At 40.2% G+C, this 144,179-nt stretch overlaps 2 protein-coding genes across 5 annotated transcripts; both read left to right on the top strand.

Annotated features, from left to right (window-relative positions):
* The first annotated feature begins 81,759 nt into the window (after window positions 1-81,759).
* TOPAZ1 (testis and ovary specific PAZ domain containing 1) lies at window positions 81,760-118,001 on the top strand. The gene is made up of 20 exons (XM_030943360.1): window positions 81,760-82,921; window positions 84,354-86,979; window positions 89,460-89,521; window positions 91,841-91,971; window positions 93,975-94,036; window positions 97,186-97,292; window positions 99,476-99,561; window positions 100,326-100,463; window positions 104,743-104,806; window positions 105,930-106,081; window positions 106,289-106,381; window positions 106,680-106,795; window positions 107,670-107,736; window positions 108,707-108,881; window positions 110,378-110,478; window positions 113,509-113,674; window positions 114,498-114,662; window positions 115,690-115,893; window positions 116,956-117,139; window positions 117,791-118,001. The coding sequence occupies exons 1-20, from the start codon at window positions 81,760-81,762 to the stop codon at window positions 117,999-118,001; spliced, it is 6,072 nt and encodes a 2,023-aa protein (XP_030799220.1).
* Window positions 118,002-123,556: 5,555 nt separating this feature from the next.
* TCAIM (T cell activation inhibitor, mitochondrial) lies at window positions 123,557-143,835 on the top strand. Of its 4 annotated transcripts, XM_030943285.1 has the most exons (12): window positions 123,574-123,637; window positions 124,094-124,219; window positions 125,616-125,691; window positions 128,884-129,019; window positions 129,558-129,711; window positions 130,619-130,865; window positions 132,488-132,610; window positions 135,243-135,340; window positions 136,961-137,052; window positions 139,072-139,304; window positions 139,812-139,943; window positions 143,301-143,835. In XM_030943285.1, the coding sequence occupies exons 3-12, from the start codon at window positions 125,663-125,665 to the stop codon at window positions 143,524-143,526; spliced, it is 1,470 nt and encodes a 489-aa protein (XP_030799145.1). In that variant the 5' UTR covers window positions 123,574-123,637; window positions 124,094-124,219; window positions 125,616-125,662; the 3' UTR covers window positions 143,527-143,835. The 4 variants fall into 4 exon arrangements, with proteins under 4 accessions (XP_030799143.1, XP_030799145.1, XP_030799146.1 ...); XM_030943283.1 differs by lacking the exon at window positions 124,094-124,219 and having other exon boundaries at window positions 123,557-123,637; XM_030943286.1 differs by lacking the exons at window positions 123,574-123,637; window positions 124,094-124,219 and adding an exon at window positions 123,807-123,868.
* The last annotated feature ends 344 nt before the right edge of the window (window positions 143,836-144,179 follow it).

Here is a 144,179-nt window from a genome sequence, read left to right as displayed (position 1 = left end):
AGCCTGACCTGAAGGAGTGGGAGCAGGGACCTCCAGGCTGGCTGTGGGGCACAGCCTTTGCCTCTGCAGGAGAAACGAGCACTGGGCTCTCTGTGAGAAAGGGTTGGAGACACTGCTTTGGGTAGAGCCCCTGGTGTCCATTCCTTCCGAGGCCTCTGCTCTTGGTGCTCAAACAGGAAAGCGGAGGGCTGCCTTTTGGAGTTGAAGGAATTAAGAAAATGTGACTTTGCACCAACTTGCCTTTCATGTCTGCATTTACGAAATCGCATTTTAGTAAAAGGCAAAGTCATTTTCCTGACGCTAGCTGCTTTTGCTCTGACCTTTCCCCAAGGGCACCTGTTATCCCAAAGGTATGGTTTACTTCCTTGAGGAAATAGCATCGCTGTCCCTCCCTCCTGCCTGTTTTCTGCCCCAACAATTAATTTTCGTGAGCATCAATGTATCTTCTTTGTGTGTTTAGACCACGAAGACCGCGTAGGGAGATTAAACTGCTGTGCATGACAATTAGGTGTACATGAAACTCTTCATTAGCCTCCGTACTAAAGAAAGGAGAAAATAGATGTCACAGAAAAATTCCTGCCCAGTTCTGCTTCCTCAGCAGATGAGTGGGAGTGTTGAAGTACCTCTTCTGACTCTGGAGCGGCAGCGTGCAGGTTTCCAGGCAAACCTCATCCCCAGGGATGGATGAACTGCAGTGTGGGAATGTAGACAGGGACTGCAGCGTGCTACCAGGTGGTCCTGGTCGTGTGGCTGAACAAGCAGCTGGAGCACCTATTGAGTGAGGGAGGTGCCTCTGTCCCTGGGCATTTCCATCCATCTGCATCGCTTTGTCCATGAGCCTTTGCCACCTCTGAAATGAAGCAGCAGAAGCCAATCCTTCATGGGACTGTGGCCCCCAGCAGAGGGGCTGGAAGGGCTCAGGGTGTGGTGAGAGAGCTGTTCATGTTGGGTCACTGCTGGAAGTCCACTGTGGCTGGTAAAGTGACGCATCATTTTCTGCTTGAACAGTGGAGAGGTTTTTCTCAACACCTTGCACGCTCCTTGCTCTGTTGGAGCTGAGCTTTGAACTGGTTTAAATTCATAAAACACCAAGGAATATGCAGATTTTTGTATCAAAAGTCGGATCCAAGAGGCTATTAAATACTATAAGTACTCTATAATTGGCTCGATTAGTCTAATATTAACTCTAAGTGACACTTAAGTGACATCAACTGTGACAACAGAAGTGACATTTTTGAATTGCCTTATTTTTAGGGAGAATGTTGATCATGGCTTTTTCAATTGTCACTGTGGCATAATGCTCATAGACCAACATATTTCTGGCAAGCGTGACATGTCCCTTTTCTCTGGTGTCAGGGGTGTGGACAGTGAGCCTTGCTGCTGCTCAGTAGGGTTCCTGCACTGACAATATGCATTTGTGTCAAGAGGAAAACATGGATATGGTTTTCTAACCATATTCAGAATGAAAAGATTTCTTGAGAAATATTTTTGATTCGCTAACAGTAATCTTTACAGAGGCAAGGAGGAAGAAAAAGATCACCTTTGTTAATGGCAAAGCCTATGAAGCATTGGCTTCAGCAATCTGAGTGCGTGATAAAACAGCATCAAGACTGCAGCATCCTTTCTTTTTCCTCCTGGTCAGTAGACTCCACATTGTTGACTCTGCTGTAGCTTTCTGAGGGTAACAGTTCCAATTACTTGGCATCTAGAGAGGGGCAGCTTTCACCACTGTCTATATCCTTGGTTCTGGTGCTCTGGTTCCCAGCCTGATACCAGATACAGAGTGTGACCTTCTCTGCCTTTGCTAAGCCCTGCTTTAGATCTTGAAGCTTGTGTTAGTTTCAGTCATATGGGCCAATACTATTCTTTGAGCTTATGTCCTGGCAGGCTTAAATCCCAACAGTCTAAGAAAGCAACCTCTAAAAGTGTTTTTCCCCTAATCAAGACCCAGTGACTATAGGCAATGTCTTTATTGAGGGTAAATAACAATAGTTCCAGTGAAATTTGATTTTTTTGTAATGATTGTTTCACCTGCATTTATAATCATGTGGAAGATGATAGATGCAGAATAACTCTAATAATGAAAAAGATGGTTTAACTAACTTCCAGTCTTGGTGGATTTCTGTGATTTTGGTGACCGTTTCCCAAAAGATTCAATGCAGAGGCTCTGGCTGGTTTGTCCTGTAGGAAGTGCAACATGGATTGTAGATAAGCAGATTGAGGACTGTCATTGTCTCTTCTGATTGACTAGAAATAGCCACATCCACTGTTTTATTACTCTGTTCTTTTCGCCTAATAACTCTTAACTTAAAAGGCCTTTGAGATACAGCTTTGCACTTTTTCAGGCCGTTTCCTGGACAATGGAGCCTTGGTCAGTTTGGCCGATAAATTCTGCCGTAATATATGTCATAAGCCTGGGTAGGAACCTAATTAAATATGCCTGTGCTTCCCTTTTGCTTCTTCCCTTCTTACAGCCATTGATTGGACTTTTATCCAATATCTTCCATACCACTTGAAGGAGTGCAACTGTCTGTGCAGAACCTGTGCTGCAGAACAGCACAGATCCAACTTTTCTTAGTGCACCCAGCCATGCATGCAATAACTTCGCTTCATATCCAGATCTTAAATACACTTTCTTGCTTGATATATTTTACATGAAGAACATTTACAAACTAATAATTCTTTTTCTATATGTTCCTGTTGTATTTATTTTCCAGTGGGCTCCTTGAAATTAAGCCTGTGCTAAGTCTGTCACTTCAAACAATCAGAGATTCTTGTCTGTCGTTCTCATGATTACATGAGATAAAATCTATTAAAGATATATTTGCTACATATTTGGTTTAGTCTAATTAGTTAGTTTATAAAAATTCAGCTTTTTAAAATTTCTTGGGTTTTGTGGTCCTAAATTCTGACATAAAACATTGCTTCCTTCACTGCCATTGCTGATGGCAAAGTGTTTTATCCATAATTTAATATTTTCCATATAAGTATTCCAAAAACCTTATCCTCAGTGCTTTGGATATGACAGGGTGGAATCTCATGTGATTAACAAGGGCAGTATGTGTTGTTGTATGCCTCTCCACTGACATTCTCTTCATTCATCTCACGTGTTACAGCTCAAAGGCTGATTATCCAAGAGTCGCAGTCATGGTCACTCTGCTTGAGTGTGATGTGAAGTCTGTCCATTTCTGCTGCATGATATTCCAGAGGACAACTTACTGCGATAACTTTGTAATTTAAAATTGTTCCATGGCTGCATACAGGTGAAACAGAGCTGTGCTGTGTGTCCTGCTTTATTTGAAATGTTTTTCTTGCCTAATCAGTGAATTTATTCCGTATGCTAATGTAAGACTCTTCTCTCCAGTTTCCACCACAGAACTGTGAAGCTTGGAACATCATTACAACTGGAAAGATTGTTTTTATTTGCTAATTCCTGGAAATCTGTCTGTTATCCTGAAGTCAAGGGAATGCAGTTCATGCAAGAAGAACCAAGAACAAGAAGGTTTTCATGGGGTATAACACCACAGTGGGTCATGAGTGTTTAGTTTAGTTGGGTGTTGTTAGGTAGACGTGGTATGTTTGTCATTTGACATCTTAAAGGTCTATGCATGCAGCTCTGTGTTCCCAGCAGAGATCATTAAGTAATAGCAAAGTTCGTGTGTTGGATTGTTGGAGCACATAGAGGTGACTACCAAACCAGAAGAAGACTCTTGTGAATTTTGAATAAGATTTGAGTTCCTATTTTCAGGACTGATCTGTGTTAGGATAATGAAAGGCCATTGCTGGCTGAGTGACCGACGGGTGTAAGCTCTGTACTGTGTGTCCCTTTTACCCAATTTAAAAATCTCTTTTAAGCACTACCACCAAAGATCCTGCTTAATTGTTTCTTTGGGGTTTTTTAGCTATATATAAAAAGAAGAAAGAGAGGTCTGTTTCTCTTTGAAATGACACAAAGAAAGAGAGGGAGAAGCACATGGATTAATGGTTACCTGGACTGGAACATTTGCTAGGTGTTCAAATAAAATCCTTGGCTGGTTATATCTATTGATCAGGCCTCATAAAAGGTTTTCTGTCCCAGAAGTAGGTCTGTAAGACCTCTGAGCATGCAGATGATCTTCTTAATGTATCTGGTCAGTTGTCCTGGTTTTGCTTATATCTCAGAAAAGCCTGCAGGAAACAGTGGTAGAGCTGGGCTGCACGGTCACACCCTAATACCTCACTTGCCGAACAAAGCAAACCCTTAATTACAAACTCAACCACATTAAAAAAATTGTTGAGGGCTGACATTTCTGCATGAATTAAATGTGTGATGCGTTTGTTGTGGAGGCATGAGGTTGTAATTAGGGCTTTATAGGATATTGTAAAAGGAGATTAATGTATAGTGTGTTTCCTTATCAGCAGGAAGCAGGAACCAGTTCCCTGTGACAGCACGGAGACAGTCCCTGTCCCCAGACGTGTGCCATGCAGGCACAGGCTGTAGGAGCCTGTCTAAAGGGTTTCCATTAAACAGAGTTTAAAAACACTGGGGAGGCAGGGGTTGGTAAGATGGGAGTTGAGAGTGCTTTTTGAGGTTAGTTCTAGGATTTCCTAATTAGCTAGAGTAGCAAAATGCCGCCTGTCTGACCATCATATGCTGCCTGGCAGTGGCAAGGAGGTCTAGCTGGCTCTTGGGCCAGGTGGCAGCTCCATGAGGAAGCTGCACAGGGACACAACTGGGCAATTTCTAGAGAAGTCCACCTGTCTTTTTTTTGGCTGTGGTTCCGAGATTTTGCTGCACTGCAGAGTTTACAGAAATGCCCGTTTCAGCCCTAACCCATCACCAGCCAATTTTTCAAAGCAATTTGCTTGTACAGCCATCTCCCCCTTCCCACACCTACACAAAAGTTTTAAAAAATGTTTCCTTCTTGCTGCCTTCTCCCAGCTTCTCCCTGTACGAACTGAGCCGCACAGCCAAGGTAATTATGAAATCCTTTGCATATGGGCAGGATTGATGTTTTTGACATCTGTCCTCCATTGAGTCAAAATTATGTTTTTAACTTCATCTACGAGTCTTACTTTTTATGTCCAGCACAATGGGTAGGACAGGCCCAGCCCTCTGCATGCACGCTCTCCTGTTCTTTCTCTCCTTCCACGGGAAGCCCCCCATTTCCCCTTTGTGGTGACATAATTTCAGGATTCTTTAAGGCCACCCACGTGCGTACGTAAGCGGTGTGCTGAGCCCTGCATAATGTGGTCACTTGAATGCTTCTGGAATGCCTAGGTATCATGTGAAGATAATGATCCATATAAATGCATTTCATAGCAAGAGACTCATCTATGGATGGTGTGCGTGTAGGTTGCCTTAAGCATTGGAGCTGCTTTTGCATTTTGTTCCTCTCTCCGCTCACTCAGCCTTAGATCCCTTTTTTCAGCTTTGTATCTTTAAAAAGCTTTGCTTTTGTTAGCTGCACTAGAGATATTAATTGTGCTCACAGAAAGCCACAGTTAGGTGCATATATATCAAAAGCCACTGTGCTCTTCATCTGGAGGAAAATTGCAGATTGTTTTTTTTTTAGTGATTTGAGTGGTTGGTAGCTGCTCAGTGGGAGAAGAAAGTGGGACTGGTTTTCATACAATTTCTATATTCTTTCATTTTTGTGTGTTTGAGGAAAATGTCAGGTTTTCCACACATGGTTCATCCTGGGTCTGCAGCCCTCCAGAAAAGTTCTGTTCCTAGGCATTGGAGAAACAAAAAAAAATGTTGATTTGCAAAACTATTATTAAAATCAGCTCCAAAATTCATTTTGCTCTTTCTCTCTCAGTGAGACAGCTAAGACACTTGACAGTTTTAGGTGTTGGCTGGTGAGGGGTGGAACTTCCTGTTCCTGTCTGTATGTATAAAAACACGGCTTGTCTTTGATGTGCCAAAGCCTCATGGTCGAGTCATCCCCACGGCCTTCAGTCTTCTCACTCACTTTTGCATCATCTTTCCTCCTGCTGCCAGGAGGAGCATGACAGCCCCGTCATTTCCTGCTGACACTGTGAATCATGCCCTTCAGATGCCTGAAGCTGGAGAGCAAATTTCTGCAATTAGTGAGCACAGAAAGTAATCCTGCCCTCACTGTGGCCTTACAAAGACTGCAGACTGATGACATGAGCCAGTTCTTTGCTTAACAGGGACTGTGGATACTACCAGTGTGGTCTTGTTAGAGCTTCTTTGATGCTTAATGTGAGATAGACCCATCTCAAACACATTTTTGGTGTTTTCTTATTTTAGTCCCATACTGGACTCCTGTGAAGACTGTCTTGACTTGTGCCTGTAACCCTGTTTGTTCCTGAAGGCTGAGAGTTACCATCTTCAAATGCCTCATCATTGGCATTGGTGAGAACATGTTGGCTACCAGGCATGCTGATGGGTCATGAGGTGTCATTAGTCTGGAAGTGCTTCATTTGAAGCATATTGCAAAAAAAGAACTCCAAAACTGGACTGGTTCTTGGTTGAGAAATCTGTGTGTCCTCTGACCCCATGTCAACAGGAGAGTTCAGTAGACTTCTTACTTGTGTGTTCTAAGAAAAACCTCACTACAGAACACGTGAACTGGAGAATAGGATAAGATTTAAAATATTCTCTAAAAGATATTTTCTCAGTTAAAGAGGAAATTAAGTGATTTTTGGTTCCGATAATCTTGCCTTCATTTTGAAAAAACACGGCCTATGAAAGTAAACCTGCTAGTCACAAAATAATGCTTTCATAAAAGTTTAAATTAAAAAGAAAAAGAACCCCACTATTAGCATAAATATGATCAGAAATGTGAACAATAACTCAATTTAGAACACCACATTAACATTATTAATCAAAATACTGAAGACAGACTGCTGACAACACTGATCTGTGCGCAGCATATTAGGGAAACAAGGAATAAGGCTTGTATTCTGAGATCATCTATATACTGCAAAGCCAGGATGCATCCATCATGTCACTAAATGTCATTTATTATCCATTGTAGAATAAACTCCTGAGTTAACACTTTTGCACTGCAGGCTGCCAGGAAAAGCAAGAAAGCTTCTTAATGCTGTTCAGATTTGAAAGCATTCATAATTTGTGATGAAGTTAAAAGTACTGATAGAGCATCCCAATCAGAGTTCTGTGAATGAAGAGGATGCACCCCAAAAGAGTCCCTGCTAGACAGCAGATTGTTGGTTTTCAGGAGAGTAAATGGATAAACTTTTCTTATAGCCAAATAACTACCAAGACATTCCTCCTGGGCCTCGAGTGGCAGTGGCACGAAATCAGTTTGTAAATCGCATTGTGTATCACAATGCTACCTCTAATGATTATATGTATTCTAACTTTCAAATAATTTCTTCTCCAGAGTCTTCAAATATTGCCTTGCCTAGTCAAGCAAAACCTTTTTTAATGATGCACTCTGTGAAAGGAAAGCTGTGACAGGATTCTGTGGCTCCCGAGCCAGTGGTTTTCCTTCTACCAGCTGACCCAGGAACACCAAGCTGCTGAAATACCCAACTTTTCCTTCCTGGCAAACCCTGACTAGAACAAACTGTTTGTTCCAGTGCTGCAACATCAAATTTATAGCTTCTCCTTGGAAATAAATGCAGCACTGGAAAAAGGTGCCTGAGAGAGATCAGTAGCAGCATTTTGGTATGTTCCCTACTGAGGAGACAGGGAAGCCATGCCAGCTTCTGTTAGCTTGTCATGCTCTAAAGAGACTGAAGGAGCAAGGATTCAAATAAGCAGGTTTTGGCTTCCCTGCCAAGGTTGCCGCTGGTTTTAAGGGCAGGGCACCTAACACCTGCAAGTGCAGTCATCATCCTGCTGCGTATAGTGAGACACCAAAGAGCTGGTGTGTACTAGTGACTTCTGGGTTCATAATTGTGCAAGAATTGGGCCTTGCTAGGTAAAAGATGCTAAGTTGTCATCACAGTTTTATTCCTTTACCAGTTCTGTACGACTCCTTTTAACTTAATCTGTGTAAAAGCCAACAGCTTTTGTCCTTCTGTCTTATGCAAGTATATTTATATATTTATGATATCATTATATAATGAAACATGATCATCATTTTCACTTCGGTCTGTGTCTTTTTGGATTTCCTCCTAATTCCTTTAATGTCCAAGTAAGACCACAAAATTCCTAATAAAGATTGTTATCTATGAACACTTGAAGGAAAACTTAAAATACTTCCTTTCAGAGCACCTTCGGAGCCCCTGTAAAAGACATAGTATTTTGTACAGATATACAGATGTTATTCAAATTGCTGATAAAGTACATTAGTGAAGAATTCCTACCTGGTTCATCACATCCCCTGCAGTTTCTGGGTGTGTTTGCAAGTTCTGTCACCAGTGTAGATGCTGGCACTCCATACCTTTGTTTGACTGTCTGGTTTAGCACTTGCCGTGGCAGTGGACTTCCATAAACCAGAGGTGGGAAACAAGTGGCACAAGAAGCCTTGTGCACCAGTCAGTGTTTGATTGCAGCTAGAGTATCTTTACCAGTTCAATATTTTATACACTTAATTAAGCAGAGGGATCTTTCCCATGAAGCAGATTCCAAGTCTGTATCCACTCCTGTTGAAGTGGGTTGGCCTTGGGGGCTGTGTCAGAAGAGATGAATGTGATGCAAAAGAGAGTGCCTGGGTTTACAGGGGAAAAACCTTGACATTAGCATTATCCCTACAGTTAAACCATGAGCAGTAATTTCTGTCCATTATTGTCGCTGCTGAAGAAATCCCCAATGACGCAGTGGTTACCCAAAAGTATGATACCTGGCTTCTTTGTAGTACGTGTTGCGGTCCTAAATTCTTCAGATGGTTTTAAATTTGGGTTGAAATACTGCTTTGCACTAGGACAAATATTTTAAATCTTCTTTTCACTTTAGTTACATGTTGCTGAGCTAGGATTCAATGTCCCGTTTTACAGCCAGCCTCATCAATGTCACTTAGGTCAGAACCCAGACATATGGCCCCAATATTACCTAGGTGTGACATAATTTTCAGTTGCTAAAGAAATGCAGACTCTGAAATGGAGGAGAAGGTGGAAGGGAGGCAGTTATAGACTACTGCAGGCTGTAGTCTATAATTGGGAATCTTTACTTTTATTAAAAAATGTCTTAGCAGAAGCTTTGTTGTTCATCTTTCCATATGAGTGGATATATTCTCATTGTCTCCTGTTAAGAGGAGTATTTTTAACAGCTATTGAAAGGTCCTTGGGGTACATGTGTGTAATAATAATTTTTTACTTTTAAAGGAAATCATCTGTAAATCCCATTAGTTATAATTTTTCAATTTTCATCTTTCTAAGCGTGATTTAACTTCAAGTGTTGCAGTCCTTAAATCTAATTAAAGAATCGCCTTTAGTTCCCATCAGAAAGTCGACCTACTGATTGAACGCTGGAGATGAGCAAATTAAAGGCTGCACTCATTCTGGTATGAAAGAACTGTGGGGACATTCCTGGGGTGTGGGACACGACTAAATGTGGCTGCTCCCTCACAGAAGTGTAGATCTGATCTCACGCCAGTGGGGCTGCATGAGGACCCAGTGGGGCTGCAGTGGGTGGGTGGAGGAGGCACCATTCTCCTGATGCCTTCCTGGGAGGAGATCGCTGCCGAGGGGAGAGGGCCACAAAACCATGTCTGCCCCTTCAGCCAGGGTCCTGGTGGGCAGCAGTGATCCCTTTCCCCATCAGCACAGTGTGTGGCCTCCCCCTGCTGCGGCAGCCCCACTTTGTGCTCTGCAATATCCGATAGCAGCAACCATGGAAACCGCTGCTGATGGTGGCTTACAAAAGAATTTGTTAATTAAAACATGTTTAAAATTATAATAAACTCACTATCTTAAATCCACCAGGGATATTGCAAACGGTATCCCACTCTGCCATCACTCTCCAAAGCTGAAATGCAGCTGGGGATGAAATGCCCCTTTGCATCCAGTTCTCATCTCCTGTTATCTTAGCACACAGTCAGAAGGCGTATATTAGTATTAAATTTTTTAGAGTTGCAGCAATGAGGGCTTGACCCAGCCCTGTGGCTGCCTATAAACTCTGTTATCTGTCCCCCAGTTTAGCAGTGCAGGGTTTGTCCCAGCCCTTGCTGGAGGAGGCTCTGCAGTGGAGACTTTCTCAAGAGAACAGGGAAGATAAAGGGGAGCAAGCAAGGAGACAATGAAGCTGAATAGGCTGGAAAACAGGGCAGAACCACTGCAAAGAGAATGTGAGACTAAAGATCAGACTAACTTCACAGTGACTGAAGGGAAGTAAAAAGCTAAAACCCCATTGAAACTTGTGGGTGATTGAGCTGAGGAATGCTGCATGTTCTGAGTCCCGTAGGGTCTCACAGGCAGTAACCAAGCTCTCTTTGTGGGCTGGATCCATGCTACGTGTGATTCCAACCATGGTTTGCTGCCTTGGCATGCAGGAATCACATGGTGCAGGAGGGCTGTGAACCTGAGAACCCAGCAATCTTTGCTAAAAACAGCTCTGAGCATCACTGAACGAGCACCTAGATGATGTTCTTTAAAAAAAGATGATGGGTTTTGCCATGTGGAACAAAAGCAGGGAAGAGTAGAATCCAGTAAGGAACACTCTTTGAGGCAGAAGGGTTAATGGAGTTTGAGTGTGAGTCTCTTGACTGATCTCTTTCCTAGGGCAGTTAAAGGTGAGCCTGTGGGTAGATGGGCAGAAGCACCAGCACTTCTGCAGGAGCTCTCTTCCAGCAGGGTTTGTGGCATGCAAGACTCTCTGTAAGCTGAGGAAGGAGTATTTGGCATTCTTATGTACACATGGGCAGATGAGTTCAAACCCTGCTCTGTTTTAAGGCATCCAGAATACAGAATATTAATTCATTAGTGTTTTCTGTTCATCAAGGCAATGAAAATTGCCTTTTTAAAAATCATTATTAGTTTACTTTATAAAAGGCTATAAAATAAGGGCTGTATTTGAATCTTTCCAAGGAAATATTAACTTACACTAAGGTCAAAATGTCTCAAGTTCTTATCCGTGTTATTTCTTTATAATTCTTATCACAAATTGACCTTTTCTCCCAGTAGAAATAATTGGTTCTGGTCAATAACAAACCTCATCTCAGGCAACACAAGAGACATTCTGTAATGCCTCAAAATATCCCTACTGGGTAATGTAGACCACCAAATTAGTACTATTAAACTTTTTAGCCTTTAACTTTTAAAACCCAGGAATTTGAACACTGCCCACAAACAAAACTAAACATGCTGAAATCTTTTTGCTTTATGTAATTTTTCCATGTTATCATTCACTTAAACAAAAATGCAGTGATCTCTATGGGTAATTTCTGTTTACTACTGTCACCAATAATTAATTTTGTGGGTAAAATAAATGTATTAAAATGGAGAACTGCATTTCAGCAACATACCTACAGTTAAACAGTGTTACACCTCTGTGTGTTGATGATTCAAACCAGTCAATTTGTAATTTGCTTCCTAACCTCCAGGAGGAACAAAAATGAACTGTGCCGAGAAAGAAAAAGTACAGAAATTTTATTGGCCTGTCTTGCTGAGTAAAGTGATGGATAAAAAGTAATTCTGTGAACAGCATAACTTGTTTTATTGTGGAATGAAACAACATGCTTGGAAAATGGTTGCTTCCCTCTCTGACATGGTTGTTCCACATCTGACACCAGTAGTGCCCCTCACAAAAGTTCTAAAGACAGCTAAAAGTTGCATTAAGGAAATAATTTCAAGCTGACTCATTTCAATAGGTGAACAAAATCGCTGGATCATCTGACAATGGCATGTAAAAAGTACATGTTTGTGTATTTCCTTTGCTAGCAATGTGAAGCAGAGGTACCAGGGTTTTTTTTCAAACCTTTCCTCCCCTCTTTTATTTAATGGTGTTGGTGAGTGATGGAAGAGAGCAGGCAGCTCCATAGCAAGGCCCCTGTCATTCAGACTGCAAGGAGACAAGAGGCGGCAGTCTGCCTCTTGTCTTTCTCCCTGTAGAAATGAGGCTCTCCATCACTGATACAATAATCTCCTAAAGTGTAAAAACTGTAAAATGCCAGTTTGTACCAGGTACAGGTGTATACTGCTTTAACCTGATTTCATAAAACTTAACAGAGTTTTTGATTACTTTTTGTAGCCTGTCATGTTACTAAGTGCTGTTTCAGATAGGAGGTGCAGCAGAGAGCTGTCTGTGTTGCCACAGGCTCCAGCCAGAGGAGATTCCCTTGGCTCTGTGGCCTGGAGAAGAGTTTGCATTTCAAAGTCACTGTAAAAGTCTAATGCAAGTCAGAAGTGGGGAGGGAAGGGAAAACCCACAACCCAGAAAAAAGAAAACTCCTTTTAGCCAACCATCAAGCCTAAGCCCTCCACAGAGCTTCTTCCTCAAGCAGAGACCAAATTGCAGAGGTCTCATTTTCACGTTCCTGGAGAGATACTGAGCTGTTTGGTGGGAAGCAGGTGCTTTGTTGTGGACATTGGCTGTGGCTGGGGTCAGGCATTGTGGATTGCCCTCCAGCTGTGCTTGCAGATGGGCACCAAGGATGGTGTGAGAGGCTGGTGGTGAAAGGCGGAGTTCAGCCCTTCTTCAGAGCAGTCCCTGTGGGGGAGGTGGCTGTACCAGTCTTTCTGTGGTCCAGCAGACCATGCTCTTGTGGAGGGTAAAATTCCATGAGGCAGAGGGCAGTATTCAGGCTGTCCAATTCACTGTCCAAGCAGGGGATGACTCCTGATGGGTGTCTTTTGAAAACTAGGTGGTACTTCAGCAAGATGACAGCTTGCGGGATGTGAACAGAGTTGCATGTACAGCACATGGATTAATCTTCTAAGGTAGCTCATCCTGAGAAGGACTCAGCTGGGGCATTTGTGTGTCTGCTTTGGGGCACAACCCTTCAAGGAAAATGTAGGGAAGGGCAAAGGTTAAACAAGAATGACAACATATTTAGGAAATAGGAAATGGAAGCTTCCATTATTTCAACTTGCTGAAATAATGGAAGCTGTCATCGGGTCTCTTGGCTGGGCTGTGTGACCCTGGAAGGTGTAAATGCCTGCTGGAGAGGAGGAATGGCCTGTGATCTGTCTGCTGTGAGCTGGATAAAGAGCAGTAAGTTGCAGCAAGGAAAATGTAGGTCAGATTTTAGTAAAACCTTTGCAGCAGAGAAGGGAGAGCAGCACCAGAGAGCCTGCTTGCAGCATTCCTGCACCAGGAGAGTTTGAGAGAGCTGGATAAATGCTGGTCAGGATGGGTTTAGTTCGCTGGTACTGTGACAGGAGATGGGAGGAGGTTTCTTTGAGCCATGTGTTTCCCTCATTCTCATTTTATGATAGTTAGCACTGGAAAATTACCGCTGCAACCGTGAAAAGTGGGAACCTGCCTTATGTCTGGCAGCTGATGGGCACTATGTGCACACGTGGGCACAGAGGTGAGCAATGAGGGAAGGCAGCTCTCCCAACCTGCTCATCCCATCACAGCCATTGCAGATTGCTGCATTAGTGGGTAGCGCTGCTCCTCTCAGAGATATCCCCTTCTTTGCATATAAATAATTTCTTAAACCTTTCCAACCCTTTTGATTCTGGGATTTTTACTGGTGGCTAAGTAGTGGGTTTGTATCTGATGTCTGCTGCATAGAAATAATATCAGTGCATCTTCCAGCCTGGAATCTGCATTGCCTCGTTGGGGCTTTTTGTCATGTGTCAGGTCACTAACATCACTTCAGTAGGGTTTTCTAATTGCATTTAATATGTCACTTACTATGCACGCCTCATCTGATTTCTATGGCACTAATGAGATAATTTATCTTTGCTGGGTAGCAGTCAGTTGTGTGTTGATAAGGCATTTAATTTTACCAAGTTAGAAAATCTTGGCTGATTTTAGAGAAGGGTCAAAGCCAAGATGATTTTGTATTTTAAAATACTTACCAACTTCAAGTCCTTAATGTTAGCTTTCTTTTTGTCTATTCAGCTAGGGCAGCTCCAGCCTGAATTTTATTCAGAGAATTCATAAAGCTTCTTTTGTCATTTGAGTGATAAAGGAAACCATGAGAAATTCTGTGCTAATATTTATTAGCTGCTTAGGGCTCATTTGGGGAGAGGGAAGATGGCAGGGAGACAGAGCCAGTCTTCCAACGACCAAAGCAACAAGACTTCTTACCGTGCAGCAGTGAAAACCCAGCAAGCAAATTAGTGTGTGGGAGGAATATCTTCCACTAGTTTAATTTTTTTATTTTGTTTTAATTTTCAGGAGTATCTGAAGCTGTGTTCTGTCATTTTAGCCTGATTAAGGGACATCATTTGTAGGAAGAGTTTTAGATTTTAGCCACTTTTTCAAGTACTGTATTTCACTCGTGCACAACAGTTTTCTTGCAAAGTTAATTGCTCTTTTATTTTACAGCAATGCTGACTGTGTTTCATATCTGAAGAAAAATGACATTTGGGTTTTCTAATTTAGAAGCACAAAAGGGGTTGATAGAGGCAGTGTCAGTACCTGATTCACATGCCAGGAAAAGGTGCTTGTGTTAAATTACAGCCTGCTGAAGCTGAGGCCAAAGATAACCTTATTAGACTTTTGGAATAAATGCCATTAATGGGACCACAGGGCTATCATATGGGTCACCTCTTATGTAGATACCAGATTAATTTTCATGAGTAGGATTTCATCATTTAAATCAGGTGTGTGCATGTGTGTATTTTTCTTTTTTAAGCTTTCTTGGTTTTCCCACATTTGGAGATTTTAAGCGTCTAAAAATGTTCGTATTTTCTTAAGTCCACTCTGGCAGAATTTTGGAAAAGGAGACATCTCTGCTTGTGCATTGTCTCTTCCTCTAAGTAAGATCTGTGAGATTCAGAATGCAAGTTACATTTTGTAATGGAAAAAACCCTCTCCTGAGATATGAAAAGAGTAGTCAATTAGAGAATGCTACCATGTTTTTTAAGGCTATGAAAAGGTAGGATAAAATGAGCACTCTGGCTCGTGCTGAGCTCCTTGGGAACAGCTGCTGTGCAGGATTCCTCCTGAAAACCTTGTCCAAACAAATCATCATTTAAATACAGAGTTGTCACTTTACCAAAGCCTCACTCTTGCAAGATCTTTCACGTCTGTGTTTGAGATGGATGTATTGGAGTAGGGGAGCCTGCAATACTTATTTCTCTTTAGCTCTGTTTGGTATGAGGTGAATCAAAGCATAGGGCAGCGCTCAGCTCCTGATCACTCCTGTTTCCCAGTGGCTCAGGGTTTGTCAAACCTGTGCAGAAATCTGGGGTACAGCAATGATGCTCCTTCCCCTTGCACTGCCTCTCCAAGAATGGATACAGATGGTATAATTTTCCCCCTATTTTTAAGACTGGGATAAAGGAAAAAATATCCTATCACAAAACCTAGAGGGTTTTTTTAACCTTTTAAATGCACAGACGAGGTGGATACTGGGTGGACTGTGGTATCAGTGTGATGGATTGGCACAGTTCCCATGTCTCCCATGGGGCCAGCAGAAGCATGTATTATTCTGACATGCTATTTTGAGAGGAAAAAAAAATCATTCAGATCCTTAAATCATCTTTTGTGAGCAAAGATCAGAAAAAAATTACTCCAGTGGCAGACACAGATGTATCAGGTTTTTGAGGCCCTCAAAACATTGCAGTGTTCTTTGTTCCCCACTTCATTGCCACGACTTCAGTCTGCAGGACAGGGTGCTGTGGATTCCTTGAGTGTGTCTGATTTTGCACCAGCCTCCATCACATTTGTGTTTTGAAAATTAGTGTGTCTGTCATGTCTCCCCTGGGAAACAGCTGATTTCTTTGTTTTGGCAAACCAAAATAAAATCTGAGAACAGTATAAGCCCTTTCTTCAAACAGTGGTAGGACCTGATATGCTGAGAGCTTTTGTTTATTCTGATGTCTCTGACCGAGATGTTAATCGCCATCTCAGAAGTGTAAATCAGTTAAAATGGCAAAAAAGAGATTTGGCCTATCTGAAGGATAGGGTCTGGAAAACCCCTGACTGTTGGCAAGATAAAATAATTTGAAAAGCTTTGTAATATTTAACAAATGACCAAAAGCATTTAGGGTACTTTTAAGCTTTTTTTAGGGGAAAAATGCCTTTTAAGCCTGTGGATTTGAAATATTTTCTGCTTGTAACTACCTGCAGGTGGTAATTGAGTGTGGCTGAGTTCTAGCAATAGTTTGAGATGAAGGGAGGTGGACATCCATCCTGCTTGGAGTTCCTCTCCAGATTGCTATCACCAATGAGTTTGGGAGTTGGGGTTTCACAGGGAGCAGGGACAAAGGCAGTTGTTCTTGGGTAATGTGCAAAGTGTTCTTTGCGTCTGCAAGCCTCATTGGGGATTTTACCAAAATTGCTTTATTCTGGTATTGAGATTCTTGCCCAGTGCCATTTCACCCACCAGTCAGCAGAGCTGTGTTTTTTTACCAGACAGCTTTTTGCTGAGGTGGTACATCATTTCTAAAACCCTAAATGTTGGTCCCTTTCTCAGCCCCTCTTGTGCAGAGAATGAAATAGGAAGTGCAGTTCCCCATTGCAACATCTTATCTCCATCATCCAAGGATGGATGAAGTGTGTTTGAAGGCATTGGCTCCCTTCTATTACCTCTGTTTGAAGTTGGTTTCCCTGCTGCAAAGCTGGCTGCCTTCCCCTCGGCTAAAATACAGTGCCTACTCAGGAACTGAGTTTGTAAAACCAGTTTTAATCTCTGCATGGGGTGTTAAACTGCTGTTAACCTCAGGCAGGGTCTGTCCCAAGAAATACAGCAGATTGTAGTCCATTCTCTAGCACGTGCTGTCTTCTAGGCTCTCACTTTTTAAGGCAACAAAGCTGAACTTAAACACGAAGCAAGAACAGCTTGGCTTTTTGATCCCTATGCTGAAAGACATCCTCATTTCGGGATCAAGGCAGCTCTGGAAATTCCTACATCTTGAGCAGTTAAATGATGTCAAAAGCTCCAAAATGAATATACATGTGTGCAAAAGAATTACTGAAGTGCTGAAAGCAGCATGACTGTGTCAGTCAGTGCCAGAGCCCAAGTGAATAAACCCAGGCCCTGGATTCTTCCTGGCGGATCTGAGCTGGCTGATGAGCGGGTCTTGCTGCGGCCATGCTGCTCACCCTCATGGCTCTGGCAGAGCTGCGGCTTGGGAGTCTGCACTACAGGCCTTGCTCAGCCAAGAGAGATGTGGGCTCTGATTTACATCTGATATTTGAAGGCACTGTCTGCGGGGAAGCCCTTCAGAGAAACACCAGGGCTGGGTCACATCTATTTCTACTCTCTGCTCTGCAGCGTAAAGTGGCTCTCCACTGACGGATGTGATGCTTAATGGCAGTGGTGAATGCATACATATTTCCCAGGTTCTCACTAGAGGGGGGGAAAAAAGCTAAAATGTAGTACTGTGTCTTCAAAAGAATGTGGCCTCTGTGCTTTTTACTGACACAAATGTGGGCTTAGAAGGGAAACCTGCCGGGTATTTCTCATCCCAGATACTAAGGTAGTCCTGTACCAGTAACAGAAAAAGGCTCAGATAACTCTTCACAGAGTCTCTCTGTATTTGGTATTAGACACTGTTCTTCTTTCCTTTTTTTTTTTTTTTTAAAGCAAGTGAACATTTTTATTAAACATCTTAATATTTTCTTATATTAGCTGAGTGAGTAGGTATTTGCATCTGGCTGGTCTGTGACTGGTTTAAGAAGTGTCATCACATAAAGAATTTATCTGGGAACCACATTTAGCTCTTGAGTTGATAAATATAGAAGAATGTATGAATTTCCTGAAAACTGGTGCATGAAGAAATTAAGGGAGAACGGGAGGAAGTTCAATTTTAATTTCTGGCAGGTCAGGGCACAGAATTACTTACTTGTATGTGTGTTGTTTTGCAGCATCAAAGACACACAAATATTTTTCCTTATCTAGTATGCTGGTTGAATTATCAGCTTGGGAATGAGATGTGCATTGAATTTTGACACCAGGGAGAGTCCAAGGAAAGGACTGGTATCATTTTGGTACCAGGTGACATGGCTGTACCATAGCTTAGCAGCTGGCTTAGTGATCTCCAGGGTACAGATTTCTTCCACTTCATTGCCAGCATCCTCTTCCGAGGAGATCAGCGCGGCCTCTTGCAAATAGCTTTGTCCTCTCTCCGACTGACTGTGCTCTTAATAATCAAAACGAGTTGCAGGCATTCCATTAATTGTCCAGATAATTAGCTTTAGGCAATCTGGCATTTCATCTTTGTCTCTGACTTAATCTCAGCTAGTTTTTGTTCAATCGCTGGCATGTGTAATTCCTCATCTATTTTGACATTTCTCTGTCACATTACCATTTGTCAAATTTCAATTCCTCCGGACTCAAGCAAGCTTTGATCAGTCGTGCTGGTCTGCAGCTTCCTTATGCTACATAAAACTCAGATAGTTGTAACTTTTTGTGCCCGCTGATTTGATAAATGTGCATTTGCTGTTCCTGACACATGCTCGCAGCCTTAGCTGGCTTGCCTTGTCCGTCCCGCGGCGCCTCCATGCAGGTTGTTAAACCTTCTGTAAGAGTTCTCATTCCCTGGGTGCATATGTGGTGTTTTAAACCTAATTTTATTTTTTCTTTTATTAATCCCTAGAAGGATGCCAGATGGCGAAACGCAAGGATACATGCTAGGGCTGCGTGTGCACACACACACACATTTTATTTCTCTGTGTGTGAATGCACAGGGTGATTCAGTGTGATGCAAGGTTTTATTAGATAATAAAGCTCCTTTTTTAAGTTATTCAGGTCACTTTACATGAGGGCTAAAAAAACTCTATTTATTTGGCTCTATGCAGTGTATGACTTTATAGAAAAGCCGTTTAAAAATATCCACTACTGCTGTTTGGGAGCACTTACATTACTGTTCCCCAGAAGTTGGATGCCTTCTGCTGCTGGGTCCAGATGAGAAAGGAAAAGCTGTTATTATGTGTTCATTTGGAAAACTGTGAACCTCCCAGTTAGTGACATTGGTCCCAAAGTGCTAGTGTGAAACGCTGCATGGGCATCAGGGGCTAGCTCTTAAATCTGTCACTGGTTCCCTGGGCATTGCACACTTTACATCTGGAGCCATTTACGAGGCGGAAAGATTTGGCAGTAAAAAAGAGGAAAACATCTTTCTGCTAAGTAGATTTTTTTAAATTAGGTTTGAAACAGCTGAGAAATTCAAAATATTAGATCAATGTCAGGTGGAGAGGTGTTGCATGTGCAGAAGAAAACCAGAAGTGTGTTTGCTGTTTGAAAACTGAGGAAGACATTTGTTCTATGCTTTACTGAATTTCCTATCCTTTAAAGGGAATACATTGGACTTCTTCTCCTGAGGACAGAAAACATTTCCCCTGGTCTTTGTTTTGTTGGGGTTTTTTTTTTTTCCCTTTATAAGAGCAGCAGCTTTCAGACAGAGAAAACTTTTCCAAGATACAAGTCCTTTGAAGATCTGTATATGCTGAAAGTGCTGTGCTTGGGACCCAACCAGGACCAAGCACTGCACATCCCAATATTGCACAACTCCTCAGAGATCAGAAGGCATTTTTCTCAGTGATATCTCCAAGTCTTGTGTCCATTTCTGTGTGGGAAAAATGCCTAGGGCTGCTTGTCTTTGAGAGGAAAGTCCAGGAGGCTTCAGAGCTGCTGTTTTGGCTGTGAGATGCAGGGCTGTGGCTCAGCACTTTCTCTTCAGAGACACGGGCTTCTCAGGAGAGGTGTCATGTGCAAACACCACTTTGGGGGAGAATAACATGTGGGCCACTTATTCTAAATGTAAAGGACAGACAGCTGAATTTCTGTCTTTGTGCACACAAGTAATCCTGCTTAAATACATTGTCAAGTGGAAATCATGAAATCCATTACTTCATTTACAACTAGCTGCTGTGTAAGTCCTCTAAGTGGACTTTAAATGCAGTTAGGCTTTTTTAAATATTCTAATTCCCTTTGGACTGAGTGGAACAGCATGCAGCATTTTCTTTCTTTGGTTTTTTTGGGCTGAACCTGATACGGTCTCTGCAGGGCAGGATGCTGTGTAATGGCTGGATTTTTCATGTTTAGGGCTCAGTTTCTGAAACACTGTGCTAAACTAGGAATTTTTAGCTTATAGTAAATTGAGTTCATACTCTGTTCCTCATTATATACTATTTCATCTTCAAATATAATAGTGTTTTATGGCAAGAAGCATTATTTTTCACAGTCTTTTAGAGCTTAGTACAAACTCATCAAAAGTTGCAGGCTCTGAGATTTTACCAAAACTCATCTTTTTCACAATGACAAATTTCTCACATGCTGGCTTACATGGGGCTGTGGTTGACTGGTTTTAAAAAGCCCTGTTTATCGAGGCCACGCTTACCCTTCTCTTGGTAAAAAAGATTTACCACCTGTAATGCAATAGGTAGGTAGATTTTAAAGCCAGGAGAGGCTGTTAAATTATTTCGTCTGTGTGACACAAGCTATAAAATGTGATTTAAACTGGGCAGTTTCTGCAGTGAATCCCCCAAGTCAAAGTGGAAGCTGTTTCAGCCCCCTTGGCTTGGAAGGGGTATGGAAAAGCATATCCTTCTTGGTCTGCTCTGGAGGAGCTGGAGCTCTCCCTGCGATGACTGAAGGAAGGGAGACAGCTGAGTTTGCTTGTGTACTGTTTTGGTAAATACAGTTTGTTTTTAATAAGGACAGCTTTAAGAGGTGTGAATCCTTGTAGTTATGGGTGACTCTTTCTCAGCCTCTTCACACATTTTGCAGCCGTGGGAGGAAGTATTTGAACACAAACATGATTTGGGATTTATGGAGACTGCTTGTGTGAGTAGAGTTATTCATTTGCAATGCTATTTGCCTGACTAAGCTCGTGCATTACGCTTTGCCTTTTATTTTCCCTCCATGGACCCACTACCACCCTTCACCCGATGAGCTCGCAGGGAAGAGTACACAGCGGGATTTGGGTTCGAGTTCCAGCTTCAGCCAGGCTGCTATGCTCTTGCTTTTCAACACCTGGGCTAAGAGCTTTTCTCTGATTTACTGCAGGTGTTTCTGAAATAAGAGGTGAGCCACTGCATCCCCGCCACATGTGCTGGCTGGAGATAGGCGCTTGTGCGAGATTTCCTGGGAAATGGGTTAGGGAAACTTTAAAGCCGACAGCGCTAATCAGCATCCTGCATGCCCGCTTTATCAGCACATCAGAGCCAAGGGAAGGACAGAAAACCGTGCAGGAAATGAGGGTCAGGAGTGACAGGTGGGGAGGAGGGAGAGAGACGGTTACCAACCAGCCAGCAAGAAAATGGAAAGAGTCAGAAATGCATTTGCTGTGGCTGCCAAAAATCAGAAGCTGATGCATGCTTATAAAAGAAGCCATTTTTTGCTTTAAGATTTCAAACTCTAGATTGCTGCTCTTCATTCTGCAGTGGTTGGGCAGAATGTAGCACACTGAGGTCCCAGGCTGTGGTTCTTTGGTTGTCAGCTTTATGGTACTCTCCTAAATGAAAGCAGCAAATGTAATAGATTAGAGTAATAAGATACAATGCTGCATTTTTTTTCTGGGTGTGACAACAACAGTTCACCTTTAATCAAGAAGTTATGTCCTCCTGGAATTTAATTTACAGGCTGTTTCCTAAAATTAGGAGCTTAGACTATTTCCTGTCAGTCTTATTCTGCACGATTTCTCCTAAATTATTTAAAAGTATTAAAAATGCATAGCACATATACTGTACCAAGTCTAATGAAAGAAAGGCTTGATCCTGACTTTACATTGAATTACACATTAACTGTTATTTATTGTTGCACTTTATTTCATTTTGGAAACAGAATTAACTCAGGTGAATACTTTCTGATGGACACTACTCAGTAATCCCCCCGTGTTATTTAATGGGTTTTGTAGATCTACACATAAATGTATGCAAAGAAAGCTCATTTTCCATTTAAATTGAAATGGGCAAAGTCACCCCTTTACATTACAAGAATTGACCATGTTAAAATCTAGTGTGTGTGTGTTGGGTTGGGTTTTTTTTTTAATCTTGTGTCTGTTCCCGTCTCCAGTAAGGGAAGAAGGAGTCAAATAAAAATTTAAGACAAATCTCTTCTTCCTTGCTTCTCTCTGCTATTCTCCTCTGCAATATATTTACCTTTTAAGGTGTGGTGGTTTGCCTTGAATAGTAGAAGAATGTCATGAGGAACTTGCAACCTTGTTAAAATACTCTGAAATTAAATGAGTCTAATATAAATGGTTAGCTATTGTATGAGATTTGTCTGATAGTTGGAACCTTCCTTTGACTGGAGAGTCTAACAGGTTGGGAAATAGTGAAGCAATTCCACTGCTAATCGCACATGTATTAGCCTGTCCTGATACTGAAATACATTCTTGGAAAAGCATATATATCAGTTACAGGGAGACATAACATTTCTCTCCTGATATCATCCATGCAGATTGAGGCAAAAGCTGGCAACGCTGGGGACTGTGGCTGAAGGCCTCTGAGTCATGGCTGAGCTCAGGGTTGTGCATCACAGTGGTGGGAAGAGTATTTCCTGGCTGTGACCTTCTACATCCAGCACTTGTTCAACAGAAAAAGAAGTAATTTAAACAACTGTTCACAACAAGGCAGTAGTTTTGTTCCTTAGAAGAAGGATCTGTCTACAGTTACCCAGATCTCTCTTTCAGGCTTCTGAGATGCCATTTGTCAAGGGGCATCTTATGTCAAACTTTTTTTCAACCTATGACCAGAAGTGGGATGGTCCCTCTCCCAGCCTGCAGACCATCCAAAGCCCAGTCAGTTCCCACATCTCTCACTCAGCATCTTCTGATGGTTGCTTGATTAGAGGGCTCATATCCCCATTTCCCGTGGGATTCATCTCCTGCCTGCCTGACATCCTATTGTGTTCTCAGGCAGCTAAAGAAATGGTCTGTCTTGTGTCAAGGCATCCCCAGCCAACACTGATGGTCTCCACCAAGAAAATCTCGGCCAAAGCAAGAAGTGACCTTGTCAATCAGGCCAGGTGCGGTAATTATGCTCATTTGCATAAATGCCACTAACATGTGCCATTGCTTCTAGATGAGCGGGTCCTCACTTAACAGTACACAGCGCTAAGCCATTAATTATAGGAGTCAGAGGAGAGGTACAGCTGCAGATCTGCCCCATCAGGATTTATCAGGCTCCATTTTATAATCAATGCTTTATTTATTAAACCATCACAAACGGTGCATGCGCCCTAGCCACGGCCAGCTGCGGCTCGGCGTGGATATTTCATCTGAATCAATGGAAGCAATCATCTGCTTTACATCAGGTATTGAACCTATGCGGGTCCTCGAGTGACAAATGACTTTATTGTCTGGGTGGAATTGACTGGAGCTCATGCTTAAAGCTGGGGATGGGGGGAGAGGTGATGAAAACACTGAATTCCTCCATAACTGGTGCTTTTGTCCTTTTTTTTTTCCTTTTTGCCTTTTTTTCTCCCTCTCTCTCCCTAGCTCCTGAAAAACAAATCAGAGTCTTTATCTCTATGTGGCTGAGACTGATGCAATGAGGAGAAAGGCTAGTGATCTTGGGGTGAGAGGGAAAGTACTGGAAAGCAGAAGGGAAGGGGATTTGTCCTGCTTTGGATGTGTTAAAATTCAAGAGAACAACCAGAAGCAGTGGCCACTGCACTGGTGTTGGCTCTGACCTCTTTGGAGCACACATCGCACACAAATGGTCCCAATGTGCTTGGGGATGCCATGGGGCCCTTTGGCTTTTAAGGGCTGCTGCCAAAAAAAGGCAAATCAAACAAAATTGCATTTGAAGCACAGCAGTGTCCAAACCCCTGAAAATCCCCCCTCAGCCCTTCTCATTAACATTGACCAGGCAGGGAGTTGACACTAAAGCTGTATGATTTGCATGTTGCATGGGGTCTGTTATTGACATAATGAGGTTTTATTGGATTAAAGGCCTTGCTGCCAGAACTAATTGTTCAACAGAATATACAGGTTTTTATAAACCTCCAAAACTAGCCTTTGTAAGATCTGCATTAATATATTTCACACCCATGCTAGCAGTAATTCAGACACACTGTTCCTGTGTACAGCAAGGTAGAGGATTGACAGGGAGACTTGTCTCCCTGTAAGACCGTGGCATCCCACAATGTTATACAAAGAAAGGCTTGTTCCAGTGTGTTATAAAAATTCTGTGTTAAATAAGTGAGTACAAGCTGTATTTGATAAATTAGATCCATGATACTTTGTACGCAGTCAGTTTGCCTGAATGTAGAAAGGGGTGGGGGAGTAATTTTGGTTTCACCTGGGAATAACGTGATCTTTTGCCTTTTCAAAACAGTAAAGACTGAGTAGACTTCTGTATGGGCTACTGGTGGTGTTGTTAGAAGAAAACACAAGGTATTGAATACTCCAGTGTATCCCTCACCATGCACTCATTTTCAGAAGTGTATGCCACACTTTAAACTAGCAAACGTAGCTGCAGTCTGCAGCATGTGGAACCCAGGCTTATATTTCCAGTTCTGCTGCTGGCTGCCATTTGACATTGAGCTGCCATTTGACAAGAGATTTAACATCAGTCTGGATGTCTTCCCTTTTTTGGGGCTTGTTTGGTGATGCAAACTTAAAATGGCAAGTGGCAACTTCCCTGAGTAGGAAGAAGCAGGGGAGAGAATTAACTTCCCACTGGAGCTCTCAGTTGATGCTGCATGATGGGGTGACTGGGAGATAGATTAGATAGATAGATTAGATAGATAGATTGATTAGATAGATAGATAGATAGATAGATAGATAGATAGATAATGTGGCCATCTGGCAGCCCCAGCCCTCTCCATACATTTCTCTACAGATTCCTCAGAAGTGCTGCCTGGAGCATATGAACTTGACTTACAGAGTGGGAGACAAGGGTAGTTACATACTAAACCACACAGAGAGATAAATATTCACCTGTCATCTTGGGCAGCTGTTCCAAAAACCTGCTCCCAAAGGGCAGTGTTTTCAAGGATTTGCACAGAGAAAGGAAAAAATAAACAAACACCTGAATGTTTATCCAAGCAGCAAGTGTCAGCATAGGAACAGAAAAGCACGAATATTCCTTTTCCTAAAGACTTGCTCCTGCCCATCAGTGGGAGGTCTGTTCTGGGGGGAACACGATGTAATGTGCGTGTGAACAGGTCTGTTCCTGCTGGCACAAGGCTTTTGGGGTGTGTCCTTGAGAGCTGCAGCCTGAACAGGCATTTGCTCCTGACTGAGCAGTCCCCTGGGAGCAGATGAGGATCACATCAGCATCAATTAATGCCAGTGCCACGCCAGCAGATGACATCCAACCAAGGAAACTTTCCCACAGCAGCCTCAGTCATCACGATGCTTCCTGCTCTTACACTCTCCAAAATGTTCACAGCTGAAATTCAGCTCAAAGTCACGCTATCTGATTTATAAAAGGCAGAGCTGCTATTTTTCACTGGAAATGTACATCCCAGTCATTTCTGGTGGTGTGTTGTAGTGAGAAGTTGTGTACTCAATGGAGTTCCCAACTGGTGACTAACACAGTGAGACCTTTTGTGTGTATGTTTACTCTTGATGTTTTCCCTTCCAGTACTACTAGCAATAAAAACTTGGTGAATGTAGGAAATGTGTAGAGCTGCAGATGTTATATCTTCTTTTCATTGACCTATTTTCTGTATAAAAGAGGTCAAATCACATTAGGTTTTCACTATTGAGATCCCAGGGCTTCAAACATGAAAATTAAACTAATGTATGCTTATTTAAATGCACTAAAACCTGCACTGATACATTTTCTTTTTTCTTTTTTTTTTTCATTAGAGAAGTTAATTATCTGAGCATAAAAGTGCTTGGTGAAAGATCATAAATAGAAAATTAATCCTCTTTTAAGCATTTTATTTGACAGTAAGGTACACAAAAAAAAAAATTTGTTGCTTCAGAGTTACTGTCTTGCTCCTCACTTTGGTATTAAATGCATTCAAATTTATACTAGCCAGTTCTTTGCTTTGCAATCTGTGTGCATGTTGATAGGGTTTCAAAAAGTGGTGGGTTGTTGTTTTTTTAACCCTCCGGGGACTTTTTATGTGCAAGGCAAGTGCTTCTGCACGCATGATAGAGCAATTTCTTCACTCTGGAAAGTGCTACTAGATAGAAATACGATAGCAGAGCAAACATCGACTTCCTCAGAATTGTTACTTGTTCAAATAGGAATACCATAGCAGAATCTTACACGGGGTCAAAAGTGCTCGTCCCTGTACTGATGAAATCTCTCTCAACAATTTTTGGTAGGTTTCCAAACAGAGAGCATAGTTTATTGCAAGTTGACACACAGTGTAAGTTATATTTCACATCCTTCTGATGTGGAATATAACTTAATTTAAACTTCAAATAAATTACTAAGTATTTTTATAATTATTTAGGGCTTGTTCCCTAGCTAGAATAGATTGGTAGGGTTTGGTTTTGGTTGGAGGACTTATACTGATTAACCCACTTGAGAAATCTGAATCTTGACAGAGATGTTTTGGCAGATTTTTTTTTTTTTTGAAACAACTACATCTTACTGGAATTGTTTAATGCAGTGCCAGCAGAGCCTGGAGAGTAAAGGTGCATACATACAGATATATGCAAGCACACCAGGCATCCTTATAAGAAGAGTAGATTAATAGAGGCTACCGTTGTACAGAAGTCTCTCATGAAAACCTGAACCCAAGCTAAGCATATGTGCACATATGTAAAGCTCATTTCAAGAGCAGATTCACAGCACAGACCTATTTTAAGGGGATTAATAATCTATGAATAATACATATCCAAGATAAACAGCAGCAGTATGGGTTTGGAAATGGAAAAAACTTCTGTGAGTTTTGGTGGAGGCTGTGTCCACACTGAAAATGGACTTACTGGGGCACATCTTCTAACAGTAAAAACCAGCTCCAGGTCAGCTGGCTTTGGAAAAGGAATACTGATATAAAACAATGGAGCACCTAGTTCAATCTGTCTAGCCTACAGATCTATTACCATTAATATAAGTAACAATTTCATACTAGCATTTTAAATTACTACTCCCTTCTTAAACCGTATGCTAATTCTCTTAAAGAGAAGTCTAATTGCTCTCTTTATATGCAACTCCAAGTCAAAAGCTTAATTTATCCCTCCAGTTGGATAATTAAATCATACAATGTTCATCTCTTGTGACTCTTCCTGTCCCAGAAATCTTAAATTCTTCTTCTCTAGCTGTCTTCCACAGAGCACAGCTCCTGACAAAGCTTTCACCTTTAATTTACTTGTCCCAGGAAGACAGCCGTTTGTCCCGATTCTGAAGCGAGGCTTCATTTTCATTTACTTGAGTTTCCCTGTGTATTTCTTTTCCTAGAAAAGAAACCCCATCTCTCCCACATGTACCTTCTCCAGGCATTACAAAACAGGATTTTTTTTCCCCCTCCCTGTGACCTGGTTTTGCAAACCTGCAAGTATTCCCATTTAAATCAGCAGTCTGCCTTACATGGTTGAGGTTTGGGAAGTGGAAAGAGTGCAGTTTGAGCTCCGGTGTAGTGGAGTTTGAGTATTACTGCTGGTGGGCAGTCAGAGCTCAAGCTGCAAGGGTGAAGCAGATGATGACAATCCCCTGCTGCAGGGAAGCCCTAGAAGTCACTGGTGCATTGCACCCCACAGGAGCAAGCTTCAGGAGTATAGGCTTATATTGGAAAATAAATTGAAGGTATAAAAGTTCATGCTTGGTGAGGCATTTCTATTAGAATTCCTTCCTTTGTGAGGTTCAACCTCCTTGCTTCATTTCTTTGCTTCAAAATAAGGAGTGTTTTGAAAGCTCAGCTGTAGATTAGGTAGACCTGGAAGTGAGCAGCCCTGCTGAAGTCAGGAGGACCATGCACATGTCAAAAATAAACACTTCCTAGCAGCTTTGCTCCAAGATTTTGCAGAATTGCATCCGATAAAAGGGATCTCTGAAGAATTTTCTTGTTGTGCACTTGTGGCATTATAAGAAATGGTATGACAGGTAGTTTGCAGAATGGCAATTCTGGTGTTGAAATATTGGTTCTGATACTATTTCTTGCCTATACCTGAAATTGTGTTAGCTTTTCTCAGCCATTATGCTCTGGGTGGAACTGCTGTGTCACTGCACGTTAAGGCAAAGGGTTGGTGAAGCACGAGAAGCTGACCCTAAAAAAGCTAACTAAAGGGCTGCCTTTGTGCTTTGCTTTGTGTTAGGGTCCTGGTGTGCTTCCACAGCGTAGCGTGCATACCAGCACTGCTGACTGTCCTTTACTGGAACTGCAGATCAGCATCTCTCTCATACCTCCCCACTGATTTTTAAATGTTTCGTGTTTTCCAGTACATTTCGTTCATGCCACTATTCAACACTGGTCTTTAAACATCATTTAAAATGACACCACTGGTTTGGTAGGGGCTGAGACACTGCTCACCCTCCTTCTCCATCTTCCCGAGCATCAACCCCGTCAGATCCTCTGCATCTGCTGTCCTCCTCAGGGCTGACTCAGGATGATACCCCAGGAATTCCTGAGGGAGAAGCTGAGACATTCCTAGAATTTAAATTAAATGTGCCTTGCACCCAAATGTACGCAAAGTACATTTATTTTGAGTCATGCAGCAGCCTGTCTTGTGGTGCAGTATCTGGTTGAAAAAAAGCATCACTGTTCCTGATGGCATTTGTACTGTTGGCTCTCACTGGTAAAGCTCTGCCTGCTTTGGGCTTAAATAGGAGCACAGAAGTGATCGAAATTCCACTCTCCCTGCAGCTGGCCAGAGAACAGAGGTGGGAGTCATCACAGCTATGGATTTTTCTTCCCTTGCCTTTGATTCTGAAATAACTAATTTGTCAGATTTCAGGCTTGTGCAATGGCTGTGGGCTCTTAAGCAAGCAGGTTTGAGTGCAGATGTGCTGCAGAAGGTGGGTTCATTTCTTGTCTTGCAGTCCAGTGGTACCTACACAGGCATCACTAACGGCTCTTTCTAAGTGTTGTTTTAAAACTTGTAGAAGAGTGATGCTTAAAGACTAGCCTGCAGTTGAAAGAAGGCACTGAATTGCCTGAACTACTTTCCAGAATAGTGCAGTACATGCTGAGGGTCAGCCTTAGTACCCACAAGTAGATTTTTTTGTGTGTGTGCATATTAACCTTGAGAGAGCAAGGAGCCACGCAGGGGACAGCACTGTGATATGAGGGCAGTGATTTTGTCAGAGGTCTTGTGTGCATCTTGAAGGGTCTGGTCCTGAGATTACCCAGATTGCTGAAGTTGCACAGAGATGTGGACAAGGAATCCCTTTGAACACTGACCTTTTGCTTTTCCCTTTTTAGTGATAAAATATTCAAGGGAACAGAAAGTGACCCATTTTGTGCTCTGCCTGTCAAGCCAAGCAGAGGAAGGAGAGTACAGTGAGGGCCCAGGTGGAACCCAGTGAATGCAAATGATTTATGGAGTAGCTGCCTTAAGCATTTCAAATTACTTCTAGCATCATCCAGTAGAGTCTATTGATGTGCATGAGCTTAAACACATTGCCCAGAACAAACTGATGGCATAGGCAGCTGTGACTGGTGCACACTCCAGCACCTCTCTTTGTCCCTCTGCTCACCAGGTATTCGCCAGGGCTTTGCAGAGGAAAGAGATGCCCTCCTTGGCAACCCCTTCACATGAGCTTGGCTTTTCCTCACTGCACCTCAACTAAGCAAGCCAATTTAGGTACTCGGTGCATTCTGAGCTCAGAAATGTTTTACCAGGTTTTTTCTTGGAGGCAGCAAAGAAAGGCAGCTCACCTGACCAAGATGCAGAAGAGCAGGGAAGATCTTTGCTGTGGCAGCAGAAGTGAGTGTTCTCCATGTCTGACCCAGAAGCATCTGTGGAGTCTGCCTATCTGAGGTGTGTCTGAGCACCTTTGGGATCCACAGCCACACCACACCCTCAGTGTGGAAACATGGCAATCAGCTGGCTCAGAAAGAGAGGAGGCTCACTTGTCTAGCACGGTCTTTAATTTCAGAAAAGGTTCCAGGGTGTGTCTGGTGGTACACATTTTCCCAAGGACTGTTTTAGAGTAACTTTATGTAAAAGCTAGCATATCACTCCTTCTAGGTGCCAGAGGTTTCATCAGGGGTTAAGCAAACAAGCAAGAACACAGGGATCAACCATCAAACCACCATCAGCTCCACATTTTATGCTGTTTAAGGGGCACTAGGGAGATAGTTTTGAAGTTGAACAGCTTGGTGCACCATGGAGCTTTTATAGGGCTTCAGCATCACTAAGCAGCATGCTTCATAGTCCTGGGAGGCCTGAAGTACTTTCTCCACCCTAGTATGACCGGGTGAAGAACATATGTACTTATAATTGATACCATCAAATCAGCTAAAGGTAGGACTTTTGGATGTGCTTTAAAGGATGTTGCCAGTATTCTGCCTCTATGACAGAATTCTTGTCCATTCCCACTCCAAAGGAGAGCTATTTCAGGGCATCTTCTTTATATTCCCTGCCGGTTTTTACCCTTTTTTTTTTCCTTTTTATTAAGCTGTGTCCTATTTCTGTTTAATGCACCAAAGAGCATTACACTGATGATATACCTCCAATTCCTTAGTGGCATCTTCAGGAAATGAAAACTGATCAAATTCCCTTGTCAAGTAGGACACTGACTTGGAGATTCCTCTTTTCTTAACAATCTAACTTAGACATAAAACTTCTAAAAAACTTGCAACCCAGATAGTAATTACATACATTTGAAAGGTAAGCCTGGACAGTCCATCACAAAAAACTATTCAAACAGTCCCCAAAAAACACGATTCTGTCTTTTCTTCACGGGCATTTAGGTCCTATACAGTAACCAATTTTATGAAATACAGTATGTCTGTTAACCAAGAGAACTGAACACTTCAGTTGCTTAGTAACTAATCCAATCCAAGGAGGAAATAAAAATAGCATACATAATTTTAGAACCTTTAGGACCTTTGCCAAGCAAAATATTCTCACCAGCAGCAGCCAGGTTTGTGATTTGAATGGGTTATCTTAATAGGGTAGATTCTATTTGTTTTATGTAGATAAATGGTCCTTGCTTTTCAAATCTGATTAATTACATATCCGGGCCATTAGGTCTTGTAGCTTCTGTACTCTTCCACAACTTTATTTAACTAAAAATACAACATAACTAAATATAATACAAATAAAAAAGGAAAAATGTTTTAGTTGCTGGCTTCTTTTTCAGCCTTAATCTGGTTAAAAAGCCAAAGACTGCAGTATAACTCAATAAATCACATTATGTGGCCAGGAGGAATGTCATAAGCATCTGCTTAATTCAAGTGTGTTTTTTTTCCTATACTCATCTGTAAAGCGTGTTGAGGGGGAAAAGGGATATTATTTTTATAAAAGATATTATTACCACCATAGGTGGAAATTGCCATATGGTACCATAGCATATTCAAGCAAGGTAGGAACAGTTTCTCTAAAATTATGTTTTAGCTGACGAAATGTGACTCCTGTTTTAAAATACGTCTTCAAAAATTCAGCATTTGCCTACATTTTTAGAGGCTTGCTCTGTTCATGCACATTGCCCGTGCATTTGACAAGTTTCCTACACCAGCCTTTTGCAAATTACGGCGAGGATCTGCATTTTTTTCCCCCACATTTTTATCAGCCTCACCACTGGATGGAGGATCTGTAGGACTAAATTATAATGTGTGTGAATAGCATTGCCGAGGTTGGGTCTCTTGCCCTTATTCCTGAAGGAGGTAGGCAGTTCGGGATCTGATGTTCGTGTAATGCCTGTGTCCTGCAGCGGTCACAGAGCTTTGGGTTATCAAAACAGATAGAGCGCTCCTTTCACAGGACAATTTGCATACCAACTTCCGACTATGTGAATTCTGATTTAATTCCCTGCTCCTCTGAAGCATGCATTTGGGAAGGTCTCGGGTTTTCCTTAATCTCCCTCAGTTCAGTAAGTATTTTAATGTAGGGTGAAAAGCACTCAGATTCAGTGTTACATGGCTGGTACATTTTGCTCGAAGAAGAATATCTTTTTTTAGATGTAGTGATTCAGCACATTTTTCCTTCCACTTTAGGATTATCATCCTGTAGGGTAAAAAAAGCTAAATATAGCAAATACGTGCCTTGCACGGTAGTTTTAATACTTTTTGCTTAATGCTTTTTGCTCTTTTTTTTTTTTTTTTTGGCCAGTGGAGTTTCAGACACTGCTATTCTTATTTTTGGTGTTTTAATTTATTAATACAGCTGACGGGATCGTCTGAAGGAAATTAAGATTGTTCATCATTGTGTGCTGAAAGAATTACGTGCCAAATCCAAGAGGAAGTTTCCTCTGGAACATCATTTTAATTAGTTTACAAGGAGAGATGCAGTAGGTACATCTGTGGCAGAAGCAGAGCCACAGGAGTTACCCTGCAAACCTGTTGCTTGGCCCATGGAGTTGCCCAGAGGGAAATTTCTGAGCACAGCAGCAGGAGACGTGGTGTGCTCCTCTGTTGGAATTTGGGGTGAAATCCACAGGAAGGGAGCTCTTGCATGGAGCCAGTGTCCATTTTCTGCTGAGAGCTCCTGCTCATTGCTGCCCTGGCTGCTTGTATGACCTAAGAGATCTGCTTTAATGTTTGTATTTCATTGACGATAAAAAAAAAAATATGAGAGCTGTGGTGAAATGCAACTTGATACACAACTGATGTTTTCCCTAAAGAAGTTCAGAAAACATTGCCTTAATACCAGGATTTCTGGCCAAAATATATTATGGAGTTAATTCAAGTAAATTGCAGTTACTCTGTAGCAAATAATTACCACCTGTTTCACATCTGTCTGAAATCCGCTCAAAATATGGCAATCTAGTCATCATTCTTGTATTATTTATGTCATTTTATTATTTGCTGTTAGACTTCTATTTACTTACCCGATTCACAACAATTTTTTCATGCCTTCTGCACACAGAATGATGAATTTAATAACCTCCTTTGGATTTGTTTATAAAACCTTTCAAAATATGTTTGCAATGCATGACAGGGCTTCTGAAAAGCCGCAGACACCCGGTGGCCGGTTTCATCATGAGCTGCGGCTGGGAGCGTGCCACTTGCTGCCCTTGGACCTCAGCGCCTCCATTTCACCTTCAAAAAAAGTCCACATTAACCTGTCACACACGTGATCTCACCAGCATTTTCAGTCACATTTTGCTCTGTTAATCTGGGAGCTTTGGGATTGCTTGCTCAAAGCATTGGTGTGCTTTGATGTTGGATGGACAGTGAGGCAAATGAGGGGATTTTAGCAAGAATGATCGCCTCCTGCCAGGATGCCCAGGTACAATAGAAATCCAAAGGAAGGACGGGGACAAAAGTCAAATGTAGGCTGCTTTAAAGTACTCGAAACAGTCTGCAAGTCAGGCTTGGGCTTTTTGTGCTTTGTGCTGATCATTCTCACGCACAGCGAGACATGTTGTCGTAGTGGTTTCTTTCGATATTACACTTCACAAGAAAATGGCATGTGCAGGAAGGAGGGTGAGGGGTTAATTCCTTGCAGCACATCTAGGCCATCCCCTGAAATCACAGGAGCAAAACCAGCTGAGCGGTGAATCAGGCCACCCTGCCTCTCCAGGACAGGAATAGCAAGAATCAGAAATCTTGCCCTCAGCTGTGCTGGCATGCAGGGATGCAGAGGGAAGGCATGGGGAAATACAGCCAGTCACTTGCCTCTGAGTTTCATGGTCTTTTCCATTACACCCAACTGCTATATATGGTTCTGCAGCTCCCAGTAGTGAGAGCAAAACATGGTCCCCCATATACTTTCAGCCTGAGTTAGGGTGATTGGCCTCCCAAGATGTGTTGCTATGTTAACATCCCTTCTCACCCTAGATTTTTTACCTCAAGTCCTTTTCATTTCTGTAGCAGTTTCTTCACATTAACCTCTCTCATAACAGGAGCAGTGTTCTCCTCACTAGAACCAATCCTGCTCAGTTGTGATGCAGTGCCTGTGCCCAGCATGTGCAGATGAGGGAAATCTGGATGCATGCTCTAACACGCTTCCTTGGGAGGGAAGGGCAGCAATGGGCTGGGTTCTCCAAATAATCATTGGAGGTGGAAAAAAAATAAATTACAGCTAATAAAAGTTAAGCTTGGAAGATTCCAGGGGAATGAGTTACAAACTCAGCAGCACTATTGCATGTCTTTATGATACCTCTCAAAACTGCCTGTCAAAATCTCCCATTAAGGAGCATCACAGATTAGTAATTATGCGCATCTATTAACTAAGCATCCATTCTTTCTCTCAAATGCTTTGTAGCAATATCTCTCCAAAGAAGCACATATCTCATCTTGGTGTCTGCTAGATGGCCATAACCCCTCCCCAAGGGAGATGCCTCTGATAACACTATATTAAAGACAGGGCTTGGTTTTGTCTCTTAAACCGCTATCACACAAGCCAGTGCACAAGGAAAGACACCTATTATGATTTTATAGACAAATGCTAACAAAAGCTGCCTGCACACATGCACACACAGAAAAATTTCATGTTAGCATTGCAGGAGGCTGTGGTGATGACAGGAGTACTTTTATTGTCAGCTCTGCTGGGGAAGAAAAAAAATCCCTCTTATTTGTGCAAATAACTCCAGCTTAGCTTTATTCCCAAGCATCCTATTTGCACATATGAGTATGTTTTGTCAGCCATGTCTTTAGGTACAGGTTTTCATCTTCAGCTGCTTATGCTTGTTTGTGTTAAACAAATTAGTGCCATAATAACACCCACCCCCACAGAGACATGAATATTGTATCGTAAGAATCCGAAATACATGGTGGTCCTGCTTTTTTTTTTGTTGTGGGTTTGTTGTTCTGGCTTGTTTGGGCTTCTAACCCCTCCTCCCAGAAAAAAAAAAAAGGGAAAAAAAAGCTTAATTGAACTCTTTTATGCTTCATTTTCCTGATTATATTTTGTTCATTAATAGAGAGCAAATATGAAAAGAACTAAGAGCAAAACTGGAGGCAAAGGATAATAAAATCTATTGCTATTAATTAAACGGAAATCCTCAAACATGCCTCCTTCCAGCTTGCTCTCTTCCAGATCCTAGATTGCTTCACTCTTTCAGTGACTACTGCTAGACAGACACATCCTGTTCTGATGAAGGAGACCAGCTGGATTTAGGACTGTGACTTTGTGTGTGTGGTACAACTGACCATATGTGATTCTCTGTCAAGTTTGCAGCTTTAATAGGAAATCTCTGAAGTATTTCCACTTTGATTCATATTTTCTCACTGGTTCAATAACAAAAGAGGGGTTGGCTTTGTGCAGCTGGCTTGCACTAACATAGGTTGTATTGTGACTCTGCTAAGGAAAGGGAAGCTTTTGCATACTTATCCTTAGGAATTGCTTTGGGCTGTTCTGTTTGTTTGTTTGTTTGTTTGTTTGTGGGATTTTTTTGAGGGTTTGGGGGGGATTGTGGTTTGGTTGGCTGGTTTTGTTTGGTTGTTTGTTTGGGGTTTTTTTTTAGGAAAAAATATCTGGGATCAGAAACTAAATTTCATTAGGGATATAATTTTGAATTCTTATGCAGATCAAGGTTTTTATCTGGCTTCAACAGAACTGAATAATTCTGTTAATTGTTATTGTCTTCCTGCCGGCTTTGAGAAATGTGTGTCTCCAGCCTCTCTAGGTCTGGCAGCAGAAGGGTAGCTAGTTGTGAAAAAAAGAGAAACAAACAGCAGGTAGAATTTAAAGGAGTTTGGGATCTTCTTTTCCTGAAGAATGATTTGCATTTACTGATCTTCCAGACCTGAGAGCAGTATATGTAGGGGCAAAGGACCGTGATGGTCACACAGATATGGAGGAAATGAGAATAGGAAAATTCCCTTCCTTTTGCACTCCATGTAAGTTTTACTTAGAAGATGCAGTGAATTATCATTTGTAGTGGATTACTTTCACCTGTATTCTATCTTCTCCTCAGCTCTCTGGGCTTCAGACAGAAAAGTCAAATGCCACAGGAAAATCTCATCTTCTCAGATCTGCAGCCTCAAGGCAACTGGCAAGGCATCAAAACTTCCAAGTCAGCCAAGTGTCTGAAGTCTCCTGTTAAAGAGAAGGCAGAGGTTAACACTCAGTACCCAGCCCTGGGCTCACCATGTGTCCTTTAGTTGAGCATGTACCACTTTTGTATTTTACATTGCCAGTGAGTGGTGACCAGATTGTATCTTCTTTGCACTTTATCAAACACTGCAGGTTTGAACAGTGCCTTAATTATAGCGATCAGTGTTTGCAAAAAGCATCCTCACACTTTTCATCCAGATTTTTTGGTAAAGGAGGGGCACAGAGGAGACATCCTAAGAGTCACACACGTGTCAGAGCCTCTGCTCATCTCACAGTTGTGGAAATCTTGCTGGTGGTGAGGGAAGATGCCCTTTTCTGCAGCTGGGAGAGGGGCAGATTCGAGATGCTGGCCACTCAAACGCTCTTCCTGAAGCGTCTGTCATTTCAGGTTAGATGCCAGCACCCCTGGTCCAAGGGCTGTCCGTCTGTCATGCAGGGAGCAGATAAAGAGAGATGGGAGGATTCAGAGCAATGATTTGTAACTTGGTTTTGCTGGCTGTTCCTATAAACAGTGAACAATCTGGTAATGGGCTATGGATTTCCCAGATGAAAGCCCGCTTGTACAACATGGATGTATTTTCCAAAAAAGAAATTCTAAAATGGATGTGTTGGCATCCAAGTCTTTATTAAAATCATATATATATATCCAAGTGAAGTGCATAATTTGAGTCCACTGAAAGAAAATGGTACACTTTTGTGGATGTTTGACGTATCTTTTCCTTTGAGGCAAAACTTCCATTTTTATGGAGATAAAGGATGTTTAAATTAGAAAGGAGCAGTACAAAATGAAAATTATCAGCCTCTGTCCTGAAAGAGGCTGTACCACAGCAGAGCATTTATCAAGGACTGCATTGTTACCTGATGCAATGGTGGGATGCTGATGGGAAGAAGGATGGCTCCAGATCTTCACAGGCCTTGCAGATGAGGCTGCAGTGTTGGAAGTCAGGGAGATAATACCACACCTGCATTTTTTAAAGTGTGGTTATACTGATGCTGTTCTCTATTGCTGTAAATCAGTTTCCTAAAATATATGGTTGGTTTTTTCTCAGACATGTACAATTCAATATTTCTAAATATTTGATCATGTAAGCATTAGACCCTGTGAAGCAGCTTGTATGAAGCACCACGGACTGAGTTCTATCATGAATGGCAGCAGTTCTGTCCTGCTGCTGTTTGTCTAATGGGGAAGAGGGTGCTGACTTGTCTCAATATTGCACTCAGCAAGCAAATCTTCATATTATTCCTTTAAATCAAAATGGGCAGCAGCACCCTAGACTAGTATGGTGCCTATCAGAAGTGTACGTTTCATCTGAACATGTCTTGGAGAGTATTTATTTTCTCATTATAAAGAATATTCTGGCCCAGTGTAAATGTCAGTGAGCTCAGTGCACTTTGTGCAATGAAACAGACAAATCCAAAACAGTAGAAAGAGGCAGGCCTGGATCCTTGGAACTGCTGAAAAGCACTTACTTAGCCTTTTTTGTTTTTTAAACATGGTGCATTTTATTCCCTCTGCCCACTAATTTGAGTCTTGGTCAGCCTCAGAAGGGGAGTAACTTTGCACATACCTCTTTCTCTGAGAGGGCAGGAAATTATTCTTCATGAAGAGGATGATCTAGCAGGCTGTGCTGTGGGGGTGTTTGTTGGTTTCTTAATAAATAGTTCCTTAGTCTGGATTTTAAACATCCCCATACACAATAAGGAAAATATGAACGAGACCTTTTTTGTGACCAGATGTGTTGGTGGGAAGGAGTCTCCTATAAGCAAACACAGTGACTGTGTGGTGTTCAGTTTGGTTATCTGCAGTCAATAACACTTAGCAAGAGACAATAAAGCATCTGGAAGATTATTTTGAAGTACACATGTATTGTTTCAGTGAAAACATCAGAAAAAAAGCCAGAAAATCCTTTTGAATTTTGTTGTGATCAAACAGAGTCCCGCCATCAGGACATCCAAAGGCAATCCTGCAGTCCTCAATGTTAATGATCAACATTGATTACAAGGTGATTTTTCCAACACAGAATCAGCTCACCTAAAAAAGCATCTTGCTGTGCATATATAGCATGTACCAGCCTTTATTAGAAATAAGCTGATTATTATTCTGCTACTGGCTTTTATTTTCTTCCACTCCCTCCCCTACAGGAAGGCTGCATACAAATATAACAGTCGATTGAGGGGAGATGTTCTTCCTTCACGGGATTAATTACAAACACAGGGATGCTGTGTCTGGCCCGTGTGTGTATGATTGATCTTGTAGGAGGAAATGCAATAGGAAACTAATGCTTCCTTTTATCCAGTAAGCAAAGTTCAGAGATGTTTGCATTCTGCTAGGTAAGCACAGCTGTCCAAAGATGTGAAGACGGATGGACTGTCCTGTCAGCACAAATTCATGCCGAGGTAACAGGCTATGCTGTCTCTGGGGTCCTCTCTCTCTGGCCAGCAGGCTGTAGGGCCAGAATCGTTCATTTAGCAAACAGCTTAATTGTTTCACATTTTAATTAGTGGGGAGATCCAGACACAGTCAATGGACTGCGAGGGGCAGCAAGGGGAAGGTGTTGGTGAACCTCGCTGCTGGGGGTGAGGAGGAAGGCTCCCAGTGACCCCGAGCATGGGGCTGCAGTCACAGGGCAGCTGCTCAGAAATTGCGAGGGACTGTTCTCTAAAACCTGGCTGGTGTAAGGACAGATCTGTGTATTCACTCACTGCGTGTAGCTGTGGAAGCATCTGCAGAAAGTGCAGCACTTTGCTGCCCTTGTTTCTATTGGTATATAAATATAATCTCAAACCTCTGCATTTGGCTCAGGGTACTTCTACAAAAGTTCGTTCTGTTCTTGGGCACAGGCTAGCACTTGTATTTAGGCTGAGAAGCAGTGTCAGAGGTGACAGATCCAGCTTAGTGTGACTCAGCTTTCTTCCTCAGAGTATTTTAAATAATGGATGTGCTACTGCTGGCATTTAACTCCTGCCAGAGCTGCTGAAATATATGGTGTCTTTAAAATACTGCTACAACATCGAATCTCTGCTCAGGCAGGGGAGGAGATCTCCACCTGGGATTGGTTTTCGCAAAAGGAAAAAGAAATCTGAGGAAGCGGGGAAGAGGGGCGGAAAAAGCCTGAGCCATAGTATCTTGTAACTGTGAGAATGCCCTTCACCTGAGGCAGTGAAGCAGTCAGCTCTAGCAGCGTGTTGATGGAGAATCCTGAAATCGATGCTGCAGTCTGCGTTATATTTATACAAGCATATGCACTGCGCTGATGACGAGGGAGAGAAAGGGCTGTTCCCTGCGTTAAAATAATTAGTGTAATAAATACAGCCTGGCAAGCGCCAGAGGAAGTAGGGATCCCTTTGTTCACATCTCGCCACTTAGAGCTGGGTAAGCAAGTCTTGTGGAGTTAACCTCAGAATTTACTCACGCTTTTATTCTCTGTCTAGAGGTCTCGAGCAGGACGTGCTGCTGATGCCAGACTTAACAAGCGACACTGGATCTCTCCTGCTTTACAGTGATGTTGAGGATTTTATGGGGTTCTTTTCTTTTTCTTCTTTCTGTCCATGCAAATCCTGACTGGTAAACGAGGTTTGCTGTTTAGCAGTCAGTTTTGCTTGGCTTGACAAAGGTTATTGCAATAATTGATGTTCCTCTTCTAATAATTAATGTTAATGAGTCCACTAAACAGTAAACAAGACAACAAAGAACTGTTAATGAGACAGTCTTTACTCATTTGTTTAATCTTTTACTAAGATAATGGGCGATAAATATGTCGCTATTCAGCCATCTTCAAGTCTTTAATGCATGGGGAGTGTTTTAAAAGGAGATTTGAGCTGATTTTTTACACTTGCATTTAGTAAATTCAGCTGACTGGGTAGGTGGGGCGCCTGAAAGAATTGGGAGACCTATATAATTAAGTGCCTTGACATTCTGCTTCTGAAGGACATTGGCAGATATCCAAATGCTATGTTCTGCTCTCAAACTATTTAATTGAAACCATACAAAAGGGAGGGGAGTGGAGGGGCAAACGAGAGGGAGATCTTGGCAAAAACCTTATGTGCGGTTTTTCGCTATTGGATTGACCAGACAAGGCAACAAAGCTGATAAAACAGGATTAGCAAAATTGCATTGTTGGATATTATATGCTGTGTGACATGTACTACAGCAAGGGAATTTGGCAGGATTAACCTGCAGAGGATAAAGATGTACCAGACAAGAGGGCTGAATTAATAGACTGCTGTGACCAAAGCAAGAAAATCTATTTGCATGGGATATTAGGGGCGATAATAACCTTTCAGGGTGGGGTTGCAGTTAATGCCCCGAGTCTAGTGCTGACCCCATGCCCAAGTCCTGCTCACCGCCTGCAACTCAGTGTACAAAAACCAGCTCGTTGGCACAGCTTCTTATTACTCTTTCCTGTTTCTAAATATATATATAAATGTATACACACACACACAAAAATGCTAATTCCTAGGCAGGATTATCTGTGTTACTGGGTGGGTTTGTGTTGGTGGATTTCCCCCCCCGCACCCCCAAACTGAGAAGTTTATTTTTCTATTTATAGGAGATGACTTTCTTCTCCGAATGCACTAGTGTTATCCTAAAATAAATATTTGGGTTTGGTGGTTTTCCTCAGGGCTTCTGGACCCAGCTGGCCATGGGGGAATGCGGTTCCCTCACTGTGTATTACTCAGCTGTTCAGGAGATTCTACACTTCCCTGTGTGCAATCGAGCTGAAATAGTAAAAAAAGCTTTCAGACCATGTAGTGCCAAAGAACCTGAATGCTATTACCAGCAGATGACTAATAAAATCATATTAAGTAAAAATGGGAGAATATTAAAATGTTAACATGTACACAAAGACTACATTGGACAATTTGACCAAGGGGATAAAGAAGCAGAAAACCAACCTCCATCTCTGGTGTGTTAAGGGGAGAGAAAGTAGATTAAGCATTCATTTCTCATTTGTACAACATATAATTCTGGTTTTTCACTTGAAAAGTCCTTTAAATTTGTTTCTTCTAGACTACAAGCAATGCATATATGGTAGTGTGCTTTTTTAATGTAATCTGATATGCTTCAGCACAGATTGTATTCAAGGATTCAGAAGGATTTCAGCAACCTTGAAAAATGCTCATATCATTTGCTTTCCCTTTTCCCACCCACATTACTAGTGGCAGACTTTAGTGTTCCCAGGGAACAGAGAATGTACTAAAAGTATTTGGCATTGCTCTGTGTGTGACACAGTGTGGTTCGCTGAGTGTGCTCAGTGCCACCACAGACAGTGAAAGATGTGTCCTGGTGAGATGACTCCCCTTCATCCAGCATTAGCATGTCACCTTGATCAACACCAGCCACAACACAAGTTCAGCTTTCTGGTTCTTCCTTTCAGAGTTGAAGGCTGGTGGGAATATTAGATACACATAAAATGTAAATACTCCTTCTTTTGTTTGTTTCAACACATTAAAATTTTGAAAACTGCTCTTTAAATAAAAGCTCTGTTAATACATTACTGGGACTTTACAAGTGTGCACACATGCACAAGTGTCAAGAAATTTATTTTCATTTCCTACAGCAACTAGATTGCATAACCTGTCTCTTTGGAATATTTTTTGCTACTGCATATGTTACTCGCTTCTCTGCCCAGGGACTACACACATCTCCCTTCTAAGCAGGGGTTTGAAGTTTCCCTTGGATTAAATTGGGCAGTAGGCATGGAGGGGGGGGATGCTTCCCATGCCTCCAAATCCAACCCATTTCAGGAGAACTGTTAAAAAACAGCACTTCTTGGAGGTGTGCTAGGCTGTATATCACTTTATTTCTATCCAAGGACTTCCTCACTGAGTCCTCATCCCAGGGATAGTCCTAAACTAACTCACAGAAATTCTGCCTTCTTCTGGAGGTTGGTTGCTGAGGAAGGTCTCCAATACACAATATCAAGTTTATTATTTGCTTATTTTTCACAAGTGCCTAGATTAGTTAACCCAATAAGGAGTTGTTAGTAACCCCTTAAGAATGACACAGCCCGGAAAAGTGAGTCATTGCACCACCAGTGCAGCACTTTGAGGGGAATCAGGAAGAACCACATGTCTGTTTCCACCTCTTTTTGTCTGCTTGAAAAGCTGCAGGACCACCTGGAGCTGTGCTCTCCCCAATTCTGTAGTGGTGCAGCACTGCAACCCTGAGCCCTTGTGCTGCTCGAGGGACACGCTGTGTGCAAGCTGTGATGGTTGGCATGCTCACCAGTGTTGGTCCTGCACAGGGAGGGAGATTTCCTTTTCCCTTGAGTCCCAGAATCCATAACTCCCCTGTGATTTTACAAGAAGCTCATTTTCCCTGGTCAGCAGTGATTTGTGTCCCTCAGCTTCTGAGAGCTCCTGAGGGATGGGTGTCTTGGAGGGGGATGAAGGGCCTGCAGGCTGGGACATTTGTGGTGTGGGGAGCACCTTCCTGCATGCCAGTGTGCTGGGAAGCTTCTGGGAATGGACCACACACGTGCTGGTGTCTCGCCCACCTCAGAAGAGCAGACAGGGTGCAGGCATGAAGGTTCATGGCCACGGTGCACTCGGGAAGCAAAGCGGTCCCTCGGGCCCTGCTCTCCTTTCAACAACATTCTGGGATCTATGAAAAAGCAGCTGGCTTCTCCCATGTCTCTGAGGGCTTGGCTGAGTTTCTAGGTTGCTTCCTCCGCCTTCCAGCCTCTGGCTCTCATGAGATGAGTGCAGGGAATGAGTTGCAGGAGTGCAGCTGTACACGTTTGCAGTACTGTGCTGCAATGGCCACCTCTGCAAAGCCTTAGATCTTGAGTGCCAAGCCAGTTTGCTACTTCTATTTCTTCTTCTTTTTTTTTTTCTTTGAGGCATTCACCCTTGACATGTTTGTATTTCAAACAGACAGGGGTATATAACTGCTGGGGTCGATGGCTCTAACCCTGTCGCTTTGCTTTCCAGCACTCGACGGTGTAGAAAATGGACTGCAGAGGAGAAGGACAGAGCACAGAGGAGCCCAGGAGCAGGGAGCCTGGCCAGGGGCCCCTCAGGTGCTGTGCAGCAGCTGGTGTTGTGAATCAGGCCGTCACCAGTCGGAGAACGGCTACTTCACAACACCAGGGTCGCACCGCACCACGCTTCCACCGCCGGCTGGAGAAGAGCAGCGTTTCCTGTGGGCAGGCAAGGGACGTGGAACACCTCCTGGCTGCTTCCACACAAGCCCAGACCTGCAAAGGTAATCAGGTGCTCAACTCCTATTTAGGCACCAGCCTCCCACTGAAGTCTGAAATAGAAGTTAGGCCCCTAAATATCTCTGTGGGTCTGGCCCCGAAACCCTGCGTCGCTGTGCAGTGCAGAGCTTCAGCAGGCACAGGGCAGCACTGTCAGGAGCATGGTCACTGCCCGTTCACATGCCACATGAATGTTAAGGAACAGGAAGCTTTCATTAAGCTGTGGAAAACAGTTTTAAAAACCCCTCTGCATGCTCCATGTGTGGTTCTCCGTGACAGTCACATCTGTGGTCCTTGCCTGTGATTTGTTCTGGTCCCTTCCCTACCTCGACACCCAACCACACAGCCTCTGTAAAAGGTCATGTACATACCAGGAAAAAGTTGGGCTCCTTGCTATTGATACTAGACCTGGTCAGTCTCTGCCAATGTGCCTCTATCTAAACCAGCCCTAGGTGTGTTGTGATGAATGAAAAAATAAACGAGAAGTGGTACCAACAACTGCAGTCCTTAAAATAGAGAAAATGTTGCTAAAGCAGTGCCTCATAAACTCCTAGGTGTAGAGGGATGGTGAGGCACACTCAGACCAAGTGACCCTGTAACATGTGCCATGCACTTCAGATTTTAAAAACAGGCTCTTCTCTGCCTCTTGCTTTGTACCACACCACCACTGTGATGATGCTTTGAGAGGAGTGGGTTACAGAAGAGTGCTTTCCATCCAAATCTGGGTCGTGGACATGGAGGCTGGCACACACCTGATGGCTGGGATATACAATCTCTTAAGTCAAACTGAAATACTGTTCAGTTTTGATCTCAGAAAGCAGGCATGTGGTCTTGGTCACAGGATGGGGTTTTCTTTGGTGGGTTTTCCCTTCCTCCCACCCCTCAGGATGGTTCTAGGTGTGTCTGGCTGCTCCCTTGTATGATATAAACTACTAGATATGTCTAAAGCAAAGAGTGGAGAAGTGCAGAGAAATTATTCAGGTAACATAGAACCAATGATGGTTTTTGTGAAAGTTTTCTTCATTTTCCTAACTCATCTGACTGAAGATGGCAGTAAAAATTATTTTACATTCCATTCTGGATGTATTATTGCTGGCAGGGAGATAGACGTAGGGGAGAGTCAGGATATGCACAATATCTGAAATAGTGAGGGACAGCCTGGAAATGCAAATGAAAGGTGACAATGGTGGTTTCATTGGACCCATCTAATCTTTCTGTTCAGGTGGACTCCCTGCACAAGTAGCCCTGAATTCCTTTTATAGCAAAAAGTCAAATACCTTGAACAATGTAAGAGGTGTATGGGAGGCTCATTCGTGCATTAGGAGGGCAACCTGTGGGGTTTTGTCATTGATGAGAGGAAAAACTAGATCGTGTTTTTCGTTGATGCACTATGAATTTGTGAATCCAACATGCGAGAAGACTGTTTAATAAACTTGTTCTCTGCTAACACAAACTGTTTGCTCTGTGTGGTAATCTCATTGTTTGTTATAACCTTGTTTTAAAGCTTGAAACTTTTCTCTACAGAGTTTGCTTCTTGAGACAATGCACAAAATTCTTTAGAAACAGGAGGCATCAAGGAAATAGTCCCAACAACCCTTGCATGCACACACACTGATTTATGTGAGCAGCTATTCATACATGGAACTAAATGCCATTTCATCTTTTATTGTGAGCCAGAAACATGTTTGACCTCTTCAGTTTCTGTCAGCAAATACACATAACATTTGAAATACATTCATACTTAATAGCTGCTGGCAGGTGACCTCATAGACTACCTCCATACTTCTCCAACTATGATATCTAGAGACAGGTCATTTTCAGCTCCTTTTGTTAAAGAATTTCATGGGAAGAGCCCACTTCAGAGGTACCTTTGGGGCATTTATTGTACTACAACTCTAACTCGAATGCATCACCCTTTATGCTCTTCTAAAGTGATTTCCTAGCAAATTAATGCAAGCCATAATGCAGCTCTGCTACTGCTGAAAATCAAGCACTCCTGCTTGTCATCAAGCAGCCTAATCATGTCATCTCATAAGGAGGATTACTGGTTGAAAACATGACTGTCAGCTTCAGGTGATGGAACCAATTTCTGCTTGCTCCCTTCAGCAGTTGGCACGTGCTGCAGTGAAAGGTGAATGCACAAAATAAATAGTTCAGTATAGGTTTTTAATTTGTGGAGTGTTATTCTTAACTAGCACCTACAGTTCATCTTCATGTCAATCCCAGTCCTGGATGCTGAGGTGGAAAAACAGGTGCTCACCAGGTTTCTGGACAGCCCCCCAAAAGAAAGGCAGGCCCCTGCAGTGTGGATACACTCAGAGAGTTTTCTGGTGCTTTACAGATACTTTCTCCTACTTGTGTATTATCATTTAAAAAAAAGTGGAAGTTTACCCTGCAAAAATACCCCATTAGAATTGTTGAAAGGCTTGATTTTATAACCTTAATAAAACATTGTGCTCAGCAATGAGGGGTAGAGAAAAGAGCAAAGTCTATCCAACTTGAAATGCTGGGCTGTAGTCTCTTGTGAGATATTTTTTATGGGGTTGTTATTCCAAAAGTGGTTCTTATATCTAAGCAAATAGTATTTAATTTCACTCTTGAACCCTTTGAAATTTGAATGTCATAGGTTTTTTTCCCAGCACATCCACGCTGTTCTTCAATTGTTTTGAATTGTTTTTTTTGTTTCTTTCCCAGGCTCACCAGCAGCTCACATACCACTTCAGAGAGCAGCAGCTTTGTAAATTTTGTTCTCTTTTTCCCTGCATACAACAGCCAAGCTGACAGGCACAGTAGGGCTCACCATCTCTCACTCTCTGTGTTCGCATGCACGCTGCTTTGTTACTGTGGTGTTCCTCATGAAAAGTGCCATTAACAGATTTCTTCTTCGTCTCTTTAATTGGGCTTCCTCTTTGGCAAGCAACTAATGTGAAATTAAAATGATATTTCAGGCAGCATTGCGAAGCAAACAGTAGGTGGGGCTGAATTTTGGTACCCACAAACCTGAGTCAGGTTTTATTTCAGTTTCAGCTATAAAAGCTTCACAATGGGAGGGGAAAAATACAGAAACAGGCTTCAGGCATCTTAACATGGTGAGCAAGAGGTGACATTAAGGAGGAGGAAGAGAGGCTTGTTCACAGCTAGTTTTAAACACAGCATATTAGGTATATTAGATAGGTATTTTTAGAAAAATCAAGAGTCCTCACAGTATATAGTAAGGCCTCAAATGTGCACATAAAAGGGTCAGGAACATGCCCATTGTGCAGTGAAGTGGCACCACAAAGAGCATTAAAATCACCAGGCTAAATAATGAAGGCTAAATAACTTTCACTCAAAGGTTGATGTAAACAACAGAAGGGAGCAAGCAGTCTCTGAAGATCACATAAACTACTTGGAGAAGTTTTATAACCTATCCTCTAAGGAGATTCTCTCTACTTAAAAGCCAAAACAGCAGAGACTTTGCTGTGTCATACTCTTTATGTGTATGGGAAATTCCAAAAATTATGATGCTTCTTTGACAAACAGTTGCCTCCTTCCTTAACAAGACTAACTACCTGTACCTAAATAAACGAGTTTTTAACTCATTTATCAAACTCATTTGATTAGACCTAGTTCTCCAACCATGCATTAGCAGGAAAGCGCTGCCCACGCATGCAAGCTTAATGCACTCAGCTCTTGCTGTCAAAGACCATTTTGGAAAAGATGATGTGCAAAGCAGTCCAGCCAGCTGCACTCTGATACCCACGTCATGCCAGGAAAACTCCTCTTCTCACAGGGATATGGTCTGGGTGTCAGGAGTGAGGCTGGGCACCAGGTGACCACCCTTGTACCACTGCAGCTTTGTCCCTGCTGCTGCTCTGTCTGCAAAGTCTGAGGCAAGGGCTTGGGATGGTCTGGTTCATTCCAGGTCTGGAATAGCACAAAAAAAGCAGAGCTGGGAAGATGTCTGAGGTCTATATTAGTACTTTGAGTGTATGGCATCTCCGTGATTCAGCTAAAAATTTTGGCAGTTTGGGAAGAAAAGCTCAATTTTAGAGAATGCTGGCATATGTCAAAAACTCAACATCCCAATACGTTGCCTGCCATATGCCTTTAGTGAAGTGGTTATTAAGATAACGAAACCTTAATTCCTTCCCTTGCACAGGGGTGTCATGCCCTGAACTCTTTGTGCCCTGGTCTCTGCCACTGGGGATGTGTAGCTGTGGTAGCACGTGTCCCTGGGCTCTTCAGGAAAGCCAGCAGCATCTCTGTGTGAATAGCAGCCGTGGACTGAAACTCTGCAAATGGTGCTTCATTTCCAAATCTCCAGTGGAGTCTCACCACTGCAGAGGTGAGATCTGGTGGAGGTCCGAGGAGGCAGAGCTTTGTGCTGGGTTTTGTAGGTGCCCACCACCCTCACCTGATACGAGCAGGACAGTCTTCTGGAAAAGGTGCTGCTATCCCCATACAACTGGCAGTCCTATTCCTTGATAAATGGCAAAAGGCTTAAGTCTTTTTTAGGGGGTTTACATGACTATTTTTTACTATGTTAGAATAATGGTTTCCATAGTAACAGCCATGTGGGTCAGCACATACCCCAGCTCTGAAGATATGTTGTGGAAGACTCTTGGAGATTAAAAATCCCCAAATGCCTGGGGAACTGCTGCTCATGCACAAGGTGTCACCAGGGAAAGTACTCCTGCACTCCATAACCTCTCCTTTGCTGGATTTCAACACATCCAGTTTACTGTTTTATTGTTCCAAATAAACTTCTTGTTCGACTGTGGGGACCTCCAGAGAGACCTGTCACACAATGACAGCACCTCCCATGTCAGCTGCAGTGTGTGATAAGTCTCTGGTGAGAAGCAGCAGCTCTTTTCCTCCAGGAATGGGTTTTGATCTCTTCCCACTTTCTGCTAGTCTAAACCCAAAAGTATTGAATCACATTCTGGAAGCTGTGTTGCTGTAAGAGCCCTTCTAGTTTTATCACTCGAATTAAAATCATACTGGCTTCGAGCCTTGAATTCAAAATGGCAATGTCTCTGCTGCTTAATGACAAGGTAAGGGAAGCAGAGCTGGGGACTGCTCCCAACAGCACATGCAGAGGGAACAGCATCACTCATCCTGTCATGGGGGAGATGTGTCTGCTGTCAGGAAAAAGAAATGTAGAAATCCTCTGTGCCCACAGCAATGCAGCAGCGAGCATGCAGGCAGCTGCCTGCGTGGGAGGTGGTGCATGCCCCAGGGCCAGGGCAGCCACAGTGGCTCAGTCCTGGGCAGCTCTGGGTGGAGTTGGCTTGTTTTAACCCGTGTGAAAGACAACCCACATGGTTGGAGTTGGTTTTTTCCTTTAGGAGTTAAATTTGTGATGGGGAAAAGGGAGACATTCACCAAAAAGCCCCCCTGTCCCTGCCAGGATGAGTTAGCAGATTCCCAATGGCCAAATACCATTAACGCTGATGAAGCTGAGCTTCCCCCTCAGTCCCTGTCCCTGTGTCCAGGGCACATCACAAATTCAGGCACCTTCAGCAGGGCTGCAGCTTCATTCACAAGAAGCTGAAGATTTACTTATTCCAAGACAAGACCCCAAAAAATACCAGATTGCAAAATACAGATGTTTATAGTGACTGAAATACTCAGTGACCAAGAAAACCCTCACATGAGCTTTCTTTTTTAATAAAGCAAACTGCTCTGCCTTGTCATGTGAATTAATATCCCTGCAGCATGGCTTTGTCTATTTATTCCTTGCTGATGTTGTTTTTGATCACTACTAGATGAAAATGAAATCTTGGATGCTTTGGGGCTGCTCTTAGGACAGATTCAATGAGATGAAAAAGCATTTCAGGAAATATCACTGAAGCCAGTTTTTGTTTTAATTTCCAGGGACACACAGGGCTCCAATTCCCTGGAGTCAGGAGGAATTGCAATTGAAGAAAGGCACACTGAAAACACACTGGAAGTGTGTCCTTCCAATCCTGCACAGCAAACATCACCTAGAGGCATTGCTGTTATGCCTCTCAATCACAAACTCTTCTTTTGAAGGCAACGCTTTGGCAGTCCAAGTCCCTTTCTTCACAGGCTTTTTGAATATTAAATGCTCCCTGGGCACAGACAGGGGCCAGGGCTGTAGCACCCTGGCACACTTGCTACTCACTGGACCCACAGCTTCTGTCCTTCTGTCCATCAGTCTGTCCCATCAATTCTGTCACCGGGTTACTCAAAGCCCCATCTCAGCTGCTGTTTCTCTGGCTTGCTCGTGGCCTCACAGGCAGTCCCCAGCTGAAGGGGAGCACGGGGACTTTACCCTGCACTGAGTCCTCTTCTGGCTCTGTTATGGGGTAGCCTCTTTTCTCTTCCTGAGTTGATGTCCCCACATCTCCAGCTGGGAGGTGTACCTGGCTGGGGAGGGGTATGAACATCAGGTAACATTCTGTAACTCAACACTTGTCATTGCACAACCAGCCTAAGGCAAATAGTGCCAGACCAGATGATTCGCACTGTGTAAATCACTGTTTTTCACAATCTGTTTGGTTCAAACCCAAGACAAATCTGACTCTGAATCTGAAGAATTAAGTCTCTGAGTTTAAGCACATGACTGGTGTCCACCAAGTCTCATAGCTACATTTGATCAAGGAAAAAAAAGTACTTTTCCCCATATGTTTATAGAAGGAAAAAATCCATATTTGGAAACAGTTTGATAGAAAAAGTCAGACACTCTGTTATTGAATATAACCCAGATTAACAGTGACAGACTCTGGGATTTTCTTAGAGGAAAATAAAAATCCAAACCATTTCTAAATGACATTTTTCTGACAAAAATAAGCATTAAGGCGGAGAGCAAAACTTTTGCCCACACTGACCTTGCTCTGCAGCGCAGTGGCAAGGGTCTGGGTGCCTCGAGTCACCTCCATGAGGGAGCAGGGTGGGCAGGCATGGGTCTCTCCTTCTGCCACTCCTGCTGCCAAGGGAGCTTAAAAGGCCAAGAAACTTGTCCCCTTTCAGATTTCCTTTCAGCATTTCCCCAGCTTTCTCTGTATACACGTAGCACACAACACAGCAGGGTTATGACCCACAGCAGGGTTTTTTTAACCACTCACACAAGTGATAATAAAAAGCCCAGGCCATCCCCATCTGGGTGTCTCACAGACATGGATTTAAAGACCATGGTCTTTCAATAGTGTGCTACAGACCGGACAGAGCCTACAGAGAGGCTGACCAAGTCCTACCACTGCAAGCTGGGGAGGAGACCTAGGATGCTCTACAGCCCAAAACTGCCCCTCAGCCACCTGCTTCAGCGTTTTGGCCCAGTTTAACTCTTGATGCCTACACCTTTCCAAAGACTTCCAGATTAGAGAAACAAACAAATTAAGTTTGCTGCCACGTCACCCCAAAAAACTCACAGCAAGGAAATGGTGCTTGGACCTGACATTCTTAGCAAGACCCAGTGAAGCTGCCCACCATGTGTGAGGCTTGCTGGGTTGTCTTTTTGTGTGCAGGTCAGCATCAGTCATCTGCAGTGTAAATACAGTGATGTAAACATATCAGTGAAGTGATTCAGTACCTATGGAGTGAGGAAACTTACACCTCCCTCCCATCCAAAACTGTAGGTTTTGGGAAAGCTGAGTACCTTTGGGAAGCAAAAATATTTGTATGGTGTGAGGGAGCACAGCAGCCTGGGTGAGTCTCTGCTATCCCACGGCAGAGTGTTGTTTCAGCATAGTAAAATACAGCAGAACAAATACCAGCCCCCACATGGGAGTTTCTGAAACTCTCCATCAAGACTTTTCCTCTTTCCCCAGATAACCCAAGTTCTCCTACATGGCCACAGCAGTTTCACCTTCATTTAGAACAGAAGATACTGAAATGGAAACTTGGGCGGGGGGGGAAAACCCTTCCAGACTCAAATCAAAACAAATCACTTTTTTGCATATTAATAAGTCTCCTGATTGAAAGTGTTCTGGCTGTTCAAGGAGGAATATCAACAGTAGATGCTGCTAATTTAAGCCTGGCTAATTAAAAGCAAAACGAAAAAAATTACTCCCGTAGAAACAGCCACATGCAAAACGAACTCACCCAGCACATTTCATCAAGCTCTGCTCATTATATCTGGGTTTAGGGAAATAATCCCATTACTTTTTTATTCTCTTTCTGGGTTGGGTTTTCCCACTGCACATTGCCTCCAGCACCATGCCCCTCTGCAGAGCCAGCAGCAGCAACCAGCAGGACATGCAGGACATCCCCAGCTGTGACCTGTGTGGGGCTTTGACCAGGCTGTCACCAGCGGCATGGGGCATTGAGTTAGGACCATCCCTGCCTGTAAGAGCTGACACCTGCCAGAGTGCCATCAGGAACTTGCCATGGGTGTGCTCTGTCCCCTTACCCAGCTCACTGATAGGAACATTAAACTGTAGCAGCCCCAGAAATGATCCCCTAACCACATCTCACCTGTTTGGCTACAAGGGTAGTGTGGGCTATTGTGGCAGAAACATGCTACAGCAGGGACAAATGGCATTCACCACCATTCCCCACAGCCTAGAGACCAAGGTGGTCATCTCAACACAGCAAGGGATCTGGTCAGGCACAATCCTGCTTCCCCCCAAAACTGATTACAAACCACTCATAGAATCATAGAGTCATTAAGGTTGGAAAAGAACTCCAAGACTGAGTCCAACCTTTGGTGGAACACCACCATGTCCATTAAACCATGGCACTAAGTGCCACACCACACCCAGCTGCTTCTTGAACACTTTCAGGGATGGTGAATCCACCACTTCCCTGGGCAGCCCATTCCAATGTTTAATCACTTTTTCTGTGAAGAATTTTTTTCTGATGTCCATCCTAAACTGCCCCTGGCACAGCTGGAGGACATTTTACCTTGACCTGGTTCTTGTTACCTGAGAGTAAGAGGCCAACCTCCACCTTGCTTCAACTCCTTTCAGGTAGTTCTATGGAGCAATAACGTCTCACCTGATCCTTCTCTTGTCCAGGCTAAACAATCCCAGCTCCTTCAACTGCTCCTCACAGGACTCATGCTCCAGACCCTTCCCCAGCTCCACTGCCCTTCTCTGGACTCACTCCAGCACCTCGATGTCTTTCTTGTCATGAGTGGCTCAGAACTGGACACAGGATCCGAGGTGTGGCCTCACCAGTGCCGAGTACAGAGGGACAATCACTGCCCCAGTCCTGCTGGCCACACTATTTTTAATGGAAGCCAGGATGCCATGGGCCTGCTTGGCCACCTGGGCACACTCTGGCTCATGCTCAGCTGGCTGTCAACCAGCACACCCAGGTACTTTTCCACTGGGCTACCTTCCAGCCACTCTTCCCCCAGCCTGTAGCAATTCCATTTGACAACAGCACATACAAATTATGTAAAAACTCTGCAAAAATAAATGAATGCAGACACAGTGTAGGAGGAAGGAAGGCTGTATCCCTCACTCCAGAGCACTGGCAGTGTCCAGCAGGAGTCAGGAGAGTGGGTGGCAGTGAGATGCTGCTTTACACAAGCTGCAGTTTTCAAACAGAGCTATTGTAGGAAAAGCTGCTGCTGGGCTCTCAAAAACCCACCAAGAGCTTTATTTTAACAGCTTGGAAGTGTAAGGCTTGGGCAGCATTGCCACTTATGTTCACTGGTTTGAAATAGATGAGGGGAAGAGTCTGGTCCAGAACCATGGGCTCTACACACACAGGGGGTTCCTGCAGTCAGGCAGTGCCCATCCACAGCTGCTCTTCTCCCTGAACAGGGTGTGTCCTCTGCAGCCCAGGCAGGGAGGAGAAATGTCTCCATGAGTCTGGTGTCAATCAGCACATTCCCACTGAAATGAGAAATGGAGTTCTGTTCTCCTTCTTTCCCTTTTTTTTTCCTTTTACAGTTATTTATTGTGTCTCTCTGAATTTGCATCCCAAGGGCTCCTGTATGACAGAATGCAATAGTATTAGTCACTGTTACACACATTAGAGAACATAATATTTAGCATTTATAACAATTTCTAGCTTAAAAGTGCCACACAAACATTAAATATACTGTATTTTTCTCTGTATTTTTAAGGGATAACTTGTTTTTGCCTGAAGCTATACAACTTCCCCTTTTATGATCCCTCAGGAGAAGTGGGATGTTTCTGTCACCACCTCTCTCATACAAGAGAATGCCAGTTTTATGGCCAGCTCTGAACAAAAGGAACTTCCCTGGCTCCTTCTTCTCCTCACCCATTCACAGTTCCCACACACTTGCCATATTCCCAGCTCCTGAAATCCAAGTCCAGCATTAGACAGCACCAGCAGCAGTCAGTCATTCTTTTCTTTGGCAGCTTGTCCTGCTGCCTGTATTTATAAAAACTACAAGGTATTAAATTTCTTTTTCCTTTTCTGCTGATGCTTTTCTCATGCTGCCAATGAGCTCATTCTCTGTTGGGCACTAGAGATGTGTGTGCTGTAACCCACCTTACAGCCCCGTGGTTTGAGGCATGACAGGGACCAGGAGCTTGCAGCTGGTACAGTGGAGGTCTGCAGAGCTCCTGGAGGTAATGGTGAGGCTGCCCTGCATCATTCTGGCGATGAAAAAGACCTTATCCAATAAATCTGTTCTCTGAGAGGAATGCTGAATGCATCTAATGAAAAAGCAGTATCTATCATGTTTATGTGGCAATATCCAACTTGTGATACAGTCTCATAAATTTTACTTGTGTGTTTTGGAGACCAGAAGAAATAAAAGTCATATAATTAGTGACATAATGTTTACATACTATGGCATTATATGACTTCTTAGTCCCAGAGAGCAGCATATGAGAAGTGGTTAAGAATTTAAAATCTCTCCTATTTGCATCAGTGATTTTTCTACCTGCAAGAATCTGAAGTTTTTCAGGATCTATAAAGCTCCTCCAAGTGTTCTGCAAAAGAGGACTAAGATAAATGAGCTTGTCATTTGTCAGTACACGTCTGCATATATTACCTTTCCAAAGCACCTGCTTTTGGGAACCCCAAATCAAAAAACACCTCTTAATGTTATGCCTCAAAAAACATTTTTTGATCCTGTGCTTAGCAATTCTTAATCTTGCCTTCAATTTTACTGCCTTTAGACAACCGAGAAAGGAAGATTAAAAATACTGTCTCAGTTGGAGACATCACACAGGATTTGTATTCATTCCCCAACTGTGATTTGTAGTATGATGAATTCTCAAGAAATATCATAGCTTGGCAACTGTATTCCTGAAAAAGAATGATTTAAGCTGGATAGAATCTCTCCTGGGTCATCTAGCCTGCTGCCCAGTAGTGATGGCCATGCTATGGCCTTCGTTGTGCTGGAAGGTCTTCCATGAAAGAAAAAACACCAAAAAGTCTGTCATGGTATGTATGTCACACACACACTAGATTTGACAAACCAAAAATCCCAAATCTAAGAACATTGAAGCATATAAATATGCCAATTCAGGAGTCATAACAATCCACAGTTTCCACAAATTGCACACATTTTTCTTCTACCAGCCTCAGCCTTACACGCCTCATGCATTTTAATGCACACTTGCAATGCAAATGAGTTTCCAATAATTCCTGTTTGTCAGCTGAACAAAAACCAAAAGTCTCAACCAGAAAAAGTTTCTTCAGCCTCAACAGATGATCAGCTGTGCCTTCAGCCTCAGCCTCTGCAGGTGAGTCAGTGACTGGCTGGGACACGGTCCTCAAGCATGCTGCTTCGGGAAGGGTGGGGAAACTTGAAAGGGGAAGCTTTTAATCTCAAATTAAATTTCTTGTCAATGTGCAACTGCCAGGTAAAATTAGTTCTGTTGGCCACTTTAAAGTGGAGTAAAAAAACCATGCTGCCTTTTCAACCTCCAGAGAAGCCCCCATAGTTTCTACAGTGTTCAGTGAGCTTGTAGACATCTCAGCTAAATAGGAACCAGAGACCAGGGCTCATACAAGCCCATGGGACCCTCCTTCCTTCGTGCAGGCAGTCAGTGGACAGGTCCTTCCCTGATGGGGAATCCCTTCCCTATTTCATCTGATGTCTTCTGCTACTCCCTTAATGTAGAATTTGCAGGCAACCCCAACAAGGGAAGAGATGAGAATCTTGACTCCATGTTTCAGAAGGCTGATTTATTATTTTATGATATATATTATATTAAAAGAAAATTATATACTAAAACTACACTAAAGAATAGAAGAAAAGGATTTCATCAGAAGGCTAGCAAAGGAATAGAAAATAATGGAATGGAATGATAATAAAATCTTGTGACTGACCAGAGAGTCCAAGACAGCTGGACTGTGATTGGCCATTAATTAAAAACAACCACATGAGACCAATCAAAGATGCAACTGTTGCATTCCACAACAGCAGATAATTATTGTTTACATTTCGTTTCTGAGGCCTCAGCGTCTCAGGAGAAAAATCTTAGCAAAAGTATTTTTCATAAAATATGTCCGTGACACCTTAATCTTATCTCATGATGAGTGGGGGAAAAAAAGCATCATGGCTTATATTTCACCAAGGGCTTCATAAAATCACTCATTTGCAACAGAGGATGGATGGATTCAGCACAGCTTCTCAGCCACACATGAAAATCTCCCCAGTCTGATTATGGAGGCACCAAGTCTCATACATACATGTGCACATCCCTCTTCTTTTCCTGGTTGTCTGCAGGGACAGAGCCCTGTAACAAGTTGCCACTACCCTCCTGCATCTCCAGAGCTCAGCTACAGGCCAGAAGGTGCCTGCAATTTAGCCCCAGTAAGGCTGGTACCCCCTCTCAAACTCTCTGCTCTCCTGTCAGATTTAAGTGTCTTGTCAAATTAATATTTGTGTATTTGATCACCTCAAGGGTGATATTGGCATAGGAAGGAAAAGACACCTCTAAGTTAGTTTTGATTGACTACCATGAAGTGCTTGTCAGTGTGGCCCAGAGTACGTCACAGCAGCACCAGTCCAGGGTGCAAACCAGCTGTGTTCGGGGTATTCATGGGGCTCTGCCTCTAAACTTGCAAAGTTTGAAGCTCTATTTTGCAAGATAATTGAGTCTAGACCATAGGACAAGTTGAGCTCGATGAGCCTGACATGCTTGAGCCGGGAAGCTGGACTTGGTGACCTGCAGTGGTTCCTTCAAACCTTTCCCATTCTGTGATACTGTGATATAAAAATTGTTTGGTGCAAATTATGCACTGTAGTCTCCCTGTTTAAACTGGATTTTATCACAACCCCTACTACACAGCTGTCTCCAGACTAACCAGTGGTCTTTGCTCCCAGGCTGGAGGAGATGTGATGAAGCAAACTCTATGCAAGCCTAATTTCTAAACTCTTTCTAAGCCCTTCTCTCTGCTCCAGCCACCCAGGAAGCTCCCAGGAGGCAATGTGGTCCCCTCAGCTCCAATTCACTCTTTCAGCTAATTAAAAGAAAAAAGATTATACAGAGTACAGCCACATCCCATTGCTCTGAGAGTATAGAGGATCTCCATGGAGAGGACCTCAGGAGCTTGCATATATGGGATCAGGTCCACTCATATGTGTGCCATGAAAAGATCAGCTGCATGAACCATTCTCATCTTTGGTTACATCTACCAAGTCTGTGGAATATGGACTTCACCCAGGGAACCAGAGGCCTGTCACAAGGTCACAGTTTTGAACACTCTTACCAGCTGTGCTTGCAAAGTCCTCCCCCAAAGTAGTCATGGGGTCCCTAAGATTTTGCAGGGATAGACAGAACTTGCTGATATTTAGTTGTGTCATAGTTTAACCCCAGATGGCAACCAAGCACCACTCAGCCCTTTGCTCATGTCCTCAGTCCCAGTGGGACAGGGAGGAGAATTGGAAAAAAGTAAATATTCATGTGTTGAGATAGTAATTGAAATTAATATGAATTGAAACAAAGTAAAATATAACAACAACAACAATAACAATAATAATAATGGTGATGATGTTGTTGTTTGTTATTATTGTTACTATTTAATGAAAGCAGAAAAACAACCCCAAGAAAAATAAATCCCAAGTAAAACAAGTGACGTTTGATACACTACAGTTGTTCACCACCCACTGACTGATGTCCAGCCCTTCACTAAGCAGAAATTGGTACCTCTTGGCCACCTTCCCCCAGTTTATATACTGGGCATGATGTTTTGTGGTATGGAATATCCCTCTGTCCACTTCTGAGCAACAGTCCAGGCTCTGCTCCTTCCCAGCTTCTTGTGTACCTCCTCACCAGCAGAGAATGGACAACTGAAAAGTCCTTGACTTAGTGTAAGCACTGCTCAGCACCAACCCAAACATCAGCATGTTATCAACTTTATTCTCATACTGAGTTCAAAACACAGCACTGTACCAGCTACTAAGAAGAAAATGAACTCTGCTGAAACCAGGACAAGCTGGAGATCTTTGAAGTATTTATTTGTTTGCAAAAGGTCGCAATTTCAATAGCGAACACAAATGTAAGACTTCTTCAGCTTTGGGACAGACATTTTCTAAAGGCTTAACTAGATGCCTGTACCCCCTGTGTACCCAGCACTGTCCATATTAACATTTGCAAATGATGCTTTGAGGTATTTCAGATCTTTTAGGGCAGAGGGATTTCTCTGAAAGGCAAACCAAGTAGGCTGTGATACCGTGCTCTGTCTCCTCCCTCAGCAGCTCTGCAGAACCTGGGTTGCACTGACAGGCAGCTGGTGAACTGCAGGCAGTAAGAACAGCCAGTTTTGAAGTTGCTGATTCTTGTATACAAAAAGTGGGTACACAGAGGCACCTAAGATCTAATATGAGTTTAAAACCAGGTCCTGACCTTGTGCTGGCACACAGCAGAAGCAGGTAATTCATGGGTTATTGTCAGGAGGCTTTGCTCCAGTGACACACTTAGAGAGCAGCTGTGAGCAGGTGAATACTCCCCAGTGCAACACAGCATCAGAGCTGTTCAGGTTTGCACTGTACCTCATAAAGAGATGTAGAAATGGTTCAATTTCTGTTTCTCTGCCCAACCCACAAACCTAAAATAGACTCTGCAAAAAGCCACAGCCTCGTGACCCCCTCTTGTGCAGACTGAATTAAAGATATAATTGAAGGTGCCCTATTGGCAAAGCTCAATGTCTATACATACTGTGTTTGGACAATGCAAAGAACTCATAAAAGGTGCTGAATGGCTTTAAAACTATAGATACCTCCCACCTGAAGAAGGAGGCATTCAACCAGAGCCTGCTCATTCCCCGTGACCCAAAAACCAGATGCAGGCTACTGACTGAGCAAACCAAACAGGGGGAGTAGGCAACAAAGAGAATTTGGGAGTGACTGAAGATCAGAATGGGTAGAGAGGTCATAAAATAAATAAGGAGATAAGGACCAGACATGAAGCAGAGACATCATGCAGAGCATCAAAATGAGCAATTGCCAGTGGGCAGCACATCCCTCACAAAGACATAGCATGTCACAGGGATCTCACAGGTGACATGGGGAAGCAGAAGAAAGCCCTGCACTGCTACAGGACCTGCTCCAGGCAAGGGGTTGACACTCCTCCAGCAGAAAATAGGACTATAGGCGAGGAAAACAGGGCCACAGGTGAGTATGGGCGGTCTCAGCCTGTTTCTGGGAGACAGTTCATTTAATGCTGCTCACAACATTACTGCAGCAAGAATGCAGAATTTCAAGTGTCAAGTAAGTAAATTTGTATTAAAGTAACTGCAATTATACACAGCCTGCAGTCACTCCCACGGGAGGCTGTGGCAGGTTTGTGATGGACTTCACGGAGAGCAGAATTAGGATGATAATCGATACAAGCACAGCCATCATTTTGCATTTTCTTGTAGCTGCCAAAGCCTACCATAGTAAAAGCAAAGGGCTTTTTAGATTACAGAGCAAAGGCCTGCAGAGATTTCAGCTAGTCTCTGAATAATGGCATGTGATCAAGTCCTTTTGTGAACAAAAAAAAAGAGAATTTCCCAATACGTGAATGCAATTCCAATGCTGTGATATGTTATTTGTTTCACCGCTAGTTAGATCACTAAACCGTGTTCAGTGGCACAGAAGGTTTTGGTCAATCAATGCATTTTTCATTTCTCACCTCTCATCTAAATAGTGATTTGTTCCTTAACTGTGTTAGTGGCACATGTATCTCTGGTCTAACAAAAGAAAAACTAATTTTAGTGCTGTGAATAATCCACTGTGCTCAAAAATTAACCACTTCCTTCAATTACAGAAACAACCAGGTAACTGAAAAAGTAATTCAATTTATTACTAATTTGATTGCTTTTTGAGATTTAAAAAAAAAGGTAATAACAGAAAGAACTCATCCAAATGGCAGGGGGCCAAAGGGAATTAATGGGAGGCAACCAGGATTGCAGGTGGATACCAAAAGTTGCTCCTTTTGTGCACCTGAAGCTGGCTCAGAAGAGAAAGGTTTGCTGAGCACCACTACCACAGAAAAGCTGAGGCTGTGAGACTGAAGGCGTGATTACACCTGTGAGTGGCCAGTGCAAAATATAACAATACCTTCCCAGATAACTGCAGTGTATCCCATACTTCTGACCTGAAGACTATGCAGAAAATCCCCATTTGACTGCTGTGCCTGACTAACCTGAAGAAATAACAAGTTCTCTAAACAGGATTTATTTTCCAAGTAATTACCTTCACCTGCTTCAGGATGAGCCCGTGTTTGCCAGGTGGAGCAATACACAGGACATGCTTGCTCCAGGAGGAGCTCAAAGACCTGAAGGAGCTTGAAATGGAGAAGAGGCTCTATCCAGCAGCAGGGCATGCAGAGTCCTGGCCCCAGGCAGGGCTGAACTCCCTTTTGCACTGTGCTGAAATTAGAATAACATTCGCACACAAAAAGTGTCTCTCATAGTGCCTAACGTAGAGATTGGCCAGGAGCAGGTAAAGACAGGGAGAGGACAGTGACAAAGAAAACCTTTACCTTAAACTGCTATTTGCAAACTGTTCAAAAAGAAGAGAAGGAAGGTAATGATGATGACAGGAGCCTTTAGGCTGGGGAGTCAGCAGATTTTTTACCTCTGTCGAGGTAAAAGGGAACTGCCAACCTGCTCCCTGCTGCCCATTGGGTGAGCACAGGTGAGAAATCAGGGCATGGACCTTCATGGTGGCTGTTCATAATCACAGGGAGGGGAAGACAGAAAAGGGTATCCAGCTCCTTAGTTTCTTACTGGTCCCAAGGCAAGCACCCTGCTCTGTAGCAAGCAAAATCCTTTCAACAAGAGCTCTCAGGATTTCTGCAATTTTCACAATCTTTGGGTTCCCTCTATAGTCTTGGGGAGATACTGTCTCCTTTTTCCTAAATTAAACTCTTCACTGCAAAGCCTCCCTTCTCCATCGACTCTAGAGCAAACCGTTCCTCTTTCCCCTGCATCCCTAGTTAGAGGGGCTCCTTGGTTCCAGGGGGCAGAACAGGATATGCCCTCCCTTGCTCCTGCACATTCTAGAATTTCTCCCAGGAAGACAGAGATGAGCAGAAAGAGCTGTTCAGGCTCACTTATTCTCTGACCCTCTGAGAATGCAACACTGAGATGAAGGGCTGAGACACTTCCAAATTGTCCTGGAATTTGCTGCTCTACCAAAAAATGCCAGTGCCTGGAAAGGTGCACTCTTCTCCCCTCTGCACCTGCTTTTCTCCACTCCCCACCTGCATGCAGTCAGGAGGAAGGATATGGCTGAAAAATGGTTGCACAGCTCTCTTGGTAGGAAGTCCTGTTAATATGCAAATTGATCATTGAGATTAAAAGTGTTTCAATTCCCAGCACTTTGCTCTGTATACACTCTTTTGACAACATGATATCCTATTGAAACTATTCTGCAAATCTTTTTGCTCTTCGCGTGGGAGGTGTGATGGGCAGATTTGGCTCTTGCCTTGCGCCCTCAGATAGGGCACAGGGATAACGGGGGTCATGGCTGATCTCTGCCTCCCACTGGTTGCCCTGGGGTCAGCCAGATTAATGTTTGCATTTTGTTTGATTCATTCACCATGCTATCAGGGTAACCCAAGACAACACGGGTGACATTTATTGTGAGCTGGCCCCTTTTTCATTAAGACTTGGCCTAAATCCACACACATTTAATGGTAATTGCTAGGCAGGCAGCACAGAGCAAATACCTTTTATTTCAAATCCAAGACAAGTCAGTGCTGGCTGATAGTTTGTTGGCGCTTTACTACATTAATTAAGTACCTCTCATCTAATATTACATGCGGTCTTTCTGAAAACCTCCAGTGAAAAGTCTATTTGTTAAAAGTGCCAGTTGAAGTCAAAACAACATCCAATATTGCAAATTAGGATTCCAGATTCCAGGATGAGATCTATTAGTCTTTCTCTGCTTAACTAATTAAAAACATGGAGGGACAAAATTTGTTTTGTCATTCTTCTGTCCGTAGGAGTCCTTACAGTAACCAAGAAAAGAAAACAAAATTCCCCTTCATTTATCTTAAGATATCGGCTGGCTTACCCATCTGTGAGCAAAGAATGTTTTTGCTTAGCTTGCTTAGCTAAATGAATCTTGGTTCACTTGCTTGCAGCTGAAGACAAATTAGGCTGATTATCCACGAAAGGGCATACAGTACATCTAGGAATTAAACTGCGACTGGGTATTTAGGATGAATGAAATGAATAGGCTGCAACAGCTTTGCGTGGCTCTGAACAATCAGCAGTCCCCTTCTCTTGCAATCTTTTTAAAGCACTTTCAAAATAATCCTCCGTGTTATTCTTGTGTGTATGTCGCTGCTTTGCAAGTATGGATTTTTAAAGAAACAAACAACAACAACAAAACAAAAAAAAAAAAAAAACAAAAAACAAAAAAAAAAAACCATGCAAACTTTTCCCCCTTTGGAACGGGAAGCATTGCCGAGCTCAGCAGCTTGCTGCGATGCTGCCTTTCCCACTCAGCGGAGGAATTCCTGACATGCCACGCTGCCGGGCTGCTCCGTGCACAGATCGTAGAGGCAAGCAACAGCATCGCCCCCTCCAGCAGTTTTATTTCCCACATCTCTTACCCCGTAGGACACTGCAGGACGTGTGCTGTATCTGCTGCAAGTGCTTGACAGGTGGTATTTCACATTCACCGCTCTCCTGCTATCGGGAGCAGGCTGAAATACTCAGTTCTTCACGTGTCGGTGGTTTTCAGTAATTAGCATATTTCAGCCCAAATCACAAACATCCTCCCTTGAAAAGAATGATAATTGGTGACAAAATCCATGGCATGCAGTTACATCAAATGCAAATTTGGGCTAGTAAGATGATAGATGCTGGGCTGCATGAGGAGAATTAAATGCACCACTGTTAGCAAAAATAATTTTTGCTAACGTTTTGGGCATAATGATTTTTGAGAACACATTTCTAATTTTAGTGTTTATGTGATAATAGTGGGGATTTGAAATACACAGATAAAATAAGTCTTATTGGACTGTTCTTGTGGCATACCACTGACCATTCCCTGTATGACTGCTTCTCAGTATGACCACAAAAGATCAATAAATCTTAAACAAAATGGAGATTTAGATGTTCAGTTCCTCTTTGAAACACACATCCTCATTTGTTCTATTCCAGATACTTGCTGACATGCAGTAATTCCAGTTTTGTGCTCTCTTCCCTCACTGTGCATGTAAAAGGGAGGTTGCAGAGTGTTTCTGGTTTGGTTTTTTTTGAGCCAGCACGGGCTTAGGTTCATGCTAGCTCCTTTGCAGTGCTGGTTTTACAGCTCTGTGACCCGAGCAAGGGTTCAGGAACATATTTGATTGGTGTCAACGGGGGAAAGAAAAGCAATCCCCCTAGCAAGAGAAAACATACATTTTTTGAATAGTGGGTGTTGCCCATCTACCAAAATCAGATGAAAACTGAAAGGCAAATATTTGTACCCAGATAGGACAAATCTGTCTTTTGACAGCAACAGACAGCTCCTGGGAAAAGCGGTAGAGGCTTGAACTGTACAGAACCCCAGCAAGGAAATTCCTTCAAACAAAGAACACTACTAAGGTGTTTGAAGCTTGCTGACCAGAAGTTTTTCTACATTATGATCACCTTAAGCCTTGAGAAACTTCTTGGGTACACATGGGTGACTTAAAGACAGAAATACTGCACTGGTTTTACCCACTATGACACAGGGAGCCCTGGCCAAAGTAAATAGTGAACCCAGGTCCTGGGAGTCTCGCTCACAGTTACAGCTAAAGCCAGCTTTTCTTCCCATCTCTTGTTTCCAGAGTGTGACTGTTCTTGCCATCTGTACTTGCTTTCCTGCAGCTTGGCCATCCTTTCTCCCCAGCCATCCCCTCCTGTACTGCCATGGCCATCTTCCCTTCCCAGCACGCAGGACTCAGCGGCAATGGGTGTGATACCTAAAGCCTCCAACACCTGCTATGTTTCCTACACTCCCTTTCAGCAGCATGGACAGTCATGGTAGGCTGACTCTCTGTCTTCTCATCTCAGCTGCCTTAACACATATTAAGGCTCTGGAGATGCAAGAGAGCACTTTCCAGACCATAGGCACAAAAAAATACCCAAAATTACAGCAGCACCTGCAGACCCAGCCACTCCCTGTTGACGGAAACGTGATTCTCATCTCAGAAAGAAATCAGAACAAAAGTTTTCTTTCAAAGACTTTCTGTAAACAAAATCATGGGAAGCAAATATAACAATTCAAATCTCCAGGCTGAGATAGCATTGTCAACACAAGGCAGGATATGGCATTTGGTGTGAACTCGATGCTATTTTATTAAAAGCTGATAGGTGCTCATGAATATAAGTTAGCAGTTTGCTTTTATCTAACAGGTTTGGGTTTTTTCTCTGAAATGACAGGTTCCTATTTTAGTATATAAACTTGCTTTTGATGTGTTGATGTAACCTAGAACTTATCAATTGTGAAGAAAACAAGACAAACCATGGTAATATTGGGGGGGTTGTAACACAATTATTGAGCTTTCATGATATAAGCATCATAGCAAAATTATTAACAACATACAGGAGTGCACATCCAGCTTGCTTTTGAAAAATCACATTCCAAACACACATATACACACACACACACACACACACATATTTCTATAACAGCCATATAAATAGACATTCAGTCATATCCTAACTTACAAAACATACACTACTGACAATAGGTGTGATAAACCCTTGTCTAACACTGAACAGCTTTGTCTCTTCTCTCGCTACAATTCTCTACCATGCTGAAAACAATTCTGCATGTGCTGCTGAATCCAGGCTCTGAAATCTGAAGACTGTTAGACCACCATGCTGTACAATCACCAAATGCAAGATTAAAGTGTACAGAGGCACCATATTACTCCATTATCAGCAAAGCACAAAAACATCTTCTTTCAGTTATTATTTATACAGTTTTAAGAAGCTGAATTTCTTTCCAGAAAAGAATGTTTGAGAATTTCCATCCTTATAACATAGTAATGTTATGGGTATCTAAAGGAAAAAATATATATATAAATGCAGCAATTCGTTTTATACATATTTTGTATATAATTATTAGCTTTTTAAATTTAAGATGAAGTTACACCCATCAGATATGTAAACAATTTGTAAAACAACAGTGCTTTTTTTGGTGTCATGAAAGACTTTGAAATTTAATTTAATCTTACATTACTGCTGAAGTACATTTAATGTAACAACAAAAAGGAAAATAGCAATGTTAATAGCTGGCTTGCTTTAAAAGCCATCAGTAAGTGATCCTCACAATGACTTCATGTGGCACTGAAAGCTGCAGTATCCCCAGAAGTCTACATGCAGGGAAATCTTAAAAAGCAGTCACACAGAGAGAGAGAAACTAGGATCAGAACAGAAGTAATCGCAGAATCTCCATTTCTTTTCCAGCCCTAGAGACATGCCAGTCCTCTCATCTTCAGCATCAATGCCATGTCAGCGAGAGCCCGGCAGCCCGGGGAGCCGATGCTCATGGGGCTCGGCGCGTGTCAGGAAATTCTTCGTCTTTTCTCTCGCTGGGCTGCAGTGGCTGCACTGGCAGTAGCAGCAGCTCCGGGGAGGGAGGAGGGCGATGTGCTGCAGGGGCCTGGGGAGGTGGGAAGCAGCTAGGAATAACCCAAGCCACACTGGCCTTCTCCCTCAGATGTTTATGGGAGTTTCTGTGGGGAAATCCAATATACAGACAAAACAGGGAGTGGCTGTTTTCTACAACATGCAAAACCAGGCTGCATGGCATACATGTGAAATGAAACCTGCCTACTCATGATGGAACTGCAGTCTCAGTTCAGCTGCGTCATTTTCCATTGCTGTTGTATAAAGAATAGCATTTAAAACCTGACATCAGCCCTTTCAGTCATACAGGCCTTCCCCAGACAGATGACTAAACAATCACCCAGGTAAGAGGTTTAATGAGCACTTTGAAGGCTATCTTCATCTAGAAAGACCCCTGTGCATATATATAAGCTTTGGCCAGAATTTTAAGTGATTCTTAAAAGGCTGGTTGTTAATAATCTAAGATCTCTCATACAGGGTCTTCTCCCTCACTGGAAAACACAAAGGCATTTATAAATTAATTTTTTTTTAAAGGTTGAAAATTGTGGAGTTGGCATCACTGAGATGTGCCAACGATCAGCAGGGCAGGTCATTGTTATTAGCTGGAAGCACTGGCTGCACCCACTGCTTTCACCATCCCAACCAGTGGGTAACTGGAAAGCTTCCCTGGGAAACCAGCTCATGGAGATACCAGCAGGTTCCTCGTGCAATGAACAGAAGAACAAAGATAGAATTTGGGCTTATTTTGACTAACATTTACCTGCATGTCCTGCATTCAGACATGAAGGAATAACAAACCCCTCCCGGTGTCCCTAACACCGAGCAGACACAACCTTGCTGATGTGTGAGCCACAACTGACAGCCTGTAAAAGCCCACTGCAAGGAACAGCAAGCCCTCCTGAAAACTTTTCCCAGGATAAAACTGAGTTTCCTACTTTTCTGCAGTGATTTTTGGGTTTGTGCATGCTGGTTGGTATTTCCCTGCTCATAAGTCCTGGATCTCTTCTGCAGAAATGGGAAAGCACAGACTGCTCACAACACTCATGACTAAATTTGCAGACTCATTCTTTCCCCAAACCATTAAAAATACTGGGTTGCTAATTCCAATCCAACAACCAAATCCTTGATCCAGGATTTCCTGGGAATGGCCAAGTGGTTTAGGATGCCCAGCAATCCTTTTTTCTAGGAGGTTCAAAAGCCAAAAATAAATATGTCAAACAAGGATTTTAAAGGAATAACTAAGGTGGTAGAAAACATGAGCCCAAAATGTTGGCTGTACCCACTATCCTCTAATATTTTCCCTTTCACATTATCAAAAGATCAAGTTCTTAAGCCTGCTGAACTCATGGTTAGGAAAACCTGAGCTCAAACAGAAGCCGCTAATGAGAGGCATTTCCTAAAGCTGCTTTAGCAGGTGCTTCCTGCTGAAATGGGGAGGGTCACGAATGGAAATTTCATTTGGAAAGTTTCTAACCCCGAGGATAATATTCAGTGGTGCTGCCACTCTCACTGCCATCTGCACTAGAAAGTGGTTCAGACTGAACTAGATAGCACTTGATCCCACTGAGTGAGCCCAATTGTTTGCATTCTTGCACAAATGTGTGAATGGCAGCCTTCCGGCGAAGCAAATGCTGGGTCTGCTCCCTTCAAAGGCTTTGCCAGTGATCCTTGCCCTGCTGGCTTCATCCTTAATTGGCCTACACGGTGGGGAGCAATTAAAAATAAATGGTAGCTTGCTGTGCTGCTGTAAGGGGAAGTTTTGCGGCTCCAGGCATGAGCGCAGCTACCTTAGTCCATGGCGTATGCCATTCACGGGGAATGGCACAAGGGAAAGGGGAGAGACCTGGCTATTCTGAGTAAGTGCCAAGGGAAAAAAAAATCACACTGTAGTCTGCAATAAATCAGCATTAGCTTTACAATTAAAGGTTTGATTGTCTGGGGCCAAGGCATGCTTTCCCTTGTGTGTCCGTGTAATGTGGGAATGGCATTTCCTATTATGCCTATCATCCAGAAATGGGATTTTTCATACCATCTTCACAAGGACCCGTTCAATTCAGTCTCATCAGAGAGAGAAGAATGGCTTTTATCTGCTTGGGGAAAAAATGAGTTTTCTTCAAATCAAATACCCAATACCAGAAGCTGTAGAACTAGTCTTTAATGAAAGACAACTAATCTCAAAGAAAAGCAGTGTCCCATAACTGTGTCATGAGGCTCTCTGAAACTTTAATCATAAGGGGGGAATTTTGAACCAGCAATTAACTTACCACAGTCATCTGTATCAAGCAATGAAGTTTCTTAGATAATTTCCTACTTCTTATTAATGAAAGTCTGGTATAAGGATGAACTGAAGAACATGATCATTTATGGAATTAAAACTTGAATTAAAAATACAGATTTTTGCTACACAGCAACCCATATTTCCATGACATTTAGAAATGGATTAAAGCAAAAAAAAAAAAAAAGAGGAACTGAGAGTCACTTGATTTTCCTTTACTCCCTGAAGATGTTTGACATTGAAGGTGGTCAGCTTCACCCAGGTACTAACCATGTAACTCATGTCAGCAACAGACATTTTACAAACATGACATGTATGCCATTTTTTAATGATGGGGTTGCACATCATTTTTTGCATCTTGTTGCTTTACTACAGAGCATCTCTGTGCTTTCTGTTTCATAAATGTGTGGTACCCCTAGGGATGTCTCTTCATTTTGTGGTGGAATAAAAAGGGATGAAGTCTGCCCTAGGAAAATATCCAGGACATCCTTTTCTTTTATCTCTCTTTGTTGATACTAAATAGAGGCTAACAAAAGGCTTTACTCAGCTGATACCCTGAAAATTTTGTGATGCAGTATAGAAGAGCTTAGCATCTCTGGAAAAAGCTACCACTCTTTTTAAGCAGATTCAGTGAGCATGGAATAGAGCTTGTATAGGACACACTTCTTGTTGCACTCATTTTTATGCCCAGTATTTAGAAAGAAAATCTAGACATACATCTAAAAATTATTTCTCCCATAGCTAACATGTGATGGTTGGAGTGGGACAGAAAAGTTTATTGGCTATGGCAGGGGCACTGGGATTAGATGGCCTTTAAGGTCCATTCCAAGCCCTTAACCTTTTAAGATTCTATGATTCTATGCACCAGTGCAGTTCAAACTCTGTGATTATATAGATCTCACTCCTCCCAGGAAATGACCTAAAAGAAGCAATACAGAAGTATTTTTTTGTTGCTGTTGTTTCAGTAAATTTCATCCTCAGGGGGAAACAGGTTATATAAATTGGATTTCTGCACAGAAGTCCCTTGTTTCTTGTGCTGCAGTGCAGCAAACCACCTGAACTGCACTGACAGCATATGATTTACTCAGTTGCTGAACTAGGACATTTATGTGCAAGCACATATATTTGCTATATTGTTTGTAGGCACCTCCAAAACTCACCTTCTTCAAACCTGCAAAATTTCAACAGCAGTAGGATGCTGTGGGGGTGGCAAAGACACTTTTCATGTTCTCTCCATAGACGGCTGGAGAAGATAAAGCAATTTCTAATTCTTCAACAAAGAAATGTCACTCATCCCAGGCACTTTCCTTTTAGTCCATTAATTCCTGATGCAGTTTCTAAAAGAAAAAAAGTTCAAAATTAGGCAAATCTCTCTAAACCAGATCTGAGCACAGAAACAGTGAGGGGCCAGTTGCTTAGTGATAATCACAAAGGCAAAGAAGAAAATACTTCAAGCCCTGCTATAGCTACATGATCAATATGAGGGAAAGGCCTTGGAAGGGAAAAAAAACATTGAGCTGGTTTGTTTTGTTGCTTGTAAAGATTCTTATATGCTCACTCTATCTGATTACATTCAACACTGACAATCAGTTTTTTTAACTCCAGGATTGATAAAAAATTACTACTAAATAGCACTAGGGGTTCTAATATATTGTTAGTATGACCTTCGTAGTAAGGTCTTTAAAAATCAAGTTGTATTCCAAAGCACATGGTAATTCACACCTTTTTTGCACAGGCTTTTTCTTCCACATACTTCAAACACAGCATTTGAGCACGTATTTCGATGAGGCACAAAAGATGCCAATCACATGAAGGCCATCCTAAAAAGTTTGTCTGTTCAGACTATTAGACTAAATCTGTAAGAAAACTTTAATATTAAAAAGCTACTTTTGCTAGGGCTGGTCTTATCAGCCATGAGATCACTTATGAGGTCCCTTCCCCACTGCTCAGGACCTTTGGCTCCCTATTTAGTCACTACATGGGTCACATGGCAGGAAGATATCTCCAAAATAATTTCTGACTGTTGACAATCTCTTCCTATTCAGGAAACATTAGCCAGTGCTAGTTTCACTAGCCAGTGAAAACTCACCTTTTTTGTGTTAATTCCTGATTACAGTGCTTTGTGGTTACAGTGGCAAAAATGTGATTTTTAGAATGCAAACTATAAAAACTGCAGTTTTACTTACCTACCTGCTAAGTGCTTTTCACATTTATAAATCACTCCAAAATAGAGATAAGGAGGTGAGAGAATGATTTTTTGTCTTTCTTTACCAAAAGATTCTATAATTCTTGATTCAAGGATGAAAGAGGAGCACTACCCTGACCCATCTATGAGGACTGACAAAATGAAGGTGCACATAATTTCTAGCCTCAGAAGTGAGTTGTATATTTGTACAAATTATGCAAACCTTGAGGGAATACAATACAAAGCCAAAAGTGCAAATGAGCTAAAGAGTAAGAAAAACATAACAAAACACCACAAGGGGAAATTCAGATTGCACAGCACCTATGGGTAAACAGGTCACTTCCACACTGCACAGTGGTGACTTCCAGCGTCCTCTGGATCCCCTTCCCTCAATAAACTTTGCATCTCGAGTTGCATCTCACAAAGGGCTGGAGGAGGGATGGTACTGGAATGAGCAGCTGTCAGTCCTGGACACATCCCTTGCTCGTGGCCACCAGTGCAGCACCACTTTGGACAAATCCTTCTAGCACCAGCGTTTGCCCCAACCTGTCCTAAACATGACACACAGAGAAAATGTCCATCTCCCTGCTTTTCTGCCCTTCTTTTCAGCAAATATGAAGCGATTAACCACCAGAGGCTAATCAGACTATTGCAGCACTTGGCAGCTCAGAGGACTCTGCAGAAAGCAATAGGATACACAGAAAGCTGGCATTTTAAGGTCCTGTTCAAGAAGTCATTTCAATACAGTTACAGGTTAGAGATGCCAAAATGAAGCCAGGAACAGGAGGCAGGGCCCTGTGGACTGAGTAATGTTTTTCAGTGTCCAACCCTTGCAAGGAGACTGGCTTCAGACATTCAAAATTGAGACAAGAAAGGTAAGGGCTAATTGAGCTAAAGGAGCTACTAGGTGAGACATCTAAGCTAGTGAGCATAGCACTTGCTGAGTTATTACATCCATGTTAAATCTGTGGGAAAATCAGTCACATTTCCACAGTCAAAACTAAGCTTCATTATAAAGTAGGACATCAACATCTTTATTAGCTATGAAAAACACCATGCGTCCTCCCTACATTAACAACAAGAGCCAGCTGGAAAATTTTGGCAGGCTTTTATTTTTTCTCTCAGAAAAGCATCCATTGGAGGAGTCTGAACCTTTGACAGAAATTAGAAAACTTTTACCCTGAAAGGATACTGCAGGACAGAATTTCAGCAACCTCAGAAGGGCTGGTTAAGGATATAGGCAACACACTGAGACAACCAGACTTCTGCTGTTGTGGGAGTACTTCGATTTGTCCTTCCTCAGGAATCTCCTCATCCTATCTTGTTGAGTGGCACAGGCATGGCCAGAAAGACATTAATGAAACCTGTCCAAACTTTTTGCTTACAGAAGGAAATACAGAGTGATACTCCTGGAGGTTCTACAGTTTTGGAGTGGGACATTTTTGGTGACATCTTAATACTTGGATCTCCTTCAAAACCAACACAAAACTTCTGAAAGCTAAGGATCCCTTAGTATGATGTAGCTTAGAGTGAGTTGAACTAAATGGTATCATCTTAAGGTATAAACTTTACACTGAGTAAAAGAGAGGAAAGATGTCCAGGAATTCTCAGTGGAATGGCAGGCATTATTCAGTATCAGCTAAGCAGTTATGCATGCTGTAAAGTGGCAAAATATATCTGATTTAAAGACCAGAGACTCTTGGAGAGACAATTCATCTGGTTTGTTTGAAAAACTCTTCCATTTCTTTTGGTAACCCCATGGACTGAGTTAGCACAGATAAGTCTGCTTGTGTGTTCAGACTTTTGGTGAGAATTAACTTTTTATTCACTGAGAATATTGTAATGAATTAACAATCAAGAAAGGGTCATCCATCATGTTTTTCAAATAAATGCTCCCTGTTTATCAATTAATCCAAATATTACTAGTTTTTCATCACTACCTGGCCTCAGATTTGCAAATTCACTACACCACCGTGCCATTTGCTCCACAACTGAATTTGCAAGTAGGGCAGCCTTCATTCCTGAAAAATCCATTCTACTAGCCACAGCTCACATTTCTCCTAAAACATTTTATAAATCTGGAAAACAATTTCTATCATGAGGATTTCATAAAATAGCAGGGAAAATTGAGTGTATAAATCTATATAAATACCTAACTAGTAACAACCTCTGGCATTTTAATTCAACATAGTTTAGTTTCCTTCTTATAAAAATGGTTTCATTTCACAAAAGGTACGTTTTAACATAGGAATTAACAGAGTTTGGATTATTGAATTATCCAAATTCACAGTGCTGACAGTTCTGATTAATTTCTTTTTCCAACAATTTTTAGTAACAAAAAATGAACAGGAGGGAAGGTTACTGCGACCAGCAATGTTCTCTGAATCCAGCTGGAGACTGCTCACAGCAGCTATATACAGTTTCAGTAGACAAATAAATCCACAAGCCCCAAATATTTCTCAAATGCAAAATCAATTAGTCAGTATTTAAAGGCCATATACAACAAAATTCTTTGTTCAGTTGCCCCTGCCAATGTTACCACTGTTATCACACATGCTCAGGACACAGCAGCAACTTGCACTCTCCATCAGCTGATGCCTCACTCCAAGTATCAACAACACCCAAAATAATTGTCCCTGACCCAAAAGCCTACAATTTAAATGGCAAGCCTCCCCAAAAGGATGACATGAAGGGTTATCAGGAAGGGGATAATAAAATTAATAGGTTGTGTGTCCTAGTGGATACTATTGCAGCATATAGAATTCCTTTTCAGGACAGTACCTCTGCATCTCCATTTGACTAATGAGGCGTGCTGGTTCAGTTTGGTTTTTATAGCAAAACCAGCCTATATACTATAGCCTTTTTATAGGTTATGTACTAATTCATATTATATGGCTTGAAGCCTTCATGCATGGTGGAGCAGCAAGTAGACAAGGGAAAAGAAATGGTAGTGTCCTCACAGAGCATGCCAGGATTTCCCTATCTGTAGTCTCCTGCTTCTGCTGTTTCTTTTTCTTCTCCCTAAATTCAGAGGTCTGTACATTTGTGAAGCCTGGCTGTGGGGGCAGAGCACACACTCCAGCTCATGGGGCCAGCACATGCTGGTCAAGCAGGTTTACCTGTCACCCTGAAAGTGAAAAACAGACACAAAAGCCAAGCTGAGAGTTCAAACGTAGAAAAGGTGAGGTTATAGCATGGAGAGATTTGTTGTTTGAATACCAGTTCTCACTCACATTGGGGTGTGTCCTTAGCATCTACTCACACATTAAAGGGCAAGACCAAGAAAACCCATCACAGAGCTCTACACAGCCCCATGTGCAGCCTCTTGGCAGTGCAGTAGGTTCAGCTGCACCAACAAATTCCAAAGTGAATGTAAGGACTCGGTGCAGCCCCTGAACTGTTTACAGTAACTTTCCCATCCCACCACACAGAAAACATTTATTTAGAGAAAGAGGAGGACGAGAGTATCAGAAAACAGGTCTCTGAAAAAGCAAATGCTGTATATAGTGCCTCGCTTTCTTAATGAGGCAGCAAGTTGTTAATTCACCTTTCTGTTTTAATAAATACAGCCTGTATTCACAGAAGCCTGTAACTACTCCAAAGAAGAAAATGTTAGTTACAAGCATCCAAACAGATTCCTGATTGGAAATAACTCTTTGTCTTTGGCTATACATACTAATTTCCTTAGCAGGCAGGAAAAACAAGCTAACAGCCCCCAGAAAGACCACAATGCAGATTTATGTGACAAACCACCACTACCTGAAGATGAAGTGTAGATGTTATGGGTGAGTGGGGAGAAGACAAGGTACTGAGTGTATCCTGCAGCACAGGCAGAGGTTTCAGTTCAGCATTCACCCAGCCCTGATCACCTGAATCTCTGCCAACATCATTCTTAGCCCACATAAGGCAACTGACTGATTTCAGTTGTCTCTTTTCAAACTGTTGAGCATGTGAAATGAATATAAATACCTGGCTTCTTTCACATTCAAAACAGAGTACAAAACTCAAACATAAGCTGCAAAGATAAATACCTATTTGCATGTCTACAAAAGTAACTTATATCAGTCTAATTTAAATAAATATATTGTTTACATTTATTTGAAATTTCACTACACAACATAAACTACATATATAAATTATTTTCCTTTAAACTCCCATGGACCAAGGAACAGTCCTGAAAAACATTCAGACATGCCACGTAAGGAAACATATTATTCCACAGAGGGATTAATACTGATTTACAGCTTGTGTGCCCCAAATTTAGGAAGTTGTTCCCTCAGGGACAAAATTTAGGGCCTTCTGGTCATAAAGCTCTGCCAACAGTTTTAACTCCCATGGAAGCTCTCTCCCCTCACAAGCAAGATGCCCCCTGCCACCCACTCTTGCCTGAAACCCTGTTCAAGATCTTATAATCAGTAACTTTGTAAGCAGTGGGACAAGACCTGGTGTCTGACATCTCTCTTTTCTGTGGATTCACTCATATTTAATAAAGGGTGAACCTTTTTTTCCATGGATGATTTCTCATCTTCATGTATGTCCATCTTCCTGAAATATGCAGGAACTGAACAGCCCTGGTCTCTATCCCATGACAGTCAAATTTAGACAAAATTCCCCAATACTTACTCAGAGACCAGGAAGAAATGACTGACATAAGCAGGCACACAAGTAGTAACACAATTCCTGCAGCCAAGAAGGAAATTGACTGCCTTGCAGTTCTGACTTGTGTCGGACGGTGACAACAACATTGCTATTCATTGAGAATTATCACTTATTGCCAGCCTTCTTACAGGTGAAAGAAATTACAGCATTTGAAAGAAAGGCTCCTGAGGTGCAAAAAAGGTACTTCTGCATAGATACTGTAACATCAGAGAAGACCTACTCTTCTTCGTTTCTGTACCCTGTGCTGTGTGAATACATAATCTCATTTCCTCATGATTAATGCAAAACACCCCAGTTTTCATCTCGAGCAACATGCCAAATGTTGTGAACGTGAAACTACAGTTTTAATTACCATAATGAGTTAAAGTCTTTAAACCATCCATGTACAGTCTCTGCTCAGAAAGTCTTCATATCTTCATGAAACTTGAGATGGCTCATTCAGTTGTGCTCAGCTGACTGACCTGGGGATCAGGAATATAACTACTCACTTAAGAATTCTACCAGTGTAAGAGTAATGGTAACAGGAATATTATGCAGAAAACCTACAGTGGAGTCATGACTCATAATGGGATTTCAGAGCTGTTGTGTTATATTATTAAAGAATGTTTTCTCTATCCTGTGTTAAAGAAATTGCTCTAGAAAGTGGCAAGACTGAAGGGCAGTCCAGCACATAATTCCTCCTATCACAGTGAACCATCAAATTTCTTCAGTAATTACGTATTTGTCTACACCAGCAAGCACGGTGACATTCTGATCAGCTCTCCATAGTAACAGAGCAGTTGCTTGCAGGGCAATGACTCCAGAAATCATACCTTCCATAATTACTGATGTGCTCAGTCTGACCCACCGAATGACAGCCAAGTCAAAGAGTAGACACTCTTGCAGTTGGGCCATCACAAGCACATCAACAATCCTCATGCTGAGAAGAAAAATATTTTCTAGGTGAAGAGGTGAAAAAGAAATTGTTTGTCCTCAAATGCTGTAGGGCACACAGAAAAGGAATATTTAGATTTTAAATGAAACTGTCTTCTCATACACAGAATGCAGATAGCTGAGATACCACTCAGAGGTTATGACCCAGCCACTCAGCCCACCAAAGTATGAAGATATGCAAGTGATGTCAATACTGAGCAAATAATCTACTCTGGATGCAACTCCACGTTGAATGGAGTTTGCCTTGGTTTGCCATAGCATCAACGAATTTTACCTCCAACCCTCACTACAGCATCTAGTATGTGCCTGCTTTATCTGAAGATCATTTTCTGTTGTTTTCAAACAGCATAATTAATAACATGTGAAGAAGTAAGCAGATGAATGCAAATGTACCTAAATCTCTGATCTACTCTGCTCTTTCCTACACAGCAAGCTGCTGCACTCTTGTATATTTGAACCAATAATGTCAGCTTTCATGCAACTCCTCCCATAGATTACCCTGGATATGTCAGTGGGAAAATGTGCAGTGGTAAAGTCAGTATACATTCAAAAAGGGTTGCATGCTGCTTTGGTTAGGGAAGCTATAAAATTAGTGCACTGTACAACAGTCAGGATGGTTTCATCAACTGTAGAAGGTACTTCCAGTGCTACAGAGCAATACTTCCTCAAAAAATTATAAATATATAAGTAGCAGACATTTCCTAAATCTGCAGCTCTAAAAACACAGAGTAACTGCAAATACACTCCTCAGGTTCAAAACTATGTATACAAACTATGTAACATACTGGGGGATGTGGAGCAACCTGATGCTTACGGATGAATCACCCAAGGAAGGAAAGACACAGCAGGTTGCTCTGAGGCTTCACACTCAGTACGTCAGCCACCTTGCCACTGCTAAGCAGACAAAGATGTAAGCTCATCCTTAATGGATGACCATGGCACAAGAAACCGAATGTAGGAGCCAGTCACTTTCAGTGCCTAACAGCAAGATGAATTAGGTCTCAGATTAGGGTCCCAGTTTGCGATTGATCACTGTCACTTTTCAAAGTTCAGGCTCTCTTTACTTTTCTTAGGACCACTGCTAAAAACAATCCCCCACTGTTTCTTCAGTCAGTCTAAACCACAGGAAAGTTTTCTATTACTGTGTTTAGCCTTCATCACTCCCTTCTACTTTTAAAGAATGATTTTCTGAAGCCATTTGGTTGGGGTTTTTTGTCTGTGTTCTGTCTAGCACTGTCTTCACTGATTATTTACTGGTTTACTGTGTTCTATCTATACCGTACTGCACCACTACCATTTCTAATCCTATGCCTTTTCTAGCTCTGATTTACTCAACTTTAATTTCCTCTTTGCCTTTCTTTTTTAACTTTTTCATCTAGAAATCACATTTTATAATCTCTTTTTGGCAGCAAGATGGAAGTGTCATGTACTCGCTGGTGTGCAGATGCTTTCCTCCAAACTCCATCTTCTTCATCCAGCCACTAGAAGGTGTTGATTCTAAAGGCAGACTTAGTGGTAGGTACATGGTATGTATTATCTATGTGAAAGCAAAGATATGTTTTATTTAGAGAATTTAAAAAATAATTTGAAACTGAATGTGTAGTCCTCTACTTGACTAGTTAATCCTCTATTGTGTATTTTTTAAATTTCTAATTCCAGGAAGTTAGCTAGTTTATTCTTAAACATTTAAAGATACATGAATGAAAGGGAATAAAACAGAATACAAACTTTACGTGGGAATTCCCATGTGGAACCTTAAAACCGATTACTGTCACCTTCTGTAAGGTTCAGATCAGATGTGATTATCTGGAAAGTCAGTCTTCCAGAATAAATGTCAAGCAGCATAATTACCAAAAAAAAGGCAAATTATACAGATGACTTTCAAGGCTTGCAAAACCCAGTGTGAGAGGTCCTTATCCCTCCTATGACTATCCTTTGACAGAAACAGAATTGCCAGAGGGAAATACTGATTCCATACAATCAATAATTTTGATTTTCATGCTGTCACAATTCAGTAGCAAATTAGGAATCAGAGGATCTACCAAGAAATGCCAGATGGTTCATTACAAAATATAGCAGCTGTCCTTTTTCCTCCAATGACTCATTTTAAACTGGTGGAAAATGAAGTTACTTTAATCTGTCCTGTACAGCTCTATAATAAAAACAGACATGAAAATAAAGGTTGTGGTATCCAGCTACTCAGTGGATTCACCTACTCTGCCATGTAGTGTAATCACTCTGCAATTTCACAAAACAGACCACATATTTCCACCAAGGTATCTTTACTCTCACCACCTCACTGGCCCTTGTCTAATGGAGTTCACAGTGTCAGGGCAGACAAGGAAACAGCTGTCAGTATGAGCTGGGTCAACACCTACACAGGGGAGATACCAAGGACATGAGCTGACCATGAACATTGTACCTCAAACCCAATACATGGGTACTTAGCAGCATTCTCATTAGATGCCATGTCAAAGGTGGCTCCTGACTCAAGAGCCTGGAAGCGAAAAGCCAAAGCAATTTTAGAGGGATATACATGAATGGCTTGAAAGAAAAAGCAACTTCTTACTTCAACAGATTAGCAATACACCTATTTCCACAGCATCCATGTATTTGAACAGAAAACAAGGGATAAAGAAGTTACTTAAAAGTCATATAAATATTTACTATCTTTGGGTTCTAACTTTGCAAAACCAATAGCTCAGAACTGTTAATAAATCCTTGGGGTTACAAAAGGGGAGTTATAATCCTTGGGGTTATAGTTTCTTAGATATACTACACTGCAACTCTTTTTCTTTTTAGTTGTATCACTTAAGGCTTAATTTAGTGTGTTTTAAGAATGCAACAGACTAGACATACTCTTCGGAGCTCAGCCTCAGTTATTACAGCACAGCCAAACTCTTTTCACCATGGTTTGCTAGAGATAACCACTCTATCCCTCAGCCAAGCATAAAGATGCAAGCAGTGTAAAAAGAAGTGGTCCAAGGGGACATTTTTCACATTGCTTCACTAAAAAAAGGTTCATTTTCAAGTTAATTCTTTCCAGTTCCCTAGCTAAAAAAAAAGACAGCTTAATTCCTGTTGCTAGGTGAGTGTATTAGCAAAGTCTAAAATACAGCCCAATAAAAAATTTATATGATCATCTCACCTATGTAGCTGGATTATGTGTTTATAAATTTCAATCTTTCAAAAACTTTTGGAAGATTGCTCAAATGTATCATGGTTAGATCTGCAGCCACAATTTCTCCACAGCAGCAATGTAAATTACATCAGCTGGAGAGATAAGTGCACACACTCCTCTGAGGGGAAAAAAAAAATTTTTATGGGTTTTACATAAATGTAGTCACAAAAGCTCCTTTTTCCCACTTGAAAATTGCCATGCATCTCTAAGTATACTAGTAATTCTGAGGAAAAAATATTTTGGGCACCACAATTGCCTTTTTACTTTCAGACACCTGGTACCTCATCTTTCTGTTACTGTCTTGAAGTGTCTAGAATGAACAAAAATCAGTGAAACAAAGCAACAGATCAGCAAAAGTTGAATTAGTTCTAAAATTTAGATATGGCATTGAGATAGTTAACTATAAAACTCAAGAAGAACAAGCATTTATCTTTATTTCTACATAAGATGTAATTTTAAAATAAAGTTTAAACATTTCCTTGCAATATTAGTAATTCAAATGTTGTTGGAATGTGAAAATAACTACTTTTTCATCCTTAAGCTGTTTATATGATTTTTCAAAGTTTTTTCCACTTAAATAACCTACAGTTTTAATAAACATTTGACACAGGATTTCTTTAAATATGCCTCTATATTAAAATTCTTTTATCTTTCAAGTATTTTTAAAAGATGGTTAAATTGATCCTCTTTGCAAGACAATGTTTATACTACCTCTTTTTAGCAGTATTGTAAACTGAATGCAAGCTGTTTTTTAACATAATCCACAGCTGCTTCAAAATGTCCTTTCTGAAGCTCTAGTGCTTTTTTTCAAAGTACTTTAATGAAGAATGCCTTTAATTAGTATTCATTTCAAGTAGATTTTTATTCATTTCATAAAAATCTGGTCTGAGGAGAGTTCTCATCATTGCAAATAAGTGACTAAATACTAACATCCTAAAAATCAGAGCTAGCAGTAAGGTAATTCATATGCCATTTCCCCAGATTTCCTTTACTACTGCTTTTCAGCATGTCTTCATCTTGCTATAAAACTTAAGACTCTGTTACACACTGAAGAAGGTTTGAAATGAAAGGTTAAATGCCTAAATTTCACCAGAGCTGAATGTTTTATGTAATACCAGCCTTGCAGAACACTGACAATGATAAATATTGTGCAGTTAACTCCCTTTTATTGGGTCCTTTCTGTCCCAAGGACCAGAAGCACAATACTGAGCCATGGGAGAAAATGCCTAAGAAATCTGTATTTTCTGCTTTGATTAGCTTTAGTTAGCCATTTACTGAGTTTTTGTACTTAAGCACGTATGTGCAATCTAAAAAGACCGCAAAAAAATTGAAGTTAACAAATGAAGACATTCTCTGTCTTTATTTGGACTGAAATGTATTATTTCTACCTCTGGATGGAGAAACAGAGATGAAGTGAGTTACGTGGGCTGAAGTCACATAGTGAGCCAATGCCAATTAGTAAAACACACCTTTCCAACTATTCTTTTAACTTCACAGGACTGCACTTCTAGCAAGTTGTGATATAAAGCACCTTATTTTCTTTGCACGGATCTCAAACTAGGATGCATGAAATGCGAACACCAGAAAGCACTAAGCCATAGTGAAATGAATTTGAGTAAGGTATTTCATCCCTCAGAGATGAGGCAAACTCAAGGAGACTGCTTGTAGGATGCGGTCATTTACCAGCCATGTGCAATTTTGCTGATAGCATTATTGACATTAGAGTACCACCTTATTAAGTTTAATAATTTGGGATTTTCAAAACACCTGCCACTTAGATTCAGTCTTTGCACAACATTTTTTTCAAGCTAACTTCTACATGTGCACATTATCATGCAGTGGATGGTTCTGAAGCTTTGGCATTCTCCACCTGTGTTGAAACTACCACCCCATTCAAAGCCCAAACACCAACTTCTATTGTTTTCTGACAACATAATATTTTTAAGTGATTTTCTCCCCCTTACTCATGTCCTAAGAAGCTGTGTTATTTGAAATACAAAGTTGATGTCCTCAGAATAAGAGACAAGTGGAGCTCTTAGAGCAGGTCCAGTGGAGAGCTTTAAAGTTGATAACAGAACTGGAACATGCAAGGAAAAGCTGAAAGAGCTGGGCCTGTTCAGCCTTGAGAAGAGATGAAAAGAGACCTCATCAATGTCTGCCATTATCTAAAGGAGGGTGCCAATGGAGCCAGCCTCTTCTTGGTGGTGCCCAGCAATAGGACAAGAAGCAGCAGCCAGAGAGTGATGCACAGGAAGCTCCGCTGGAATGTGAGGAAGAACATCTTTACTGTACAGATAACCAAGCACTGGAACAGGTTGCCCTGAGAGGTTGTGGAGTCTCCCTCACTGGAGATGTTGAAGAAGAGCCTGGACACAATCCTGTGCCATGTGCTCTGGGATGGCCCTGCTTGAGCAGGGAGGTCGGACCAGGTGACCCCACTGTGGTCCCTCCCAACCTGACCCATTCTGTGATTCTTCGACAGAACCTGCATGGCCCCTCAGTTTTGGCGAGCTTCTGAAGCGCTGTGCTTGAAGAAGGAACCACTGAGGGGGATGGAACACCCGACGAAATGGGCGAGCCTGGGTGTTTACCCACGCGACTCCGACCTCGGGGCGACTTGGGCGTTTGCTCCCAGGCTCTGGCAGTTCCACACCGAAGCCCAGTCCCTTGGGCGGCCCTGAGCCCGCGGCCGGGCCCGCAGCCCCTCACGGCGCTTCGGGCACCATGGGGGCAGGACGACGGCTGCGCAGCGCAAACTACGGCGCTCCCGCCTGGCCGGGGGCTGCCGATACGGGGGCACGGCCGCCCGGAGGAGCCGCGCCCGCCACCCCCATTGCGGGGGTTGACCCGTACAGGCGGCCCCGCAGATCCGGCGACAGAGCGAGCGCGGCCAGGCGGGTGTTCCCGCCGCCGCCCGCCTCGCCGCGCCGCGGAGCCGCCCTCACGCCGCCGCATCACCATCGCCCGCCGGCGCGGCGCCAGCTCGGCTCTTTGGGCGGGCAGGCGGCGCTTGGACGAGGGGAACGGATCGGTATACGAGGACAGATAGTGGAGGGGAGAGAGAGGGTGGGAGAGCGGCGCGGGAGGCTGCAGGCAGCGGCCTTCTTGAGTCTGGAGAGGTGCGGGGCCGCTTCCTTCAGCGCCCTGGTCTGTGAAAGGTTGTTCCGGGTGTGTGTTTGGGGACGGGGGCAGTGAGGGTGTCAGGAAGGACTTGTCGGTGGCCGTGGTTTTCCTCTGGGCGGCCTGGGCTCCCCCGAGTGTCCCCGGAGGCGGCAGCCTGGGTGGGGCTGTCCCCCGCTCCCAGGTCGGGCCTGCAGCTATCGTGGATGCCGAGGCTGCAGCGGACGCCGCGCTGGCGAGCGGGTTTTGTGGGCTCTGTTGCCGTCTCTGCGCCACCGAGATGCCGCAGTTGAGGTCAGGGAAGGTGGTGAGACCCGGCGAGGTGAAGCTGGTTGACCCCGAGGTCGGCAGCCCCGGCTCTCCGCGGGCAGGGTGTGAGCCAGAGGGAAGGCTGGTAGTCAAGCAGAGTCGTCGCCTGGCACCAAAGAGAAAGCCTGAGCAGCCCTTACCTTCCTTTCCACAACCTGCCACGCTCTCTCACACTTCCTTTAAGTGTTTTGCTCTTCCTGTGGCCATGCAGAAGGAGCAAGGTGAGAACAGACAGAAATTCCCAGGTAGAAAAGCCAAGGGAATCCAGCGCAGGAAGTCTCCCCGAAGAAGCAAGGGTGTAGCTTCACTAATTTCAGACACAGCTGAGTGTGAAGATTGGCAAGCAGCAGCCACGGCTGCAGCAATGTGCTGGGAAGAGACTGTAGGAGGGACAGGTCAAAGTCAACAGCTGTTTTTCTCAGGAACTACTTTACAGAAAAAGTTCTCAGCAGGGGTTGAAAGGAATGAGCATTGCTCAGAAGACCTGAACTTCTCAGGTTTCCACAAGGGTTCAGGGAGCTTAGGAGCAGAAGGCAAACATTCCTGTATGGAAGTAAAATTACAAGTCCCAAACTTGAAGAGGGAAATTGAGAGCACAGAGAGACATGGAATATCCTGGTTTCCAGAACCAGAAGTTCTTCAACCCAAAAAGGTCACGTGGAGTACTGAAGTGCAATGTACTGACTCTACAATGACGCAGAATATGCAAATCCCAGATTTTAGGCAGAATTTGGGTGCTCAGGAAGTTGTCCCTGAACCAAAACCTCAGGAAGAGGTTTTTTTACTAGAGAAGTTGAATGAGTGTCCATTAGTTGGATCAAGAACACTAGGGACACAGGAAAAAGAAGGGAGATGCTTGGGCAAGAAAGGCAGGAGATCGGTGAGGAAGCCAAAAGTACATGGTCCCAAGGAGAGGGGTAGTTCTGCCTTGCTAAAACAGCATACACAGTGTCCAGAGTCCAGGAAAGGAACTCTGAGTATGAGGAACAGAAATGCCTTGCTGTCACAGCAGCTGCAGGACCTGAGTGGAAAAGAACAACCAGCAACCAGAAGAAAGACTCAGAAGCATTGCATGAAAGAAGAGCATCAGAGCTCAAGCCCTCAGAAACACCCAGACAGGCCAGGGGAAAGTGGTAAGCGCTGGTAGCTCCATTGTAGAAGTACAGCTACAGAATTTGGGCTCCCAAATTGGTCCTGATGTAAGACCCCTTTAAAAACTGGCTGCTGACTTAGTTTGAGAAAAGCTAGGGTGTGCTTCACAGTACTGTGAATACCACCAGTCTTAGAAGAAGACAGATTTTCAGAAAAGAGGAAAGGCTTTTCCTGAAGGAGAAAAGAACCCTGTTTAACACCAAGGAGAGGAGACCAGTTAGCCTTTCAAGGGGGTAGAGAAAGGGGGGGAGGAAGGGAGAGAGGAAGGGATAGGGACAGAAATAGGCAGGCCGTTGGTAGGCAGTGCTGGGGATTTGTTTCTCTCAAAAGCATTCCCCATTTCTTCAGAGAGGTGGTCAGCCGCAAGCAAGAAAGAGGGCAGTAGTTTCAGCAATGCCAGAATAAAAGACAGTCTAAGTCCTCATTCATCTATTATCTGTTTATTTTTGATTATGTATGATGCTGTCTTGTTACAGTGTCTGCCTTTATAGGATGCTGGGGTTTGCTCTCAGGACTTTTTAGTTGCTATTTTATGAAAAATCCCAAAAGATGTAGAAGCAATGATTGTGTTTTGATGTTTTAAGAGAATGTTGAGTCAAACTGGAACAATTCTGAGAGAAGTTTTTAAGGTCTCTTTTTTTTCAGGATGATTGTCTAAAAACATTACTTTTGAAGTGGATACATTCAAATGACATATACTTCCTGTAGATTATTAGTATTTTATCTAAAAACATATTCTGAAAGACAGATATTAACATTGTGTTTTACCTGAAAACAAAGGTCTAAAAAAACGGGCATTGTACTAGTATGCTCTTGAGTCCATTCTCTAGTCTAAATTTTCAGATACACAGATTTTTACATAATCTGTATTTGCTTTTAAATAAAAAGTAGTAGTCTCTAAAAATGCAAGTCCTTCAATTTTTCTGGATCTTCTTGATCAATCAAATGCATTTGGTTGGACTGTGTCTCTGAAAAATACTCTTATGAATAAGTGTTCCTACTACAGAGAATATGCTGTGCAAACAAAAGATTTTAAGGCTGAGCATGCAAACAGCATCTGCATTTTCTTGCCAGATTTGCTCTTATTTGTTTTCCACTTGTGTGGAATACACAACAAATACACAAATTCCAGTGTCCTTATGACACTGTACAGTTCTGCTCCTCTTTGCATTTGTTCCTGAAGGTAATACATCTTTTTTACTCTAAGTGTCCCAGTAGTGTTCATTAAAAAAAAAAAGTCATAAAACTTCACAGAAATATTTTAGCCTTATATAGTGTCATGTTCTTTAGCAGCCTCTCTTGGGAGCCTCTCTTTAGCAAAACTCTTGGGAGTTTTGGTTCTCTTTATAAAATAGGGTAGTCTTTTTCTGTTAGAGTTTTCTTTGAATGACACTTCTTTGGTTTTTTAATCAGCAGAGGAACAGTTGAAAGCAATTGAGCAAGACTCTGGTCCTTCACAGGCTGTAAAGAAGGTTAAGACAAAGCAAAGCACGGTAGAAGATTCTAAGGAAAAGGAATCTTACTATTCTAGATCTTCTACAGTTCCTACTTCAGGTGACACTGAAAGTAAGAGCTTCCTATGCCATGCTGTAAAAGAAGAGCCTGGTGTGCAGTGTAGAAAAAGGCAACACAGATCTGGTAAAATCAAGCACTTGCAAAGTTTAAGTGTGACTGCAGCTGAAGAAGTGATGAATGTGTCTGCAAAATGTGGTGCTGAACGTGACAGTAATGCCCTAAACCATTGTAGTGGCTTGCTCTGTGCAGCTGAAAAGAATCCATTTGTGGTGTTACAGGACTGTAGTTACATCAATACATTAGTGAAGCCTTCAGCTAGTGGAACTACCAACAGTTATAAATTAAATGGATTCTTCCATGTAGCCCATGGTACTGGAGACCTGGGTGATAGAATTTGCAGCACTAGTAGAATGCAGAATGAGAGATCACTCATAAAAGGTGGTTTTTCACCTAATAAAGAAAAGAATGAAAACAAAGAAGGTTGTGTTTCATGCTGCCTGAGTGAAAGCAATAAGTGTTTAAGGGGAAAAAAGTGGAATATTGGTAGAAAGCCTAGAAAAAAGATGAAAATCATAGAGAAATCTGCAGACATGGCTAGTAAATGCAAGAAGTATGAGTTACAAACAGAAGCAGCAATCAAGTCAAGCTCATTTTCAGTTTCAGGACTAAATCATACTTTCTCAGCTTCATGTGACCATACATCAGATTTTGATACAGAAAAAAATACTCAGGAAGTAAAAACTGTATCAGCCTGGAGAAAGAATAGTACCAAATTACTTGAGTTTGAAACTGGCTTTAAGAAGACATCTGATCTCTCTGCATTAGTAAAAGGAGAAAGTTCAAGCAGTGTGGCCCATTATGCAGCTGCCTCAGATAGCCTTAGAGCATTAGCTCAGATCCATGATGTTTCTGATCATCACAAAAGCAAGACAGGAAGAAATTTGAACAAAGTTCCTAAGAAATTGCAGCAGTTTACCTGCCAAAGAACAATACCCATGACTGGTAAAAAAGTTTGGCCTGTTGAATCTTGTGCCAGGACTTCTGAATGGTTTCTTAAAAATCATAGGTTCATCTCAGAAGGAAGAAGACTTTTAAAGGCTGCTTTTGAGGATTCCTCTGATAAAAGCAGTGTTAAAGCTGTGGAACGTAGTGCAGTGGCTGGGAATGTGAGACAGCTGGATTTGCATACATCATTGGCAGAAATTACAAAAGAAATTAGACCTAAAAAGATTGATCCAAATATTGACTGTCAGGCTTCGCATGAAACAATGGAATCCTCTTCTGTGGATATTTGTGAGACTTTGAGAGTGAGCGATGAAAATGGGGAATCACCAGTTAACACAGATAAAAGTGCTGTGGCTTTTAACCATGATGATGTGCAAGAAGTTAAAGCAACCTTGAATTTTATAGTAAAACAAAAAGATGAAGATGAAGGAGATGTAACAGAAAGAAGTGTGTCTGTGACAGTCCAGAATAGTACAATAAAACAAGAAGATAAAGATGAAGGAGTTGTGACAAATAGAGACTTGTCTGTGACAGTCCAGAATGGTACAACAAAACAAAAAGAAAAAAACAAAGATGTGACAAACAGAAGCCTGCCTGCGACAGTCCAAAATGGTATAACAAAACAAAAGGATGAAAATGAAGGAGATGTGACAAACAGAAACCTGTCTCTGACAGTCCAGAATAGTACTTCTGCAAGTAACACAAACAGTATAAACTTCAGCCCTAAAGGATCAGTAGTGAAGCAGACATTTTCTGATTTAAACCTAATTAAACCATTCACCTCTGGAAACCTGACAAAATTCAAAATTCCTTTATGCAGAAACAAATCTAAATCCAAGAAACGGGAATCTGTCCATTCATTTGAAAGCAAAACTTGTAGTCCACTAGAGCTTCTTGAAAGCACTAGTCCAGGAAGGCAGAAGACAGGTGAAGAGACTTTCTTGGTAAAATCTGAGCAGGGTCCTCTTCCTGTAATGAGTGATGCTGCATCTCCAGCTTCCATACAGAAAAAAGCAGATGAGATTGATAGTAAGGACTTCCAGCACAGTGGTTCTGTAAACCTCTCTGATGAGATGTCTGCGCTCCCTGAAAGTTTCTCTACGTATCCACATCCTCTTCTTGATGGACAGCCAGAGCCATCTGTGCCTGATTCCTATGGTTCTGAGTGTGTGCTGAAATCTAGTTTTCCTGATCATTCTTGGAATGAAGTCGACCACCTTGTTGGATTAGAAATAAATGGTGATAGAAAATCAAGAGGGAATTTTTCACAAAAACTCAAAAGTCAAAATTTACCAGATGTCCTTGAAGCTTACAACCAAGATGTTCTTGTCATTGATGTGATTCAGGATGACCCTGACCTTTTTGGAACCAGTAATGAAGAGGAGCTTGCACCTGCATGCTGTGAAAATTGTCCAGTGAAAGCATCCTCTGCAAACTGCATTAAAGACACAGAGGTGTATATTAAGCCTGGGTCTCCTGTTACATCAGAAAAGACATATTCAGTAGAAAGTAGTTTTAGGTATGCATATCATTCTTTTTTTATCACAATATTCCCAAGTACAATATTCACAAGTACTTTTATCTCATATGCATATGCTTTGGTTGTAATTTTCAGGCTTCCTTAGAGAATTCCACTAATTTTTGTTTAAATTATTTCTTTATTTGATTTTGAGTGTCTAATTTTGATTGAGCTATGACAGTATTCTGAATGCAGATAAATTAATTTTTTCTTCATAAGAGCTGGGATAAACTGAATTGTAGGACAAGGTAGTCCTAAAGGGCTTGTTTAAATGAAGTGAAATATGAAAATAGAAACAAAGATAATTAAAAATAATAGTCTTGATTTGAAAAAGCAGACAGCCCTTTGAATGCATTTTTCTTAGTTGTAAAGTGGTATAATACTAGAAATGTTTTTACTTTTTAGGTGTAGCTTATTCTTCTCTTGAGTCTGTAAGAGTAAATGGTTGCCTCTAGAGTAGTGTTCTGTTCTGCCATTCTTCTTCCCTCTTTTTCTCCTATCCTATTCTCCTACATGTGAATATTTTTCAGGTATGTGATTTGGCTAAAGTGTTGCATAGGTTTATCATCCTGCATCTTCATTCAGCAAGTTCCTGGTGTAAATCATTAGGTGTTAATGTTTTACTGGGTTTTCAGATGATAATAAAAGGAGGAGGAAAAGAAATTTAAAGTAGAACCTAACTTTTGTAAATGAGATAGTAGTTCTTCATGGAATGAACTCATCTATTGTTTAGCCTCTTTACTCTCTTAAGTTTTGATACTTGTGTTCAGTGAAAAAGTTTTAAGATTGAATTTTTCATTTTTTTCAAAGAAAAAAAAAGAGTTTTAGATAGAAATAATGCAAGTTTTTCCTCCAAAGATTTTTTTTATTGGGATGGGTGTTTTAAATTTTTTTTGTGTGGTCTTTCTAGGTGGCTTTATGCTACCTGTATTTTAAGTAACGCTTCAATTGTTTTCAGGATTGTACCACCTTATAGCTGCATTCTTTTTTTTTTTACTCACTGCTCTCCTTATCCTTTCCTTTTCATTAAACCCATGTGCAAAAGAGGAAGGGAATCTTCTTTGAGGTGCTGAACACTTTTTTGAACATGAGAATATAAAACTTCTAGATGTTAACAGAATAAAATTTCTGCCAAAACAAGCCTCTAGAGAACAGGGCAATTCTGTAGTAGGAGCATCCAAGTTCTTGAGGAGCAGCTAGACTGTAGCATAGTAAATTTATTAGAAGGAGTATTAATTTCTTTCTGACACCTGCTGAATTTGTTTGCCATTAGCCAAGGGAAATAAAAATGCATAATAAAATGCAAATAAAAATGTTCTTCTTTCTTAGAGTTTCCCCTGGATTTGCTAAAGAAACAGGCAAAATTTCTTGTTTTGCTTTTTATCTTCCATAATTTGGTAAAAAGATTATTAGGTGGTGATTAAACATAGTTGATAGCAGTCAGGAACATATTAATATTATAATTCAATATGAGACTATATTACTATATATATATGAATTATATTAATATTATGATTCAATATGAGAATATTGAAATAAGGCAATAGACCTTACCACAGTTTTATTGGGTAACTTATGATATTACCAGATAATACCACATCATGACCAGTTCATACTTTTTTTTTTTGGGTGGGGTTTTTTTGGAGGGTTTTTTTTTGTTTTTTTTTTTTGAGTTTTACCAAATACGGCTGGGACTTTAACAGGTTATTTCTCTGATGCTTGTGTTTTAAATAGAGAAGAGTGCGGGTCACTTCCAGGCATCAGGAAAACATTCTGGCCTGAAGCCTGAATAGGGCAGCAAAACTGGTTTTTCAGTTATGGTTTTGTTTGCCACTTTCTGTTGCCTTGACTGGACAGCTTGCTGTCGTTACACTTGGTGTCATTCACCAGGTACAAACTTCTAAAATGTGTGATGATCATGATCATGTTTTATATATTCTAGGTGTAACATTTAAGATACGTATTTGTCCCTCCTGAGCTTTTCTGAGGAGAAATATTTATTTTTTTTCCTAACTTATCTTTGAAATAGGTGAAGTATCTTCCTATGAACAGTTGTTTTTGTTACTCTCTGAGATTCATTGTTAAGCAAATGAGCTTGAATATAAAATTACTGTAAATCACATTTTTTAGAAACTGATGAATTGGCTCATTAGTACAGTATTTTCTTGATTTCCTATACAGAGAAAATTTCCCTTCCCAGTATTTTAGGCAAAGATTAAATGAGATCATGAGCTTTTACTGAAAATTTTGGCTTTTGAAATGTCTTGGTTTTACTTAGCATGTTTAGGTGTACATCTGAAGGGATGAACATAAGAAAGCCAAAAGAGAAAGTTAAAAAGAGGCTTAAAACAACGTGTTGTTGTAAGTGTTCTGTCCATGGCTAAAAGTATTACTGAGAACTATTGATTTTATGTAACTGATAGATTATTTTTGCTTCTGTGCAAGATGGAAATCTTAAGTACACTTTTTGTTCAAAACAGATGCATGCAAGAATCTGGAAAGTCAAGTGATACTGAAAATTCCTGTAATTTGGTGTTAAAAGGTAAGGGCCTCTGGAAATTTTTGGTATATAATCAAAAGAAGAAAAAAACAAAAAAAAAAGAACTTGTCTACTTGTGTGGTTTTGTATTATCTTTTTATTGTTACAGCAGTTTGTTTCCTAATGCATATTGAGTCAACATCTTTCAAAATGACACAAGCCTGAGTCATAGAGGGAGCATGTACTTCTCTGTATTACTTGTCTGTTGGTAGGACTAGTGGGTTGGAGTGGGGTTTTTTGATTGGTTTTGGTTCTGGGGTTTTTTGACATTTCTCTGACAGTTTTAGGCAAAGAATTCTGTTCGTTGGTGACATCACAGTAAGACTCTGAGTCCTGTAATAGTGCTTTGGAGTTTAGGTCAGAGTTAGAGGTGATTGTTCAATTGTGTTCATCAGCACACAGAATTTTATAGTCAGGTTTATTTCCAGGTTGTCCTTTTGGGGTTTTTTGTGGATGCTATGCCCATTCTACTGAGACAGTGTTTTGTTTTTAAAGGATGCCTTTTTCTAATGAAATAAGGTTACTTCTGATTTAGTGGGGGTTTTCTTCCTATTTAAAGCAGAACAGTCCAGCTAGGCAGCACATGAGTGTGATTTGTTTTGTTTTCTACAGCTTGCATACCAGACCTACTGGTATACCAAGGTATACCTAATGTAGAAGTTTCTACTGGATAGGTTGGAAGAACAGGATTTTGACTTTAGATAGAAGCCCTTTACTGACAGTGGTGAACATACAGAGTGCTGAGACTGGTTTTGGAGGTTCATGGTGTTTCCCTTCTGGTATCAGTTTGTCAGCTTGCTGTTAATCTGACATTCTGACATTACATGTTGATTTTGCTTTAGGCTTGAAAGATGTCTGTGACAGTACCTCTTGGGCTGGTTTTCTTCATTCATGTGTTATGCTCATGTACAAAGATTGATTTCAGCAGATAGTGCCTCCTGGAAAGGAGTGACTAGAGACTATTAGGGGGAAGAGAAGATTTCAGGCTTCAGGTATTAGAAGGCAAAATAAAAGGTAATGAGGTTTTAAGAGCTCAGATACCAAGAAACAAGTTCCCTGAGGAGGAGTCAAGAGGAAGTACACAGTTATGCAAAGAGACTCGGGTCTGTGCCGTGGAATCTGCAATGCTGAGGTGATTGAAACCAAACCTGGCAACAAATTTTGTACTATTCAGTAACTTCTGCATGTTCTTTGTTGTTTTACTTCATGTTCTAGCAAAGTTTGAGGCTGAAAGTCTTTGGTTGTTTTTGTAGTACCTAAAGTCCTTCCCAGATCTGAGAAGCAGGATCCCATCATAATCTTAGATGAATATGCACGCAGTAACTTACCGTTCAATACATGACTTTTAAAAAAGACCTGCACAGAACAAAAGAAGGGTTCCTGGTTTTGCTAATTACTGATTATTTATGTATTTATTTAGAAATAGGTGTTACTGCTTTGCTGTCCTGTGTTAAGTTAGTGAAGTCATGGCTCCTTGCCTTAGTGGCTTCAACATTTAAGAAGGGGAAAAAGTACTACAGTTAAAATATTCTGGATGACATCAATCCTCTTCACCTTTCAAGTGGAAATCTTGTGTATGTTGTCTTCAGCCAGATGTGTCTTGTACTTGGTGATCATAGAGACCAGGGACTATAAGAGAAAACCCTTTCCAATACTAATCTGATTCTTTCTTCCTGTGTCTGGACAACACAGTGCAGTTGGAAGTCATTTATGTGATCCAGTAGTGAATTTCTTTTCTATGCAGAACTCTTCTGTTGTACATAAACAGCCCTTTCAGAAAGTTGAAGCCAGGTGTGTTGTTCATTTGCTGTGGCGTCTGCAAAAGATGCTGAAATTTCCTGACACTGAATTCTTACTGAGTTTACTATATTACAGGAATTTGGAGTTTCTCAGAGCTTTCTATATTTAGTTCAGGGTTGCATCATGTCAGTGTGATTAACTTATGCCCTTTTGTAACAAAAGCTGTCTTTTTGCTTAGCAAATTGCCACACATCTCTTTGGCTGTGTTTTAATAAAAAAGCTTAACTGAATTTATTTCTAAAGTATTGAATTCAATATTAAGTAAATGTGTTGTACTGTTCAACAGGGACCATTAAAGAACATAGTGCTTGGATAGAATTTTAATTGCAGATTCAGCCTAATATTTATTTGAAATGGTTCCTGCCTTAAGCATGAAATATTTTTCCATAAATTTCACATTTAGGAGGTCCTAGGAGTTCTTAAATGTCATTAGTTCTAAGCCTTTGTAATATTTAGGAAATAAAAGCTTTCTTGTCTTGTAGCATGGGAAACACATAAAGCAATGCGTTTATACATTTTCAGCTGAAGATGTGAAGACCCACAACTCCTCCAGAGGAAGCAGTCCTTCAGGAGATGTTAGTGAGGACTTTCTTAAAGATAGGCAACAGAGCAAACTAGATGAACTTTTGACAAGTTTGGACGTGGATGAAAAGGTACTGAGAAATTTTGCTTTCTCTCCTTAAATACTTTAAGAAATTACAATCCACATAATTGGATAATTTTAATTACTAATGCTGTTTTATCAACAAAATCTTAAATTTCCTGAAATAAAAAGAATATTAGCATTTCATAGATGACTGTGTATTGGCAATGTAATCTTCACTTAACAGAACTTGACTTTTTTTTAATTGTCAATTAAGCTTCAAATTGGAACTGAAGCAGGATATTGTTACATCAGTTGTTGCAGTAACATTGTATTCCCAGTGGTATGAAAATTACTGTTCCAGTGTACTCCTATGAGTACTGCTTTGCATGTATGACATTTTTACATAACATACCTAATTTTAAATGTTGCTGTTAAAGGCGTCTCAGTATCAGAAGGATGGGGCAGTGTTGGAAAGCTGGGGAGCTGCACAGACATCATGCATCAAAAAAATCATTCTGGGCTTCATTACTTGGGCAGAAGGGCCTTTAACATACAGATTTCTGGCTGTTCAGAGGGAGTAATATTCATGCTTACTGGCTTTATCTGACCTTTCTCTGTCTTCCCTTCTCTAGATAATAAGTCTAGGTCTTTTAAGATTTACTGAAGTTTTATACTATTTGCTTCTTTGATAATTAATTGGAATTTACATCTCTCTGCCACTCATATGTTGTTGCTTACTGTTTTCTACTACTCCAGGAGTGGCTAGTGGTTTTAACTGGATAAGTTAAACTGTAAAATTCACGGGGTTAAAATTGGTAAGTAATTGGGAAGTTAATCAAACAGCAGAGAATCAATTTCCCATTAAGCAAAAAATTGTTTAAAAGAAGAGAAACACTTCCTTCAGCAAATGGAATTGGGGCAGCTAACATGCAATTCACAAAGTTAACAGTGCCATTTTGTTTGCTGATCTTTTGGAGAGACAAAAAGGGTCTGTCAAATTATAAGGTTTGCTGAAGGTGGGGTACTTGTTGCAGTATTACCAGGTCAGTCCCATTTGGGTTGTTTCATAGCTTTGTGGCTTTATAAAATCAGTAAATTTCACCATGTGAAATTAGTGGCTTTATAAAATCAGTGTCCTAGTGCTTGCTTTTCTGTGCTGTGTTGGACAGTAGAAAATATGTACAAATAATCTCACCCAACCCAAACTCAAACCACAAGATGCATACTAAGCCCTACCTAAACCTCTTCTGTATGTGGGTAGAAAATAGCAGTGTGCACCTGCAGGGGGAATGTGATGGCAGAGCCCTTATTGCAGGTACTCTACCATCCGGGGAAATTCTCCGATTATGCTTTTTGATGGTTTTTCCAATTAATAATCCTGTGAGAAGGGCAAAAACTACGCGTGGAGAAGATGCTAAAACTATTCGGGAAGTGGTAAAATAAAGTTTAGAAATCCAGTGAGAACATAGTTATCTCTAGTTCTTTGGCTATAATCAATTTGTAATAGAATATGAAGTCCTGAGTTACTTCATGAATAATGGATGAAACAAAGCCAGGATTCTCTGACTTCATTCTGTATTAGTCTTTTCAGATTCTCTCCTCCAAATATGTTTTGTGCTGTCTTTTTTCTCCATATCGTTGAGGACTTTTTAACTGTCCACGATTGCGTAGACCTCAGAAAAAGGCTTAAATTCCTCCGCGGTGCAGTTCTAAATTTCATTAAATTTGTTGGAATAACTTTTTTGGTGTTTCGTACATCTGTCAGGCACAGTTAAATTTGGGCAGTGGGCATAAAAATTGCTGAGATTATCATGGGAGCAAAGAGAAGACAGTCACATTGTCTTTTTTTCCAATTAACAATCACTATTTTAAAGAACACAGTGTATGAAGGCAGTATGTTCATTAACAAAGATGTTGTAAGAATAATCCTACACACCAAATAACAGTTTCTACAGTTAAGGCTGTCTTATCACACCTTGCAATGATCTCTAACAGTTTTAAGTCTGTAAAGCATAGCAGCCTTAATAGTGCTTTGTTGTACCTGAAAATAACTTTTGAATATCTTCACAGTTAAGGCTTGCAGATGGAGTACCTGATGTTGAAGAAGAAAATGAGAGTGAAGGTGGGAAAAGGTACATATAGTGTGTCCTTCATGTAACCAGTAGTATTCCCCAGTTACTATACAAATAAAACGTGATGTTGTTACCTGAACACCACCAGTATTTAATTCAATTTTCCATGTTACTGTAACTATGTGATGAGGAAAATAAATACATGAAATAATATAATTTCACTCCACAAAGTACAGAACAAGTGTAGTCATAGCCTGACAGGACAATAGGGCTTATTTTGGCTTTTGACTGGTGACAAAATATATTGACTTCATGACAGTGTCTCACTTCTGCATCTCAATGTGAGTGTAGCATAAGATGCATTTCTTGGTACAATAGCACTTACCAGAACTTAACAAAACCAAAAAATAGTAATAAATAAGTCATGAGGCTTTCCTTTTTCTTTTCTGCTTATGAAAGAATTGAAAGATCTCATTCAAATTCAGGCTGACAAATATTTGTACAGAAGTAGAAAAAGGTGCTTAAAAACATGTCACATGCAGTTAAGGACATGCTTTACTGTTCTTCTAGCTTCAAGCTGTGTTTGTAGTGTTTATTGTACAAATTTCTTAGTCTGATTTACAGAATCACTGAGTAAGCTGAGTCAGAAGGGATCCATAAGGATCATCAAGTCCTACTCCTGGCCCACCACAGCGCTATTCCCAAGAGTCACACCATGTGCTCAGGAGCATTGTCCAAATGCTTATTGAACTCTGTCAGGCTGGTGCTGTGACCACTTCTCTGGAGAGTCTGTTCAGGGCCTGACCACCCTCTGGGTGAAGAACCTTTTTTTAATAATCAACCTAAGCCTTCTCTGACACATCTTCAGGCCATTCCCTGGGGTCCTGTCCCCAGAAAGAAGAGATCAGTGCCTGCCCCTCCTCTTCCCCTCACAAGGAAGTTGCAGACTGCAGTGAGGTCTCTCCTCAGTGTTGTCTTCTCCAGGCTGAACAGACCAAGTGACCTCAGGTGTTCCTCACCAGGCTTCTCCTTAAGGCACTTCACCATTTTCATTGCCCTCCTCTGGACATTCTCTAATTGTTTAATGCCTTTCTTACATTGTGGCATAAAAACTGCATAAAATATTCAAGGTGAGGCCACACCAGTGTAGAGCAGAGCAAGACAGTCCCATCCCTTGGCCAGCTGAAGATGCTGTCCCTGATGTCCCCCAGGACACAGGGCCCTCCTGGCTGCCAGGATACATCTGACTCGCATTCAACTTGCCATCAACCAGGACACCCAGGTCCCTTTCCACAGTGCTGCTCTCCAGCCTCTCATTCCCCAGTCTGTCTGTACTTCCCGGGTTGCCCCATTCCAGATGCAGAATCCATCACTTTCCGTTGTTGAACTTCATACTGTGGGTGATTGTCCGAGCCTGAATTACTGTCAGACTGAGACATTTTCATTCATCAGCAGTCCAGAAATGACAGAGAATTCGTTTTTGTAGGAAAAGTATACTTAAGATAAAATTCTTAAGTAATTAGAAGAGAAATAACAGTGTGTTGTGGTTTAGGAGCAGTAATCACCAATTAGCTACTGCAAAAATTAACCCTGTCCTGGCTGAAACTAGGACACAGTAAATTTCAAATTAACCAAGAAACCTTAGCTGACATAGAAGAGAGTACTGCTTTTTTTCCAGCCACACTCACATTTCTGCAACAGACTTGAGTCTGCCAGAAGTCTGTCAGAATACTGCATCTTTTTCTTAATCCACTAGAGAGCTCCAAGCTCCTCCTTCTGCTATAAAGTACCCATTTAAATTTGCCTTAGTAGCATAAATAGTTCTGTATATTACAGAATAAGTAGATTGTGCTGAACAAAATATGTTTGTGCAATGCAGTACTCTGTGTGGTTAGAGAAGAGGCCTTCCTTTGGAGTTGAACTATTTTCTCTAGTTTTACTGAAAAATGTTATCATTGCGAAGTTTAATCTAGAAGAAAACATAATTGCTGTTCTTATTTAGCAAACTCCTCTTTTAGTGATGCTGTTACTAAAAAAAAAGCTTGTAGGGGTATATAGTTTACAATTCCTCGCCAAACGTGTGTAGTTTCATGTTTAGATTAAAGAAATCTGAAGGGAAACTGCTGTGAAAACCCTATTGTGTCAGAACTGGGGTTGGCATCATGAGGAAGCATAAGAAGATTTTATGTGGTAATTTGAAATTTCTGAGTAATTAAAACTGCAGATTTTTTGTTCCCTCTAGAAACCAGCCCAAATGCATTGATGAGAATAAAGATTCATCTTGAAAAATTTGGATTTCTTACCTGGAATTTCTTCCTCTGTACATTAGCATTTTTGTTTCAAATTATATTGAAAACATCCTAAAGTTTAGGAACTATTTGAATTATCTTGGTTATGAGAAGTATTAAATATCTGGAATCCCTTATAGGAGGTGGCAACTTTCTCTGCAGAGGAGCAAACAGGTTAAAACCAGGATTGTCCTAAACCAGGATTCTTAATGGAAAGGGGGAAGGGGAGCAAGATCTCATGAAAGGGGATTATATTCTTCCTGTGGCTTTGTTTACAAATATGAAAGAGATTACCAAGTATTTTGCTAACAATATTTTTAGCTTATTTTTGAAAACACCACATTTTAGTAGTTTAATTCTCTGGAATTTTAGTAGTTTAATTCTCTGAAATATTTGGGAATAAAAGCAGAACAGTCTTTAATTGGGGTTCTCTTTGAAATCACCTAAATCTTCTGTCCAGTCGTCAGTTTTTAGGAAAGAAAACAGTTTAAATGTAATTAAAATCTAAATTAAAATTAAAATGTCTTTAAATGTAATTTGAAAAGCCTTGAAATTTACTTCTTCATAGGTGACAGAAATCATGTCAGTCTTCTTGTCAGAATGGTGGGGGGAGTGGTTCACAGGTGCCTTTTTTACTTATTTATTGAATTTCATATCATTTTGCGTTAGGGCAGAATAATCTCAGCTAAAATCATAATCAGATTGGACCAGGCAAATGAGAGTAATGAAAGTAAAATTGTTGGGACTGCTGGCTATTTAAATTTATGGCAAGTTTTGAAGTGTTGCATAAGTGTTGAAGAAATTCTCATCTTTTATACACTTAATCCTTCTTTTAAGGCATGCAGTACATGAAAGAAACCCTTGTTAAATTTGGTTAAACAAACTAATTTTAACAAAATTTTGGTTTTTAATATTCAACAGTGACTGTAAATACAAAGTGAACTGTGAATTGCTATCAGGATTGCCATTGAATGACCAAAAAGTAAATCTCTTCAGTGGAACTACAGAGATGAAATCCTGGACAAATGGTATTGTATGCTGTGTTGATGAGCCCGTCATGATTTTTTATTTGTGCTTTATTTGCCAATGAAATCTTAAGGACTGTCTTCAGTTCCTGAAGATATTGACTGGAATTTTACTTTGCATATATAAAAGCAAAACTGCAAGATCTCGTATGGTACCTTAGTGAGAGGTTTGGGATTGAGTTTTTAGCAGAATTCTGTTCTAGAAATAATTCTATCTGATATTTATGCCTCTCAGATACTTCAATGGTACAGGAGTGCATGCGTTCTTAGAAGTCTGACACATTGTGCTTGACATGTGTTATTAGCAAGTGACTTGTTTCCCTTTATTTGTGGTCAGAGAATGTGACTGCAGATTTGGTTGGTTGATTGTTCTTAGTAAGGCTTGCTGAAGTGGTTTGCCCACCTTGCTGAAGGTCAGGACTTAGTTGTTTATGCGAATTCAAATTGTTTTGAGGCATTCATTAGACTGGATCAAATAATTATATAGATTTAGTAAGTAGCACTTCTTGTTGACCCCGTCTGTTTTACATGTGGGACAGATGTCTGTGCCACCAGAGAAGTCATAATGGAACTGGAGTCACTGCACATAACAAATCTGACATCTAGCCTTGCATAACTGCGTGGTTTATTTGGTATACAAGATAGAGAAAAATAGGAATCAATTACTTGTGGATAGTTACTGCATTCTGTTTCTTTGCAACAGGTGCTTTGGAAATCAGTGTTTTTAGAATTGTTGATTAATATGGATATTTGTAAACATGGATTTCTTGAATTAAGATCAGTGACTGGGTTCTTGTTGAGTTTCAAATTGTACTGTCAGTCTGAGCTTGTAGAACAATTTTACCATGTTATTTAACCGTATTTTCATGTAGTGCAAGAAACACATGCTATAAAAAGCAATTTTGAATATGTCTTCAGACTCCAGTTATTTGAAACTGTTCATATCTTTGGCCTTCAGAGTATACCTTCTGAAGAGTTCTTCAAAGTCTTCCTTCTTAAAGTTATTTGAAAGTTGCCAAAGCAAGAGTTTCTGTGCTGGGACAGGGCAAAACAGCCTTTCATTCCCAGAACTGTGCGGGCAGGATTGGCTGTTCCACTTTAGGGCCTTCTTCCCTACAAGTCTGACCTACAGTCAGCAAGGGAGAGTGCAAACTCTTGAAAGGAACTGGTCAAAAACTTCATGCTTGGGGATAGCAAGAATCTGGAGGAAAGATCAAATTCCCAGTGAGATTTTTCTATAGCTACTGGCTGGCTCTTTTCTCAGTCGTTTTCTTGTCACTAAATGTATCCAATCCTGAACTTATTGAGCGGCCGACCATCACTTCACAAGTTTTTGCAGTGTGACAATACCATAACATTTAGTACTCATTGTTCTATGTTATGCTCAGTCCTTCCTATCCTGGGATAGTCCTGTCTGTTAGGAAGACATGGAAATCAGGAACCATGTACCTAGTGCCAGTCTCTAGAAGAACATTCATTATTGGATGCTCTTTAGTAAATTTAGTTTGCCAGAAGGGGCTAAGCACCGTGTCTTTTGAACACTCAGTTCTTTGAAGGGGCCAGATGGGAATCCTAGAATGCAGGGCATTCAAAAACTCATTTGTCTTTAGATATGGAGTTGAAAATTTGAACTTTTGTCTTCCATTAACATTATTCAGTTTTCAAAGAAAGAAAACTGTCATTCAATAATAATTAAAGTTCTAAAACCAAGTTTCATGGTTAAGAAACCAGTAACTTACACTGGGCTTAAACTTTCTACTTGCATTGCTTAAAACATAAGAATATGAAAGCTTTTCTATCAGTTCAGAAAAAATAGCTTAAATTTAGGGCTAGTGATGTTGGAATGCAAAGATTACTGATAAAGTGGGTAGGTTTTGAAATTAAAACTTCTGGATATTTTTATTCCTTTTCTTATCTCTGTAAGTTAGAGCAGGATCCTTGGATAAAGTAGTGAAGTTTTTAATTTAAATGTGCTTACTCTTGAAGTTTGTGTAAAGTCTCACTTTTAGGATAATTAAGAAAACTGTAATTTAAATTACTGGCTTTAGACTGTATTAATCAAATTTTCATTAATCATTGCTGTGACTTGAAGGAACTATAAATATAAAGGAAAATAAGATAAATGAGAGTGGTTTCAGTATGATTCATTTTTATTATGTGATTTGTGCCCTCGTCCTAATCTTTAGGTTACAAATCTTCGGGAAGAAGTACTCCACTGCCATTGAAGAATTGTGGAGATTTTGAGCCATGGAAGATGGAGAAAAATGCAAATGTGAGTTGTTAAATCTTTGCCTTTGGCGCCAAATTTCTTATGGCTATTCAGACAGTTCCCTATGTATCAAGTCACAAACTGTGAATCTGTATATGTTTATGTTTTTACACTTTTAAAGATGCTATCACTGAGTAAATATAATTTCCAAGAACAAAATCAGTGATGAAGGGGCTGCTGTTCACAGTGAACTTTTCTTGATTTCTGAACAAAATCAGTGATGAAGGGGCTGCTGTTCACAGTGAACTTTTCTTGATTTCTGTTTTCAGCTTAAGCAAAATCAAATAATTATTTTTGCTTTATTGGTGTTTGTAGAACTGAAAAGCAGACAAGGTTTCACATGTTCAACACAGCCTGCTTTATCCATGATGCTGGGCACTGGAAAAGGGTTAAGGAAATTGATGCCCCAGAATACACAGAGGATGACTCAGAGCTGTGCAGGAACTTGTCACCTTTCTCCTTCCTCTCTACTCTTTGTCCATCTCATTTAGCAGTTCTTGCATTATCCCTCTTTGTGGTCTTCAAGACAGGCTTTTGTTGTATTAGACACTAACGTGACATGGCAAGGGATTGATCTTTGTGTCCTTTGAGATGCTGCAAGTACAGTACAGAGGTGAGGGTTGTTTCAGAGGCTGAATTACAGATCACATTTTCTGCTTTTGTTTATAGTTTGTACATATTTTTAAATTTTAAAAACAAAGACCATGTTTGCTTTCAAGAAATGTTATTTGGCTTTTTCTGCTTGTTGTAATTTTATTTTATTCCAGGCTTCTCATTCAGTCCAGCAGATCCTTGATGCACTTAACTTGCCCCGTAAATACTGCAGATATTATTTCATGACTTCACGTGGATGTGTAAGAAAAAAATGTTGGTTCTGTCATGTTCCAGGACAAGGGGATGAAAAGGTAAAAAAAATTATTGAAGTAAGGAAAATATTCTAAATGTGAACACTTTTTAAAACCAAAACATCATGTCCTTTGTTCATTTGTATATGGGAAGTAAGTAATCAAGCAGAGATTGATGGATGAAAAAATTGTTGAGAAATTCTTCTTCTCAAGGTCTTCTAAAGTATTTTTTTAAAAATTGTGTAATTTTGAACTAGTAGATGCTTTAACACTCATCAACAATTAGGCTGTACAAATACAGTAGCAGATTCTGAGACATTTCTATCCTGAGCATCAGAGACTTGAAGCAAATCCTTGCAAAGACTTTGTATGTACTGTTAAAGCCAAAAGCCATCTATGGTATATTACCTTCTGCATATTTTGTGCAACAATAGGCGTGTTTGTTTTAAAATGCTGTAATCTCTTTAAATAGAGCAACAGTTCCCATAATATTTGCAAGCAAGAATAGTTTTCCAATGATGGGCAAAGTAAGTGTGTTTTCAAATCATTTAAGAGAGGCATTTTGAGTTTAATGCTTCCAAGAAATGTGCAAGGCAAGCTGGTTGTACTGACAAGTAGTAAGATTTTGAAATTTGCTGTATGAAAGTTTAGTAAGTTAACTGGAAGCAAATAAAAACATCAAAGCAGGTGACCAATAGCAAATGCCTAACTTGTCCTCATCAGGTATTAAAAGATTTATTTCTTATCTACCATCTTACTGGTATGAGTGCAATTTTATCATTGATGTCAGTAAGTAAAAAATTTCAGAATCAAAATGTAAAAAAATAACTTGCAGTTAACCTGTTAAACATAGTTGCTAAAAAAAACCACCTAACACCTAAAGCAGCTTGTCCATCTTCCTGATATCTTAAATATACTGTGTCAGAAATTTTTAAATACATCAGTGTAATTTGGTTTTATTTTTCTTAATGTTTTCTCTTTTATATATATTTTGTATGGAACGTTTTTCCTTTTTTCTCAAGTGTGATACATCTTTGGCAGGCTGTTGTGAATATTTGTAATTTTCAGCTAGTTTATCTGAATTATTGTGGTTTTTATTGCTTCATTATATTACAGGCACATTAAAGAAGTGTTTGCCTAAGACTATTAAAAATCCATTCCATTTGATTTGACTTGTGGTACAGCACTCCAGCAGACTTTAACACTTCTACCCACCAAACCTAGCCAAACTTTCTTGGTAGTCTAAAAGTGTGCCTGAGTTTTGTTTGTTTATGTATGTATTTATGTTTTTAGACCTGTCCATTTAAAAATTATAATAGGCCAAGCACCTCATGGTGGCACCAAAGTACATGAAAGAAAAACAGGTAAAGAAGCTATAAAGGCATCTGGTCTTAAGCAGGAGGAATAAATCTCTTCAGGAGAACTGTTATGCAGACTGATAGTCCACTTGCTTAGAGCTCCGTGTTCTCAGTGATAATAGTCACTGAGTGTTTGAAGAGAAATACCTTTCCCCATAATGATATTTTTTCTTTTTCGTTAAGTAACTGGTTGATGCTTTAAGGCATAACTTCCTAATACTTAACACTTTACAGTTGTAGTTGATCACACAACACAGCCATGCTTGAGTTCATAAAAACATCATATGTTTTGAAAATCAGCATATTCTTGAGCTCAGCAAGTTGTGCAAGTTATCAATTTTTTGAGTTTTTTTTTAAAAGATGCCTTTCATTTTCAAGCAGTGAGATCTGTTTTATATTAGTTAAAGTAAACAGAAGACTGTTTCAAATACTTGCCAGAGTATTTAAGGGAAGGGTGGGTCTTAACAATATGTATCAGTGATGGAGAAGAGGGTAAAGGAGATGATGCTGGCTTCTATTCCATGGTCCTCAATGAAAGGGCAAGACACAGTGAGCTGAATAGAGTAAATTGTTTTGCTCAAATGACATTTCAGAGTGTGGCATGGGCAATCATTTCTTGGTTAAGTGGTTTCAAAACATGTTGTTATGCAAGCCTTTATTTCTCTTTGTGAACCTCACTCATTAATTTATTTTTTTACTCCTATCCATTGAAGAAGTTTTTACTTTCTGTGACTTCATATTCTCCTTTTCCTTCATCCTGTGAACCTCATAACTGGAAACAGAAAGGATATAAAATAGGAGTATTTCTTCTTTCATTAGTGTTGTCTTAAAACTTCAGGGCCTTGGATATATGCTTCTGTTGTGGTGGATTTTGGTTTTGTTTTTTTAATGTGTCTTCCTAAAGAAATGTGATTCTACACTGTCTTTTATTACTGTGTCTAACCACCACTAAAGGACTTTTGAACCTTTTGGTCAGTTTCAGCCACATTGAATAGGAATTATGCATCTCAAAGCTTCCACAGCATTCCTGTAAGAAGGATCCTGGTTTTGATCTCACTGAGATAAAAGCTGCAGTATGGGGGTTTCTTCCTTTATTAAACAAGAGAGGGAGCACTGGCTGGGAGATGCTGGAGTATTTAGCGAATTCCTGTGCTTGTTCTTCTGAATAAGCACCTCTGTGTTATTGTAGTAGGACCATGCTCTTAGTGGAGAGTTGGTTGGTTGGTGGTATAAAACACAGAGGCCTTTATTATGGTTTTATTAAATTGTCATGTTAAATGAGTCATGGAATCAACTGACAGATGACAGAATAGTGTGATATATACTCCCTTTTGGAAAGAGGAATAATCTCTTTCATGTACCTACATTCAAAATCTATTACAGCTAACTCAAAATTTAAAGATTCTGACATTTTTACATAGTCTGTGGGTGCAGTTACACCTTTCAAAATTGGAACAACTAAATCAACTGAAGCCTTCTAGAAGGTGTAAATGAATAACACATTTAGTTTCTTTTATTAATGTAATAGAGCATGTCCCATGATTGAATACTACTACAAGTGGTTGTCCAAGCAATTTCACTAATACTTGGAACAGTCAGAGCTCCAGATGCAATCTTGGCCTTTTTTGGGAGTCAGTCCAAAGAAGGAAAAAAATTGATTCCATAAGAAAGCAAACTAATTTCCTTACTATAAGCTAAAGTTTATTCTGGAAATGCCCTCAGCCACCTGGGAGTATAGATTTGGATTAAGTGAGTTAACCTGTTCCCAAGTGACACTTCACATATATTAATGATCAAAAATTTGACATGATTTCCTGAAAGGTATATCTTGGAATATAGCTCAACATTGCAATACTGCTTCCAAATAAAAACAATAAGCTTTATTTATACTTAGATGTATCATTTTTGTATTCTTTGGCTTGATGCTCTAAACAGGTTAATGGCTTTAAAATAAGATGTCTTGGCCATAAACCAGTATCTTTTGCTTTGATGATAATTAATTTGCTGCATAATGAACTTCATGAGTAAATCCTGTGTCATTTTGAAGTTTCATGTAAAAGTAAACCTGATTCAGTTATGTATTACCATGACTACTAATTTAGGGCATTTTCTGTCTCTTGATGTTTAACTATTTCTCAAAATAGTATTAAATATGACCAATTTACAATGTTGTGCAGAAAGACTGTAAATGTTCTAGAAGTGACAGAGAATTTCTAAGAGGGGGTGGGGATTTTCCTGAACTTGGAATTCTAAGATATAACATCAGTAATCTTTATTTCTTCATCTGCGGAGATGGAGGAGTGTAAGTATGTAAATATGTAAAATGTGTAAGTATCACAAAGCTGACAGCTTAAGATGTTAAGACAAGAATGTTGCAATACTAAATAACATTAAAATATCTAGGTGTGGATTTCTTTTTTTTTTTAGTCACTTCAGTTTGTGGTCAAATGGCTCATTAAATCAAGTTAGTTCTGAGCTTTTTGTTCTGTGTCCTTATGAATGATTCTTTGTGACAACTGGTGTTACCAGCTTCATTTCTGGATGATCTTTTGATTTCTTAGTGGGTACATTCATGAAAGTTTTAGTTGCCACACTTCACTTTCACATTTTTGCTTCCCTTTCTTTGTTTACAGTCTGCCACATTTATGCTAACTCTGAAGTAACTGCATTTTCAAATTTTCTTTTTTTCTTCTTTTTTTTGTTTGCTATGAGTATATACATACACATGCAAACATTTGTGGTCCCAACAGCCTCTTTCCCAAACATTGCATCTACATTATTTTTCAGTTTGATTTGCTGGCCTTTTGACAGAGCCTTTGCCTACCGACCCCATTACCTTCTTATATCATTTATCAGTATGTATGGCTTACATGGAAGCAATGTAAAGCTCATTATATAATAGAACTCATGCTTGTGAGTAGTTCTTTTTTCAGCATAAACTGAAGTTACATTTTACTATATTTTTTTTTCTTTTTTTACAGATTTGCATGGCAATTCTTAGGACATACATTAGTATCAAAGAATCAGGCCTCCTAAAACGTGCAGGTATGGTATAGTAGTAGCTGTTGATGATCTTCGTTACTTAGCTTATTTAAAGCAAATTAAATAGGCTGTCAAAGGAGAAATGGTTGCCACTTCAGCAGTGAATAAAAAGTTCTTCAAATAAAACAATACATTCAATCCCTGCATTTTAATAGTTCCGTTTCCCAGTAAGGCTAGAATTTTAGATAAGCACTTAGCTCAGTAGGTTCTTAGAAATCTTACTTCCACATAAAATGAACATACCTGAATGTAACCAGATTTGGGAGTAGAAATATGTAAATAGGGCAGGTAGGAGGTTTAACAGAACCCAAATTTTATAAGGGTGCTTTTGAACACCCTGGCCAAACATCAAAAAACCAAAAAGGTGAGAATGGAAGCTCTTGAAATTAAGTATTGCTACTGCACCCACCCCCAACAGCTTTAGTTTAGTCCTTACACCATATATGCAAAGGACACATTTTAGGGACTGCAGTTCATTCAGAGCCATCTGAGCTTTTGAGTTCAGTCAGAAGGGGCTTTTGTTTTGTTTTTACTCTGGACAGTGATTTCTTTTATACCGCTCCTGAGCAGTCTTTAAGGTTTTGAAAACTTTTTAGAGTGTAGCAGAATGAGAACGGGGAATTCAGTTGCACCATGTGCTGCAGTGTTCCCGTGCTGAACACGAGTGTTTAATGTGGGTAACACTGGATACCAGCAGGCCACAGTACATGTTTGTCAAGGAAGGGTGGCACTGGAGCAGGTTGTAAGACCATCCACTGTAACACAGCACTTCCTGGAGCTTCCTGTCTGGAAAGGCCTTACTACCTTGATGCATGTACCAAATATAACCTGGGTTTGTGCATTCTTCTTGTGCTGCACCAAATCAGCTAAGCTTGCTGGGAACCTACAGAGCTTACAGTGCTCAGCTCAATGATACAACATATTTCAGAATAGTCAGTCTGGTTCTGGTAAGGTTAACACTGTATTTAAAATGGATCCTTTCACTCATATTTCTCCTATCCCTGTTCCATAATATCTTGGACAATTAAGCATCGTTACACTGTGTCTAAAATGTAAGGAAATAACTTGTTTAAATAGTTAGCATCAGTTAACCCCAAAGTGAAATTCAATTTAATTGCTTTTTCAGTCCAGATATTTGTGCGGTATTACGAAGAAGTTACTCCTGGTGTGGATTTTGCTTCTGAAGTGCTGAATGATCTAATTGTTTCATTGCTCAACAACTGCTTGTTGCAGGAAGTATTTCAGATATTGAATGTAATTGTACAAATCAAGACACTGGTAGGTGACTTTGTAATATTTTTTAAATCTTAGTTTCATAATTTTAGTTTTTTGAGTACTATGCTATTTATAGTAATAGGTTTGTTTTTACTCTGGTGCTTAAATCTTGGGTGAGGGGAGTAATTCAGAATACCCTATTACAAAATCTCTACACTTTCTAATTGAAGGGAGTTGCAAAACTGAATGTGCTTTTTTTGTCTATATTAGCCAGCTGTAGAAGTTCTTCTGAAAGTTTTTGAGCATGTGGCTTCTTTGAATATAAGAAATGCTGTGCCTTCATTAATCAGTACCTTCTGTAAGGTATGAGTTTCATTTGTACTACTGCTGCTTGTTGGAATTTCTGAAATACTATATTTACACAAATTGCCTGTTTGAAAACTCAAACATATCAATTTAAAAACCAATACTGAAATAATATGAAAAGTGTTATTGTGAGTAGCTGAATTCGTGGTATCGATTTTCATTTATTCCTTCATTTTTGGCTGAGATTCACTGCGATGTGTTCTTCCCTATGTTGTTTGCCATTTACCTCTGAAGATGCATTAAGTCATCACAACTTTTAACATGCTTACTTTTCTTACCTTGTTTGATATTACAGCTCATTGATGCTGGTATGCTCCTTGAGTTAGAACATTTTGACTACATTATTAAGTTACTTCGCCAGTTGGAGGTTTCCAGTTGGGAAATGAGTACTATCTTGACTATAAAATCCAGGTACGTCTTTAAGGAGCTATTCTCTCATTATAGCTGCTTAGCTCCTTCTTCAGCATCTATTTTTATAAATTTATGTGGAATCTTTAAAAGATGTGTTGAATGAAAATACTATCATCACCCCCGATTGTATTTTAAAGTGCTGTCAATTTACTGTGTTTTAAAGACCAAGCATTGTTAAATCAAAATTTAGATGCTGACCATAATTATTAGTTTTTTCCATATCAATCATCATTGTACAATTTGCTGCCCGCTGTGATAGAAGTTTATATAGCTAGCCAAATTAGAAATATTGTGATTTAATATATAATTTATAATATTAATATATATTTTACCCACTTGAGCAAATGGTACTTCTGCAATAAACAACCCTTCTAGGATTAGTTATAATCTGAAGTAGTTTTCTAGTTTCCTTTACAGTGACTACATAAACATTTGTGCCAACACTACTAGGGAGGAGGGTTATTTTTTGAGTACTGCTGGGATATGCTGGACAAAATGTCAAATCTGTTCAAAAACTGCTAATACTTCCCCATCTCTTGAACAAAATTGTGATCCTTCTTCATTTTTGTATCATCTGCATCAAATACACACACTCAAAAGCTGAGAAACTAAATTTGTGATTCATAAACATACTTTTGATTCTCAGTGGAAACCAAATATGCAGCATCTGTGAAAATAGCTCTGCTCAATTATTTGTTTAATACATGGGCTAACTTCCCTTGGCAAGATTTTAAATGAGCGTTTTCAGTGTGCAGTTTGTGTGATGTGAAGCAAATAGGATCAAAAATCACATCCACTTAATGTTCATATGTGATAATTTGTTGTTCAATAGGATGTGTTAAAATTCAAGTATTCTTTTTTTTCTATATGGAAGAATTAAGGAAAGATATTTTGAAAAGACATGGATTTTTGACTTCAACTTGGCAGTGGCTGAAATTCAGGTACAGTATGTGCATTCTTCATGACTTCTTTAAAACCTACATGAAATAGCAATTTCTATACTTTTTTTAATTAGTGGGCTCTGTTATCAAGTATAGTGAGCTTATGCAAAGCCATGTTTGGGAAGGGTTAGCATGCAGGAGAAAACTGTCTTTGGCCTTTCTCTAATGTCAGTATTTTGATTTACAGACTTGCAGTTTTTTATCTTCATTTTGCATTGAATTCAAAGATTTTGTAACTTTAAGCAATTATTTCCTCTGCTTTACATCTTTCGTGCTTGTAACTGGTAGCGGTACATCGTTCCTCACCAAAAATTTATCTAATATATTACTTGGCAGATAGAATTCATATGTGGTATAAAAATAGATAAGAAAATTGTCAAAGCAATTGACAACATTGAGCAGTATTTTAAAGAATAAGAAAATATTGTAAAACATTCTTTATTTGGACACTTGTGTCTTTCATATTCAAGGTCAGATTACTCATTATGCACAATTATAATATAGTTTGCATATTATCACACATACTGTGTAGATCCAGAGATTGAAATATAAAAAGGGAAAAAACAGTACTGATTTTTGTACTTCTTTAACACCAAAGTCATCAAGTGATCTGGCACACAAAAGACTAATTCATATAGAAAATAACCATAGACTCAGCATGCATCATGGGAAAAAAATACTGAATAAATGCCAGTTCCTAAATAGGATGAATAAGTTATGAGCTTTCTCAATTGGGGTCATGACATGAAAAAAGGAATTTAATTTCTTGAGGGATAGAAGTAATTAGCAGTCCATGCAAGTTTGGCAACATGTAACTGCCATATGACTACGAATGTTCTTGGCAGTAGCATTTCATCTACATTTTTCTCCTTTAAGTATATCCCAGGTACATATCTCAAATTTCACTTTATTTTCTGTTTGGTTTTCTGGAAGCAGGTTTGCTTATATTTATCCTTTGCCTCCTTTACAGCACTGCAAGGAAAAAAGGGACTGGACCAAGCTGGGAGCTTTGTATCTTAATGCAAGAACTGGATGTGAACATTTTGAGGATCTTCAGAAATTGTTTTTATCTATTGCTGAAATTCTAACCAAGGATTCTGAGGCAGACAGACCAGGAGTCCCTTTTTGTGATTTTGCTGATATAGGTAAAATTAAGATGAAAGAAGTGCTTTTCATAGAGGTTTTAAAAGATAAACTAATATAGTTTTCTGATTATTAGTTAATTTTATGTTACAGTATTCTGAATCTTTTGAGGTGTAAATACAGTCAGCTGTAATGTTCAGTACAAGCTATTTTCCAGTAGAAATAAAATGCTTACACTTAAGGAAGATTCAGAAGGAGGAACAGTAGAGTTTTGTGAAATCAAAAAGAGAACCCAGAATTCATGATCTTCCAATAAAAATGGCCTATGCTCAGAACAACAGCAAATGTATTTCAGTATTTTCATGTAAAGTTTCACATGAAAATGTTACATTATGTTAATAGCATAAATAAGCTTTACTGCTGTAGGTATGTATATACTTGTATATTTTAAGACACATTGAACAGGTTACATCATGTATGTAATTTTTATCTTTTTTTTTTTAGTAAATTGGATTTTTAGAATTATTTTATTCTCCAAAGAATCAATGGTTTCTGCAAGGGCTGGGTGCTTGAGAACCCGATGTTTCAATGGTTCTGGCAGGTTTTCTTGCCTCTTTCCTCCCTATGCCCCTTCATTTGCATATCTGTATCATTGTTCCTAATGAGTTTGCAGATTACTGAGGCTTGGTAAAGTATCAGTGGAATATTAAATCATTTTGCAAAGGATTACTTTGATATTTTTTAACCTGTATTATCTACTAAAACATAATGAATATTTATTCCAGATATGTGGCATATCCTGTCTGACCACAGACTTCCATATCATAAAAAAGCTTCAAGTGTGACAGAGGGAGAAGATTTTGTTGGAGCTTGGAATTTAGTCTGTCTTTCCTAGAGCAGTGGTCTCTCAGCTGATAGGTGCCTCCATCCGTAAAAAATTTTTGAGCAGTGACACACTATTTATTTATATCTTATATACATGTGCTACTACACCAATATATAAAATTTATATATTAAATTCTCTATAACCCATACACAAAAACAAGAATTACAAATACGAGCTAAATATTAAACAAACACTGTATTTTAAAGTATTTTACTTATTTTTATTTTCTAATAGTACAAAAAAATATTTCTTTCCCACAGCTGAATGGATTGTTGTACTCACACTCTACTTTGAGACCACTGCTCAAAAATTCTAACAGTGCTTCCAAAGAGGTTGTAATTACTCAGTTCTGCAATTACCAGAATTTCTTCATAGTGCTGTAAAATGTAAAGCTTACTTTAAAAATAATGATGTTACTAAATTATGCCATTACATGTCCAATCATTTTATGGATTACTTGGACTACTATGAAATACTGTCTGAATAAACTATAGTTATTTACTCTCCTTCTGATGTTAAGACTTAGGAAGTTGCTGCTTTCAGTGGCAAATATTTCAGAAAATGTATTTAGTATTTTCACGATTACTGTGTTTTTGAAATGTGTAATTTCTTTAAAACTGCATTTACATGTTAAATAAATAAACAATTAAGCCTTATTCTTTTTCTTTCCAGTAATGAAAAGTTCCCAGCATAATAAAGCAGACAGACTTTTCATTGGAAGGACTGGGATAAGCGTAATGTATTCGTATCACAAAGTACTGCAGTGGATAAAGGTATGCAGTGCTACAGGAACCTGACTGGAAGAAAAAGAGAAAAAGAACTAGTAATTTCTCTTCTGGATATTAAACTTTAGTTTCTCTAGTGGGATGACTGGGTGTGCTACCTGCCTCCCTGCCATCTTATAGTACTTCCTAACTGTCCAGCTGGACCAACGCATTTATCATGCCTTTCTGAGCAGTAGTCTTCTGTGGAGCCTATCATAACTTGATCTCACAACCTAGAAACTGATTGCTCATGTTCATTTTGTGATTTTTCTGAGCTGAGGTTGAATCTGAGCTAAGAGACAGGTCTTCTTGAGATTCTGGGGTGAGGTGCTGATGGGATTATTTCCAGAAACATTACTTTCTTCCAGCTGGAAATCACGTTGCATTCTAAGACCTCCCAACTGAAGTGATATTTAGAGAAGTTTGGGCAATTTCCTGCACTGATGCTTCTGCATCTGACCTCAAATAGAATGGATAAGGCCAGGAAGACAGAAAAGCAGTATAGCACATCTGCGCTTGGTGATCTCCCTGTTCCCCAGAACTGCTGAAGTGCTTTTCTTCCACTGAATCTAAGTTTCTAAGTTCCATGAATCTTGTAAAACTCCAATGATCACAAAGAAATACCTTTACAATCAAATCTTTGCTGTCAAACATTACACTGAGCCGAGGCTAAGAGACTAGACTTTTGACTGGATGTTTTATATTCCTTATGCCTCAGGCAGTATTGGTCATAATTTCACTGCAGTAAAATCCATTTCAATGTTAAATTTGTCTTTTTCTTCCTGGAAGGAACCAGTGCATAGCAAACTCGATCTCTTATAGAAAGCAACATGAAAAGTGATAGCATAAGAAGTAATATAAACCCCCAGTGATTTTAGATTGTGTTTTGGTCAGTGATCCCATTCTGAACTTGGGCCTGGTCCTTTCAGCTAATAATTATGCTGTACTGGGATGTGTAGCATCCCATGAATTCTGCCCTCTTGGTCAATCCCCAAGCCCTCAGGGATATTCCTCATCCCGTACAGGATGATTTCTAGCATGCATTTTTATGAACAGAAGGAAATGCTCTCAGTCCCCTTTTGTCTCTTGAAGTTCTGGGTTGGTTTTTCTGTGCAAATTACCATCAGGGAACCCTTCTAGTTCACATGGAGGAATTAAATTGTCTTTTGTACAATTGTCTCTAGGGGGTGACCTTCAGGAATTCTGTTACGTAAAAAACTTGTGCACTGCTCAGTCTGTTTCCAAGGTCAAGCCAAGGAGATATATAGTAGAGGTGCTTAGTCTAGAGACAGGATGCCTGTTCTGATGAACCATTAATTTTGCAGCATCACCTTCATGAGTTGAATGGTCTTCAACAGGTCCCTTTCAAGCTGCAGCACAGTATGGTACTGTTTAAGAGTAAAGGGAATTTGCACTAGCACTCGAGTAATACTGCACTAGAACTCTAGGCATTTTTGTTCCACAAACTTAGCAGTTAAGATACTCCTAACCACAGAAGAGAGAATCTAAATTCTTGGCATTGAGGAGTGGCAGTGCTCACATACCCACTGGAGAGTTTCATTTGGCTTGGGTTTTGACTGTCTTCTTCAGCATATAGTGTTTGTGTGCTTTCAGACATTTTAGCTGTTTTCCAGTCCATCTTAATGGAGAGCCTTATCTTGGATAGCATAACCCCTGATATTTCAAGGAGATTCATCTTCATGTCCTAATTTTTTCTCCTAATGTGTAGGAAGCACATGTAGTGTTATTCTTTTACATCATGAGTTACTAAAGGTAAATACTTCTTACAATACTGTGATTTCTTTCATGTCTAGAGCAAAAGATCTTCATTTCTTTGAGAGTGTTGTGTTAGGTATCAAACCTTCTTCTCAAGAGATTACTGACTAAGATCATCAAACAGCTTTGTAGACAACCTGTGTTGACCATAATAGAGTGTGAATGAGGTTCTACTCTGAATGATTTTTATCAGAACAAGCAGATCTCAAATTTATCTCTGCTTCAGGAAGCTGTCATTCTTACCTCTCTCTACCTGTTTCACTCCATTATATATATTAGATAAATCCCTAATCCTGGGCTGATGGGCTAGTATCTACTTGGTCCATGTCTTTTTTGCCCAAAAGGTAGTCCAGAAAGTAAGATAGTAATGAATTTGCTCTTCCTACTCTGCCCAAGTTAATTTTGGCTTTAGGACATGCCCTGTGCTGTTTTATGAATATGTTGGACTGCCTGAAACTCTAAATGTGCTTTTGATATCATTTTTCCTTCAAGAACATCAAACCCCTTTATTGCAGAGCTTTGGTGGCTCTTGGGGGTAACATATATGTGCTGCTTGGTCCTGAAGGGAATTTTCTTTGTAAGAGGTAAGGAAAGTTCATAAAACAGATGTACTTCAAAAAAAGTGCAACAAACAGCCAAAAAGTTGTTAAGATGAAGTTTCTGTAGAAAACCAGTCTAAATACCAATCTGGAATCTGATGATAAAGTCATTGGTTGTTACAATGTTGGCCAGATAGGCCAAACTTCTTCCTGTTTATTGTCCTGCTGCTTACAATCATCAGTGTTTTCTTTGACTTATGCTGGAGTAATTATTTCCGTTTAACAATTATGTCTCTGCTGCAAAATGAAAATTATCTGTGTGATCTTTTAGAATTTTGTAGATTGTGTAGTACTGAATGAAATCAAAATTAAAAATATTAATGAACCAAAGTTAGCACATAAAAATTAATTACAAAGTATATTAAATATACTGTCTTGAACATTATATAGTAGAAATAATGTTATGGGTAATAGTGTGTTGGGAGCTCTTGGACAATAAGTTGGTAGAGTTTTTTTGTCTGCATAGTTAAAAAAACCCTAAACTCTGCATTTGAAATTCTACTACACTTCACCCCTGACTCAGTTTGGAACAGATAACTGCATCGATATCTATAAATTTGTGTCACCAAATTAAATCTGTTATATTTTATGTAAATATACTCTGTGTTCACTGATAGCGTTGCTTTCTCTGACCTTCTCTCTTTCCCTCTCCCTCTTACACCAGGGAAGGAAGGTTTTGGATAAACTGCATGAGCTACAGATAGATTTTACCCTCTTGAAAGGACTTGTAGGTGCAGGGAGGTCAGCATCCAGATGTCAGATTGTTAATAAAGCTGCAGAAATCTTTCTTTATTCTGGACATTTGGATGGAGCAACAAGGGTATTGAGAGGTAAGCCTGTCTTAAAATTTTGACTTAAATTTGAACAGTTCACTTGTATGACAGATTTCAGATAAAAGTTACAAGCTGGTCTGTGTTACTAAATATAGTCAGTAATACTGAGGCAACAAAGGAAAGGTGATCATTTACTGGTCAATATTCTTCTTTATATGTATAAGAAGTATTACAACTAATTTTTGCAGATGTTTTCACAGTATTCTACTATCAACACAATTCTACCTAAAAATCTACCATAATGAAGGAGGAGTGCAGCTTGGAAAATGATGCTGTCCCATGCTGGGAGTGTAGTTTTCTTTTGAACCAGGGGACATTCAGTGTCAAATTTCTGGCTTGGGTCCATGCGATGTTCCTTTGCACCTCACAGAATCCTCATTTAATATAATTGCTTTAGAACAGTGCCATATTTCTGCAATTATTACATATGGCTTTTTGGAACTGATCTGCTGAAAATAGAAGAAATTCAGAAATAAAAAGAATAGAAAGTGTGCTGTAAAGTGATATTGAGGATGTAAATTTGCTGTTCAGTTTTATAGCTGTACATAGCTGTACATACATATCTATATATGCCATTGACAGTCCATTTTACTGCAGTGATATTTCACAAAAGGGATGATTTACAATACAACAGTTCAGAGAATCAGTCTAAGGAGTATTGGTCATGAGGAACAAATTATTAATAAGTCAAGCTGCCCTTCCTGTGCAATTCTGAAGTTTGTGTCATGGTACAGTTTACAGTACATTCTTAATGGCTCAAAGTCTCAGCATCCAGAAGTTTCAGTTCCTAGAAATAACACTGCACTGTTGTTTGCCACAGAGTCAGAGTGGATCACAGATGCACCATTGTGGCCCTGTGATAAAACGGACGTCCTCAATCGACATAATCTGTTATGTGCAATAGTGCACAAATACTTGAGGGAGAGTTTGTACAGGCAGGCATTTGAAGTTCTGCAGAACTTACCAGGTTTGCAGAAACATTCTGGTAAGTAAAGAAAAAGATACTGTGTAAAGAGCTAAAAATTTAACAGATTATTCTGTGTTGTTCTTGTATTGTTTTCTAGCTAAAATTTGCTGAAGTAAGATGGGTTTATACAAGCCTGTTTGTGTTTTCCAAAGAGTATAGTGTCAGTTAAATATGTGTTGTGCTCTGCAGCTCTTGCTGCACTTGTGCACACACTCTTGGATGTGCACACACACCCATCCTCTTTTGCTCAGTTACTATGCAGGGCAACAGGAAAGACTCATTAAATTTTTAAGGATCTGTACAGTCTATACGGTGAGATAAAATAGGAATATTTTAATTTTATTTTATCTTAATTTCACGTTAATGAGGTGGGGATTTTTTTCTTTAACTGAGCTAGTTAACCCAAGCGTCTCTTACATACCTTGCTAAGAACCAAGTGCTCTGTCAGGCTCAATTTATCTGACAAATTTTGGATGCATACTTCAAAATGAGACATGTAGTTACTTGGGCTCCACTGAGGAAATCTCAGCTGATTCCTTTGCGTAGGTCTCAGTCTACTGACACTTTAGGTATGTTAGGAGAGATTGATTAGAAGACCATCTACTTTAGAGAATACAGAAAGAATCTAGTTCTTCAAGTTATGAGATAAAGACAAACAAGGCTGCTCAGTCCTTCCAAAAAGGTGACAGTTCAGAGTAAGAGTAGAAGCAGAAAACCAAGGGGGTTTTTATTGGTGGAAGTCTTAAATCTGAGAGATCAGATCGAGATTGTATTTGTAGGCTGGAGCAAGTGAATGTATTTTTATGTGATTCTATTGGTTTTGACAGCAAATTCTTACTTGAACCTTAACACTTTTCCTTCACAATGTGAATGAACTACTGTATGAAAAGACTTCTGATGAATGAAGCATTCATGTTATCCCAACCTTGTTCCATCTTGCTGACAGGGGCAAGAGTTCTGATTTAGGTACTGATTGAGAAACAATCCTTCAGCTAGATTTGCATTTTCATTAATTCAGTAGTTAATATTTTTAATTTCATTTCAGATACTATAGATGCTTCTCAATACAGCTGCCTTTTTAACAAGCTGATAAATGCCTGTTTTGAGAACAAGAACCTTGGGGTCTCATCTTCTGCAGTAGACTTCATGCTTTCCAAAAAAATTGCTATTGATTTTGTTTTACTTAGAGGATTAATCACAGCTTTGGGAAGAAGTTCTTTATGGTCCAAAGCTAGGACCTATTACAAAAGTAAGTTGCTTCTTAAACAATATCTTCCCCTTACATTCTTCAGATTATGTGCTCATAATATTTCAGTATGAGTAAAAAGAAAAACAGTACTTTCTGTGTCACTCTCAGGAATTTGTTTGTAACCAAAAATACTTACTAGGAAATAGTGAGTTGAAAATAAGAATCAGTGCATACTACCTGGCATGAAATGAATGTAATTGTGATAAAATTAATTTTTTACATTCAGTTCCAGAATTTCAAGTACGTGAGCTCTGAAATGGTTGAAAAGTGCATCATCTTCCCATTTTCATCTAGGCAAATTAGATTTCCTAATACTTCTCTCTAGAAGTGTACTAGCATCTCTGTAGTGGTAAAATTATTAATATTTAAGATTTGAGAAGTCTGGCTAATTATTTTATCCTAACTATAAGAAAATTCATTTCAACTAACAGCTGGTAGTCTTTAATTGTTTTCAACTCCCCATTTCTGAGTTAAGATAATACTGGATGAGCCATTCTGCAGAGGGTCTCTCCATACAGTCACATTTTTTACTGTTTGATTCTGTCTTAGAATCGTTGTGGTTAGTAGACTGCTTTAAGAGACCGTCCTTTCTGGCATGCATACTTGGTTTTGTTAACATTGGAATTAGAGTTTTTCCTCATCTCTTTTTTTTTTCCCCTGAAATGCTATGTTGGGTTGCTGGGAACACTTGACAGAAGAGAGGGGAACAAAGCAGGAGATGCTGTTCAAATGTTCTCTCACTTTGACCATGATTAACAGCTTCTGTCTGACCTGCCTAAGTTGTACTTGTGTTATCACAGACTTGCTGTCTCCAGACTTCTGACACAGCTTTTTAATCATAGCTGATAAAACTCATTGAAAAAAAAATCCAATATTTTACAACTGTGAGTATTATGTGTGAATGCTGTGTGCTGTGTTCTCCAATCAAGCTATTTCATAGGTGAAATAGTAAAATCCATTAAGGCTTTGGGGTTGGGGTTTTTCCACATTTAGTCGCACAGAAGAGAGATCTGTGTTTAGTATTGGTAATCCTAACTCCTCATTTTCTGCATTTACTCTCAGATGCTTTATCACTGGGTTGCTACCCAGAGCTGCAGGGAAATTTATATCACAAACTCCTGAAGATTCCCTCTTACCTGTCTGAAGTTGAGATGCTGTTGGCCATTGAAATATTTCTTGTTTCAAATGCCAATGATATTCAAAGTTCAAGGACTACTAGCCAGACTCTTCAAATAATACTGAAAAGGTTTGTTGTCAGAAATGTACCATTTTGATTGTATTTATTCATGTGATCATGTAAGTAATAGATCTTGATTTCCTTATCTGTCTCAAAGAATACATCTCTTCCTTTTGTTCCTTGGATTAGTGAGAAGTTTTTTATCTCTTGTTCCCATGTGTATGCTACTGTATATCTGTTTGTTTTCTTAAATAGTAAGTTCTGCTTTTGCAAAAAATGTAGGCATGTCACTTAGGCACAGCCTTGTTCCAAAAGTAATAACATGCCAAAACTGAGCAAACCTTATAGATTCAAGCATGTACATTAATTCTTGCTATATAAAGTTCATTAAATGGTTTGCATTCCTGTACTGAATCTTCCAGCCCAGAGACATTTTTTGCATGAAATGTGCTGTGAATATTGCAGAGCTACTTTGCACTGGTATTAAAGCTTACTATTTTTCATTACTATTAAAGATGTTAAAAATACTCTTTCTATAACTATTTAATTCTTCAGAGCAATAATATAATCTGTCTAGAAATTAGCATAATATTTATCAGTGAAAAATAGAAGGCATTATTTTAATGTTTTTGTAATTTTCCTGCCAGTATAAAGTGTTAGACAAGTGACATATAGGCCTGTATGGTACCTAATTTTATATTTGTTAAAATTCCCTTACAGATCCGAAGATACAGTTCAGAATAACGGTGCCTATCAGGAGGCAATGGAGAGGCTGTTCCAGGCAGCTCATTTATCTGATCCAAAGCTTTTTCTTAAGCATTTGACAGCGAATGTTAATATGGAAGAAGTTTACAGGCTGGAGCATTCATCTGCTCTAAAATGGCTTCAGGAGAATATGAAATGGGCTGAGAAGGTTTGGCTGTTCCAGTAGTTACTAAACAGTTTCCACTGTGTTCGGACTGTGCCTTACTGATTTACAGCAAGGTTTCAAACTCAAGTTGTGGTTTTTAATACTATATTGATGATAATGCAGAGAGTAGCACAGAAATAGCATTTTTTTCCTATCACACTGACTTATATAGATGTTTTGCAATGGCATCACCAGATAATGAGGATGCTGCAGCCTCAGAACCTGCATTCTCCATTCTTACAAAGAATTAGCACTTAGCTTCTTTCTCCCAGCAGCTGATCATATAAGTATAATATAAGCATAGATAAAAGTGTAGGTAAGTGCATTGGTTGAGTGCATCTGCTGTTCTTGAGTGAGACATTTTCCACATTCATTCATAGTCTGTAGAAGTAATACCTATTTACTTTTGTCTGCCTCACAGTAACTTGTGAGGTCATTGTCCCGGCTGTTTGCACCTTAGATCTTAATTTCTTTGCTCCAAAAGCCCAATAAAAAGCACTGAGAATAAAATAACTTCAAAATCACTTGAGACATGCCTGATTTAGGATACCTTTCTTCGCAGAACTGAGAGCCTACACGTTGCTCACAGCTGAAGGTTTAGTTGATAAATTAATTAGCTGTTTATTTGATGTAGATAATAGCTTGTGTATGATTTCACATTTGTATATATGGATACTTCCACTGAAAAGGAAAACTTGCATTCTCCTTTGATTTTGCTCTTAGAGAGAGGTGGGTTTGCCCATCTTTTAGGTTCTGCCAACTGCATGATGAGATGGTGACTTTTAGCAAGCCTGTTTCACCATTCCTGGTTCTTCAGGATTTCTGCTTTTTTTCCACCTGAAAATCCTGAATCACATTCAAAGCATGAATTGCATAAGTCACATTCTACAGCCTGAGTAAGAAGAACCAAACATTTAATACCAGAAAACCTCTCACAGCAAAACAATACAGCCTCTGTCAAAGTTGATACTTACTGAGCTCACCACTTTTATAGTTGTTAGTTTAGATCTTCAACACCAGCCTTCACAAACTTGCCAATAATACAGCTCTTTTGGTCCTGCTCTCCATCCCCTTTTAAGCCTTTTGTTCTGAACACTTAAGTTCTTTTGGGTATAGAAGTTCATGAGTTTTTAGGCTGTTCCATCATAAGTGAGATTAAGACGGGGGCACAGGACCTCAGTGTTTGAAAAATGTCTCTCTTTTGGAGTAGCATAAGCGTATTCCCAGTTCCTGCAGCATTATTTCATGTGTCCTTTGCAGCTCTAAATCAGGAAAGCCATCATGACCTTAGTACTGGATGGTTGAGAAGAGGGTTTTGGTGTCAGGGGTTTTTCTCTTTGGGGGATGTTGCTATTCCAGTCTTGCGGTTTATGCCATTGATCTGATGTCATGAATCTGATTGTCAGTTGTTGGATTCCTGACCTCCTGAGGGTCAGGTCCTGAACTTTTTCAATACCACTTTTCATCCAGTCTTAGGGCATTGCTACTGGAAGAGAGAGGATTGAATCTGATGACCACCAAGATTGCTACTTTCCTCCTGTGCCACCTGTACAGAAAAATGCTACGATAGAGGCTCTTGTTTTTTCACAGGGTATCATTCTTCTGTAGGGATCATCTGCCTTCCATGTAAAAAATGGTAGATCCAGTACCAGTGGTACCAGATGGCATTTCTGTAGGAGCCATTCACCTCAGAGTACAGTTGGCACTGGTCCAAACAAACTTTGGGTTCCGCCCCTTCATATTCATGAAGATGGCTCTGCCGTTTGTAAGGGTGTCCACCTCGTTAAATCTAACTGGATTCTGCTGATTTTGCTTCCCAGTAGCTGAAAGACTGGGTAAGAAATAATCAGGTTTCAGGTGAGGGATCTAAACTGATGCTCTTGCAGGCACTCCAGCATTAGTGTAAAGAGCAATTTTGAAAGGTTCCAACAAACTAAAACTGGAGCAAGATGCAAAGTCAATTTTGCTAATTACTTCTTGTAAGATCCTTTGTGGCTTAATCTCCCTTGGAATTAGACAGAGGCTATCTGAACCTCAGCTAAATCCCACATTCCTGTGAGTGGTACCCGATGTGGCTAATAGTGTGTTTGACAGACACAGAAGGACAAAATTCTCTTTGTATGGCTTCAAAACTTGTGATGTTCTAGAGACAGCAGAATTTTTTCGTCTATAAGCAGCCTTGAATTTTCACTTAGATCATCCCCAGAACAAAACTCCAAATGTTGCTTTATTTTTCAGACAAAGGTTAATCACTGACCTTCAAGCTTAACTTGGAACTGTGTAAAATTTTTGCAATGTTTTGGCTCCATCTCCTAAGTATCATCTTCAGCTGATAGGGTGTAATCTCAGTCATGTTTTTATATTAACAAGCAAAGCAAGCTCCCCAGAAGTTTTGTTACAAGTGAGGCTTCTAGCATTTGTGTCAATATAGTGTTTTTCCATTTATCACCATGATAAACCAGTAGGCAATTGAAACAACTTTGCTGTTAAGTCCTGTATTTCACTTTTTGTTCTGTCTGGGTCCGCGTGAAATACAATGCAAGTCTCGTCATTTTGATGTGTATCAGAAGGCCAGAGCAACACTCTCAGTAACATTCTCAGTATTTTGGTTAGAGAAATTCCATGTGCCAAACAGGACAAGACCCCACTGTGGAATGGAAACGAGCCTGGAAAGATGGAAAAAGTATCCTGAAGAATAACATTCAGTACAGCAGAGGCAATGCAGTTTTGTAGAGCCAGCCACTCAGTAGACAATATCCATATTTTTGCTTTCTCCCAATATAAGTTAAGCTGAAAGAACTTCTGTTTGACATTAAACAACATATTTGGTATCATTTTTTCATATAGGAAATAAAATGTATGTTTGCCTGTTTACAGAGAGAGAGAGAAATGGAAAAATGTGCAAATAAAATCTTCCCTGTGCTGTGCTCAGCAGCTTGGAGTAGACAACACTGTGCTCCTTCAGTATGTTGTTGGATGCATGAGAAATTCCCTCTGTGAAAGTCTTTCTTCAGTTTTCACTGATTTCACACTATGCTCTTGGAAAGCTTATTTTTGTTGGGTATGGACAGTTTCTTGTAACTAAAAATAATGTGGTTTGGAAGACTTACCACAATTTTATTTCCAATATTGATAATTTTGAGAGTTTCAAAATGCAGGACAGAGATGAGAAGCTGGAAGTAGGACCTTGATAGTTTTATGGTGTTTTATAAAGAGCAATGGGAGAGGGAGGGGGAGCATTTTGGAGGAGTTGTTAAGTTGTTAATAAATGTTTTTTAGTATTTCTATAAAGCATTCAAAAGATCTGAGTCTGTATTGTCATTAAATTATTTAATTATATTCCGATTTTTGTAATGAACACTTTTAGATATGTAGCAAGACAGGCAAGCAACAAAGTAGAGGTGGAGAGTTTAATATCTTGTAACCGCTACAAGAGCCTGGAGAATGATACGCCACATAAGGAGGTTAAGAAAGTGTGAAATCAGTCAGACTATGCAGTTCTTCATCACAACAGAGCACACAATGTAGCAAATGCTCATGAATAAATTGGGATGAAACTCCCAGCTGTGGAGATGGCCAGCTTCCAGCTTTAACTGGAAGTGGAGGCTACAGCCAGGGTTACAGGCTGTGCTCAGTTCACTGAAGAATTCAAATGGATGTTAGTGAGTTTCACTTGAGGAGAAATACTAAAATTAAATATCTGTGCTGTAGTAGTAGAAGTTTAATTACTGAAGTCTCAGTGTTATACTCCTCAGCTTAATAAACTTTAGCCACAGTAAAAGCAATTATTCACATTTCTTATCCTTTCACATTCTCCAGATGCATCTCGCACCTTTGTGGTTTTTTTGGAGAGGGGTTTTTTTGAAAATCCAACTCTATATTTTTGAGTCTACACTCCTGCATCACCTTTTTTTTTTTAATTACTAGAATGATGTGTAGTATCAGAATGATACTGACATGATTGTCTCAGAGTTCTGGACCATTGCATGTGAGAGGATTGGAGAAACTGATGCTATTTTTTGACCTTCCACAGACCAAGGACCAAACCAGAAACAAACGAGTGAGGAGAAAACAGTTCCAATTGCCACTTGTAGCAACTTAGAATTAAGAAGCAAGAATGTTTAAAATTCTCTGTTAGGGCTCAAGACGTCAAAATACAAACTTTTTCAGATGATGATTTTATCTGGTATAAAACAAGCTTTCCATTTAGAAACCTGTGCAGCTCTTGCTGAGCTAGTGGGATGTGTCCTGGGTATGGATATATGGATAGGAAATATCATGACGAGATAAAGCCACAGTAGTACTCCCATCAGCACAATAAATGTTGGGACTTAGATAAAAAGCAGGAATTAATTCCTGAGCTGGGGCAGGATGGGGGTGCTCTGTTTGAAAATATGTACCTTAAGCAGTGGAGTTGGTATCTGGCACTGGCACTTGCTGATGACCTCTCCCAATTTATTTTATTCCTCAGCAAGTTAAAATCCAGGTGAAACAAACAGCATGCTTTTCTGTTGAATCAATTAAATTTATTTTTTCATTTGTAAATTGTCCAGCCAATTTGCTTACATAACTGATTGGCTTCTTTTGGGAAGTGAAAAACACACTGCATGTTACAGAAATGATGAAAATCCCCCAAGGGCTGTGAGAATGTTAACTTGATTTAAAGCTTCACTGAACTACAGATAATTCTCTTTTTAACTTTTTCTGTCTGGAAATGCATTAGATTGCATGCAAGTAACAGCAATCCCTAACAGTTAATCTCCTTTTGTACTCAAACGCAGCAATGGACATTTTTGCATCCTGTATCAGGTGCATTTTGACACCAACTACCTTGGTGTCACAAAAAAAAAAAAGAAATAGATGTGTAAATGTTTGTGAGAGTTAACTATTGCAGGACATAGTCTAAGCTGTGCCAGGGGAGGTTTAGGTTGGACAATAGGAGGAGTTTCTTCACAGAATGGGTGATTAGACACTGGAATGTGTTTAAGGAGGTGGTGGAGTCACCGTGCCTGGAGGTGTTCAAGGAAGACTGGACATGGCACTCAGTGCCATGGTCTAGTGGCCGGGTGATGTTCGGTCACAGGTTGGACTCGATGATCTCAGAGGTCTTTTCCAGCCTAACTGATTCTGTGTAACTGCAGGAAAGCAGCTCTTCCATTCCCCTCGGGACTGCAGAGCTCACGCCTGGTTCTTCGCCTGCTTGGTGGGTTTTTTTCTGCAGAACAAAACGCGACGTGAAGCGCACGCAAGCCTTTGGCTAAATTGCTCCCATCCCCTCAGCAAAAGGACAGGCATTCCTTCTGTCGGGGTTTTCCCGTGTCGGGTTATCCCGTATTTTCTCTATCCGTGAGGAACCGCCGCAGACGTAGCCGGACTGACGGGCGCAGCAGCCTCAGCAGTGGGAAGGGGTCGCTTCCCTCAGGCGCCCCTGAGGGGCGGGGCCTGCGGGGCGCGCGCCCGGCGCCGGGGGCGGGCCCGGGCGGGGGGCGGGGAGCCCCGCCCGCCCCGAGCGGCCGCTCAGCGGAGGAGCCGCCAGGGGGCGGGAGCGCAAGCGCGCGCCGGCCCCGCCCCCGGCGGGAATCCCCGGACCCGCCCCTCCGGGGCCGTCGGCGGGGGCGATGGGGCCGAGCCCCGGCGGTCGCCGTCCGGCCTGGGCGGTAAGCGGGGCCGGGCGGGGGCCCTCGGCGCGCCTCTCCGCGAGGGGAGGGCATGCGCGAAGGCAGCGCGGCCCACCGCCCACCTGTGCGGGGGGTCCGCTCGGACGGCGGCCGGAGGACGGTGCGAGGCCGAGCCCGGGCGGTGTGTGGGGGGTGTCTGCTTTGAAGCCGGGCCGGGCCGCGTCGCTCGGTGACCGCCGGTGGGGTGGGAGCCGGCGGCTGCAGGTGGCGGTACGTGCGCGCGGGCACGCGCGGCCCCGGGTCTGGGCTTAGCTCGGTTCGGCCCGGCCCGGCCCGGCATCGGCGGCTCCTTGTCCCGTGTCTTGTGCCCGAGGGTGCGAAAGGCCCGAGAGCCGGATCGCGGTCAGCTCTGCCGCCCTCTGGGAAGACCTTGCCTTTAGCGGATCTTAACGCGAATTCTAACAGGGCTCTGTTTTCGGTGCTTTAAATTATTAGTGCTCGGAGCGCCGCAGCTGGTTCCCTTCCAAGCAGTGAGCGAGTCACGTTCACCCGAGCTTATTTTCTGAGCGCTGTCATCTTGTTGCTTTTCGCGCTGTTGTCTCCGTGCTGCCTCAAGTGTAGGTAAACACCTGAGACAGACAGCAGCGGGCTGAGCGGGGGGTGGCAGCGATGGGACACGTCGGGGTGCCAAAGGCTTCTGCGACATAATTCACATTCGTTATGTTTCAGCGCGTTTGTCTTTGAGGTGAGGTGCAGGTGAAGCTTTGCCAAACCCAGGAGGTTTTGTTTTTCAGCTAAGCCGTGTACCAATTTCCAAGCAGTTAATAGAGCGTTTAAAGCAAGAAACAACGATGGTTTTGTCTGGTTATATAAAGCGTCACTGCGGATTAAGTGAGATTGTTGAGTTTTTTCCATCCTCTGCCCAGATGCCCGAAGCTGAAATTACAGTGAGGGAAAACTGTTTTATGACCAGAGAGCTTGTTAATGTATTTAACTTAATTTATGATTAGGACTCTTGTTACAGACAGTAAAAATGACAGGGATACTGTTTTGCCTACCTATCTGAAAATCAGAAGACAAAAATTACCAAATGTTTTGGGGATATTTTAGCTCAGTGTATTTTTTTCCTCCCACTGTCTGCCTCTAGTGAAAATTTAGGTTCTTGGTTAAATATATCGGTACTAGTAATATGCGCTTCTGAAACTTCAAATGTTTTACAAAGTAGGCATAGGAAGTGTCATTCTGTATTGGAATAGAGATGATGTTTCTCTGATAGTTGTTCATCTCAGGTTCTTTAAAACAGCATATATAACAGGCATGTTATTTTGATAAGTGCAAAGTGTATTTAAAAAAAAATGCTTAGAAAGCATTGCCAATAGGGAGCTTACATCATAATCCCTAATAATTAGGTGTGTATTTGCAGTTTGACATGCCAAGTGATTTGTCTGCTGTTGGCAAACTCTGGCCTACAGTTGCCTAGTGCATAAGTTATTGGTAAGAATTGCCTAAGTTACTGGTAAGAATTGCTAATTTATTTTTATAAATGTCAGCAAACCTTTGATTAAGAATCCCAGGCATTGCTGTATGACAGTGATTTTCCCTCTGGTTTCATATTACCCTCCCATAAAGTATTTGGCACTTGTGTTTAAAGTATTAATATTTGTTTGGGTGTAGGACTTAGTAAAAACTTACTTGTGTTAGTGCTTAAAGAAAGCTTCTGTTTGGCTGGTTTTTAAATTCTTAGTTCTTTTTCCGTAACTGGAGTACCTTTAAATGGTCATTCTCAAATCAAGATACTGTAACAACTCATAATATTGGCAAGACTCATATTGTTAGGAAACTGAAAGCATTCTTACAAACAGCTTTAGGTTTTATGTGTGCTTGCTCAATTTTATATTACTATTGTGACTTTAGAAGTTATCACCCAAAATTTAGAAAGTGCATTGGCAAGTAAAAGGGGGAAATACCATGTCCATTTCTAAAAGTTTTTTTTTTTTATTTTCTCCTGTTTTTTAAGTGAGATAGTGGATGGCTGAAATTTGGCTCAACCATTAAGTTGCTGAAATGTTTTGCTGCTTGAGAACCGTGAGAAGGTACGGCATGTTACTGACCTAATTTACCTTTAACATATGTTTCAGTGTTTGCTTATGATTTGCATATTTGTGAAACTGGTTTGGTACTTTTGTTTCATGCTTATTTCTTTGACATTCTCATCTTTACAGCTTGGAGCTTTCAGCAGAGCATCCACAGTTGAAAATCCTTCAAAGCCATATGCCTGTCCTCAAGTGAGACATTAAAAAGGCTCTCAACAAAACAAGGGTTTTTAAATGGCTTAATTATGAGAAATATGAATATGATATCCAACATATTACTGCATTATTGAGTTATTAAAGCTCAGTGCTTCAAAATGTGTGAATACATCTGTAACTATGAACTTAATTTAACAGAGCTTTTCAGTGCCACAGATATACGCCAAAAAGTTGAACTTTGGAGAGATGTGAAGAAAAAGGAAGTTGAAGGGAATTATTAAACCAACAAATTAAATCAGTCTTGGAGTATGATTGCCTCATGTGTTCTAGTAGAGATTGTGTTTCATGTCTTTCATGAAGTAGAGACGCTGCCCTCAAAGTGGTTGTGACCTTGATTTTAATACGAAGCCTTTCTCTGCGCTTCAGATCTAAATGAAGCTCTTGGAACAATCTTTGCTCCTTGTGAGTGAAGCCATAAACATCTTTCTTGTATTTTCTCCCTCTAAATCCATTTTAATTCACTTATTTCATCACTACAGTTGAAAGATGCCTCAGAGTTCTGTCTTTCACCTTCAGTGAATGAATTCTTCCTTCTGTCATGCAGACTAATTTTGGCCTTTGAGCATTTCTCTTTTAAGCAAGTTCAAAATAGACTTTTGGCTGGAATCCTAAGCCTTCCTTCTAGCATGACAGTGTTGTTTAGATACAAAACAAGGGAACTAAAGTTAGCCATACTTGGCCATTTTTCATCTAGAATAACAGATGGAACTTATGATTAATAAACTCAGAAGTATTATTAATGGTTTCCAGCTATGTTGAATTTTCTTTCTGAACTGTTGGAAACATCATGCAGTGTAGCTTGAGAGTGGATGTGGGAAATGGTGTACAAATAAGGTGAACAGAGAACTGAGCTACTCTTCCTCCTAGCACCTTGGTCTAGGAGGATGTGAATTTCTTGCATGTCAGTCAACTGCAATCAGAAGGGTAACTGCTTAGTTTACTGTTTTTCTTTGCTGGAGATATTTTTTTCCTTTTACTGTTTTGTGTCCACTTGCTACCCGAAAAAAGAGAAAAATTAACTTTTTTTTTTGTCAACAAGACAATTATTTTGGTGCTTCCAGATCCAAACCAGTAAAGCATATGACCAAGTGGACTTTTATCCAGAGTGCTTTACTGCCTGTCTTGCCTAGTCTAGTAGAGATGTTTTTCCTGCATCACTGGCGACTGTAGCATGATTTTGTCATTAAGAGCTTTCACTCTCCCTAATAATATTATATTGCTGTGGTACTTCACCATCTCCTGCTGTTTTGAGTGGGATCATGGGCTGTAGTGATGACTACTTTTAGTGTTAGAGTCTCTGAGATGCAGCCAACAAGGAGGTAGAAGTGTTTGCCAGTGATATATTGTAGCTTTTTTTAAATCTTATATTTCATCTACATGCATGAAAATTGTTTTTAAGTCATAGCAGATTTGGAATTCCACCGGCCTTCTTACATCATGAGGTTTTTGTCCCACTTTCCTACAATAACCTCTGTTTTCAGCAAGCGGACTTTTAAGATTTGCTAATTAAATATTTGCCCACCACTTAGGCAGAAAAAATTAGTCTTCACTGCTTTCATGTTTCTAATTGAAGAGCTCGGAAGGTTGACAGAAAAAAAGGTAAAGTAAGAGTCACTGCTTCTGCTTGACAACTCAAATATTATCACTTATTATTTTCCAAAATAAAGCATTCTGCTTATTGTCTGAGCACAAATTTGGGGAGTTTTAATTTTTTTAAATTAATGATAGCAGTTGGGAAGGTCTCATGTGTCTTGTGTCCGGGATGATTATTTGATCTAGGATGCTGGATAAATACATCTCTGTAAAACGGTCCTGCTAACTATTATTAATAAAATTATTATTTTCGTGTGAGTTGGAAGCAGCTTTGTCTGCAATCTGTGATATTTTTCCTATTTGGGAGTTCCAGTTTGGGTGATACTGTGAGGAGTGAAACTGCACTGACAGAGCAGAGTTTCTGCCCTTCTGATTGCAAACTAAAATGAATGTTAATCACCAGAATTGGCCTGATCAATTTGTAGCTTGTGAAATCAGGAGAAACCTATTGTATATCTCCCAATTCACATTTTCTTGCTGCTTTTATGTATGCTCTCTTGCTTCTTAGTTTGCTAAACGTGAAGCTTTGAGCTATGGCAGGATATTTTGGTGATTTTTCTTTCCATTTCAGTCTTCTGTAACACAAATGTGCTTGTTACAGAACTGTTGTTTAATTTCTACATAATTGCAGGCATCCTATAATTTGAACTCTCTGAACTTCCTGGAATTTCTTCAACTTAAATTTTCCTTCTGATCTTAGGTAAAACAATCTTTCTCCTACCATTAAATTTCTTTTAGTCCTGGTTTCTTGTAATTCAGTGAAGATGAAAGTGCAAAAAGTATTGTCTTTTTACTTGATGTTTTCTATAAAAGAGTATGCTCAGGAAAGTAGGTAATTTTTTTAATGGACAGAAGTATGGAGCTTAGAAACTAATGCAGAACTTTTTTGCACTGAATTGTGATTATTATTCCTGGGTAAAATTTAATATTCTTTTGGCACTGCTTGAAAAATACTGGGTTTGGCTTTTTACCTTGGAGGTTCAGAGGTATGTAAAGGTTAGCTTTTTAGAGCAGCTTCAGCAATGTCTACAAAAAATAGCACTAAAGCCAGTATTTCTAGTTTGAACTATACTTGACTGGGATTTCTTATTTGAGGCATATTTGAGAAAGGAGAGAGAAGTTTCTGTACTTATTTACGTATCCTATTCAACCATTAGCATCCACCATTCCTCAAACCCATGGGATTGGCACTGTCAAAACACCGCTTTGTTAATCCCAAGGGGAAAGATCCAGAATTCAGACTCCTAATTTAAATTCTGCAGCTTTAAGTTATTATACTTGCAACTATAAATGTTTACTCCATTCTATCGCATTTTAGTGTAATTGTATCAGTTTGTCATTTGATTGCTAACATCATACATAAACATTTTACTACTTTGTTAGGTTGTGTCTGGACAAGATATTGCTGCAGTACGCTCTTCAGTCAAGAACTTTGTCAGGTGCCGATGCCATCAATGCTCTCAGACCTTTCTATTTTGCTGTACATCCAGATTTCTTTGGCCAGCATCCCAAAGAGAGGGTAAAAATACTTTAGTATGCTTTTTTTGTAAATATTTCATGTATCAAGGATGGAAATTTTCTAGTTTTCCTGCTGTCAGAGAGAGAAAATTAATGTTAGATTTAATTATGGTTGGTACCAGAGAACAACAAGATGCACTTCTGTATTTTTTAGCAGGGATAGGTCCCTTGAAAGTCCCATATTTGTTAATCATATTTTCTAATTGTTATAAAGAAAATACTGAATCCTTCCAGGTGAATTTATAATACATTTTCCTTTATCCCTTTCAAATGCTGTGCATTGTATTTGAATCAATTAATTTCTTTAAACTTGAAAGCCAGTGGGTTTTGGAATGTACACAAATATACAAGTATGTTCACCATACAAATTTATTCATGCAAGGTAATTATAAATGGTCAGAATATGAGCCATATTAGTACTTGTTAAAAGCAACTGACATTTTGTGAAACCTAATTCTGCATGTAAGATTAAAAAGGGTTAGATGAAAAATGCCCAAATTAATAATCTGTGATTTTTGTTTGTTTTTGTTTTAAACCAGGAAGTAAATGAAAACTCTCTGAAGAGGCTAAATGGCTACTTGGAGAACCTACAGAAACCAGGATTTCGTTCCTTTAAGCCGACGCAGCTTACTTTTTATGTAAGAGAAAGAGAACCAAACTCTTCTAATGTTCAGGAATCCTTCAGTGCTTCAGGTGCTTTTATATCGTGTAGAATGTATCTTCCTGTATTTAAATTCCTTCAGACCATTGCTTAGCCTTGTGCAGTCATACCGACTTTTCAACTGGATAAAATCCTGTCAAACCATGAAAATCTGTATTAGATCAGGCAGGTGGGACCATCCCAAGTAATTAAACATCTTAAGCTTTAAAAAGCCTTGAAAGAATGAGACATTACAGCCCTGAGGTCAAGTTACAGTATAAGGAAGTAAAAAAGGTGGATGTAAATGATCATATTTCTGCTTTTAATACCATTGCCATGTTTAACTGGAGCAACAGTTGGGTTCTTGTCTTCATTGCAGTTCATGTGTAGTACACAATGTCAGGGCACTTGTAGAATCAGTAGGAACTTACTCTCTAAGCAGAAGCTGTATGATATCTGAAGTTTCAATTTACTTAATTGTCTCTTATCTTTGAGACTACAAAAAATATTGCCAAATTTGGAATGTTTCCTTTGATTAACTTTACTCTGCAGTTTGTCTCCAGTACCAATATGCCTTACCTAACAGAAGAGTTTTACATTCTGTATCCTGACAGTCCAAACACGTAAGCAAATTGTGAGACACCCTCATGCTAGAAAATAAAATCCTGCTGTTTTTCAAGAAAATGGTAGGGTTATGTCTGGTCTCCTTAACGTAACATTTGAACTGGAACCTGTCTTCTGCTCTTGAGTCAAAAGCTTACTTTCTGATTAGGGAAATTAGGCCCAGTAGCTAAGTGATGGGACATAGTTAAACTGCACGTGAATTTTGCAGTGAGTATTGAAATAACAGTGTAATCATAATTTCCAACTACCTGTGCCTTGTTTACCTTCTTCTGTAAGAGGAAATAAATGGGAATGTGTTTAAAATAATTTTAATTAAATAATACATGTTTTTTACAGGGTTTCGAGCAGTCAGTTTTACGTTACATACTAGGGATCTCCTGAGCACAGTACTAGATATTCTCAACTCCTGCAGTCTATCTACAGAGCATGTTCAGAGTTTGAATGTGAACTCTCAGCTCCACAAGGAAGCAAAAAGCACAGTGAACAGACCTATCAAGTGGGATAAGACTTACTATTCATTTACTGGATTCAAGGATCCTGAGGAGGAACTAGAGCAAGCCCAGAGAGTGGAAACAACTTTACTGTATGTAATGCTTTCATTGAACTGAAATTTTGAAACCTAAATTGGTCTTATTCTAATGCTGAAATTTTTAAAGGTAGGCAATAAACATTCTGAACAATACAAAACGTTATTGTCCAATATGTAATTTTGCCATCCTTGTTATAATTAGAGTTCAGATGAGCTCCTGGAATAACTACAGTGCCAGCAAAGCTGAAGCATTCTTGTCTCTTTGCCCAGCAGTCATGTTTGGTCAATCTAGTTTTTCAGATTTATGAAATATTGGTGGCAGTTCAAAAAGAGACAGGGGCCCCACTTGCTCCAAATAGCTCCTTACCTCTTACAGGACTTCTGTAACACAAACCTATATGGCTGTTAACTTCATGGTTCTTATTTCATTGTCACATTCTGTTGAGGGATAATACATGAAAACTACGGTTAAAAGGTTTTAATATGCATGTTAACACTATATGTTAGTGTTGTGCTTCTCATTTGTTGTTCAGCAGAAAAACTTGAATATTTAAGTCAATGTAGTTATAAATGCTGAACTTGCATTACATGTAGCATGTTTTGTAGTAAAGTTGGTAGTTTAAAAAAATTTGTGCTCATTTTGGGACACATTCACATTTTGGGGCCTTGAAAAACTTTTTGTAACAATGAGATTTAACAGCCATTTGAAATGAATGCAGAACTGTGCTGGAAGGATCTTCAGAGCAAAGTATGCCCCTTGTCCTGCATACCAACTCACAAATAAAACTACTTTAAAATACACAATTATAAAGCACTTAACTGAGATTTAACATGCTAGAGAATATTTTTACTTATTTTTACACATTTACAAGGAATGCCACAGACAGTTATGTATTAACAGTCTTCTTTTAATACATAGACAGCTGGCATCAGGCCTTCCTTTTTACTTGAGTTTGAATTTTTTTTCTTCAAATACAAATGAGAGTGCAACTGTTTGTTTGCAAAAGTTAGAGTATGAAAATTAATTTATACTATGAAAAAAGGCTAAATCTCTTAAATAGTAACCTTTTCCTAGAAACAAAATTACCTACTGAAATTTTAGATGTACTCAGAGAGTCATGTTTGTCTGGTTGTGATTATTGGCAAAAAAACTATAAAACTTTGACCTGTTTAATCTATGTTTATGTCAGCTCTGTAAAAGTTACCTAACTTAGCCCTTTAGTACCACCTCCCATATTTGATAGTCTACTATGATCACTTTGGGGTTTTTTTGTTAGGTCTTGGTTTGTTTGGGATTGTTTTGGGTTTTTTAAAGGCACATATGTGGAAACTCCTTAAATTAAGTCACAGAGTTCTGAAGGTCTCCCCTGAAGTCACAGTGATCTGTTGTTTTATGCCTTTTACACATACATCCAAGTCTTACAGTTTGAACTGTCAGTGATTTTGATTGTTAGATTTGTTAGGCCCCTCCAAAGATATTAAGTGCCAGGGTTTCCTTTGTAGATATCTTAAGGTGCAACATTTAGCAATTTCATCTTCTCTATTTTTAAAAAATCACTTTACCTGATAATTTAACTTGAAACATTATCAGTAAGAATTGAGTTGCCTGTACTGCTTACATGATAAATCATACAGCAGCATGCTTCTACTGTTGAGTATTTTTCCTCCTCTTTCAGGTCCTGGCTAGATGATAATGAAGCAAGTGCAGTAAAGAAGCTGAAAAAGAGTTTGCCACTTAGGAAAGAATTAGAACGTTTAAAAATTGAACTTTCTCATGAACTCCAGCTCTCAGATATCAGGTAATTAATTAGATCACTTGAACTTGGATTAAGATAGTCAAAGCAAGGAAGTGTTGTCTAATACTCTGCCATGAACTTTAAAAGCTTATTTCAGCAAAACAGCTATATTTCATTTATGAAGAAGTGTTACTGCACTGAGTAAATTTCTAGAAGTGTTCTACTGGGACAAAAGTTTCCTGTTGCAATCTGCTCTGAGAGACCTCCTATTTGTAACTGAAAACATAGGCTGCAGTTGAGGCAAGCACAGAAATAGAACTGATGTGTATGTGTTAGTTTGGATGTTTTGCAGGTTAAAATTGCATTTCCTAAAATCAAGTTACTATCTACAAAGGTAACCAGACCAGCAGTGAAGTGCAACTTTGCACATGGTACCTAATGACATCCTGTGAATGCTTAATAAAAATGTTCTTTCTTGTAGTGTTTAGTTTCTCACTCTCCGGAGGAGGAGATTGCTTTGTTTGGAAGATCTGAGTGCAGTTACAGATCTTGAGACTTCAGAATATTTTCCAGAAAATAATTTGCGATCCTTTTTTAATTTTTGTGCCTTTTAGTGAGGATGTTGTGAAATGAGATATTCAGGGTGGGGAAAGTGGCAGTGAAGGTATTCAAAAATGGAAAAATAAACTTATTTCAAGGGCTAGTCTGTTCTATTAGGTCTGTTAGGTTCTATTTTTTTAACCAGGAAGGAGCACTGGAGCTTCTAAAATCATGCTTTTGTACTTTCACCCTGCAAAAGACCCTGGTTTCCTTTAAGCTGAAGCCAGGTTTTTTGAACACAATTTCTAATGCTCTGTATCTGTTCTGTGGTGAGGGTTTTTAACATTCTGAAACAGTCTTCAGTATTAAACACATAGGTTTGATTTTATTCATGGCCTATATTAATTTTTGTAAATAGTTTGTACTTCTAAAATACATTAAAATTGTGTTCCATGAAGAGTTATTTATCTTCCACGAGTTACATTGTTTTAAATCAGAAAAGAATGTGAGTGTTGGAAATCTGGCAAGTCAGTATCTTAATAGGACACTATGACCTGTGGTTCTGGAGCCTTGTGCTAGTGTTCACAGAGATCTGAAAAACAGCAGGGTCACTGGCGTTATTCTGTGTATAAGTTTAGGACAGATGAAGAAATGGCCACCTGTTTCTGCTCCGGTCTGATGCTGCTGAAAGCAAAGTGATATTGCTAGGTAACAGTAAATAATTGTTTGAATTACTTGTATTTGATTAAATTGCCTCACAAGTACTGTGGCATAGTGCCATTCTCTGCAACCCAAAGAGTGAGGTTTTGCCAGTTAGGTTTTCCTAAATGAGATGTTGTGGGTGACCCCAGCCAGCAGCTGAGTACCCACGCAACCACTTGTTCATTCATACACCCCCAATGGAAGGAGGAGGAGAATAGGAAGAGCACAAGCAAGAAAATTTGTGGATTAAGGTAGAAGTTTAATAGCTGAAATGAAGCAAAACTGTGAGTTCAAGCAAAGCAAAAGGAGAAATTAATTCTCTGTTCCCCATTGATGGGCAGGTGTTTAGCCACTTCTGGGCAGTTGGGGCTCAGCATGTGTAATGCCTGCTGGAGGAGGAAAACACCATAACCATAAGGGTACCCCTTCCTTCTTTCAATCAGCATTTATTGTTGAACATGACATATGGTCTGGAATATCCCTTTGGTTTTAGTAGGAGTCACCCAGCCTGGCTGTGTCCCCTCCCAGCGTCTTGTCCACCCCAGCCTACTTCCTGATGGTGGGGGGCAGGGTGGGAGGAAAAAGTAAAGACCTGGACACTGTGCCAGCGCTGCACAATAGCCAAAATATTGGTGTGTTATGATCACTATTAATAAAATATAAAATATGAGTGTTATGAAGAAAATTAACTCAATTCCAGGCAGACGCAGTACAATAAAGGAATGGGAATTTTCCACTTTGAGATGGTTTTATTTAATAGTCTGTAAAAGGTGTATTTTTCCAATACACTGGGACTTCACAATTTAGATACTTTTTGAAATTTGCTTAGCAATCAGTCTCATCGCTCTGTGATGGACAAAAAAGTCAAAACTATGTGTATTAAAGCCAGCAAGGTAACACCTGGCTCTTGTATGATTTAACAAAAATTACTCCACTGTAAAATATGAATAATACATAGCAGCTTTCCATTGGAATTGTGATAATGTTTTGGGCTAGGTACCAAAAAAAAAAAAAAAAGAAAAGACAATAAATATCCTTACATACTGTATTTGCTCCTCTGGACAAGCATTACACAGTGTCCAAACAAACTGCATGGTCCATGACCAAACCAAATACTGGGCTCTCTGGTGCTGTTCTCTTACTAACCCTCTTCTTTCTGGGGGAGAGATTTACAAGTTCTGTCTGGTTTTATATTTATATTTATTTTTCCTGGTGTTGGTTTTCTTTATTTGTTTTTTTGGGACTCCCTTTAAGAAACACTGGAATTTTATTTAGGCTTTTTATCAGTTCGAATAGCATATGACATGGACAGCTTCTGGGTAGCCGTTGCTTTTATTACTGTTGGGGTGCTATTTTGCTTGTGTTACAAGGCTTTGAGTTGCATCTCAACTTCTGTAACTTTTTTTTTTAATAATATTGAGGATTAAATGCTTTCAATTACATTTTTATTTAGGTGGCAGAGAAGCTGGGGCATTGCTCACCGCTGTAGCCAGCTACACAGTCTGGGTCGCTTGGTCCAACAGCGACCTGAAATATTAGAGAATGTTAAAGGTATTTCTGTTGCTTGTTTCATATATCCTAATATAGTATTGATTCAGAAATGAGCATGGGTCTCCTGTGACAACAGAGCTCTACTTCTTTTTACAAATGATACTTTTGATAACTGCAAAAACAAACTTGTCAGGCTTACTGAAAAGCTGGTAAGAACTTCCATTTAAAGCTACTGGGTATTTTTTAAAGTGACCTTTCCTTAGAATTGATTGACTGCACTCAGCTTCTAGTTTACTTCTTAAGATATGCAAGTGGAGTCTGTTAAAGGCACTAGGCTTGATATTAGCAATGAAAGTAAAAAATCTAAACTGAACCTCTCAAAGGATTGAGTTAGCAACAGATTGTTGCCCATGGTATATTCAAGTCAAAAATGTGAGTAGGTCTCTAGCCTAGCGATGATTTACTAGAATACCTTAAATGCTACTTGCTTTCTTTTCTCATGAGTTCCATAAAATAGCTATATGAAAGTCAGTATTTTCTCAGGAAAAACTAAAATATTCTGTAAACCTGACCTACCATTCTTCTCATACAGCTGTTTGACCTGTGGCAGTAGCTGTTTCCTCTAATTGTAATTCCACATTTTATGCCTGTCTGCAGATACTCAGTTTTGAGTGGCTTTCATTTGAGGTTCAGCTAGTCCTTTGCCAGAAGACAGAGTGGGAAAGACAATGAGTAGTAGTTTTTAAATTGTATCAGATTTCAAATTAGTTTCTTTTCCTGAGCATACTAAAGATAGAAAGCATTGCAGAAGTCTGTCTTGTGAACCTGATGTAGTCTCCATTTTTGAAGATATTTAGTAATGCACTGGATAAATACCTATCAGTAACTATACAAGTACAGTTGATGTGGCCTTAGGGTACAAGGATGGATTAGATGCCTTGAAGTCAGTGTTGCTCTTTCTTTAGGATTTCTGAACACTGATTTCTAAGAGCAAGAGCTTCTACTAAGCCTTGTCTTGTAGATTAATACATCACACTGAAGACTTATGGAAGCTTATTTTGATAGTTGCCGGTGCTTTTACCCTAAAGACTTCTTGAAGATCTTTGTACTCAACTTAAAAAAACATACACTCAAAACTGATTTATCCCCCTAAAAATCCACCTAGAATTGGCGCTTTATGTTGTCTCTATTTTAAAAAAGAATGAAAACATAATGTGCAAGTGTTTCTTACAGCTTGCATGTTCCTGAGAGTTCAGAAATAGGGTTGAATGCCCTTACTCATAATTATTTTAGCAACTTTTAATTTGCATATGCTTCAAGTATATAGTGTGCATTTCCGACTTTATACATGATTTATACAGATTCTTTGAATGTCCTGTCTGATGAGATTTTCTCATATTTTAAAAGCAGTCATAAGAAAAAAGCCCAATTAAATAAAAGTCTATCAAGTTCAAACAGAGAGAAGGCAAATGCTGGGTTAGGTTTGTATGAAAAAAATTCTTAAACTGGACTTTTCAGGAACCTTTCAAAATTTGAAGAATAACAGAAGCACCTACTCACATGCATTTGTGCTGCAGAAATACATTTCTTGTGACATGTTAGCAGCCTGGTTAAGTCTTCAGTAATTGTAGGAATGGTTGCAGTAAGCCAAATTAGTAAAGAGCTTTGTTCAATCTCTAGGACGCACGGTGGTATTTACAGACCGCTCGGGTATGAGTGCAGCAGGTCACATAATGCTGGGGACCATGGATGTTCACCATCACTGGACCAAAGTAAGAAGATTTCAAATCGAATGAAAATGCCCCTTGTTGTGACATCCTTTTTTAAACTATAAACAAAAAATATTAATAGGTGCAGATAACCAATGAGTGTTGTAAAGCAAACACTTAGCTAGCGCATTTAGCATAATGGTGTACACTGCATTTGAAATTAAATCCTGTGTGTGCTGTTACTAACAACAGTCTTTGCTAGATCTTTGCTTTCATTAGTAAGTCAGTATTACTTCTGATGAGAGATAAAGAAAACTAATTTGTTATGCACTGTTCCAGTCTGTACAGTGAGCCCTGGCAGAATACTTTGTGATCATAAAGAGCTTATTCCCATGAAGAGCTAATGGATTTTTATTCCAATCTTTTGTAAATATGAGATTTAAAGGGAGATGTGAACTGATAATTTCAGTCAATGACTCTAACCAACCCTGTCGCTCCATTTTATTCTTTTAGGTAGCTAATGTGGATGTTACAGAATTTTATCTTTAGTGACTATGTAAATTCTGCTGCTGCTTGTGTAGAGTTCAGAGTTTATAAGCTTTCTGACATCCTAAATGATAGCATCATATGCAAAGGACCAAAAACTAAATATGTTGCAATATAAACATGTCACTTGAGGAATTTTTCTTTAATCTTGGTTACTGAAACATTACTCATAATTCTATCAAAAATATTTCTTCATAAAGGGGATTATTGGTGGAATTTCATAGTTGGAAATTTCACCCTGCTAGAATACCAGAATATTCTATTTCTGTATTCCAGTCAGTGAATAACATGAAAAGTTAACACTTGATCTTCTATATTTGGTGATGCTTTGAATTTTTCCCTATATATGTTTCACTGAGGAGGGGAAAACAAACCATGGCTTGTTAGTGTGAACAATTTACTAAGAACTTAAACTGAGAAATGAGAATTTAATAGAAAACTTTCTGAGATTTGAGAGTGTTGATAGTCATTGCAATAGAAGTGTTCTGATTATACTAAAATAGACACTGACTTCTTGAAAAGATAAATGCTTCATCTCTCTAACCTTTGCTGCAGGTTTTTCCAAAGGCATCATAAAGCCACACAAAATGACATGCAGATGGAACAATGTGTGTAGTTAGTTGTAGTGATGGTATTTGCTTGGGAAGACAAAAGAGTGGTATATATTTGAACCTGAAATCAGAGGCTTTTTATTTTGAAATGCAGTGCAGATTATGTGAAATGTTACACAGAAAGTCAGTGAAAATCTTGATGAGGTTGGTGAGTCAGTTTCTAGAGAGCATATTTGTCCAATTCTACCTCATTTTAGAAAGCCGTCCTAAGTGCTATTACTTTTTGATCCTAATTACTAGAAGAAGGAAGCAGTAGAATACTGTCCAAGTCAGTCTCTAGAATGCTTGGTCAGAGCTACAATATTTAAAGGATTTTTGCTGGTTTTCTCTGTTAAAAATGCAAACGCTGAACCAAATTTTATTGTGCCAAAAGCTGTTCTGACTCTGCTGTCAGAACTATCTACTGTCTATTCTACTGTTCTCCTGAGTTTCTAAAGAGATAGGTCTGAAATCACTTGACTTGTTGCAGCAGCATCTTTTTCTTTTTTGTATGAAAAGCTACTTAAAATAATATCAACAGGGTAGATGGTAGGTAGTGACTACTGTATGAGGAATAGCTCTACCACTATAACTGTGGTGATAAATGTTTTATATAGGCATCAGATTATATATATTTTTTTTATCTGAGACTATTAATTTTTGAGTATATAGAGGATATTCATCCATGTTTTTACATCCTTTTGGTACCTTTATGTTATAAATACAGAAAATACTTAAAAGCTTGTTGGAGTATATCTTGTCTCAAAACATATATACTTGATATTTCTTACCTGTGGTATTCTTTGATTGTAATTTTTTTCCCCTCTGGTTCCATGTTTGCATTGTTAAGTGTCTCTTTTATGGTTTCTTGTTATTTTTTTTAATTTATTAAAACTAACTTTTAAGCTCTGTAACATAGAAAATGTTCATTCATGTGTATGCACAGATTTTTGAGAGACTGCCAAATTATTATAAGCTTCAAAAAAGGCTGCTGCTTTTGGAAGATCGGATAAGCCAACTTCTGGGAGGCATCCAAGTAATATACATTGAAGAACTGCAGCCTCTCTTCACTCTAGAAGAGTACTTTGAGACTCTGAACTCTTTCTATAATAAACTACGTGACAGCAGATTACCTTTTCATCCTCGCAGTCTGCGAGGCTTGCAAATGATTCTGGAAAGGTATGTATTGGCAGGGAAGGTTGATTTCTTTTAGAACTTTTACTCTTTTCTTTTTTTTTGTTACACTGCTTATTGCTCTCACGGAGAAGAAAAGCGATATAATCTCAGATTTTCATTATGTCAAAGTCTTTTTGTTCCTGAAGGTTTTAAGTGCATTTTTGTGGGTTAAGAAGGAATCAGATTGAAGAAAATCCTGCTTAGTTTTATTCAAGTTGGACTCAATTCTGTCTAGTTTAGAGTGTTAAATCAAAAGTTTTGTGCTGTCATGATGGTGTTTTTATTTTTTGAGTATTATTGTCAGCTCCTTTTGAAATGTAATTTTAAAAAAGCATAACCGACTATATTTCTCCATTCTCATGAACCAAACTGGATAACTTTTTACCAATTATTCTGATTGTGATTAACTTATATTCTTGTATCTCTAGATTTTTTTTCTGAAAGTAATTTATATAAATAGTTGCATTAAAAAATTATCCCTTGTTCTTTACTTCCATTGTGTTTCATTAGTGACAGATATGCGCCAAGCCTACATGAACTTGGACACTTTATGATCCCAACAATCTGTGATCCAGCAGCTCTTCAATGGTTTATTTTTGCCAAAGCACAGGAAGCAAGAGAGAATTTGAAAAGAAAGGAGGAGTAAGTGTTCATGTGACTTGATACACTTAGCTCTTTAAAATCTTTGCATGTCCTGTTTTTTATTTGGAAAAGGAGGAGAATTTTTAAAAATGTATTCATACTCTTTTGCTGAAAAAAACCCTTTTGTTTCTAAAATAAATCTTTACCCATCAGCTTTACTAAGTAAAGAATTACAGCATTAGTGAATGCAAACAGTTATTAGAAAATACCCTCTTTCACCTTTGTAGAGACAATTGTACATCATTCAGAAGTAAAATATCTTTGCTTACAAGACAAAATTGCATAATTGTTTTTACAATTATGTCCTCGAAGAAAAGGTGGAAAACACCTTCTTAATGAGTAAGAAAAGGAACAATTTTTATTAATGTTAATTAAAATGTGACAAAAAAGCAGTGAAATCTAAACTCAAAATAACTGAGACCAACTAGAGAATCATTATTTCTAGTTGTTGATCAGGCAGTTGAGAAAAATATTAATTAGTACCTAACGAGGCAAAGAAAAAAAAAAGGGGAATAATGATGAGAAAAACACCTTGTGGGTACTCTCTCACAGATGACAAAGTGATTATGATAGGGAGTCACAGCACCATACTTAATATTAGGGCCATGGTCTGTAATACTCATCAGAACTGTGAGTTTGGTTCTTGACCTTGTACCCTGTATGTGTCCTTGAGGATGAAGTAGAGATACTGGGGTTTTTAAATAAGGTACTGTTACAGGTAAGTGGGTGGTACTTGTCATTTCAGAGGTTGTTACTGCAAGTCCTTTTTTCTGCTTTGGAAAGCTTTTAATGAGTTGTTGAACTATCACACTGTCATCAGTATACATGATGTATAGATCCAGATATGTTTCTGTGAAATTATTTTAGGCATGAGTCTTGCTGAAGGCTCTATGATTTTAGCTCTGTTAAGACTTCATTACTTGTAAAGATATGTTTTGCAGGTGGACTTCAGTAAACATGATTTGTTGGAATTTTGCCACAACCCTAGTCCAGCTTGGAAGTTAAATGTTTGCCATATAAATTGTAACTACTGAACAGCTCTCTATTGAACTGTCCACATGTGACAGCTGGGAAAGTGTTGTCTATAGATTTTGGGAGAGATGAGAGAGTAGCAAATATATGCATTTGCATTTGGGTAACTCACTCTCCAAAAAACCTCGCCCTTCCACACTTCATAAAGACACCAATCCAGGAAAACTGTGCCCTCAGAGTAAAAGCAGCTGTGTTGCAAGATTGTAAGAGCCAAGATGCATATCTTGTGTGCTGGATGATGCTGGTTTGTATGAAATAGTAAACAACTATACTGAGTCACACTATCTGTCCCCATCATCCATTAGCTTATGGAGAAGCTTTATGCATGGGGCAAAAAATGTGGTGGGTTTTTTACTCCATACTCCTTCCCAATTTGTGTCTTACTGCACTTGAGAAAGTACTTGAAGGTGAAAACATTATCTCATGTTAATAGCAATCAATAGACTTTTAATTTTCCCCCCTCTTAATTATCTTACTACTTTTTGAGGCAATTTGCATTTTGTGGCTCCAAATATCCAATGGCAGCAAATTGCATATTTGAGTCACATATGACATGTGTATATGAAAGAGGGTGGAGGTGATCTGTGATTTATATACCCAGCGCCTGATGATGTCATTTGTTGTTCTTTTGTTCTTGTGTGATAGGAAATACAGAACAGTCATTCTGTATCACCTCTGCTTTTGTTTTGTAGCTGTGTCACATTTCCTCTTACTTGTCTTTTATCAAAGCTGAAAACTCATTTTCCACTTAATGCTTCCTTGGACTTACTCATGTCCTTCTGATTTTCCTTAGCCTCATGTTGTGGTTTAAAAGGCCGTATGATAAAGGAAAATACTTTGAGGTGTACTGGCTGTAATCTGCAGATGGACTTGAGTGTTTTGCATGCAGTAAACAGCATAGAGTGGCTGTAATTCTGAGCTGAATGCACAAGGAAATCCAAACACTGCTGCTCTAGAAAGTTCTGGTATCTGTGTGGATAATGTCAGTCTTCTAGTAATGCAGGATTCTCCTTCCCATGCTTCTTTAAAGTATCAGGTTTGTGTGGTGATAAAGGTACAAGCCTCCCTGTGGAAGGGACAGAAAACAAACTTGCAGTTCTCCAGCTAACTGGAATTCCTTCAAGGGAGCCTAGGATTTCACAGAACTGGAAAGCTTGGTGCCTTGGTACTTGGGAATGCACTCAGGAAGGTGGCATGGAAATGGCCCATAGAGAGGACAGGCTTGCCCTGGGTTAACTCGCTCGCTCAGCTCATCACTGACTGCCACAGTGGGCTGGGCTCTTGGGCCTCAGCAGTGCTCAGTGCCATGTTAGTCCACAGAGGTCCCATCCTGAGCTCTGGGGAGTAGTAGCAAGGCCCTACAGTAGCATTTCCATGTGAGGCAAATGGTGTCAGTAACTGTGTCCGGGCTCAGTTTGGGCTGATTCACATCCCATTGGTGCCGCTGCTCTGTAGCTCCTCCCCTGTCTAGCACAGGGTCTGTGCTCTAGGGCAGTGGTGGAGCTGTGTCTGCAGCCAGGCTGGCGTGGAAGTGCAGCTGTGTTTGTGTGGCACAGTGCCCAAGCTAGTGGGGCTGGCTGAACCTGAACTTGTCTCTTCATCAGTTGATCAGTCACAGCTCCAGTGCCTTAATTAAATCTACACATTAACTTTTTTCATGAATAGTTTGAGTTTGCATGTGGTGTCTTATTTCTCTGGGGTGAAGGAAAAAATCATCTGCAAGCTTTGGGTTCAAAATTCATACAATCATTTAGGTTGGAAAAGACTTTTAAGATCATTGAGTCCAAACACATCAACAAAGTTCTGCAATTGGAAAGTTACTAACACACTTAATATGCATCAATTTACTGTACCTATCAGTTGTTGGTTTTGATGACATACAGAGTACTGGTTTAATTAAGACAGAGTAATTATGAACATGATTTTATGCTTAAAACCTAAGCTTTCAATGTTATTTAAGTATTTTCATTCCTTACATTAAAAAATGGAGCCTCACAGGATTTTTATTTTTGTGTTTTTCCCAGTTACTTAGTGAGCAAAACGATGTCAGGGCATGGGCTCTGAAATGTGAGTCCATGGGCATGTGGAGCCCATAGTCATGGAAGAATGTTCACTCTGATTTCTTTGATAGTCACGTCACAAAAATCTCAGCTGCAGCATACCTGTATATGAATTGACACCTTTGTTTACATGAATTTAATCGACTTATTTCAGTATTTCTTGTTTTAATATATGTTCAATATATATTGAAATGCTTCTTTTAAGGCAGGGGTTTTAAGAGATGAAGTTGTAAGTTTGTCACTGTGTGTTGTCTCCTTTTGCTAGGATGATGCTTACAGAGAAGGAGCTAATCAACACTTCCACGGAAAGATTTTCTTTGGATCGGCTGTATAAGGAGCCCAGTGTTTCCAGTGCACAGATGATAGATTGTTGTAAGAGGCTGCTGGAGGAATCCTTACCCTACCTACAAGGCATGCACCTTTGCATTTCGCATTTCTACTCTGTGCTGCAGGATGGAGACCTGTGTATACCTTGGAACTGGAAAAACTGAGGGATGTATCTGATAATCAGATGAATTGTTTTATTTTCTGTAAGAGGTTATAAATATGAATGTTTTTAAGAGTAAATTATTTAAATCTGTATTTTGATATCAGTATTCAGCTCACAAATTTTCTTCCAACTGCTGCTGAGGAAGGATTGCAGTTCTAGACAATTTGCACAATGCGCAGTATTGGTAGTCCTGGGAAAGACATCTGTACATTATCCATACTACTGTAGGAGTCCCAGTGTATGGTTACAGTTGTGAAACCCGTTTTTGTAGTGAATTCTGAAAATACATTAAATTTCAAGTCTGCAAAAACGTGCATGTGTATCTTTAATATACATGAATATCACCAGATAAACCATCTTAAATAAAGCTACTCCAGCCAGGCATTACATACCATCTTAAGGGGTTCACTGAATGCAGAAGTACAGAAGTTATCTGGTGGCAATGCTGGCATTTCATATTGCTGCCTATCACTGAATTGGAAAAAAAACAACAAGGGAAAAAACATTGGAATATTTATCCTTTGCAGAAGACAGCAGTACATTAACTTGGAGTCTACAGCAGAATTTCACATGCTGGTCCGACGTTTTTGCCTTAGAATTCCAAAATATGCCAGTTATACTGTCTGTGGTTACCTTAAAGCAGATGTCCTTTTT

Source organism: Camarhynchus parvulus, chromosome 2, assembly GCF_901933205.1.
Source record: "Camarhynchus parvulus chromosome 2, STF_HiC, whole genome shotgun sequence".
Lineage (NCBI taxonomy): Eukaryota > Metazoa > Chordata > Aves > Passeriformes > Thraupidae > Camarhynchus > Camarhynchus parvulus.
This window is presented reverse-complemented; position numbering and strand designations above follow the sequence as displayed.

Coding starts and splice junctions, on each gene's coding strand:
- TOPAZ1 (XM_030943360.1), top strand. CDS start 81,760: ATGCCGCAGTTGAGGTCAGGGAAGGTGGTGAGACCCGGCGAGGTGAAG. Junction 86,980..89,459: donor TCAGTAGAAAGTAGTTTTAG/GTATGCATATCA, acceptor TGTTCAAAACAG/ATGCATGCAAGAATCTGGAA. Junction 110,479..113,508: donor AAGTACTGCAGTGGATAAAG/GTATGCAGTGCT, acceptor CTCTTACACCAG/GGAAGGAAGGTTTTGGATAA.
- TCAIM (XM_030943283.1), top strand. CDS start 125,663: ATGTTTTGCTGCTTGAGAACCGTGAGAAG. Junction 132,611..135,242: donor CTCCAGCTCTCAGATATCAG/GTAATTAATTAG, acceptor ATTTTTATTTAG/GTGGCAGAGAAGCTGGGGCA. Junction 135,341..136,960: donor AATATTAGAGAATGTTAAAG/GTATTTCTGTTG, acceptor TTCAATCTCTAG/GACGCACGGTGGTATTTACA.